The sequence below is a fragment of the Chaetodon trifascialis genome, chromosome 13 (genome assembly GCF_039877785.1).
Source record: "Chaetodon trifascialis isolate fChaTrf1 chromosome 13, fChaTrf1.hap1, whole genome shotgun sequence".
Classification (NCBI taxonomy): Eukaryota; Metazoa; Chordata; class Actinopteri; order Chaetodontiformes; family Chaetodontidae; genus Chaetodon; species Chaetodon trifascialis.
Genome location: NC_092068.1, coordinates 6,498,261 through 6,629,566, shown reverse-complemented (window position 1 = coordinate 6,629,566; position 131,306 = coordinate 6,498,261). Strand labels below are relative to the sequence as shown.

General features: G+C 42.7%; 6 protein-coding genes across 7 annotated transcripts; 3 read left to right on the top strand and 3 right to left on the bottom strand.

Annotated features, from left to right (window-relative positions):
• The first annotated feature begins 8,558 nt into the window (after nt 1-8,558).
• socs5b (suppressor of cytokine signaling 5b) lies at nt 8,559-18,614 on the top strand. Its single transcript, XM_070977251.1, has 2 exons — nt 8,559-8,868; nt 14,942-18,614. The coding sequence occupies exon 2, from the start codon at nt 14,961-14,963 to the stop codon at nt 16,650-16,652; it is 1,692 nt and encodes a 563-aa protein (XP_070833352.1). The 5' UTR covers nt 8,559-8,868; nt 14,942-14,960; the 3' UTR covers nt 16,653-18,614.
• Nucleotides 18,615-45,982: 27,368 nt separating this feature from the next.
• On the top strand, nt 45,983-48,348 carry prop1 (PROP paired-like homeobox 1). Its single transcript, XM_070976972.1, has 3 exons — nt 45,983-46,076; nt 47,092-47,321; nt 47,977-48,348. The coding sequence occupies exons 1-3, from the start codon at nt 45,983-45,985 to the stop codon at nt 48,346-48,348; spliced, it is 696 nt and encodes a 231-aa protein (XP_070833073.1).
• A 534-nt stretch (nt 48,349-48,882) lies between these two features.
• Nucleotides 48,883-51,886, bottom strand: mcfd2 (multiple coagulation factor deficiency 2, ER cargo receptor complex subunit). Of its 2 annotated transcripts, none has more exons than XM_070976828.1 (4): nt 51,769-51,886; nt 50,972-51,157; nt 50,687-50,846; nt 48,883-50,507 (listed from the first exon to the last, which is right to left on the bottom strand). In XM_070976828.1, the coding sequence occupies exons 2-4, from the start codon at nt 51,151-51,153 to the stop codon at nt 50,376-50,378; spliced, it is 474 nt and encodes a 157-aa protein (XP_070832929.1). In that variant the 5' UTR covers nt 51,154-51,157; nt 51,769-51,886; the 3' UTR covers nt 48,883-50,375. The 2 variants fall into 2 exon arrangements, with proteins under 2 accessions (XP_070832929.1, XP_070832928.1); XM_070976827.1 differs by having other exon boundaries at nt 50,972-51,154.
• A 1,725-nt stretch (nt 51,887-53,611) lies between these two features.
• ttc7a (tetratricopeptide repeat domain 7A) lies at nt 53,612-98,385 on the top strand. The gene is made up of 20 exons (XM_070977589.1): nt 53,612-53,756; nt 56,463-56,626; nt 56,794-56,962; nt 61,049-61,179; nt 61,976-62,100; nt 63,076-63,154; nt 63,544-63,713; nt 65,442-65,505; nt 65,760-65,897; nt 68,177-68,260; nt 69,308-69,412; nt 72,135-72,252; nt 72,665-72,722; nt 73,065-73,137; nt 73,241-73,401; nt 80,727-80,843; nt 81,759-81,871; nt 82,535-82,669; nt 85,722-85,924; nt 97,094-98,385. Exons 1-20 carry the CDS (start codon nt 53,627-53,629, stop codon nt 97,310-97,312), a joined length of 2,556 nt encoding a protein of 851 aa, XP_070833690.1. The 5' UTR covers nt 53,612-53,626; the 3' UTR covers nt 97,313-98,385.
• A 6,684-nt stretch (nt 98,386-105,069) lies between these two features.
• Nucleotides 105,070-115,402, bottom strand: stpg4 (sperm-tail PG-rich repeat containing 4). Its single transcript, XM_070977981.1, has 7 exons — nt 115,321-115,402; nt 114,346-114,402; nt 113,599-113,853; nt 113,074-113,138; nt 112,738-112,783; nt 105,385-105,489; nt 105,070-105,247 (listed from the first exon to the last, which is right to left on the bottom strand). The coding sequence occupies exons 1-7, from the start codon at nt 115,330-115,332 to the stop codon at nt 105,140-105,142; spliced, it is 648 nt and encodes a 215-aa protein (XP_070834082.1). The 5' UTR covers nt 115,333-115,402; the 3' UTR covers nt 105,070-105,139.
• Nucleotides 115,403-116,280: 878 nt separating this feature from the next.
• calm2a (calmodulin 2a (phosphorylase kinase, delta)) lies at nt 116,281-120,873 on the bottom strand. Its single transcript, XM_070977122.1, has 6 exons — nt 120,738-120,873; nt 119,697-119,727; nt 118,141-118,284; nt 117,937-118,043; nt 117,674-117,809; nt 116,281-117,578 (listed from the first exon to the last, which is right to left on the bottom strand). The coding sequence occupies exons 1-6, from the start codon at nt 120,738-120,740 to the stop codon at nt 117,550-117,552; spliced, it is 450 nt and encodes a 149-aa protein (XP_070833223.1). The 5' UTR covers nt 120,741-120,873; the 3' UTR covers nt 116,281-117,549.
• Between the last annotated feature and the right edge of the window lie 10,433 nt (nt 120,874-131,306).

The window sequence follows — 131,306 nt, the reverse complement described above, 5'->3', positions numbered from 1 at the left end:
TTAGTAAAGCAGCAAATGTATGATTGTGTAGGGAGTCATGTGGTGCGATTCATAAGGACACAATACTGCTTTTAATGATGGTGCAGCTTAATTTTATTGAAAGCTTATGTCTAGTTACTTACTTACAAACAATGTATGGAAATGTTGGATATAAAACTGTCTTAAAGGTAATGCACACCACTGAGGCCAGATTTAGTGCCATGTACTAAGGGCCACACAAGACCCTATTTTGGTCTACAAATTAAGCATATATCAAGCATATTCTGAAAGAAAAAAAACACACGTTTAAATCAATAATTTAAAGATAAAGGAAAATAATAACCTTTTATGTTAATTTTCAGAAAAAGCTTTACATTGTGAAATGTACCTGAGACATATTTTAGCCTGTACTTCATATTAACACACTTCATATTCCAATGATTTTTTAGATGAATTCCTTGTATCTTATTTTTCCACTGTCTGAAAGAGCTAAATAGCTACAGAAAAGATATTGGCTGAAAACCTCAACCCTCTCCAAATGGAGACAGATGAAAAAGCATTTCTCTGGAAAAACTGGCAGATACACACATTGGACAGAACCAAGGGTGTTGCATGTTTTAATGAAGTGGACATTTCCCTCTGTAGAGCTGCCTGCTGCGATCAAAACTTCTCATTTCCTCACGTCAGCATGACACTTGTTAGAGTTTAACTTAATGTAAAAGGTCCAAACCACATGATTCAAGTCAAAGAACTTTGAGCTGCGACATTTTTGCAAATGTAGCTGACTAAGAGACTGTAGATTTACGCACTACATCCTCTCCTATCCAGAAGGTTTGTATCAAAACTGTCAAGGCTCATCTTTGAATTGCACGCAGTAATGTGCAGCATCATAAAAACAACTTGTTTACTTCCACAATCAGACTTGATTGCTCTGATCCAGTAAGACCTCCTCACATGTGTTGGATTGAAGACCCAGCTTTTTTTTTTTTTTTTAAATACAGTTGAGTCTGATTGGGAAAAGACAAAGACAAATGCTAACACAGCTTCAGTTGCTGCTGCCACTCCAGCAGGCTCCAGTGCCTCGTCAAATTGCTTCAGAACTGTGGAGAAAAAACACACACTGAATGTAACACAGAGGGGAAAGACAGGGAAGATGGAGGAAATGAAAGACTTGAATCAAACATTTGTTACCTTGAAGCCTCCTGCTGAAGAACTCAACAATCACTATAAAAAATAATGTGTTTTGTTCTTGCTGTGTGTGTGTGTGTGTGTGTGTGTGTGTGTGTGTGTGTGTGTGTGTGTGTGTGTGTGTGTGTGTGTCTATTGTCAACACTTACCTCTCAAGCTTGCTCAGACCAACCACTTCCTTGTTTGGAAGGCACGTTCTGTGAGCCTGACACAATGAAACAGCATACAATAAAAATACAAGGAATATGCTGAATAGCGCCTCTGTCAGGACTCTGAATAGCTCTGTATTTAAGATAGCTTGCTAAAGAAGAGCACCGAATGATGTTCAAAGAGAGAACAAATCGACGTCCTTCACAGTCACCACCTCATTGTGGTTTTCTTTACAGACTGAATTGTTCAAGATGGCTGTGGAGATGAAATGCAAGGTAGCCTATATATTCTTTCTCATTGGAGCAAATAATGATAAAAGCTTAATGTGACAAATGTGTCTTTTTAGAGGCTAGTAAAGAAGGAAAAGTCTTCAGCACATGGTGTTTCTTATGTTTGATTGTGGTTATAATGAAATGGTTGTGTGTAAAGCTGCGTTTACGGAATCCTCAATTCACTTTTACAACAATAAGATAAGATTTGTAGCATTAAGACCTCAAATGTTTGCCACTAATGCGTTTGCCATGTGAAATGTTAGCCTCCATGCATACTCGCCTTGAATCGTCTCCTGGCAGTCTTTTGTGAACAACTGCATGGCTTTGGCTGCGCGCAACAGTGTGACTAAAAGACCCAAATGCTCTGTGTTTTCTCCAAGTTCACAAAGCTATAAGCTTTCTGAATGAAAAAAAAAACTTGGTAACCCTAACCCTTGATCTGTGATTATTACAGTAACAATGTCCCAACGGAGGCCTCTGATCACCATGCAGATGGATTTCACATTATCTCACAGCTGATGACCAAGCGCCAAGTGATCCTGTGAAACCAGTGTAACTAATCAGGGGTCCTAAGATCAGCTAAGGTCACCAAAGACCATGATTGAAAATTACAGTGAGGGTACAACAACCCTCATCTGCTGACCCTCCATAGCCTTTTGTAGCTTATGTCTATAGTGCAAATACTGTATGTTTGGAGGGTGATTATATGGTGACATCATGTAATAAGCCTAGTAGTGAGTAAAATGCCAGTTAGCAGCACATGTCACCTTGAAAGCACAAATCTAGTTCTATGTGATCACACAGAAGTGGGGCCAATGCAAAACTGACATCATCATCTGAGAAAAAAAGAGGTATATAATGGGTTCTTGCATTACCCAGCTGAGCTGATTTGAACAAATCTGCATTAATGGGTTGATGCCCACAAGCTGTATAAAACATGAATTCTGTCTCTGTTGCACGTCACAAATTGAATACAAAATATGCACAATGGATTACTTCCAGACCTTGGTGCAGAAAGTGTACTTAATTTTCCAGGAGGTATGAAAAGTATAACAAGTTTGCAGCAACCCATCATGCAGTGACAGCTGCCCAGTTGAGCCAGGCATATACAATAATACAACAAACTGTTTGACAGCTGCTCTGTTAAAGGGAATCCTGCAAGATAAGGAACATCTGTCACAAACATCTGACTTCTTATATGCACTGGAAGAGTCGCATGAGATGTATGAACAGTTTACTCCAGCCCATGATTCTAGGCAGGGTGTGCCAGGACAGTCCTGTCATTTGAACCCTGTTTTCTGCCTTATTTTACCACATTAGCTAGTAAAATAGCAATGATATCACATAAACTCTCTGAGCAGAATCCAACAGGAACAACAACCTTTTCTACATATTGGGGATTTTATGGAGAGGTTTATGACTTCTCATTATGACACCACTGCCAGTTTATTAGGCACACCCAGCTTAAACCAACACAGTCTAGTACTACAGCTCTGTAATGAATCCAACATTCATGGAGGTACTGATCTGTTTTTACTGAAATTGTTTTATAGAGGTGATGATTCATTTTTGTGGAATTTATAAAGGATGTCATTTATGCTTCTGTTCGATTGGATTGCATTATACTGACAGGTGTTTCTCACATTTAAGTGGTCCTTGTTGATTTAAGTGCAGCATTAGAAGTATTTGAAATCTCACAGTGTATGATTACAGCATTGTCTGTCAATGCATTGTGCTCACGACAACATGTGACTCAAAAGGAATCTGCCAACATCCAATGTGACCAAGCCAGGGCCACATTAGAAACAGAGATATTGTTTCCAGTATACTGAAAGTGGAGACTGAAAAGCATTTCCCAGTGCAGTAGACTGGATCCTGCTGATCACAATGATATACAGTACACACATTTGAAGCTTTGTGTTAGATGTGATCAGCATCAGCTTCCTGGTGCAGTGCCCAATCATTTTCAAGCAACAATTATCATATCCAATAAAGACAATCAGGTTTTGCTTCTGATCATTACGCTGCCGGTCACGCTGTCTGCTCAGACGTGCTACATGCTGTTGTTTGATCTCCTCCACAACCTCAGCTTCTTGTTCTAGCTTCATTTTACCACATAAGGTGACAGTAAATTTTGCCTCGAACATTTTGTGTATCTCAGTGATATGTGTGTTGGGTTCTGTAGCCCTGGTTGATTTACTGTGTTGATTTTCTGATTCTGCAAGATAAGAACATATAGTTATTTGTTATGATAAATGGTCCAATATCATTTGATATTGTCTCTGAAGGAAATAAAACACCCTGTGGCTCTGGCTGTACAGGTGTGACACTGCCCTGAGCACATTTCAAATCACACATATCTGTCTAATGTACAATATTAATGGCGCACATGAATATCTCAGAGAAACCACATTTAAGAGAAAATAGTGACCATACTAAATTTCTAAGTGACAATTTGTTCTTAAAAACTGACTCCAGAAAATGGACTTTGCAGGATTGTCGTACACCTTTATTCATCCAGGGAGGCAATGTTCACTTTTCCAGGCAGGCCCGATTCACACCCACAGTTACAAAAATTCTCACCTGGAAGCTGCCTAGTACAATCACAGTGCTGGCCAGTGAGCAGCTCCACTGGAGCTTTCGAGGGTAAGGGCCTTGTTCAGTGCAGGTGATTATGCAGGGAAGAGTGTTACTCTTTCAATTTTGTCCAACAAGTACATGGATGAAAAGTTTTGTGTACATTAAATCTGCAATAGATTCTTTGGGCACTTGGTGGAGACACACAGTTGCTTATTTATCCATCAGTTATCCAGTCAATATCCAGCAGTTACAGAGCAGCATTAATGTTAAATCCAAGTCAAACAACACTATGAGAGCGGTGACAGTGAACCAAAACAGTCGAATTGTGGGCCAGACGGCCAAACCATGAGCTGAAACTCACCAGCCCCGTAAAGTTGAGGGGAACTGCAGAGCCAGCTGATAATTCTCTGCAGATTCAACACTACGAGCGATCCCTCTCACATTGTCACTTTGTTTTCACGCTGGTATTTGATACTATAACATGGCCTCTCAGTGACAGAGCGTGAATCCTAAACAGGAGTTCCTGAGAGTTGCATGCATTGGCGATACGTGAAAACTGACAGCGCCCTGAGGCAGATCAGTTCTGCTTTAAGAGGAGTGCTAACCAAAATACTGACACATCAGGGTTCACTTTAAGTATATTCGTCAGAATGAACCTGTAAAATGTAGTTTTAGACAATTTGGTGGTCGATCAGTAAGCTATTTTTATGGTGCAGTACACTCAGTAAATTCTACATACAGTATTTGCTCATTTGTGGGTACTTCTGCTAGAAGGGATCGATCAGTTTAAAAATATGTACAAATAAACTGGTACAATGAGGAAAAGTCATAAACATAATAAAGGAGTCTAATAATGTATCAATGCTGCAGTTGTGGTATATTGTTTGCACAGTGTTAGCTGTGACTGTGATCAGCTTTTTAATCCAGGCTGGCGCCCTCCCCCAGTGACTTCCCTCTGGATCTCAACCTGAATTCATGAGCCGCTGCACTGACAGTGATCTCCCATCACAGCCATGGAGCCCTGCAGTTCTTCTGCCTCCTATTAGGCTGAGCACTTCACTTGTGAGAATCTACTGATTACACATTTGTTTCTGTTTTGCTAATGTTGGAATCTTCGTTTTTCTTGGTCTGCTTCCATGATTGATTGCCTCACTCTTGTGTTTGCCAGTTTTATAAACTTTTCCTTGGACTTCATGTCTACTTTTGCACAATCTGTTTGTATTTTTAAAGTCACACTTTAAAAATCACAGATATACTTGCAAAGGCCTTATGTATTAAAATGTTACTGTGTATCACTGATGACAATCACCCAATGTTAAAAACACTGCACTGACTGCAACAGTACTGCTCACACAAGGATGTAAAGATATTCCTTATTTATGTAGAGACAGAAGTTCATTTTGTGATTTTTATGTTAACGTAATAATAAATAAAATACAATACAAGCTCTGAAATACAGTTGATTAATGAGTTATAAAATCATCTGTAAATCCTATTCAGGTATTCCTCATTTCACGGAATATTATTTCAGATTAAGATGAAAGTGATGACTGAGCTATTCATAAAATAGACAAAACAGGAGTCCCAAACATCATGTGAAAGTTTGAAATTAAGTGCTGCAGCAAAATAGGCATGCATCTAAAACTGGGATTGACCTGGTCCGGATAAAATGATAGATGATTAGCAAATACCACTCTGAAAATGCTGCAACAACAACAACAACAACAACAACAACAACAACAACAACAACAACAACAACAACAACAACAACAACAATCATAATAATCAGAAAACTTTTCAGACACAAATAATCAGTAAATGTGATTTGGATGTTCTGCCCTGCAGCCACAAGATGGCAACCTTGCCTTTGTCAACAGGTCAACAACTCCCACATCCTGCTCATCAAGAACAAAGTCAGAAAGAATTCATTTTCTTAACTTATTTTTGGTTGTTTTTGATTTGTCTTTTTAGAGACACAGATATACCTCTAATAACAGAGCAAGAAATCAATCAATTACAACTGCAATACTCCCAGAGCTACTCCCAAATGAGAAAGGATTTGATATACAATATCTCTCATAGCCAGGAAAAAAGGGCAAACTTAATATGAACAACAGTCTTAGAATAATTGGAATGAGGTCAGATCACAAAGCAAAAGTCAACAAAAATAACCCTAACCCAGTCATTTCAAGATCTGATATGTTTAAATAAACTGTTAATTATTCACTTATTGTGTACCCTCAGTTTTAGTGGACTATAAGAGAGATGTTGGACCAAACATACCTTTATCTAACTGTGTTCCAACATCATTAACATGAGGGCTGATGTTCCACCAATTCTTCAGACATCCACCACCAGACCTCAAAAACATTTACTGTCATGTATAAGCAGGCTTTTGAGCTACGGTTGCTGAAGAAAAATAATGATTTGAATATGTAATATGGCACACAGCACAAAAAAATCTTTGCACTTTTCCCGGTACACTTTACAAAGAAATCAAATACTCACACCCTGTCAAGCGCCTGCATCTATCCATCAATTCAATATCACAACTGATCTGCATCCAAATCTATTTCTGCACTGAGTGACTGCCCATGCCCAAACATTACCTGTCAACACATATGATTTGTTTTAGTTTATTTGGATGACAGACAAGTAGCTGGCTGCCATAAATCTAAGTTTACTATACACTTAAACTATATTCTCCTCTGTGATTGACACCTTATCACCTGAAACTCTCAAAGCCATCCTGGTAGAATAAAGTCCACCAGCTGCCGCTTCAATCATTCGCAAATATGCAACTAGTGTCATTGCATAAAAAGTAATCACTCCTTATTAGACAGAGTCACATGTGGAGGCTTTATTCTCTTTAGTTCAAGGCATGTTTCTTATTTATAGCAGAACTGATGTGAGACCATGGTATTATCACCACTTCCAACTGAATCACACTCATACACCCTGGACACATGAGTAAGTTATCATGTCCTCATTGTGGATTGCTTACAGATGACACAGCATAGACCTGGTAGGAGAGGTCCACGTTGACTAAAATAGTGTGAATCACTCCTGGCAGAAGAATCAGCGCTAATGCAATTCTCTTTCATTTCCTTTCATAAGCACAAATTAGATCAGCATCTCGGAGATGTAAAAGCTAATGTGTTCGGACTGCTGGTGATTTCCCCTGAACTCAACCTCAGCCCCAGCTAACTACTACATTACTCACACCACTTCCACTTCCCATTACGCCTCGTGTCATGTGCTCATGAATGATCCGACTCCAGGAGATGACCTAATGTGTGGGTGCGAGTGACTATGAATGCTCCTTTGAGATGTTTTGATTGTTCTAAGATTTAGTCTGGTATGACACATATTCACTGGTCTGGGCTATATAACGCCACATCTAATTCTCTGGCATCTTATGAGGGTGGCTGATTTAAATGTTTGGTTTAATTTCATTTAAGGGCACACTACTTTTTACCATCCTATAACTTTCAACAAGAACTGTATTTGTTATTAGTATCTTTTAACCCCCTGTCCACTGATTAGAGGGAAAATTTACACATATGATCATGGCCAGATTAACCTGCTGGGAGCTACCTAAGCCTCCCTTTCCTTTAACTGTCCATGTGAAATGTACAGTTTTTCGATGCAGGGATGTTACCTGGCCCCAGGTTTGCTTTGTGGTTATTTGACTGATTATAAATCATCTGGGGAATATGAAACACAAGCACAAAACTGAAATAGCTAAGATTTAAAAAGTGGATTTTGACACAGGGACCTTCCTCAAGAACGGGCCTCATTCACAGGATCCATTTAAAGACCCTTATCATGTCAATTACTATTGTGCTTTAGGCCTAGTGGTGCTATCTCAAACACATTTACAATTAAATGGGTAGAAACTGATTGATAAATGTGGAGCTTTCAGGGGCCCCAGTTGTGCAGCCCTGAAGCCTGTCCTGAACAATCACTAATGCATCCCTGGGTATGGCTATGGAGGGTGGGGGGCATTTAGTGAGAGTAATGTGATTATTGTGATCATTCTTCTGTGAACTCACACCGATCCTCTTTGTTTTGGGGTCCGCCTCACTTCTGAATCAAAGCCCCGCTGCCTGTCTTCTTACCTGGATGACATCAGCGAGTCAATGGTCCCTAACACAACCAGCATCACTTCACCTCTCCACGTTTCCAAGTCGCTGCCAGTGGAAATCCTCACCCTCCTCTCTCCGTTCATTGGTGACACGGGACGCCCGTCACGCGGAGCCAGCTCCGGGTCATTCCCTATCCGCGTGCTCTGACGGAAATGGCCGCTTTTTCCTTTTCCTCCATTGGACTGAGCCGCTGTCAGTCGGTTTCCCTCACGCTGAATGCCGTCCCCCTCTCCGGCTATCTGGCTGCTGGGACCGCCGTCATATTGGCTGCTAGAAGCAGCAGCGACCACGGCAGAAAAGAAGACCCCCACCACGATGAAGAACGGGTTTTCGCGGCACTTAAAGAATGATTTAGCCTTTTAAATAATTTTGATTACTATTTAACCAGTTAATTTTAAACTATTCGGGATGATACCGTCAAGTATCCAAGTACCTTTAGTGCTTTCATCCGACACCGTAGTCCGCAAGGGGGATGTATGCCTGACTTCTCTTAATAGCCATTTTTTGGAGACAAAGAGAGCTTTTGAATAGGGCTTTCGAAAGGCACAAGGGTAAGATATGATTTCGAGAAACAAACCATTGCTTGTTGAGCATGTCACATTTGTCTGCTCAGCATCTTGAAGCAACACAGCACCACTTAGTTTATTTGGGCAATTTTTGTGTCAGTTTTTCACAAGCTAACACGCTAACCCCGCTAGCTGCCTAGTTAGCCAATGCTAGCTAAAACGCTAGAAAATCCCACTCCAGGGATGGCTAACAGTTAGCATTTTTGACAGCTCGTAAGCCTGAATTGTTATTTAGCGAATCAGTCTACACGTACGCTGTATTTGCTGCCAAGAAACAGAAATGAGTTTATAACGTATTTCTGAAAAATATGACACATCTGACTGAATTCACTTACCAAGCCTGACCAACGTTACCTTCGCGGCTGTAGCTACATTTAGCGGTGTATGGTTAACGTGTTAGCAAGTCCTCTAACTTGGCTGGGACCAGGGAAAAGTGGGGCCTCCAGAAATCTGAAGGCCTTCCAACCATTTCTATATGGTCGCCACAATAACGTTATGGCTCGGTAATTGTGTGTCGTCCATTGGTATTAGTGGTAAAGCAGACCTGCAATCTGTCAAGGTTGCTAACATCTGTATAACGACACTGAACTGTGACGACGGTTTTGGCATTGCAGGGATAACCTGAGGTAGTTAACATGGATTCTGCACGGCGTTTGTCTTAAAATGCAAATTAAAGTAAGTTTTTCAATCTAGTTTGACTTGGCTAATGTTAGTTAGTTGTGTTTTTTGATTCATCACTGAAGTTAAACGACTAACAAAGCTCCACATTGGCAGAATAATTGTTATACAAATAGTATGTTTATACGTTGCTGAACAACAATGCAATATCTAGTTTCAGTATTGTGCTTTACTGTGCACATTCTGCCTCGATTAGAAAATATGATTCTTAGCCAAAAATACATTCTGTATCTTTTTGTGGAGGAGAAAAGTATTAGTTAATAATTGGTCAATAATTTGCCATATCAATATTTCTTTTGAATGTATTATTATTTGTTGAGCATTAAATCACAGTGATTTATCAGTCATTCACAGACCCTGTGTGGCTTTCTGCCATCCCTCATATCTTCCAGATTGTAAGACACTGCAAATATCTCGTTAACTCTGGTCTGAGCAGAGAAGGCGTCCTCCCTTAATCTTGTCTTCTCTCCAGCCTTCTCTTAGATCAGTATGATCCCAGGAGAATGGGCGTGTTGGGCTGCCGGGGAGCAGAAGTAGCCCAGTTCTGTTTCAGGGAGGCTTTAAATGCTTGTGGATTGGATCGCACTATTGGTGTGGCCATTCTTATCAATGGCAACAGCCGTAGATAATTATATCAGGCGATTGTAGTTAAATAATCATGTGGTATGTCTTGCTGTAGACATGAGATTTTAATTCTAGTTTATAATGTTGCTAGACCGTGAATTAAACTTGATTATAACTTAGATTCGTCACTACACGGTTGCATTTTCTTTTTTAGTGTTTCGCTGCAAAGTGTCACTACTATGCTATGATGGTTGTTTGTGGTGGATAGCCCCAAGTGTTTCTTTGATGTCTTATAGGAATGGAGCCATGCTCATGAGGACACAGGGCAGATTAGCTAACTAACATTGTAACATGCTCTGACATTTTTCATTTCTCAGTAGTCATTCACTGACTGAGTAATTCATATATGCCTGTTTTCATGGTATGCCTCCCTGCATTTTGTGCCTTTGCTCATCAGGTTAATGTGCTGAATCCTTGCCATATATTGTTAGTTGGCAGGAGGATTTTAACGGTTCTGACACTGAAACAGTGATACAAACGTAGACAGTCTTGAGTGGCGGGTCTGTCTTCTGTGTTGCCCACCACCACCAACCCGCTGCAGGTGCAGCCTGTTGAGCTCTCATTTAGTTTTTCATTTTACAATTAGCACTATGACATGTAGAACAGTTGCTGTTGAAGTAGTCTATTTATGTCCAAGTACTTGTAAGCGCGGAAAAAAAATTTTAAAACACAATTTTTACCTTAATCTTTTGGCAGCGTACCAGTTGTTGTGTCAAACTCAGTGCCAACATTGTTCAACTGTCGGGTGTGTCTGTGGAAACACTTAAGCACGTCATTTATGATGGCATCATCCGAATATGTCGATTAGCGGATTAAGACAAAAACAGACTGGAAGGCGAGTCCTTCTCCCCACAGCGTTCAGGCAGCCTGCAGATTCAGACCAAACCAATAACTAATGCTGCAGGAGCGTTTGTCTTTGTGGATATGTGACCATACTCAGTCTAAAGAATACAGGATTTAAGTATCTGGTCAAAGTGCTTGAGCTGTGCCGCTGTGTACCTACACGTGGGCACTTTGTTGTGTTGAGCCATATAAATGGGCAGTAGTTATTCAGGAATTATACATAGTCTTACTTATGGCATTTCTGACATTTGTGGTATTTATTTTAGTTGTTTATTTCTTCTTGACAGTATGACAGTATTTGTTAATTTCTACAGTAAGAAGACAATGAGCCACTGTTGAATGTTGACATTTTTCTCAAAAAATTACAGAATTTTGTTTTCTGCAGTTTATTTATTTTCCCCACTCAACTCAAAATGTTCCGAGCCTGAATTTTCTGAACCCTAATGCCTCTATTTGACAGTGAACAAATAGAGGCATGTGACAAAGTAGACATGGCTGAAATGAAAAGACAGCAAATTCATATTTATTATTTTTTATAATGTGTGTAATTCTTGTGATGTAGCATGTAGTGAATAAGGGTTTGTTAATTAGCATGCTTTTTTTTCTATCTAGGGACCTTCATTATTGCTTAAGTGTAATTGGGTTATTGTTAAACTGTGGCAACAGTCACAGCGTGTTTTAATCATCCCTTCAGCTCTTTGTCTTAGTCACTGGAACATTTGTTTGTATTTTTGAAGTGATTAGCAAGCTGAGGGATAAGACACATCAACCCGGATGGAAAGTTCAGCCTCTCAAGATGAAGCTGATATAACAATGGCCTCACAATTCCAGTTCATCTTGGAGGGAAGAGAGCAGGGTGTGAGCAGGCTGTTTTAGTTTGTAGATCAGTCTTTTCATCTTGGTCGTACAACTGCAGAATGAAGACAAATGCTGGCAAATTTAGGTTGCGTCTGGTAAGATTTTGTACTCCAACAAAAAAATTGACAAATGAGAGATGGTTGGATGCATGTTTTGCTTTCTAAAATCCATTTGGCTGGACGAATAGTCCATTTTGAGCCATGTTACGCTGTTTGTGGAACCTTTGACTGCTTGTCTCAGTTTGGCACTTTGAGCCTGCAGGATTTTGTAAGGAACTGTTAAGATGGTTTCTATGCTATTGAGCCACCATGCTGAAATCACTGTAGTAATATTGTTTTAGGTGGTTTACAAAATTGTATTGTGAGTAAGAAACATTATTTATTATGCATCAATCATGTCTGGTTGATACTGGATCTGTTTACAAAAAGTCAATATGGGCATCTATATAGATCTGGTGAAGTGGATTTGGAGCAGCACTTATGATTAAAAATAGGTTTTAATGTTTTTAGATAATCAGTTTAGTGGCTGTAGTAAGAACTTTTGGACCAAACCCTTCAATGATTAAATGACTCAGTAGAGTTTACTATGGTTACTATCATCAGTGATCACTGTTAAGAACAGGTCTGACCAACGGTTCATTCATCATTGATTAACCTGATGATTGCTTTCTTAATTGATCGTTTGATTTATAAAATACCCACCAATACATCGTACAACATGTCATTAAATATCTTGTTTTGTGTGTCCACAGTCCAAAACTCTGAGATATTCAGTTTACCATGCTGATTAATTTTCTTCTGATTGACTGATTGATTAATTGGCTAATTGTTGCAGCTCCAGTTAAGAATTGTCTCAATCAGGATGTGCTCAGTTGGCACAAAATTATTTGTATATCTGTGGGACGACTGAAGTTCCATACTGTGTATCCACACTGTGCCATAATGTGAGGAACTATGAACGGAGCCTGTGCTGTGGGCACAATGCCAGTGGCTTTCCATACAACAACAATTGCACAATAAAAGGTGTTGCTTACCTTTTTAATCATGTGTTGTAGTTGTAGAGTTCACCCAAACTGGTGTCAGCTCTTCTTACCACCAGCAGATACACCAGTGTAAATTTGCTCTCATTTTTAGGTTTAACCAAAAAAAAAAAAACAGTCAGTTTTTGGATTTTAAATGCAGTGCTGATCAGTTGACAATTATTATATTTTAAAAGGGGAATTACAAAGAAAAATCCTTTGAATTTAGTAAAGCTGCATATTGAATAATGTGTGATGTGATGTGTGGAAGCAGGAATAGTGATATTGTGTGACAGCATCTTAGGCTACAGTAAGAAAAACAATTTGTGATTAAAATAGGCTTCATTGTGGATCACCAAGATACAATTTTAAACACAGCTTTAAAACAGTCATTTCAAAGCAAGGTTAGTGATTGTAATATGTGCCCAGTCTGTTTTTAAGTGTAATTAACTTTGAACTGCAGCATACAGGTGTTACTACGATGAAATCCACCATGGAAATTATTCTGAACACTTCTGAGTCTGCTGAATTGGCATTTAGTGTCGTAAAGCATGTGGGTGCTTTGCTCTGGACATTCTTTGTGAGATATCATGACTTGTTTATCAATGGAATTTGGTCTCAAGCCAGTTGCGATCAGATTGGTAGTGCTATATAGTCAGTTACTATGGATTTGTGCACTGGCACAACCCCTTGAGAGAATAAAAGAAAGAGGTCTAACAGATCAGACAATGCACAATGCTTACTTAGATTTATTGTAAAGATACACAAGGAGCACAGAACAGGAGACAAACCACAGAAAATGTGTTGTGTGTTACTTGGTGATGTTGCTTAGCTGTGGGAATAAAATAGTTTTTTCATAGCAGCACATTTATTGCTGGCTGTGTTGTAGGCATATGTTTTGCAAACATCGAATGACTGTCAAGTAAGAGATGTTGTCTCTTTTGAGTACAAAGCAAGTCACACTGATGTCATGTGTTTTACTGATGGCCTCGGAACTGACCACAGCAAATCAACTTAATCAGTCATGTGCTGAAGACCAGTCTGGTTTCCTGTGCATCACAGAAGCCTTGTCTATCACAGCTGACTGTGCAAATCCATAATGTCTTTATCAATGTTCAGAGGGAAACTTCATCCTGGATGCAGTTCTCCATAATGCCTGGTAGTTGGATGGCTGCCTTTTGCCCGGAAGCAGATGGAAAGGAACAGAGTTTGGAGGGAATGAAGGAGACTAGCTACGGAGGGACTAACATCCTTTGTTGTGTGCCTGTAGCTTTGTAAATAGCACATGCAATCAATGCTGACAGGGTTAGGGATTTAAATTTTTTTAACAAGAGCTCCCTCAATTGGAGTGCATGTTCTTATAAGTAATGTAAGATGTGCTGCTTGCAGCTTGTACTCATGGATAAACCCTAAAATATGTACCCTTCTATCTGTGAAATCCAGAAACGATCTGAAACAGGGAAGGAAATGCTGCATTATGGAATCCTTCGAGGTTTTATGTTTGGCAGGCCACCTACCTCTGGTGACATTGCTTACTGTAAAGATTTGCATCATCTGAACGTAGTTTGTTGCTACAACTTCCAAATCCCTGTAAAAGTCTAGTCGAGTGATAAATCATATGCTGATAAATCATAAGCATATGTGAGTGTGTTTGTGCATGTACATGTGCCCTGTCTGCTGCTGTTACAGGGAAAGTTTTTGGTCAGGTCTAGACTGGCTCTGTAATACAGTACATACCAGCAGATCAGCTGTGAGCAGATCCTGGGTTCATTTATAGCTGTGGCCTTGTGTCCCTGCACGTCTGCCTGGCAACTCCTAACTCTGCTGTTCCAACTACTCAAGCTCACCCACCTCTCAGACACTTTGGCCCTGTTATACTCTCACCATGTCTAATTACTAGATACACGCTAGTCAGGGGAATTTAAATGTAGGACATTCTTCATGTAGCTTGTTCCTCAGGGTTAAATGTAGGCATCATTGCTGTTGCGAGATTTCTCCAACTGTGACTTAATCAGTTTTGTCTCCTGTTATCTTCAGGTCCCAGGGGCTCCTTTTGATGAAGAAAGTGGGCAACATGTGGAGCAACCTGAAGAGCAAATGCCAGACACTCTTTCACAACAACAGCTCAGGACCCAGTGAAAGCAGGGTTGAGGCCGATGCCGTCCACTGTGTGTTGGATCTTGGCCAGGGAGGCAGCTCAGGTGAGGCGCAGGCATCAAGAGCCTCCAGCCCATCTCGGAGCCTCCTGCCAGTGCCAGTGGTAACAGCAGGACGCCGCCATCATAACTGTGTGTCGGACATCCCTCAGATAGTTGAGATCACTATCGACAAGGACACTGAGGATGTGCGGGGAGGATCGGGGGGTGTTCCCCTGGCCCGGAGAGACTCCTATTCCCGTCATGCTCCATGGGGAGGCAAGAAAAAACACTCATGTTCCACCAAAACCCAGAGCTCTCTGGAGGCAGATAGGCGGTCTGGGCGGTTACGGGGAAGTGGGAACCGTAGGGACAGACGTTATGGAGTCGGCTCCATCCAGGAGATTAGCGACTCTGTATCTGGAGGACGCAGTCTGAATGCTCGGTCTTTGCGCCAGCGGCTAAGTGATACAGTAGGGCTCTGCTTACCCCTTCCCGCTCGCAGACGCACCCGTTCATCTAAGAACCCTGTCACCTCCAAGCGTAAGATTCACCTGACAGAGCTCATGCTGGAGACCTGCCCCTTCCCACCAGGCTCAGACCTCGCACACAAGTGGCACTTGATCAAGCAACACACAGCACCAGTCAGCCCGCATTCCTCCACTGCCCTGCTGGATGCCTTTGACCCAGCCCACCCCTCTCCTGAGGATGAGGAGGAACGTCTGCGTGAGCGCCGCAGACTTAGCATCGAGGAAGGTGTGGACCCACCACCAAATGCACAGATCCACACCCTGGAGGCCTCAGTGCCGGGCTCCTCTCTCTACAAACTGGGACCAAAGATGGCTCCTGGCATAGGAGAGGCCTCTGGGGAAGGCCGGTCCACAGGGTCTGGCAGCTCTGTGGTTGCTGGATCATCAGGGGCCTGTGGGCAGGTGTTAGGGGCTGCAGCATCAGCCCAAGACTGTGACTCTGAGGAGGATTCGACCACCCTTTGTCTGCAGGCCAGGAGGCCTAAGCAGAGGCACGCCTCTGGGGACGGTCACCTGAGCCGGCAGCAACCTGGGCCCTGGAAGGTTCACACCCAGATAGACTACATCCACTGCCTAGTGCCGGACCTATTGCAGATCACAGCTCTGCCCTGCTACTGGGGCGTGATGGACCGCTACGAGGCTGAGGCGCTGCTGGATGGACGACCAGAGGGCACCTTCCTGCTGCGTGACTCAGCCCAGGAGGACTACCTCTTCTCTGTTAGCTTCCGCCGTTACAACCGCTCACTGCATGCCCGTATTGAGCAGTGGAACCACAACTTCAGCTTTGACGCCCACGACCCTTGTGTTTTCCACTCTTCCACCGTCACAGGACTGCTGGAGCACTATAAGGACCCCAGCGCCTGCATGTTTTTCGAACCGCTGCTCACAGCACCTCTCCATCGGACCTTTCCCTTTGCCTTGCAGCACCTGGCACGAGCTGCCATTTGTCGCTGGACCACTTACGATGGTATAGGCTCTCTGCCTCTGCCCCCTGCCCTGCAGGACTTCCTCAAGGAGTATCACTATAAACAGAAAGTACGAGTTCGCTGGCTGGAGAGGGAACCGCCACTCAAGGTCAAATAGGGTGGCCTTCTCCATTGCCTGTACACACACTGCAGGAGGATTACAGAACTTGAGAAATTCCTCATTAGCCAATTAGAGGCTATACTGACATGGCTCTCTATCTGGTGGGGGATGGAATTTAAATGTAACAAGCTATACAAGATTCATTCTAATCTTTGTTTTAGTTATTACTTACATCACAGAAAATACATATGATTATATTCAGTATAACGCTGTCTGGCAAGCACATGTTTTTGTGTTGAACAGGTTGTTTTGACAGGGAGGGAAGGCACAAATATCAGTGCTTTGTGTCTTTTCTCTCCTGCTTTGTGCTAAATGTCTGCCTGATCCCCCAACATCACCCTGCCTGTAGACCTGCCTGCATGCCTCCCTTTTCAATCCCAAATTGCTATTTAGACCCACATGGCTACATTGTACAGTTCACTTTGTGCTCTCTTTTTTTTCTTCCTTAGCTTGTCAAAGCACCTAGTGGAGCACCTTCCCAAGAGGGTTATATGGTGTGTGTGTGTGTGTGTGTGTGTGTGTGTGTGTGTGTGTGTGTGTGTGTGTGTGTGTGTGTGTGTGTGTGTGGGTTGAGAGGGCAACTGGAGGTGCTATTGGTATATTGCAGTCAGAGCTTGTCCCATGGATAGAGCTACATAAGGCACATTCTTTGCCATCTCTTTGCACAGATGAGCGTCAGCTTAGCCAGAAATGGGGACAGATTCTGGGAGGGTCCACAGAGGTCAGGACAGCACATCAGGGAAATGACATGCTCTCTAAGGACAATAGATTAGTCCTTAAAAATACTAGTTCCTCCTTAAGCAGTAATGGTGAATGATGAATAATTAATTGGTCTACTGGGTGCTATTTAGTGAGCAAATGAAATTTGTCAACTTTATTACCGCTGTGCGGAGTTGCTTTCAAAATGGGAGGGACATATTGTAAGGAAATTATTCTGACAATTTTCGCCATTGTTACAGTTGTCAAAGCAGTTTGTCAGTTCTTCACTGGCCACAGACACATCAGCTCTGTGCACACTATTGTGCATGTATGGATACAGTTAATTTCTTCCTGTATGAAACGTAGCTATGGTCACATTTGAGCAGACTGGTGTCTTCAAGAAAGTGTGTTATGGCTTTATAGTGTTTAGTTTAACACCTGCTTCCTGAAGTTAACATCTTTTGGTGGCATCTGGCATACAGAAAGCTTCAACCCTGTGTATCCTAGTTGTTCATTTTTCTTCACTTGACACTTGAAACATTAGTTCATATACCTTAGTACTTCTGTTACAGTAACTAACAAGTGTTTTCAGAAGAACAGGCCAGGCATTGTGTGACCAGTAGCTGGTGAAGACAAACCATGAAAATCCCAAATGTCCCTTTAAACATGATCTGCTCATACTAGCAAGGCCTGTTTCATGGCAGACCCCATATATTCAAATATCAGCTAACCTCACACAATGCATAGACTCAACAAGAATCTGCTTTTTAAAGTAGTGAACGGCAGTTCCCTTATTGCAGTACCCTTTTCCTAATTAATTTATATTTCTTTTATGGAACCATGTTAAAATATATTGAGCTGTTTTGTGAAGAGCACTGTGTCACCTACAGGAAAGTGGTGATGCAGCCTTTTCTTTGGAGTTCATGTCCACCACTTAAGGTATAGGGATGAGCAATTATGGCCAAAATCTTCTATCATGTCATTTTATTTCACAGTTAACAGTTTATATCACAATACATTAATTGTTGTGTAAATTCAATTGAGAAATGGTTTAAAATAACCACACGGTACCATACCTCATCACATCTGATTTTTTTTTTTCTCAAATAAAAACAACTGCCTCTTGCCAGTTAAAAACAAAAAACTTAAAACAAAGTTTCTTTCAAAATGGAAGCTTTAAGGTTTCAAGTGAGCACAGTTATTTCAAGTGGTGCAGGTTCTAATGTTAACAGGAGCGAGTAAATACCAGCCTAATTTCAGTCAGTGCATAAGAAAAATTGCACTGCTGGTTATTTACAGGTTCACCTTCCTTGTTTTCTTTTTAAGCTCTTCCTCAGCAGCAGTTGGCAAATCACGTTATTTTGTGAGGTAGCTGTATTCAGGAGATCACACAAGAATCCAGCCTTGATTTGTTATATAGCTCGGCCCGAATCTTTAGCAGAGACATTAAGGGACATTTCCCGCAAAATTTCTACCAGTGGACACATTTCTACCGACACACGGTAAACACCATGACATCGCCCAACCCTACTGAGGTCTCTAAGGTCTAACAAATACCCTCATAGCCCAGTTTATAGTCCTAGTTACATTGTGCAGGCTACACTCAACCCATGCGAAGTTGTATCTTCGAGAGTTTTAGTTCTGGAATCTGATTGATTTTAGTTGTGTGAACTGGGACAAAAACACTGCTGGCTAGTCGGTCATTTCTGTTGTGTTCTCATTGTGAAGAGAAAGTAAGTGTAACCTATGTGCCTTTTTTAGAAAAATATTTATCTTGTTCCATAATCAACCAGTAGTCCAGGAGCAGGAGGTGCTTCAGCACAGTCTGCTCGGATAACCTCAAATGAGACTGAAGCAAATAATACTGATGCTCTAAGCTCACTAAGTGATGGTGTATGTTCAAGTTTTTGTAACAGATACAGTTGTAGTGGTGCTATGTTGGTTAAGCTATCACAGCTTTTATTGAAATGATAAGTTGTACGTTAGTTACATCTGTTCACTCACTAATGCATGCATTAGTTTCTTGCCACAGTATGGCCTGTATGGTAGTATTAGCTTGTTAGTGGGTCCAATGCCAGCCCTACTGTAGCATATTTTAGTACAAGATGCCAGTGTCCAGCCCTCACGTGTAGGTTCTAAGATCCTAATGAGAGGGCATGAAGGTTGAGTCTTCACTGTGAGCATTTTGATCTGAATAATCCAACTTCTGATGACTTTGCCCACATTTTAGCCATCAGCAGCAGATTTTAAAGTAATTCATCAGCAACACTTTTTGTTCTGACTCTTAATTAGTAGTAAATACACACTGCCTGGCTTTAAAAAAAGAAAAGAAAAAAAAAACATTTGCTGAACTTTTAATAGAACACATGTGCAGATGACTGGAGGATGAGAGGGGTGGAGACAAGTGACTCCTTTGAGGCATTTAGAGAAACACTTTCTAACAAATATTAATTGGAGAGTATGTCGTGTGTGTGTGTGTGTGTGTGTGTGTGTGTGTGTGTGTGTGTGTGTGTGTGTGTGTGTGTGTGTGTGTGTGTGTGTGTGTGTGTGTGTGTGTGTGTGTGTGTGTGTGTGTGTGTGTGTGTGTGTGTGTGTGTGTGTGTGTGTGTGTGTGTGTGTGTGTGTGTGTGTGTGTGTGTGTGTGTGTGTGTGTGTGTGTGTGTCAGCCCGCACATAATTTAAAGGTTATTGTAGCTCTTCAATCCTGAACAAATGTCAGTGCATTTCCTTGCCCATTAATACCTGAATCTGTGACCAAAGCTCTTGCGCACAGCTATCTAATAACTCATAGACCGAAGCATTTTAATGTGCTTAGCGGTGTGAAAATCAAGCTAAATTATATTTCGGATCTTCAAACAGGTGAAAGTCAGGTCCATACTACAGTATGTCAGACTTTTTCATAGGTAAAAACACACCTATGCCCTGAAAGTCAACACTGAACACCTTCTCTCTGCCAAACCATTATTATATTTTCAATTTTCACTTTCTAAGCTGCATTGTGAAGAGATGAGAATTTCCTCACATAAAAGTCCCAAACATTTCCCATGACTTTGTCCTCAGAATGCGTGAACACGCATGTTCATCACCTCTAAGTGTCAGAGAGTGAGTGTGAAGCCGAGGGGAATAAGGTTGACAGTTGAGTTGCTTGTATGTGCACTTTTATGTTTCAGGATGTGAAGCATCCACACTGTCAAGGAGAAGAAATGTATATGAAAACCCACACACAACATACTGTCTTGCTCACTCACCTGTCTATCGTGTTACTTCTAGCAATAGCAATATAACTCATTACAGTGCCCCACCCCACCTGCAGGCACTAATCACAGGCTAATCTTACCATGTTGGGATATAAATTTACTGGGTACTGAAAGGGCCACTCTGTGCTGCCTTATTGGCTGCTGTGTGGCTGAGGGAGGCCTTTTTGTTATTATATCCAACTGCTCTCTCTCCATCTGGCCACATCCCTAACATCCCTGTGCTCATGTGGAGGTGACTGTGGTGTAGAGTGAACTAAGGCCTGTTTGTCCTTCCCTCTACTCTCTATCCAACCCTGTTAGGACGGCGTTTGGGTGAAGTTAACATAAAGGATCAGGAGGAGGAAAGATGGAGCTGGCTGACGGAGAGCCCTAGCCTCTTGTTGTGGCAACAGCGTGCAAACAGAGGGTGGGGGATTTACTGAAGTAAATGGCACTTTAATTGTGTATTTGTGTTCCACAGTGCAGTCTGCAGGTATCAGGACAGTGACATGTTTTTTTTGTTGTGTTTGCTCTTTGCTCCAGCATATTGGGTTTGAAATGACAGTTGGGCTTAGTGACAACTTTGTGTCCATATTGGATTAACATGGTTGGAATTGTACCGCTTTTTGTACAAAGCCCCCCCCCCCCGTGTTTCTTTTGCACTGCTGAACTCTGTGACATGCTTATGTTCATCTTTATTCTTGCAGTCTGGTCTTCAGCAGGTGAAACGTCCTCAGTTGAACTGAGGTCACATGACTTGACTGTCATTGGTCGCCTTTATCTGTATGTCAAGGACCATTGTTCGCCTACTTTGACCTAAAATTGAGGCCTTGCATATCCAAAGTTACAATTCCCACTCTATACATCCAATGTGGTTTTGAACACTCTGACAAACTGAAAATTGAGAATTTGCACTTTAACCTTATAGTCATGGTTTCGTTACCAATATGCTGCGCCGCAGAGGCAAAACAACCGCAAACATCCTCCTGTCCAAATATTTCTGGACAGCACTGTTTGTGTTTTAGCTCAAGATGGCGAGCCTTGTGTGAGTGTTCAGAAAAAGCAGACAGCCCTGAAATATTTCACTTGTATTCAGGTGGTGTGAGCTGTGTTGATGGAGTTGTATTCTCCACTGTGGTGCAGACTCGGTGCATGCGTGTGTGCTGCATGGGAGCATAATTAGTGTGTGGACAGAGCCACATGCAGGGTTCCAGTGGAGGGGATGCAGAGTCGACTGTGAGGGGTGATGACAGTGACTCCTATGAACAACGCCTCTTTGCCCCCATCCCATCCAACCCCCCCCCCCACCCCCACCCCAACTCAGGCAGGCCCATTGCAAGGAGAGTCCCAGGACCCTCTCAACCCAGTTTTCCCCATGGGAAATATCTGACATTAACCGTAGCACATGTTTGCCATATAACCCGTAGATTTAGGAGAAAAAAAACATTGTATGTATGATGAATGATGGAGTTATATAATAGGAGCCTGATGAAAAGAAGTTTTATTCTTCTGTGGTGCATTAACTGTCTGATACACACATACATTTGCACACGGCTGCTGTCACTCTTCTTCGGACACCTGCACTACCCCAGGCATTGACACACATCCACACCCTCCCACCACCCCACCCTAAGCCAGGGATGTGTAAACATGGACCACATTTAGCCAGCACTACCTTTCTGTGTTACTCCCCCCAAAAAAGGGAAAGCAAAGATAGGTGTCTATGTGTATATTCTATGTTCTTAAGAAAAACAAATTGCCGTGAATTGAACTATTTTGACCTTATATTGTCATTAGTATGACACTATCTAGCTGCACTATGAGCGCCTCCTTTGTGGCAAGAAACCACTGAGTCTGGTCTGGATGACATGCAGGCTGGTTGTGTTGCTAGCTGTCCCTTTGAACTACAGCAACACCCCTGGATAAAGGGGTGCCCCCCCCCACACCTCGGTACGACTCATGGTTTTAGCTCTTAGAGGACAAAGAAAACAGAAAAAAAAAAAAAAAATCTATTTTAAACATTTCTTTTCATGTTCCCATATATATTTTAGAAAGCTGGGTTAAGTGCTATATGCAAACAGAAAAAGATGTATGAAAGAATTATTATTTTTCATTATTACTTCTCCCTAATATGCAATGGAGTGTAGTGTAACAATGGTTGCAATCCTCTGTCACTTTAATGCTGTATGTGCACATTGGTTGCTGTGTGGATGTGGGTGCCGAGGCAACAGGACTTGACAATGATGGGAACTAATGGTTGTCACTCTGCAGCGCCACTGTGTTCCCAGACCGCCTTATTCGTTCTGACCAATCACAAGAGCCCTTTAAAACCTGGGCGCAGCCACTGCCACAGGCTGACCAAGCTGTTGTCAGACGAATATCGCCGTTCCATTTTCTTCTGCTTTTCCTCGCTTTTTCTTTTCTTTCCTTTTTTTTTCTTTTTTCTTCTTGCTGTCAGGTAGGATTTGGAGCGTGTAAATGGCATAATCATGTTCACATTTCACTGTCTGTTCTGTGTATCTGCTTCACCATTCAAAGAGGAAAAAAAAAAAGTTGTTTTCCAGTATAACCTGTTCATTTTTAAGAGCCGTATGATGCGACACTTGTAGCTGTCACTCTTGGTGCTTGGCTTATGCTTCATTGTCTTAATATTCCAAATAAAACTGTTAAGTGTAATCCACACTGGCCCATGATATAACAGTGAGTATGTTTTTTTTTCTTTATCATGCCGTCGTTCATTTTTTGTAGTGTGCTAGGTGTGATTTTTGTTTAGGAAGACGTGGGTGTTTGGTGTACAGTAGATCACTGGAATGCATTCGGCACTTAACAAAAAACATTGTTTTCTAAACTTCCTCTCCAACTGGTGTATTCAAATTGCCCACTAATATGTTTATAACATCACACGGAAAGAGCAACACAGCGTGATAAATTTAAATATGACACCCTACAGCATACTTCCATGTAGGGAAACCTAAATGTCATAACTTTACTCTTTTTAAAAAGTCAATTTGAAATGACAAGTAAAGAATCTTAGTATCGCCACATAATCCCTTTGCTACTTAAGGGCCACAGGGATATAAAAATACCCTCAATTTCATAAATAGTCCAATTGACTCCTCTGAAATGTGACCTTAACAAGTCTGTGCACATACGAGCACAGGCAGCTGCTTAGACGCGCAGTGTGTAATTCATGCTACTCGGGGTCTCTCAATCAAAACAATCACAAAAGACCGAGATGACGTCTTGAGGTTGCGTGGGATCATGTTTTCATTGTTGATGAAGATCTGTGCTTCTTGCTGGTCTCAAAGCTCTCTCCATCCTGGGAACGTCACGCCAACATTCATCCTCATTTTACTTCTTGTCCTGTAATGGTTTTGGGTCATTTGGTTCTCGTGTACTATTGCACAATAATAATTGTAGTGAGCCCTACAAACAATACTAAACAACAGAGTAGCTTGCGAGCTAGTTAGCCGACTTCCTTCCTCCCTGTCTGTCAAATCATCTGGTGTTTCATGTGTTACGCCCTAAGTTACAACAACTAGAGGGGGTGAAGGGGATGTGACGCCATTGACATGTCACCAAATGAAACGTTACCTTGGATATAATTACAGATTTCTCTGGGTTTGGACATCGTCAACAAAACATATGACATAATTCTAGTGGTTTGTAGACATTTTAATGCACAAATGTTCCATATTAACTGCAACAAGCTATCACGATGGAAAGTCACGTGCAGCAATTGTTATAAGTTGATGGAATGTCGCTTGGACTGCAGGTCCCACTGGGAAACCTACTGGCAAGAGCGGGATCTCGATCTGTGGACCCCTAAAAAAATTTGTCTTCACAGAGTTGGATAAAGCCTTCATGACCAGCCTGTCAGGTGCTGACCGGAGGATCCTGGGATGACACCAGTCCTCCTGAATCAGGGCCATGAGCAGATCCAGGACCAGAACCACCAGAACACCAGCAAAGAAAACGTTACTCCACTACTATTTAAAGAGAAATTGATAAGAGTGCTAAAATTGACTGATATTTAAACTTTTATCCTTCCTTTCTGTCAACACATGAGGTTTATTTTAGGTCCACATTGGATTGATTTGGATGTTTCCGATGGACAAATTGAGTCTCACCTGTAGTGTGAGCTGCTGGTTCAGCCTTTCTCCCCAACAGGCAGATGACCCCCATGCCCCCCCACCCGCCCGCTCAGCCAGCCCCTCACTCCCTCATCGAGCCCAGCAGCAGCTATGCAGACAGACACGACCAAGCTGCCTGGAACTTCACAGTTAAGTATTTGTTCATTTGAAATGAAGTATAAATAGCATGTGGGTTATCGGTTTCAAGTTAGCTACCCAAGGCTTATGAATAATTGACGCTCACCCAGAAGATGGAGGGGGGGTGGTAAGCTACCATACAGGGCATGAAACTCGGCTCAAAGAGAGGACAAGAAACCAACAAAACTGAGTAAAAAAAAAAGTCATTTAAATTTACTACAGTACACTCGTGTGTCAGTGCTCTCAAAACACCCTCAAGTCTCCTGTTAAACTCTCTGGCACAACCAGAATAGAAACCAAGCAATAACTCAGCAGCAACAAGTTTTGCATTCTAGAGTTGGATGTGGGTCGCTGACGAGAGGAGGAGGAGGATGAAGGTCTCGTCAGTGCATTGGCAGGCCAAACCCTCCAGATTTCGTCTGAGCATGGCCCGGTCAGCTCTGTCTGAGACACCTCCTTATCGGCCCAGTGTGCTGGCCTCCACTGTACGCTGCTCTGTCTCTGGTTGGCACGTCAAGCTGCAAATAGCAGTTGTTGTTGGCAGCAGCATCAAAAGACATGTCAAGGGTGAGAACTATCACACTGCTATCAAGATAAAATGTTTTTTTTTTTTTCTTTGCTCCTTGCCAAGAACATTATTTTGTGTTTTTATGTCATTTGATAACGAGGGTTCAAACAAAAATGCATTGCATTTTGGGAAGACACTCTTATTCAATGCACTTAGTGTCAGTAGCCTGGTTCTGCATAACTTGGCCCTGTACAAAGGTAACAAAATCTGCCTACCAGCACCTCCAAAGCTCACTATTACACTACAGGGAGCTGAATTGAAACAGCAACTTTCAACTTCTGATACAGAGAGTGCCACTTTATCTTGGAATAAACCCCAAGGAAACACTTCATGCTTCAAGAAGATGGAAAAATAGTGCTCAGTGAGAAATTTCATTGGGTTACAGAAGCTAGTGGAACAGAGACATGCCTCAATGTAAAGTCATGACTTCCATGACTCTCCAGCTCAAAGCTCGAACCAGCAGCCAGTTAGCTTAGCTTAGCTTAGCATAAAGACTGGAGACAAGGGAAGAAATGATAGCCTGGCCGTTAAAAGCGACCGGTAGTGATTTTATGGCGGGTAACGTGCCACACTACTTTGTGCAGGGTTTTGTACAGATCAAACAAATAATAGTTCAGAGGTGCTGCAAGGTGAATTTTGCAACCTTTGGATGGAGCCAGGCTAGCTGTTTTCAGTCTTCATGCTAAGCTAACCTGCTGGCTAAAGCTTGTTTAGTACTGATCTCATCTAACTCTCAGCAAGAATGCAAATAAGCATATTTCTAAAAACTGTTCATTAAGTTGCAACATGTTCTGTAACAAAGTCAGAATTATTTTGTATTTTTAGCTTTCGTTATACCTGTAAGGCCAGTTTTCCAGCCCCATTTTCATCAGCAGTGTGTGGGGGGAAAGTTTCCTCCTGTTATATTTCCTTGGGCTCATCTGACTCCTGTCTCACTTGTGAACTAGTTAGGCTTTTCATTTCCTTCACTTCTTGTTCTCTGAGCCCACATTTCTCCCCACTCGCAGTGCTAAGCCCAGAGCTCAACTCAGATACACACCACATGGCTCCCTGCATGTTATCTGCACGCAAACTACAGTAACACTGGCAAGAAGAAGAGGAAGAGCACGGAGAGGAGGATAGGACAGAGAGTGAGTAAGAGACACTGCTGCTGCTTTTCCAGCGTTGGAGTGCCGCCAAGTCTGTGGCGGCAAAGTGAGCATTGACCTCCAGTTAACCTTACGTGTACGCACGTAAATAGACAGGCGCGCGCTCACACAAGGCTTACATCCATATTTCATTGCAGAAATATATCCGCCCGACAGTATTTTACACCCACTGCGGAGCTCACCTCCTAGTGGCTGAGCGAGCCGAGGAGGGCCGGGCCTGGAGGTTGCTCCTCTTCCACCGACTGAGCCAAGAGCAACAGGGCCAATCGCACAATCATCTGGAGCAGAAGAGTGGAGGCAGCTACAGGGGCTCCAAGAGGAAGATCCACCAGTCCGTTTTTCTGCCTTGCCTTGGCTTATTGCTCGTTAAATTTATTGTTCAATAACTCAGCTCTGAGTGGATCTGGTACAGCTGGGTCTTTATCAAGAAGGCTCCTGAACAGGTTACAGTAAGTGGAAGCTTCACCTCGTGACCTCTGCCCCCTACAAACCTCCTGGAAAGTTGAATCCCCACCTGTCCAACATCTGCTGGCCAAATGAAGTCCAGGCTCCGCACCACATAATCTGATTAAAGCCAAACCCCCATTTATACCCCCCCACCCCACCCCACCCCACCCCCCATCCGAACCACGTTTAACCTCCTTCTTCGACATCCCTTCTCTTCATCAGTCTCTCCACCCCTCCACTCCAGGGAAGTTGGACCACATGTGAACAGTCAGTGAACAGCATCTGGACTGACCTCTTTTTTTTGTTGTTGTTCTCTGGCAGAGACACTGGAAAATTTCAGTGGGCATGTCCTGTTAATTCCTCTGTCTTTCCCCCCTCTTTCACTCTCATTCTCCATTAATGTCTCCCTCCCTGATCGTATCACAGTCTTGTGGTCCATATATATGTATATTCTGTATGCACGTGCATACATTTCTGGGGATGTTTTGATTCTGGACGTATCGGCCTCAGATTGCAGGGGTTTCGTATGTCCTATCTATCCTCTTCTTTCCCTTTCTTTCTGGTTCTCTGCTCTCATTTCTACCACTTTTCTTCTCTCCCATTCCCCTGTGTCCTTCTCCTCCAGTGCAGTGTATCATTGCTGCTTGGCTGGCCTCTGCATAAACCCTGGGCTCGTTCAGCAGCCCTGCTTACTCTCACCCTCGGCCTCCCCGTCGCTCAGCGAGCCTCCGGAAAGTTCTCCTCGCTCAGAGCGCTGGCATCAGGAGACGAATCCATGTATGTGTTTATGGAGTTCTGACAAATTCCTTCCTCCTCGCTTTCTCTGTTGCGTTGCAGACTTGACATGCGAGCATTATATTTAATCCCTCATTCCCCGTGCAGGCAGAGGCAGTGTGGTGGAGGAGCTATGGGGCCTGGAGCTGGAGCTTTGGCCTCTGTGGTGGCTGGTGCACCATTATGGAGGCAGCAGGACAGGCGAGCGATGGGTTCAGATAGGCCTTGTGGTAGAGCTATGGGATATGTGGCGGAGCTGTATTTTCTTATGGCAGGGTAAGCCTGGGTCATTGGCATTGGGAATACTGGTCACTCTTAAATTGATTGAATTATGAATAAGCTGCTCCAATCCACTGAGTATTAGGTTCTCCAGTCTATACAGAAAAAACAAATGGGGCCGTGCCTGCTTTTGTGTTAACTAGACCCAGTTGTACCACACCACATTACAGCTAAAGTAAAACATAAAAATGCATAGTAAAGTTACCACACATAATGGTATACCACATATGGTGCTATAAGTATAAATCAAGGCCATAACAGCCCTGTTAGGAGACAGCTTTGCCTCCAGTCTGGGGTTAAATTACAACACTTTGTTTACCATATTAGGTTAATTCAGTGAAGTCACATGACTCCTGAAATACAACAAGATAAATTAAATTTTAAGTGTCAATTAAACCTCTATGGACCTCAGCTACACCCCACTCCTCTGGCGCACCACAGAGTTTGAAACAAGGCTGTGGGCCTCAGTGTGCTTCAAACAAAGTGCTCGTTGGATCATATAACAGCATCTGAAACCCTGTTTCTGATGGCTGAGGCGGGTGGAGCTGCTGTCGGAAATCTAAATTTCCAAAACAAGGCAATGTTTGAACGCTCGCAGGGTTTGCGCTTCTCTCTCAAGTTGTCTCTCTTTGATTCGTCACTGAACTATGTCCATCACTTTTCATGTGTTCAATCAAGCATCATCATGGATGCTTTTGAGTAGCAAAAAAATAAAACGTGATGCAGCAAAGAGGAAGCCATGACGCCATGCATTTTGGGCCACATCCAAATGTGGACATATGAAACTAATACATACTTTTGCCTTTAGACATGGTGCAACAAAGCACAATACAACATAATTTACTTGCATGCAGCACTGAGACCTCAAGACCTCTTTAAAGCCATGCTAGCAGCAACTAGTCCAAAGTGGACCTGCAGTGATTGATTTTGTGGCCACTTTTGTGCAGAGTTGTTGTCATTTGGAATCATGTTTCTGGCCACCGGATTAAAGTCTTCACTCTCTTTTTAGCTCTGTTTTGATTTCCGCCAACTCCTGAGGGAAATCTGGATCTTTAGCTGCTAAATGCTGTGCTGTGTTCACTAGCTAGTTGCTAACTTTGTCTGTATGCTGAGCAGGTAGCGTAAAGCCTGATTATCTGAGCTTTTTTTGCAAACCGCTGAGTCCTGCTCCTGGTGAGGATGCTGATGAGGGCGGTGAGAGTGAACCAGAACAGGAAAGCTGTGGGCCTTGAAACCAAAACAACGAGCTCAGATGCTAAAAGGCTCTGTGGAGCTGAGGGGAACTGCAGTGTAAAAATACTGATTAGAGCAGCTTCAAAGCAACTGAATAACTAAGTGACTCCCATTCTTAAAGACTTGCTTCTGTTCCAGTGACAACAACTGCAGCTGATCATGTGTTAATAATTGGAACCTCACTGGTGAAATGCAAAAGCATCCTGCACAGCCTGAACAGTGAAAAGCATCAGCAGCTCTGTCCCCTGACTGGTGTCTGCAAGGCATGGAGTGAGACAACAAGGAGGACGAAGAGAATGAGAGGGGATCAAGACAAAAGACAGTGAGGAGCGAGGCTGTTCTGCGGTTTCCTTTCTGAGCCGGCTTTCCCAGAAGAGTAATCAGCTAAGGGTGACCACAAAGGAGCCCAGAGGCTTTTCATCCAGGCCCAAGGGTCCAAGCGGGGGGGCCGAACCACCGCTTAACTATCACACTGGCCCCTCTCTCCTTCCCAGTGACTCACACAGCTGTTGTCACACCACTGGGCACCAGCTATATGACCACAAACCACCCAGGTTGTGGAAGCTTTACTTGTTCTGTTAATGTGTTGACATATTTTCTCTGGCAGATCTGGTCCCCATACGCTGTTTACACGCTTCTGACATGTTGTATTTTATCAGGTCACGATGACACGTGCAACTTTGCTCCAGGGATGTAAACACAATATATGAGCTCCTGCGGTGTGGAGTGATCTTCTTTGACACACTATAGGTGTTGAAGGGATGTTGTAATGGAATGTTTACATTACAGGAGCAATAGGCCAAAATGCAGTTTTATGCTACTTTAATTTTTTTATTCAACTCCTCCAAATCTTGTTTGCAACCTCGTTCTTATCTATTTTATATAAATGTTTGTTTTCAAGGAAAAGGGTTCTAACCGACCAACTCTTCCAGGATGTTCTATTGACCACAGTCAGTATTTTTGCTTCAGACAGAACCTTTATAATCAGGCATGGCAATAGCTTGCTTCAGTGGAATGTTAAAGTAATTTTAGCTACTGTTTTTTGTAATATTTGTTTCACTAGAAAAGATTCTTGGAGCTCCCTGCTCTTTTCTGAGCAAGGCTCGGCTTCCTATCCTGCATGGGAACTGCCCAAAACAACCACAGGTCATTGAGCAACTCTGCTGGAGCTGTTGCTTGTTGAGTAACTTGCTCAAGGGCATCTGTGGCTCTGAACCTTTGACCTCCAGTCACAACTTTTCTATCTATCCAGTTATTCCAAGGTAATTTGACTCCAGCGTTCGCTCTGTCCAATTCTGTAAGCGCATTTCCAGACATCATGCTGTTTCCCTCAAGCTTTCCAGTTTAATGGATGGTAATGAAGGATAATTCTGGGTTATTGCAACTTGGGTATTATGTTTGTAGTTTTGGCCATTGTTACAATAACATTGTCATTATTCTGAATAATAACTTGGTACTAAGCAAGTTATTGTAATTGCAGAGAGATTATTGCAAAGAAACCCAACGGACAAGAAACAGGAGCAGTGCAGGGTGATGATACAGGATTCAAAAGATGAGTCATATTCTTGATTTTTAAAAATGAATGAATCAAAAATGATTAACAACACCTATTCCAAATGTGCAACAATACCCAGTTGAAAGTAGTACCTGACAAATGCTTTATTTACTCAACATAAATAAACATATTTAAAACATTTTAACATTTGCTACAATCTACAGTGCCCTGTTGTTGTAGGAAAGGAGTTAACCTTTTTCAGATGAAACTATAGTTTTGTATTTTTCTATTTTTAAAGATTTGTATCCTCAGTATATTTATACATTACAGCATGCTCACTTTAAATAAAGAGGAAAAACTGTTGGCAAATGATGACCAAAACTATGAAAATGAGACCCAACTTGTAAAAAAAAGTTATTATTCTTCTAGAGGTAATCCTTGTACTCACCCATTGCTTACTCTATTCCACACGAATCAGATGTAATAAATGTGTCACTTTCTGCACCGGATAGTTCTAAAGCAGGACCTCCCCGACACAATGTGCTCAGAGGAGTAAACTGAAAATATAGTCTGCCGTAGATTGACTCAGATTAGTGGCATGGAGAACACTGATCTGGATGAGCTGAGGTGCTCCAGTTTCCCCCACACTGTTCTCTGTCTTAGATCAAGCCCTGGCTCAGCAACACCTCTGTACCATTAAGAAGAAGAAGAAGAAGAAATCCTTTCGCCTCCTCGGTCCGTCCTTCCTCCACGGCGGACCTGGAGCGGTGGGCTGCCAGTCAACCGGCGCCCGGGGACCAGTTCCTGTTGTCACCATTGGTCAGGTGGTGATCTTCTTGCATGTTTTTAGTGTGGGGTATATTTTATGGGAGATACCCCAGGTGAGCATGGAGAGAACATACAAACTCCACACAGAAAGGCCCCTTTCCTCGAGCAGCAGGCACTGAAGGCATGGTGGAGGACACGCCACCAGTGCCCACAGCGGGATTCGAACCAGGACCTTCTATCTCTGAGGCGACAGTGTTACCACCTGTTCCACCGTGCCACCAAAACTTCACACAGAAAGGCCCCACTCGACCCAGGGATCGAACCGGTGACCTTCTTGCTGTGAGGCACGCGCACTACCTGCTGCGCCCCCGTGCATTAATATTTCCGTGTTGCATTCAGTCCATGGCGATCTGCTCACTGCACAGGTCAGTCACTGCACTTCCCTCTGCAGCTGCAGCCATGCTGTGAGACACACTGCTTGAATGCACACCGCCATTCTGCTTCCTGTTTAATGTATATTTGTAGAGTGATCTGTATAGTCTACTGTCCAAACTTTGTCTTGCCCTGCATGTGAGGTCTCGTGTCTTTGTACCATATGGTATGCTGTATATATGATATCTCTGTGCCAGCGTCAGCACAGATTTCTGTACATTTATTAAGACGGTTCTGAATTTAGCTGTAAAAATCAACAGAAAAGGGGGATTGTGAGTCATTTGTGTGTTGAGGAAAAAATGGTTCTTTTTAAAGTAAAATTCAAACCATTTTTTTGTTGGCTGAACTGCTGATTTGCATTAGGAACATGTGAAATTATTTAACCAGCTTTTTCGCTTGTTTGACAAGACAATTTAAGGTGTCAGTCCTAAATTAAATGGAGCGCTGAATCACAGCTCAAATGTCTCCGTTTATCTCGGACGGATGTCAGGTGAAGACATGGACAGTTCTCGAGGGACCTGCTGTGCTCGGGTGTGTGAGGAACGGTGTGACGGTGGAGGCAGAGCGCTTGAGCCTGCTTGTGGTCAAAAGCACAGCGAGCCCTGCAACAGGAAATGACAGAACTCTGCGCAGAGGCTAAAAATAATGCCCGTTGTTAAGGGAGAATAGAGCCGGGGAGGCAGCGGAGTACAGCAAATATTATTTCAATTAAACCGCAGGCCCAAAACCACGGCCTTCTTTTCAGAGAAAAACCCAGGTGGCTGCCAGGGGAAAAAATAAAGTGGGGAGAGGAGAGGGAGAGGTGAGGAGTTGAAGCTCTCACAAATGGAGTCAAAGGTTGGGTGTTGGTGATGATGATGATGGGTGGGGTGAGGGGGGATTCTGAGTAAAATTCCTGTGAAGTTCTGCCACAGTGCACTGACTCACAGAGGACAACATGCACTTTTCTTTGGATCTTTTCGCAATGACTTCCACCACCTCCTTCCCTGACTTCACTATTGTTACCAAGAGAAGGAGGGGAAGGAGGAGGGGGCATCGAGAGCTGTAATGTTGGCATCTAGCTGACACTAACGCCACTCCAGTTCACCTCCCCCTTTCCTAACCTCACTCATACACACACACACATACACACTGGCAAGCTCAACACACCCTGGCACTCAGCGGTGCCGAGCTAAGAATGGAGCACTCCTTCGGCTCACGCAATGTGGTGTGCTGAAATTTCCTGCAATAAAAACGTGATTGGGAAGATACCCATTAAAATGTGTGAGGAAAGAGCTGAGAGCCTGCCAGCCAGCAAGGAATGAGAAAGCAAAGAGGAGGAGGAGGAGGAGGAGGAGGAGGAGGAGGAGGAGGAGGAGGAGGAGGGCAGGTTAGTGAACGTTAGTGGAAGAGAGGCATCAGGGAGGGAAGGTTGAGGGATGTTCTCCTCGCTGACCACTGGATACCCTGCCACCCCTCTGCATGAAAAAAAAAGCACATTTGGCTTCTTTCACGTTCTCTCTCACTCCTCTCTTTTTCAAATCCTGTTTTCATTTAGCACATGGCAGCGCTCCCTCAAACTCTTGAGTTTCCCAAACCAAAAGCTATTTCCTGATTCACTCCCTCTCTCATATAATTATTCTGCTGGACCGTGTTTCTCAGTTCTTTTTCAGGGCTTCTTTTCCAGCACTGCCTGTTCTGTACTGGGGGTGACATCACAGCCTCAATAGGGCAAAGGCGGCCCGGCTCATACTCTATAGGTCAGAGGTCAGGGCTGCTCCCACTCGTTCACACATACTTAATCCCTTTTTGTTGCGTGTACACCTGATGTAATTTTATGAAACACTTTTGCACAGGATAATAAAATTTGCCTGAGTCACATGTCCTTGAATAAAATCATTTAAGGATAACTTGGTTTTCATGAGGAATATCTGGGTGTATGAAGGGAGCAAACAAGACATTTTCTGAGCTCAAGTGGGTCACATGGTTAACATGTTAAGGGCTCTTGTCGAAGGCTGCGGCCATTTACGGCATTCAGCCCATAAATGGCCGCATTGTTCCCATTCACACACATACACACACTCGCGCATGCACTGAGGCTTTTTATGCCATAGCTATTCTGAATGACTCGTAATGTGCCCTCAAATCTGCTGTTAAAAGTTCACACTCGGTCGCGCAGGGCATCAGTGCATTTTAGCTGCTCGGCCTGCAGACTGTATGCTTCGTAGCCCCTCTCCCTGCCTTTCTGCCGGTGGCGTTGACAGTGTTGCACTGTAATGACACTCGGCTCTCTCTCTCCCTCCCAGCTGTGTGCTTCTGTCCTCGTTCCAGCTGTTTGGGTGTGGCTGCTGTTGGCACTATGAGAGGCCTTCACAAACTCAGGGAAGTGCTGCTCATTAATTGACTGGTGGAGACGAGGCAAGCTGTGTATATTACTTTATGTGTGCTGTTGTATGCATGCTGACACAATGATTAGGTCAGGGAACGCTTTAGACTGTGATCTACTGTTGCAAGGTAGAAGGTGATAACAAAGAAATTAAAGTTCACCAATGTATAAACACTATGTATCAAACTGCTGACAGTTAAATAAGGATAATAGTATTTAAAGTTTTGCTAATCATTATCTTTATGTACTACCTCGTAGTACCTGTGTCCAATTGGACCAGAAATTTGTGTTAGGGCACTTACTCTTGTTGTTCTCTCCTGTCCAGAACACTGCTTGTGATGTATGAAAATCTCATATATGTGACGCTTTGGATAAAAGTGTCTGCCAAATGACTAATTGTAATTATATTAAGATTAGGTTAAATGACTGCATATAATTGAAAGGTGTCATTCGTAGTGGTGAACTCACGGACAGTTATCATCCGACACTGCACTTGCCCTCTGCTCTATGGAGGATTTTAGCATCTTTCAGCTCATTGTTTCGGTTTTGTTGCCCACAGCTTTACTATTTTGGTTCAATCATCAGCCTTGTTCGCAGCAGCAGCAGCAGCAGCAGCAGCAGCAGCAGGCAAGTGTTCTCAGCAATACACCTACTGTACACTTAGTGACCAGCACCAAACAACAGACAGACAAAGTTAGCAACTAGCTTGTGAACAAAGTGAAGAAAAGGGTTAAAACAGCTAAGAAGTTTTCTCAAGAGCCGCTGGAGAACAAAACAGAACTTAAAGGAGCTAAATGCTACTAAAAGGGTTTATTGTTTGCCTCAGAATTTGCAGAAATAGAAAAATTAGCAAAATTGCTATTTTAAAAAGTATAAATCAAATCAAAGAATGACAAAACCGACTTTTGGTACAATTTCTGATACTCAGTTCTACAGACAAGTTTGACATAGCATCTAAAAAGCACTGACCTGCGATGCCCAACCTTACTTATGTGATTGTAAATGATTGAAATTGGTCAAATCATTGGTCACCCACATGGATTCCAAACATATACAGCAGCTGCAGGGTAACATGGGGACAACAGATTATATTTAGGGCCCATCATACAAATATTTACGACAGCTATATTTCACATCATATTCAATCATTTGAATGGAACTGTGGTACTGCTTTCAGGTCGAGTTCCACTTTGCTGAACTTTATAAATGCAAATTTATAGTGTTGACCAATAGTAAAACAGATTTGAATTGATTAACCACATAATGGGTGGCCAAATTGAGTCCAAAATGCCCTCCAGCACATTCAGATTTATATGATTCCTCTGGCAAAGTAAAAGTTGCAATGTACAAAGAGTAGTGACGTGGTTTGCAGTCAGTTTTAACACTGGGTCAAATGAATGGCGTTAATGGATGTTCTTTTACTGTGTTCTTTTTTATATTGGATTTCCCCCAATGTGCCCCAGCTTGGAAATGGCCAATTCCCCTCATACTGCAGACTACCACTCCTTTCTTCCACAGCCACTACTACACACCAGTGATGTAGACAGTTTCAGAGCTGTAGCTTCTAGTGCTATAATGAATGTTGGAAACAAAATTATATCTGCTTTGACTTGGAATTACTTCAATCAAAAGCTGTAAACCCTCAATGTCTTTGACAAAAACAAGCGGAAACAGAGTAAGACAGCGTAAGAATATAGCTGTCCTGGTTCATCAGATATCTAACTTGATGATTTGTTAAAGAATGCATCTTATATCTGATCTGTAGCCTTTAAAAGCCTTCCAGCTCTCCTCCTCATGTTTTCACTTATAGAGCATGTTTTCTCTAAGAATAGCCTACCGACTAGGGTCCAATATTCACTGTAATTGCAGTAGAAATCCAACACCACTCTAGAGGTCAAACAGCGTGAATGCAAGTGATGATCTTAGTTGAGAGAGCACATACAGTATGAGTTTATGCTGCAAAATATAGCCTACATGTGTGTTAAGTCGGGAAGCATGCATGTCTACATGAGTATAAGTATGTACATGTGACCTTACAGTATATGATTGGCTGGTGGTGAACAGACATCTGCTCTGTGAGGTTAGTGTAGCATGCCAGAGGTCAGAGTAGGTCTTAGCACAGATGACCATGATACAGCAGCAAGTGTGTAGTACAGACATGCAGGAGAAGCAGCAAGCAGCTTTTCTAGCCCAGCCGCCGTCACCATGGTTACGACACACCCGACTGCGAACAGCAAGTTGCACAAGAGGAAGCGCTTAACAACCAATGCAAATAGATGCTCATAAATAAGGTTGCACAAGCAAAAAAGACATGACCAGAGGGTTGTAAAGGAATGTTTTTTAGGATGCGGCCAGTCCAAAATTACCCTGTAAGTCATAACTTATAGGAGAACAAAGTTTTTTTTAATGCATCAGTTTAGCTCCTAGTTTGGTGAACTATGTCTAGTTGACCATTTGCTCAACACTTCCCCCAACAGAGTCCAATCATGGCTCAGCAACCACTAGGCACAGCAGGCCTGTCAAGTTTTTGGATTTCTCTGCATGTTGAGGCTGAAGTAGGAGAGATACTCTATATCTGAGGAGTTAAGAGGGACGTATCTTTTTTTAGCCTTTCCAAATTTGCTGAAGCAATTTGCTGAGCAAAAATTGAAGAAATTGTTTATCTGCTCTCACGTAAGCTGGCTACCTCACTAGCTACAATGGTAATTTATAGGCACTGGAGGAAGTTTATTTTCACCAAAAAGCCTTTTCTTTTGAAACTATATCTCTTTTCATGTTACAAATTACATGTACTACTTGAAATTAAAACAATACAGCATAAATCAAACATCTGTCTTCCTTCGCCAAGTATGTAAACAAATCAGCTCAACAGGGTTATGTTATCATATCACACTTTTATAATACTTGTAATACTAGGAATAACTTGCTGTACAATTGCAATACAAGAATAATGCTGGTTCTTTATTTCCATGTCTTCCTCATCAGGCGGTGAGGATGCTGATTTTTTGCCTGCAACATGTAGCGTTAGCCTCATATGCAGGTAGCCATTAAGTGCTTGTCTAGGTTCTCATTTTAAGACTCTTGTTTTAAGTCAGTTCCAAACATTAAACAGCCGAGACCAACCAACTCATTGAACTAACGTTAGCTCAATTACCCAGCTCGCTGCAGCTAGAAATGAGAAGCCTGCTGGTGGTACCTATCTTTGAAATCAAGGGTCAATTGTTTTTTTTAGAATTTTGAGTGAAAGCATAACAGGTATAGCAACTGTAGCTAAGGATTCGCAAAGGAGACCAAATATAACCAAGTAATGATATCCTGCCAGTGAGTCATTGCTTTAAATTGTCTGTGGATAATTTGATATAAGAAGGTTTTTTGCTGGTAAACCACACTGCATCTTTGCCATAGCTTAGAGTTTAGTGATTTGATGCTGTGTTAAGTATACTGACCCTGTTTAAGGTGCAATGTTGAGCCACAGAGGTATCATGAGAGGTGTTGTGGGGAAACCAAGGTGAAGAGAGAGATGCAGAGGGATAGATAATTATACCATGCCAGTCTCTAGCTCCTCCAGGCCATTTCCTCCCCCATGGCAGCGGGTAAGGGTAGGGGTGGGTTGGCAGGGTGCGGTGCAAAATATCATGCTTGAGTTCGGGGAGTGCCTTTGAGGACCACAGGAGGCCCGTGGAGCCAATAAAAGGCTGCTGGGGGGGGGGGGAAAGAGGACACCACCAAGGGAGTCTGGAGCAGGAAGAGGCATCCAGACAACAGCTCTACAAATCCACTGGCCCTCCCAGCCAAACAGCTGAACCTCGGAAACCTCAGGCAGGGCAAGCTGCCACACGCCACCATTATCTCAATCACTCTACAATAAACCTGACATTTTCATGGAAGTGCAACAGAAACAGTAAAAAAACAAAAAAAAAAGCACAGAATTACATTTAAAGGTACAGTCGAGTAGTACTTCCTTTTACAGTATTTGGGGTTTTAGGACTCAAAGCTGTGCAGTATAACTGAGACGCCTTTGCAGTCCCAGAACAACCTGTCCAGTTCAAACTTGGCATTCTTGGCTTCATATCTGTAACTGGGAAAGATGAGATTCCCACAGCGCAGGGTAATATGACGGCCTAGATGAGTTAAATGTCATTAGAGAACACAGAGTACTGCTGCAGACACATGGGCACGGAGAGGGTGGTACATATCGCACCATCTGCTGAGTCATAATGGGCGCAGTGGTTCCCACCGCTTCACCCTGCAGACTGGCGGAGAGGTCAGAGAGACAGACCTCTAACTGGAATGATTCAGGTTGTAACTGTGTTGAGATGAACAGGCATACTTTGCTCCAGTAACCATGTGTATTGTCCAAGTGTAACAAACTGTAAATCTGTCTGAATAAAATGGAAAGTAAAGGCAATTTAAGCCAAAAATCTTTCAAAAATAAAAGGGAAAGTACTAAAAAGCCCACCCTAATGAGGCTGTAATGAGCAGAAAGATACAACATTGATATACTTAGATTCCACTTGAGAGGCAAAAAGACTGTTAAGTTTGGCCTTAGGGGTGTTCCAAACAGAAAGGTCAGGTCATTACATAAATACCTTAATCAAATCAGTTCTATTTTGTCAGCTTTGTGATATTTTTACTGCATTCATGTGACATAATGATGAGAAGGATTCCAACAGAAAGCATTCATGTCACTGTGGTAAAAATGAGTAACGCGCTGACTGACTAGCTATCATTGGGCTGTGAAACATAAAGAAATGTGCATGTGTGTCATGCGTCTCTTGGGTGCAGCGCAACAAGCTGGTAAAATCTTATAAAGCTGACAGATGCCTGTTTGCATACCTAGCAGGCACACAGCAATGTTAAAGCCCTTGAAACCATCCTCTACAACATTAAATAATCCTGACTATATAAGTAACATCAAGGTTTAAAAAAACATGTTAAGGTATTATTTATTGTAAGTTCATTCATTCATCCAGGTCCATCGTTACCAATGACTGCAAACCCACAACTTTCCAACCTTAACAGGAACTAGTGTGTTCATATCTTTTTACACATAGTAGCAGATTGAAATGATGTGTTTTCAGGGCCTTTGACGTTTATTTAACATTTGAGTTGTGTTTCTTGGCAGCTGACAACTCATGCTTTAGCTCTGTTTTGGTCTCCACCAACTCCTGTGGGAAATATCTCGAGCCTCTAAACTCCACTCCACTCAGTTACTACCATTGTGTGTCTGCTGTTTGGTGCTGGGCAGGTACTGCTGTGTGCAGTAGATTTATCAGAGCTGATAACAGCTGTGGCTGTAAAGGACGTGATGAGAGTGATAAGACTAGACCAAAATAGTAAAGATTGGGGCCATAAAACCAAGACTATGAGCGTTTTTGGCTCCATAGTGCTGAACTGCTGACATAATTATTTGCGGGTTTGTCACTACAAGTAACAACTCTCACATGATACATCGTCATTTGATGCGTTGTATATATGAACATATTGATAGGTGCAGCTTTAAATGTAAATTTTTATGTCAACTATCATGTAATATATAATATATGTAATATAATATATAATAATATGCAACATTTAATATATGTAATATATAACCTTTGCTCTAGGAGGCTGAGGAAGCTGGAATGGGATGCAGCCATGAAATAGTGTCCATTTACCAAATTAGGTTTAGATAAGGGTATTTGTACCTCAGTACATTAGGCTTAACAGTCGCTGAACATAACATGCTCTTCATGTCACTGTTTCTGCTGTTGTTTATTGCCGTTGGGAGTTATGCATGATTGTGTGTGTGTTTTCACTGTTGTTATTGTGCAGTTTCTTTTCTTGGCTTTTACGATCTTATTACCATCTCTGTTTTCACTTTTTCAACTCTTATTGCTGCCTTTGCTCTGTTGTTCCTGTTTCAGTTGTTGTTACTCGTATGGTTATTGTTTTGGTGGGAAGTACTGGAAGTACTTTCGGAGTTGCACAAGGAAAAGAAACACATGTATTAAACTGTCTGTTGGCGTTTTACTGAGGCTGAGAGACGATGTCAAACAGAGATGAATCTCTAACACAGTGAACGCATGCCAGACTCCTCAAAGATGAACACTCAAGTATTGTGAGGAATTTCATGAATTGGTAGGAGATAAAAGACATCCTTCTCATACTACAGGACTGTATGTTGCTCTCCGTGCTCACACAGCTGGGCCAGCAGACTGCTGGATGGATGAGGGGGGTGTTGAGGGTGAGGCGGGGGGAGTTGAGTTACATTCCTTCCATCGAGGCTGTGTGTCTGCCAACCGGGTCACTCCCAGTTCAGTCCCGGGAAATTGGGAGGGAAGAATTTCCTCTATGTGTCCATACTGGACACAGCCACAACCACACAGAGGCCTGTGTGCATCAGGGCACGTGTGTGTGTGTGTGTGTGTGTGTGTGTGTGTGTGTATGATGTTTGAAACTGAGAACCCAGTGTAATATGACTTGCATGTTGTTTTCTTACGAGTACACTGTGGCAGAGGTGGGGTTGTATGTGGTGTGGAAGAGTGTGCGTGTGCACACTGTACACTGTATCAAATTGTGTAGGCACATGTGTCCTCTGCAGCCTGTGTGTGTGTGTGTGTGTGTGTGTGTGTGTGTGTGTGTGTGTGTGTGTGTGTGTGTGTGTGTGTGTGTGTGTGTAAGACCGAAAGTGAAACTGAGATGAGAAAGTTTTTCCAGCAAAGTTCTTGAACTGTATCTATAGTATTTTTCTGACTCTTATGCAGACTGAACTACAATGAGCAGGAAGATATCACTTCACGTTTGAGTAACAATCATTCAATAGAACATCTGGCTACTACGCTGATCACCCCTGTGACCTCGACTGATCTCTGTAATGACAAGAACGCTTTGGGTCACTAAAGTCAACACTGAAGCAATGGTTCAGCTTCCCTTCACATCACTGCATCTCCTGCTCTGTTCACCACTTACACACTGTGCACAACAGCACACTGATGATAGATGCTTTGAGAAGATTCCAGGTCCTCTGGCCCTCGCTGCAGTCTAACAATAGAAGGATGGAAAGATAAACGTACGGGAACAGAAAAGTTTATTCTTTGCGCACTCTTGGTTTGTGCTGTATTACACACATGTTGCTATGATATGACATCTCAGTGTGTGCATTGGTAGAGTTGAGGAGGCAGTGTGTTTTCAGTGAACTCATGTTTCATGGAGTGCGCCCAAACTAAAAGGACGTTTGCAGTTGCAGTAGCCACCAAAGTGTTTACTACTGTAACTGAAACAGGCAAATCATTCAATAAACATGCCTGATTCCTGATTGTTTGCGCCTGTGTTTACTTTTACCATTTATTGCCTCTGTGTACATCACAGTGACATCAATAGTCCAAATCTGATATGTGCTGTCAAGGTCCCCACAGGATGACTTTTCTTCTAGCGCCACAATGATGTTGACATTTGCGGTTTTGAAATCAACAAAAAAACCCTCTTTAAATCAGCATGTTAGCATTGTCAAGGTTGCATGCTACCATGCTGACATTAGCATTTAGCTAAGAGCACCTCTGTGCCAAAGTACAGTGTACAGAGTTGCGGGTGTGGTTGAAGACTTTTTGCCATGTTCACCAAGTGAAGACTGTCATGAAATGTCTGTCTGTTATAAAGACATTAGTAAAGTAACAAAACTGGATAAAATATTAGATTAGAATATTAGAATTTCAGTTTGTTTGCAGTTTGTTTTTGTTATTACATTAAGGCCTTTAATCAATACATTTCCACTGTAAGCTCACACCTGCTGAGGCTAATATCACCAACTTTTGTACAAAAAGTTCTCATTATTAATATGTAAGTGATGGTACTTCTGTGGATAGATATGTAAGCAAATATTTTGCAAATAAGCAGTTGCAGTGCAAATTTTCTTCTTAACATATTAGCTAAAAGTACATTAACCAAGCAGTAACCTTCAATCTATAACTAATTTCCCTAATTTGTAACTCACTGTTTCAAATTATATTCAGGCCTAAAGTTCTGCATAATTATGAGCATGGCCACCTTAAATGACAGCTAGCTGCTAGGTTTTCAGCAACTAGGCATCATTCAGTCCGCCTCCGCCTTTTTTTGTGTTTGTTTTGATTAGCCAGGAGTTAGGTGGAGTCAGGCACTGCCAAGATGGCGACAGCTAGAGCCACTGTCACTGGCTCTTTAAAAAGCTGTGGGTGACAACACAGAGACTATGACCATGTTTTATACAGTGTATGGCATTCGCTTTTTTATTTTTTGGCTGCTTGAGGGAAGCGAAAACAAACTGAGCTGACATACTTTTTAAGATGATTACCAAACATTTCAGCAGTGAGCAACTTAACATTTATTTAGTATCATAATTGTATCTATCAGGTGAATTGAAGTCAAGTCAGTTTTATTTATCCTGTTCAGTATCACAAATTTGCCTCAATGGGCCTTTTACAGTCTGTAGGGCATAAAACACTCTCTTTTCCTGCCAAAAAAGTCAAATACTCACTATTCTTGTAGCTCTGTTTTTGTCTCTACCAGCTCTGAGGGACGTATGAGGCTCTTTAGATGCTTCGTGCTTTGCTGTGTTCACCAGTTAGTCGCTAATTTTGCCTGTCTGCCACTGAACAGTAGGTTTATCAATGATTGTTTTCCTGAAAACAGTTGACTGCTGCATCTAGAAAGATGACTGATGAGAGCCGTGAGAATGAATCAATCACACCAAGGAGCCCATTTCACATAGTAATTTCATCCACTGCTGATTAAAAAACATTGATCATAGCAGCTTTAAAGTAATATTATGAGGTACATTTTGAGACTGGAGGGTTGCTGTCAACATGAGCCGATCTTTAAAATCAATGGCAGCCTCATCACTGCATTCCTCTCTGCCAGTAGGGTTCTGCAGAAAAAACTGCTAGGCTCGAAAGAGAAACTTTTACTTTTACTTTTACTTTTACTCAGCCATCGATCCAAATTTTACTTCAGTTTCACTACTTGTATATCGAATGTTCATTGTATTCATTTTGTGCCTTCAACCAAATTCCTGTGGACCGACATCTGGAGTGAAGAAAAGGACATATGGTCACATCCTCTTTGAGACAGGAAGTCTGGGGTTTCTGCAAAATATGGTCTTGATTTTGATATATAAAAAATTATATATACTGAATGACTCTAGTAGTTTTTCATCAAACAAGTGTAAAGCTCTCCCAGGGAGATAACATCCCTCGTTTCAAGACCAACCTCCTACCAGACTTTTGCCAAAAATGAATTAAGAAGATAACATTTTAAGACTTTGAGTGATTATCAAGTAGACTAGCAGAAGTGGAGGTACAGACAAGAAACACAGACAGGCTCAGTGTCCTTTGCAGGGGGGGTTGTGGCTCGGTCTGGGACAGGAAACATGTGAGCTGAATATGGGATCCGTAGAGGACTTGGCAGCCACATACAAATACGCACACACACACACACACACACACACACACACACACACACACACACACACACACACACGCACGCACGCACGCACGCACACACACACACACACACACACACACACACACACACACACACAATGCAGGAAAGATGGAAGCTCTTCCAGGACACACTGGACTTGGCCCTCACAGACGACGTGTCACAAGGAATCAAATTAGATGTTGCTGTGCAGAGCGCCCAGAACAAGGCCAGAGACTTTTCTCAAGGAATCTACAGTCAAGTTGGTTCAATCTCAATGGTAATTTGTAAATTCAGCCAGAGAATTCTTATGTAAAAGACACTCCTGCACGACTGCTCCTACACTACATTCAGTCACTGCATTCTCTCTATTACACTTTCCTGGTAAGTATCCTGGACTGAGATGGGGGGCACAATCAACTGTATCAGTGTGACACATCTCCAGTCTGCATTCGAACTTCAAGTGGTTCTTGGGAGTCACATGTATAGCTCGGGTCAAATGGCTCATGATATGACAGACATTTTACACAAGAAGGAGAGAGGTTACTGAGAATTCAGGACTATCAAACGCACACGAATGCCAGGAAGTCTAGCCTCCTTGCATAAGATGCATGTGCCCAACAAAGATTTCCAAGAACACATTACTGCCACTTTATGGACAAACTCACATAAGCAAATAGCATTGTTCAACAAATATAGTCCATGATGAATCTCTGTCTTGTCTTGATAAAAAGCCAGCTGCTGCTCTCCAACTATGTGAGCTGCCTTCCACGGTGCCCTGTCATGACTCAGTGCTGAGTGGGACATTAGTGGGTCTCTTCCTAGTACCCAGTCCAGAGTGAGGGGGTCACTCCTGAGTGTCTTGGCCTAGATTGAGTTTGGCATCACTGGAACTACTGATAGCAATTGGGGTCCTGGGAAGTTACGCAGGAGTTCATCTGAGTTAAACTAGCCGACCGGGTGCCCTGTCAGTCAAGACGCAGGGAAACAAATATATGACCTGAGAGGGGTTGGGCTTGGTGGACTGGAGAGTATATACCCAGCTGGATAGTCTCCACAACCACCCCTGGGTCAAAATATAGATAGATGAGGATTCTGCTTTTTGCACATGCAAGATTTTCACATTCAGCTTTTTGTATGTCTCTGTGACACAGCTTGATGTAACAGAGCCACCTAGTGGCCACATAGGCAGTTGCATCTTACCAGCCAATCTACAAAAACACACCAGTGAGAGTAGCAACTAATCAGGTCCAATGCAAAGAACAATTTTCACTCAGTTGTCATTGTTAGTAAAAGGCATAAAAACTGACTCACCTGAACTGCCTGAATTAAAACAATGAGAATTTCAGTCCTTTAATGTTTCAGTGAAATTGTGCCTAGAACAATCCCAAAGTTGTGAACACTTACATGTATGTGAGCAGAAAACACGCTTCTACATATGCAGTAGAATATTGTTATATTGTCATGTATCGTATGTGTTATTGTTCAACCATTACAAAAGCATAGAATTTTAGTGTCAGTGAGCTAGTTGAGAAAGTTAACTACTGACAAACATAGTGGAGAAACAAGTTCAATATCTGCCTTTGAAATGTGGAGCAGAAGAACAAAATAGCAAAAAAAAAAAAAAAAAAGACACTGACTGAAGTAAAGTTCAAGTGCACCAGAGTTGTACCTAAGTACAGCACTGTACTTGATTGATTTACAGTATAGATGGATGTATATTTGCAGACTGTTCTCTCTCTTCAGTTGTTGTTTGTTTTTCAGTCACAGGGGTTGCACTGTTGAATAAACAACAGCAGCAACAACAACCAAAAACTTACCTATGACTAAAAACGGAGAAAGTCTAGATCATTAGCACATCCCAGTGTTTTCATAAGATTGTCTATGTATGCGTATTTCCATATAAACCCAGTATAGTCTTAGAGCAACACATTATGGCCTCTTCTCTTGGTATTTTACTAAGACACCCTGGAAAATGTAAGAAATCCACATAGGCAGAAGCAGAGGTTTAGTAATCCTTAGCTCTGAGCAACCACTCTGCTGTGCTTCCTGACACACACAGGTAAGGGTAAGCCAGGTGGGTGGGGCACTGGGTACGACCTGTGGCTTTATGGTCAGTCATGTCAGTGTTGGGGGATCAGAGGCTGCAGATCGTCCCGTCAGCGAGCAGACCTGCAGCGATGGCCCAGGTGAAGGTAGCAGGAGACGCAGTGAGGAGCCGCCAGGACTGTGCAGAGGTTTACTCTGACATGGCTACTGTCAGCTCCAGTGCAGGTGAGTCCAAAAAACAACAATGCTGCATGTAAATGTTATTATCAGTCCAAAATGACCAATGATGGAGTTTCACAGACCTGCAATAAATGTTACTTTGTTTGAACTTGTGCATGTTTTCCACAAAAATTCTTATAAATTGAATATTTCACTCACTTTAAGGCAGCGTTGGTCTCCTACAATTGAACTAGTAGAGCTGTAGTGTTGTGTGATGGTCTAAAAGCTGTTTATAAGGGCTTTTAATTGAACACAATTTTCAGGCTTAAACACATACAGAATTTCTTTGACAACAAAATTGTTCAATTTAACAATATTAGTTTAGAGACTGAATGACAGCACAAAATTTTGTCTCTTAGCTGCTTTTAAACTCAATATCTAGCCCTTTTTCTGTTAGTCTGATCCTCAGAGAGTATTGATCACCAAGTTGGCATTTAGCAATGGAAAATCTTGATAATAGTATTCAAAGCTTAGCATAACCAATGTCATTAAATTAAAGAAATCCAGCTAACTACTGTAAGAGAAATATTTTGATCAAATATAATGAATATTTAACGAGAGTTGGTCAAAATTCTGAAGAGAAAAGAAGTCAGTAAGAATGTCATTTAAATACCCATCATCAGCTTCTTCTCTCTCTCCTCTCACACCATGATGTGAACAACAAGGTCAGCTCCATCCACCAATTTGTCAGATTAGTCACTTTGTTAGTGATTGTGCTAATAATCTTGCTCAAATCCCCCAGTTTCTGGTATCTTTTTCTCACGAGCTTGTCTTTGGCAGCTAAACCTCTGTGGCTCTCAGGTTGCCTGATGGCAGTGGGAACCATAAAGTCAGTGTAATCCCTCTTTTTTCAGACAGTCATTGGTGAAATGCTCCTTTACAAGTTCAGGACACTTTTTTCTGTCGTGCCAAAGAAGCCAAGAAACAGGAGCTGGAGAATTGTCTCCAAAAAAAAAAAAAAAAAGTCTTTTCAGCATCAACATGCAAAGTCTCAAACTGTTTTTTTCCCCCTGGGAAACAGATATAGGAGAGTCGGTGAAGAAGGCGTCAATGTGTGAGACCTCCATGGCCGTCAGCCTTGGTAGGCGGAGCAGAGCCTACCCCTCGGCAGCCAGGAGACGCCACCGCACCACCTTCAGCCACAAGCAGCTGGAGCAGCTGGAAGTGGCCTTTGGACAAAACCAGTATCCTGACATCTACTACAGAGAGGAGCTGGCCCGCATCACCAAGCTCAACGAGGCTCGCATTCAGGTGGGACACACTCCAGATTCAAAGAGTGAGTGTGTGTTTCGCACACTCATTGATGGCAGTATAATAGAACCCATAACTAAATGTGACAAAAGAAAACAAAATGAATAACAGCTGTGCTATAAAACCAAATTGTGATTATTGTAATTTCCATGTATCAAGCAAAAAATGTCACTGGTTCCAGCTTCTGTCAATCAAAATTTACTGCTTTTCTTATATCACTGCTATTGTGTTTGATATCACTTTGCACTTTGACTTATGTTGTCATTGTCTTCATCCCTGTTCTCCGTTACTGAGCGATGTGTAATGCTGGAGTGTATCGTGTCAGTTTCACTGACACCTGCTGAGCAAACATGGGGGAACAGTGCTCAGTTTCCAAGGAAAACAAAGATGATATTGTGCATTTTATTTTGAAATGTGGGCAGAGTTGGACAATTTATGTATTTACTTAAGACCCTGTTTATGCTTTAGTTCACTTTCCCTGAATACATGCCAAACACTGAATTTCAACCATGCACACAAAGATGATGCCACACAAATACAAAGGATTCTCTAATGACCACCAGTGTTGTCCCACTGGCTGAATCCATCCATTTGAATAGCATATCATCAGGTGTTCCTGGTATTGCTTGTCCCTGACCTGTCTTCGTCTCAACAGGTTTGGTTTCAGAACAGAAGAGCCAAACAGCGGAAGCAGGAGCGGGCCTCACAGAAAGTTCTCCCCGTGGGTGTGATGCCGGGCCACAGGGCGCTGCTGGGAGGCATGCACGTCCAGCCGTCCAGCATGGCTCGACAGTACTACACCCAGCCTCTGGCTCACATCCCCCGCCTCTCCCCCATGCTGCCCTCCGGGCCGTACTCCCGCCACCCAGGCCCGGTCGGCCAGTGCCCCTGCCCCAGCGTCCCACCACCTCCGGCCACACAGCGGCAGCATGAAGACTGGTACAACCCGCTGAGGAGCAACCTCACCTCACCCATGTTCTCACTGGCCTCCATGCAGCCTCTGGAGCCGGCCTCTCACTGGAGCTAAGAAGTAACTGAGGCCGGTTTGGAAATGTCACATATTACATGTAGATGGTTTTTAAATGTCCACCTGCAGATCATTCATGCTCCTTTTAGGTTACATTTTGACATCCTCAACAGCTCTTCTCTACACATTCACTTTCTGCTTTTCCTGGGTTTACAGAGGCTCATATACAGGTGTTCAAATTATTGCTGAGCATTGTTTCACAAGCTCAGAATCTTTTTGACTCTTATATGAATCCATACAGAAGAAAATATACTTTCAGCATCATTCTCCTCAACATCCACTGCTAATAGTATTTTTATTAGTTGACACACATTCATTTTTTTTATCTGGTTCACGTATTATTCTGCAGACCATGTTAAAAATGCAAGGGCAAATGTTAATCTACACTATTCCTAGAGCGACTCACTGTACTGTAAGTACTTACTTGCCTTAAAGTCTTTTCAGTGCGTGTAACAAATAGATTTTTTTGCAGCGTGCTTTAAATGTGACCTCATGAATGCACACCACGATTCATGAATAAACACATCACAAGTCAAAATCTGTAGATTAGTTTTTAATTCACACTCCAGAGACAACACAGTTGCATCTGTTATGCAATATTTTTTTTTAATACATTTCCATTTAACAACCTGAATTCACTGAAGAGTCAATACTGATGGCAAAAATATAGAATTCCTCCATACAAAATCAAACTTTAGAAAGAATCACAGATGGATTCAACAAACGCAGAAACACACAGAGAACTGACATGATTGATCCATATCTGTTTTAAAGGCAGCTAATGAGTTGAAGCAAACGTGTTCAATGGTTTATAATAAGTGCTTTACTGGAAACCCGTGAAGTGGGCTTTAAAACAGCTGCAGAGGCAGCGGCATCGACCAGTGTGCTTTAAGTCTAGCTTATCCAGTGACAGAGAATCAGCAGTACTGCGCTGCTTTACATTCACTCTATGACGTTAGATTCATGTCAAGTATCTGCTGCCTGACCAGCTGCAGTGAAGATGATGGCGACTGGCTCATATATAAATGCAATCTTCATGAAAACAGCGAATACCTCAGAAAGTAACGTGTGGCACTAATGTGCCACTGTGCTGCACGGAGTCTCTGCTGGAAACATTCAACGTTGTGCTGTAACCTCGAGCTTCTCTCCAAAATAAACTTCTGCGCCATACACTGTTCATCTGAGCGAGTCAAGGCCACCTGAGTGATGAGATCGACCCGTTTGACTTATCCTCATCACTAACAGCAAATGACATGGATTCACAGAAGGAATCATTTGGTCCACCATGCTGAGAATCACACAGCAGTGTGCACAGCGCACACAGTGAAACAGAGTCATGACAGTCTGTTTACATGTTATTGGGCCACCAGAGTGGATTAAGTGTAGCACCACTAAAAGAAGAACACACACTAGTGAGTGTACTAAAGGGTCAATTCACCCAAAACTACCAAAAATCACAAAAACATGCTGTCACTTTCCCCTCCAGCTGCCACGCAGGTCACTGTGGGCAATACACAGACCTCCATGAGGACAGTTTTCATTGGTAGTTGTACAATCCCCAGTGAAAGGACTGGGATTTTATTGGATAGGCTTTTGTCAGAAGTCAGCGTAGAGACCTTTAACCTCATCAAACGTGGTTAGGTACTATGAAGGGTTAAGCTGTTGTTGGTGCCATTGGGTGAAGTGATCCTTTATAAATGGCATGATTTCAAGGAGTCTACAAAAACAGGTAGAAATGTCACTGCAAGTGTAAACATACACCAGAGTCACACTAATTATATTAAAGGGCATTTCCTCTTTTTTCTTTCTTTTACATTATCATCTTAACCAGGTTTGATGCTACCAGCTTGGACATTACATGAAAAAAATACAAAAAATTTCCCAAACTTTACCAATTACCAAAACCCTGATTGATAAACGGTGGTTCTCTACACAGCTCGGTGGCAGCTTCTCAGTTTGACCTCTCCCCTCTACAGACTCCTTGTTGTTGTTGTGGACATGAAGGACGTCAGCGCTCAGGTGACATCTTACTCCAGTGATTTGGCAAATTCTGCGTAATCTATATAACCGTCATTGTTTTTGTCATCGTCCCTCAGAACATCATCAATGAGAGCAATGAGGTCCTCCTCTCTCATTGGCTGGCTGTTCTCTCCTCTCTCCTGAGAAAGACACAAGATGAAAAACATTCATGTGCAGCAACAACAGACATTCATTAGGAACTTAGACACTGTATAAAAACTGTGTCACATCACATCAAAGTTCACAAGACATGGGAGACAGTAACATATGATTATGCTTAGATCTAAGAGGACAAAAATAGATATTTATGCACACACACCTCTCTGTGTACATGTGTGATAGCGGTGGCGAGCTCCAGTCCATCCAGCAGGTTGTTGCCGTCGTAATCATGCATCTTGAAGTAGTGCAGCTGCAGCTCCTGCGGCGTCATGTCATTCTCCGGTTTGTCTATCACTCCCTCTAAATGCTCCATGATGTGGCTGGAAGACAACAGAGGAGTCAAAAAGCGCTGCTGACCGCGCTCAAAGTTCATCATTCTGTGCAAACACGTGCTGAATCATGCAAGTGCAGCGCTGGTGTATCTGGATGCGGAGACATGGCTCACTCTTTGTCTTGGACCATGTTCTTGTCCAGGCGCCCGTGGCCGGGTACGTGAGCTGCGCTTCCCACGATCGGCTGCTGCTGCTGCTGCTGCTGTGACTCCACCTGTGAGTGAACACACAGCACAGAGGAGGACAGGAGGAGGAGCAGAGCCCCCCACTGCACACTACACCTACTTCTCTTCATTCTGCTGGACACACACACACACACACACACACACACACACACACACACACACACACACACACACACAGAGGCAGCAAGTTTAGTTAAAGACCTGATTGTTGTATATATATTGTTGCTCTATAAATCACATCTGACATGCCCACTCTATAAAAAGGACATTTATATATTTCTCTGTACTTTTCAGCACTCTGTGATTCAGTCTTCCTCAGGCTTTCTGGGAAAACTACGTCATGTTGCCAACAGAGGAGACATCAGTCAGTAAAGTAACGGCTGTAAATCACAATGATGTACGTGAGATACATTCAAATTCATACATGTAAACATAGTGAAGGCATAAACACATTCACTAACAGAGAAAACCGATGGGCTCAGTGGCGATATTTCTTTGACGTGGAAATATCACATTGGAGCTACATGTAACGTTAGACTTACTGACGTTTTCTTAGTTAAATGAGAGACATTATGCACGGAAACATGAGCAAAAAGGCTGTAAAATGATTTGCTAGCATGAAGCTTCGTTTCAGGACGGCGTCGAAATGTCATGGCCTATTTAACGCACAAGACATACAAGACGTTCACTGATATATTTATTTGAAATGTTATTTTCATACTTACTTGAAAATAATTAGAATCTTCACTTGACTCCGTGCACAGTTACGCTGTTATCTTAGTTGATTGACAACAATGTTAAGTCAAGCTGTTACGAACCATGTGGCTTGCCGTAGCCCCGCTTGGACACGACAGCTCATTCTCATTGGTTAACGTTATCAGAGCGTATACAACCGAAGTTAGAGAGTTCACTGCACCAACGTCCGTATTCACCAAGACACCAGCCAGACAGGCTAGATTGGGACTTCTAGCTGTTGTATTATACTCCGCATATGTTACAACAAAATGTTTAACGTAATAGCAAGACAAATTTATGAGGATAACGTCTAAAAATGCATTTGAGTAGGTGACAAATGCATACTTCCTGTTTCATACTGTGGCTGTACGCCGGGGGAAATCGTATTAAGTTGCAAAGCCCCTTAGATAACGTAGCTATTACCGACACAAGCTAACGTTTAAATTATTTCGCAAAAATACTAATGTCGCGTTGTGGTCTGAGAGCAGCCCTGGCACTTTGTAGGAGACAAAATATTTCAGGACGTGATTTATCTCGGCAGAGAAAATGAGTCTTTGACGACGCTTGTGTGACGTCACAGGGCAGTAAGCAGCCGCTCTGCTGTCAGACTGCCACTGACTGGAGCGCTGGACCCGCAGCTCAGTGAAGTCAGCTGAGACCACCGAAGCGTCGATTTGTGTCAAGCAAATGTCAAGTTTCCAGAGAGAAAATGATGCTGCTAAATCTCTGTTCAGGAGGCTTGAGGTTGTTTTAAATGTCATAAAGTAGCTGATGTAGACTCTCAGTAAAACCCCTCAGTAGTCAGTGACCCTTGTCTCCCCCCTATTTCTACGCTGTGCTGTGGTGGATAGAACCAATTCCAACTGTTGTTCAACTGATTCATGTGAATTCTTCCCTTCACCCCTTCAATTTGTTCTCCGTCCGCTGCTTGGCGTGAACTGAAAGCAAAATATTTGTAGTTTTCTCTGCCGAGTGCATCCATCAGTTTGTGCACCACAGTGTTTGATACAGTGCAATTCCATGTCAAAGTGCAGTAGCTGACAGATGTATTATTTTGTAACTGAGCCAGGAGGTAAGCCAGCGTCAGCCTGCCTGAACCCAGATCAGGGAGCAAGCCAAGCAATTACAAATGGATTTTTTTTTTCTTCAGTAAAGTCATTAATGAAATGAACACTATTAAAATAAGAAAACAGCACTTTATATGCACGCAGCTGTCTCTTTTGGGTTGCACACTTTGCTGCTGGCCTACAGCTTTCTTTGCATGGCTGTTTCTTAAACCCTCCCTGATCCATTTAAAGTGTTAACGGGAAAGATTAAGGACGAGGCTGTGCAGAGCAGGGCACCTTTCCATTTACTCCGCTAACAGCTACAGATCAAGCCCTCTCAAAATGCCACAGTGCCTTCACAAAAAAGGCACCTATGCTGTCAGGAGTTACTAATGCATTGCAAAGTGCTACAAGACTATTTCAGCATAATAGTAGGCATTATAATTTATATGCAGTCTAAAGCGCTGCGAGATGACAGTAAAGAAATAAGAAGCTTCACACTGGAAAAGTTTCATTTGTGAATATTGTTGAATTTCTTTTTGATAAATTAAGATTTAGGCCTACAATAGATTATAAAATAAATGAATGAATTAGTTCCTATAATAACAACAGCATCCTAGCAATGACACATGTCATATAAAACCTCTTGTATTTACTTCTGCGCTGTGTCTTTGATGACCTTTCAGCAGGAACCCACACCCCACCCCTCCGCACGCAAAGATTACACATTTATTTCTCCTGGCAGTCTGCAGTTACTCCCATCGTGTCCGGGGAATACAGTCACCACCGGGACAGAGCGGCGATGGCATCCCGGGTTTCCTTCACCCAAGTCCGGCTGGAAGCGGAGCTGGAGCGGTACCGGGCCGAGTGCCAGTGGGACAAGATGCCTGCGATCATCGACCAGATGCACGCTGCGCGGTTCCACGAAGACGGTGAGTGGTCCGCACCTGGAGGAATGAAGCTCAAGTGTCTGCTGTCGCTTCCTGACTGTTTTTACTGCTCTCTGATCAGCACACTGCAAAGTATAGACATCGACTAAAGTTCACAGGGTTCAGTGATCACATCTCCTGGTTAATCTGAGGGGGTCCACGAAGTTGCTTCAGTTCCACTTCCAAGTTTCAGGAAGTTGTTTCCAGAGTAAATGTCACTGAGTGTGAGGAAAATCCTTGGTAAACGTGTTGTATCTCGTTTATATGTCGTCAAGACATTTGCAGATTTGTTGAATTAATTTGTAGAAAAAAGGAAAAGAAAAGAAAAAAGATATTATACATATGATTTTAAGACTCAGTAAGAAAGAAAGTATTTGTCCTGGATGGATATTTCTTGTAGTGCATGGGCTGTGCTGCACACAAGTTGGACTTTGGACTCTCAACAAGACAGAGTGAGTTACTCTTTTTAAAGGTTTCCTCAATAAATTTATTCCACAAATAATAAGAACAAAACTAAGTTGTCCCGGTGGGTCAGACCAGGGGTCAGAGAGGGGTTGCTGGATGGCTCCAACAATAAAATGTCACTCCCTGGAAGTTTAAAGTATCCACAATGAAAGCTGTGTACATGATCAGAGGTATTGCATGGCCCTCCACACTGCTAACCCACCTCATAGCCCACTAGACAGATTCATTTGCTGTATCCATGCCTGCCTTTATCCTTGAAACCATTCCACACTGCACATGTGCTCAAGGAAATGCAAACACACTTATTATTTGCCTCATAAAGCATGACTTTGGCAGGTCACTAATGCTCCTGCCTCCACCTCTCGCCTTAGCTGAGTAAATATGGGTTCAGGTGACTTGACTGCAAGTCTGCTGTCATTTTGCCCATAAGTGGCTGATAGTGCAGAGCAGCAGTTTCTCCCTGCCTGCACATGCACTGAAGTGTTAAATCAATGTGGTATTACTGTGTATGCACGGTTCACATTTGCTGATGTGACATGAAGTGCGCATGGAAGGCCTGGTGCACCAGGAGAGTCAGATTAGAGACAGAGGAACTTCACTGCAGGTAAATTCAACCCAGAGTTAAAAGCTGACCTATACTATAAAACTCTAAAGTATTTTAGGGTGGATAACTTCAGTGGTGCAGTGATTACGGTGGGCTTATTTGAGTTTGATGGGGTGGTTTTGATGGAGTAGTCTGACGGTTTGAGTCAGTCAGACTCAAAGGGTTGTTGCTGAAAGCTATTCATTATTCTCAGAAATCCATCAATTCACACCAGCAGCTACCATTTAGGAAGCTGAGGTCATGTCTGAGCGAAATTACATTCTACAGTTAGAACACTTTGTAGCGCAGTAACGATTGATTCCAGTAATCAAACTGTATTTTGTGTGTCCTTAAGGTCTAACAAAACATGCTGAGTGCTGTTTGACGAGTTCTACAAGCACGAGCACATATGAGGAAATAAAATTCACAGAAAAAATATATATATATTGATGAATTAACTCAATAAATTGCATGAATCATCCAAGGAATGTTTAGTATTTGGTCAAAATTAGATGAGGGGTTTTGCAGGACTTGGACTGAGCTCAGTATTTCTAACTGAACACCACCAACTGAACACCACCTTGCACCAACTTCTCCACCTGCAGTATACAACCCAGAATGCAATGTGGACACAGGACATTGCATTTTGATTAGTGTATGGTATACACATACTTATATCATCACCTTTTAACATGATATGCCTAACGTTTTATTTACATTCATTTTTAGCTTTCATTGACTCTCGCTTATGTCCATCTGAATGTACAAATTTCACTGTACTGTTAGCTCTGGTTTTGGCCTCCACCAACGTCTGAGGGAAACACGTAGCTCATTAAACTGCTAAATGCTCACTATTCACCAGCTAGTTGCTAATTTTGTGACCCAATAGTAACTCCCCAGAGTTACTATTGAGCTCCACAGTACTTCAGTAGTCACTTCAGGAGCTTCATAAAATATCACCGTAGAGGTTTTCTTGCATAAAAAAATGAAAATATTTTCTGTTAAATTGTGCAACAACACTGTTACCTCGTGGTTACTTAATTGCAATACTGACTCTTTCCAAAGTCTGGGCTTCAGCTTGTGTGAAATCATGAAATGGGTCTGAGACACGTGCTGCTGTGTGTGCCTCACCTTCCCCTCACTGATAGTTTAGCCTTGGCTGTGCTGATAAAACTAACTTGCAAATATGTCAAGTGTATCAGGACATAAACACTGCTCACAGAGTTGGCGTCAGAACACAGAGACACACAGAATGAAAAAGCTAAACAGGAAGGCCTTAATCGTGTGTGTGTGTACACAAAAGCTGCCGTTTACTACTGGACACTGAGGGTCCAGTCTACACAGAGCTGGTTTACTTTTTGAGTAAACTTTAGTCTTATCTTGATTCAGTGGAGGTGGATGTGGAGTGCTTATCATATGATTACACCGTTGAAGCTATTTAAGGAAAGTATGAGGGAACTGGAAACTGTAGCTTCTAAATAGACTTCAGGACTGTAGCATATTTGCACTCCTCTCTCTGAACTGGTGGGAAATGCTGTTTTTAATGGACTGCCTGAGGTTTGCTTTGGCTACAGAAACAAATGACCCGTGACCCTGAACTCACCCACTCCAACAAACTCAGTTCACTGTTGTTGTTCAACTTTCTCAATCGCACCCCTTAGATGACTACGGGACGCTGCTGATGGCCGAGGCGCTGCTCGAGGAGTGCCTGCAGGAAAACATGGACCTGTTACGGAGCTCCACACCTTTGATGGACAAGACCCAGCCCGGACTGTGCCGGGCCAAAGGCCACCTCAACACCATCCTCAGCCGAGGCCGCCTTACAGTCAGTCTAACCTGGGTCCTTCAGGTCATCCTATAGTTGGAGATTCCTCTCTGCCTCTTTATAGCTTATTTTCTTTATTTCAACCAAATGAAGGATGCACTGAAACTGTTATGATACAGAACATGCTTCAGTTATTGCCAACCCATTTATTTCCTCTTGTCCTCCAGCCCAGGTACTTGAATGAGGCTCTGCTTCTCATGGCCAAAGTGCACTATGTGCAGGGTCGCTACCGGGACGCCCAGGGAATGTGTGCCAGGGTGGGACTGGAGGAGCTGACAAGGGACGACCAGCCGACCTACCACCTCCGCCTGCTGGCTGAGGCTTTTGTCATTAAAGGTACCAGATGCCTCTGGAAATATTAAAGGGAAAATCCAGTCTTTTATAACTTGGGCTGTATTTTCATAGTATATTTCCATCATTGCAATCATAATAAGAATATTGTACTCACCAAATCCATTGCTAAGATCTACATCCATGGCCACGCTGCTAAAAGACGAAGTCAGACGTCAGTCAAAACACAGATAGATGATCATTCAGATTGTAAACAACCTCCTGGTTAGCCAAATTTATTTAGAGGAGAAAAGGACGGTCAAGTCATGATCCAAACTGTGACCAAACAGAGCGACCTACACGTTCAGTTTGACCCACAGTGTTTACATTGTGTTGTGTTGTAACAGTTTTCCTGTTACTACCAACATTTCAGGTGCACTTTGGGCACAGACTTTAATTTAAAACTGCTTTAATCAATATTTCTATATCAATTATTATTAATCATTGAATAATTATTATGGATTGTATGACTGTTTGTGACAGGTAGCTGGTAGAGACAAACCCACATATATGTATCACTCACCTCTGCAGTTCAGCTCTATGGAGCTTCATAGTGTCTTCCAGCTCATTGTTTTGGATTTACTCTCAGCAATGTAATGTTTCTGCACAGTTTCACTGCTCTCATACGAGTCGTCACAGATAAACAGACTGCACACAACCAGCTCAGCTCCAAACAGCAGACAGACTCAGTAAGCGACTGGATGGTGAACATTTTGGAACAATCAGCAGCTGAAGAGCCAGATATTTCCCTCAGGAGTTGGTGGAGAACAAAACAGAGCTAAAAGCTAAAGTGAATATTGGACTTATCACCGTTCAGATGGCTGTAAACATGACTCCAAATGATAATGTTTAGATCTGCTCAATGAGTAAATAAGCAACTTTTTGCTAAGAAGTTAGCTATATCAACCATGGGGTGATACTTTGTCCGTGTTTACAGCCTACACTGCCCCCAAGAGGCCAAAAAAAGTAGTTTGAAGTCATTATCGCTATAAACTGATGAGCTGCCACTAACATTTACAACATAGAAGAGGGTGTTTTCTTCCAGCAAAAATGGACCCCAGACATTACAAAGGAATTCAAAAGTGAGTCACAAAGTCATAGAACAACACACACACACACACACACACACACACACACACACACACACACACACACACACACACACACACACACACACACACACACACACAGTCACGTTTCTATCATTTCTGGAGACATTACATACTGTAGACCTACATTCATTTCCTGGAGACTTCCCCTAACCATAACCATAACCACTACTTGCCTAATCCTAATCCTAACCCTAATTTTAACCTAAACCTTACCTCACCCTTACCTTAATCCCAGTCTTCATCCTAAAATTGAATGATTTACATTGTGGTGTCTGTGTGTGACTGTCTGGTGTGGTATCAACGTTTTGTCCCCGTAAGGAAGGCAAATCCCCACAGTGTGAACAGATTTATGTCCCTAAAATATGAGTAATACACACACACACACACACACACACACACACACACACACACAGATGATTAATTGACTGACTCGTTATATGTGGGACTATCACTGTCGTACCTCTGTTCAGAGAGCGCAGGCCTGTAGTGTGGTCTTCTTCTTCCAGTGCAGAAGCTACCATGGGCTTCATACACCCCCCAGCATGTCAGCCGGAGCCTTGTGCTACCTGTCACACTGTTTGGACATCCACTGTAGTGCTGCTCATTGACAGCACATCTCCTACCTGTCAGCCTGGGCCTTGAGAAAGCAGAGGCAGTACTGAGGACTGGCATGTCTCCCTAAAAACCCCCTTGATGATCACATTCCTAATCCGTTGCTAGGAGTTATTGCAGCCCTAAAATCACTATGGCCTTGTATGGCGTTTGAAGTGGAAGTGGAAGGGAGGTGGACTGGCTGATGAAATCCAATCTGTTGAAATGAATGTTACGCGTCTGGAAAACATCAGCTTGATTGGACAGAGAGTTGTGTCCATAACCTCTTGGTGTGTTTGTTCGAGTCTTAACCTCATCTTGAGAACGACACTGCTGGCCCCATAGTTGTCTCCGACCTTGACGTTCTCTCTCCAGCTGCCTCTCCTGAGGACACCTTGAGTGGCGACACCTAATAATGTCTAAAATGGGACAGAGTCAGAGGAGAGGAACAACATGAAGCCCTTCAGGGAACAGAACTGGAAGATTTCTGCACAGATGCCGTTTTAAAAACTTGATGATTGTGAGTCATATGTCAAAGAAGCATTTACTGTTACTCACAGTCACACATGGACACAAGCTGTCTGTGGTCCAAAAATGCAGATTCATCATGGCAGATTATTTTAGGGTCACTTTAAAAATGTGCTTTTCATGGCAGATACTGTCTTGAAGTATTTTGTCTATATTGACACAGTGAATACCAACATTTATAAAGGTCACATATACAGGACATTACACTGTCCATAGTCCTTAGAGCTCTGGATAATCTTGTCACACTCATGATCATCATCATGTCATTACACCCCCTGTTTCCCGATAATCACACATGACCTCATGAAGTTGAAGAGAAACAGTTAGATTCAGATTTCCTGTCATTCTTTAAACCTCACTAAATGATGTTTTCAGTGGATTGTTATGACTAACTCTCACATGCTACATGAGAAAACAGATCAAACCCTTTGGGGCTTGCTTAGCCCCTTCCCATGCATTTTTCTGTAGGCATTGCATGCTGTTGTGGGAATGAAGTTAGATGTGAATATTTGGATGATGATGTCTTGTCCATTGGCAGTCGTCTGCTTATTTGATTAGGCCTGGCGTCTGGTCTGAGGCTGCAGCCCGTAACAGGCCCCCCGTGGTCTATAAATGTTCCTGCTCACTCTGTTTATTTGTACCAATAAGTCAGCTAACGGACGTCAGACCTGGCATCTGGACCAGAACTGCTGTGCTCACTTCTTCCTCCCTGTTCAGTGCATCCATCTGCACAGCACAATATGAGAAAACGGGGAAAGCATATGAAAGGATACATTCTACCAGTTTAAGATTCTTTGGTCTACTAAAAGCAGTTGCATTTGTTTTGTTTCCTTTTTGCCTTTTTCTCATTCGTGCATTTTTCTTATGAGTCGAGGGAGTGACTGCTGTGAAATCAAAATAGCTGTATATTAAATATAGACAACAGTGAAACTTAAATGTCCCCCAAACTATAAAACATACAGAGGAAACACTCACTGCATTACAGCAGTAATGATATCTGCACTGACGCAACCACTTTGTGTCAACATTGTTTATTTTGGTTTATTTTGGTAAAGCTTTCTAGTTATGCAATGAATACTTTACTTTGCTCAACTAATTTAAGACATTTATTGACTTCTTTTAAGCCAGTGTTTCTCAACTGTGGTCCTCGGGCCCCACTGCCCTGCATGTTTTAGATGTTTCCTGCTCCAACACACCTGATTCAAATGATCGGCTCGTCATGAAGCTCTGCAGTGGCCTGATAACGAGCCACTCATTTGAATCAGGTGTGTTGGAGCAGGAAACATCTAAAACATGCAGGGCAGTGGGGCCTGAGGACCGGAATTGAGAAACACTGCTTTAAGCCTAACATAAGATAATCCTTTATTAATACCACAGCAGGGAAGTTAGCAGTGTTAGAGCAGCAAAGGTGATAATGTAATAGTAAGAAGCATCAGTAAAAAGAAAACAATATAACAGGTAAAAGGAAGGAAAACAAGGCAATGGTCGGCAACTTATTAACCAGTGTGTTAAGTCGCACCCTGTCCCAGCAGACCACTCCATAGAAGATGGGTGGTGCCACCACAGAGTGAAAACAGCTCCTCAGTAGTGCCCCCTGCACTGAAAAAGATTCATTATTCAGATGAACACTCAGGTACTTGTTAGATTCCACCATGTCAGAGTCTGATCCCTGGATGTTCACTCATTTCTTATGATTATTACAATTGCAATTTTTATATTGTAATCATTACATTGTAGGTATGATTTCCTTTATCTCATGTGCTCGCTTCATTAGCTGTCAGTATACCTGCTAACAGCGCCTGCACGATATGTAAACCATAACTCACCAAATGCATACATGTGGCCTGTCCTTGTGTTCCAGGTCTGTCTCTGGACCACCAGACAGTTTCTGCAGTGTCTCGTGTCCGTCTGTCAGAGAGGGAAGAGGAGAGTCTGTCCTGTTTCCTCAGGGCCTGCGATGCTGCTCTGTCGTACCTGCAGGAGCTTGATAAGGTGTGTTTGTATACGTGTAGAGTCTGAATGATGCATGTGCACAGGGTTCATGAAGTGTCACTAGCACTGAAAATAGAAATCTGTTAGTCAGCATTCGTCAGAGGAGATGCTCTGTGTCCATCAGTGGATCCTGCCTGTGGGTGTGCATTTACAATTTAGCCTTTTTAAATTTGGTTTTACTAATTTCCATTGATGGTGTCCAGCACTGTTTATTTCAGTATGTTTTATTTTTAGTTCTTTGACGTTTGACAGAAATGTTTAGTATTTAGTTATATTTAATGGTTAGTCAGTGGTGTAAAGTACATTTAAGCTACATGGACTTTGCTTGTGTTTAAATATACATTATATTGCCATCATATGCAACTTCATATTTCAACTTTATATATCCCATAGCTATGGCTGCTGGTTACTTTTCAGATTAAGATTTTATTTAAAGAACATGTGGTCACTTTATGAAATATGTTGCATTCTTACAGATTAAATTGCACAGGTAAATATAGCACAGTTATGATTAACAGCACCTTAATGCATCAATAGCTGATCCAATACAGCAATGCATTCTACAATAACAGAGGCCATTCTGCGTGGAGTACTTTTTCTTTGACTGTATTTTTTGCTCTATTTATGTTGCCTTTCATCGCTACTTTTACTTCATTTTAAGAAATGAATACTTTTTCCTCTTCTGTTATCTGTACAACATGACATACTGATTTACGTGTCTCCATTCACTCTGAGACAAGGTTACCTCATGGTTTAAATACAGCTGATCTAAACTTTGTTATGTGTGTATTTTCAGGTAGTAACAACACCCCACACCAAGATAGCCAAAGCCAGTCTGCTTCCTCCACCTGCAGACATCGAGCTGGGGTACTTCATCCAGGCGGCACTGCAGAGCGCTTACCTCTGCCTGCTGCACAGAGGGTGAGTGAGTGTCTGCTGTTTAATGTGCTGCATATCAATATAGCTTTGATACCAATGATGCACACTAGTTGTTACTGAAATATCAACTGAAAATACAACTGCATCTTTAATTATTAAGACAAGGAAAACAGTAAAAGAATTAATCTCCTCAAACTGATCTTTTCTGAACTTATTCAAAAACTGGAAGTCAGAATTTATCCAGCTGTGTTTACATTACGTCACTTGGCCTTGCAGTATGTCAACAGGCCACAGTCTTTGCTTATTCATCTTCATCAGTGATGGAGGGAACCTTGGGCTTTTCATCTAGTTCTGTTTTAGAAAGTGAGGGGGAGAAGAAATGAAGGAAAAGCTTTTAGCACCACTTGACCTCCGTGCAGCAGTGACGCATTTTAATTTGTGACCAGCAGGTGGCAGTGTTGCTCTTGGACTCAGACAAAGCGTAGTGGTGTTTGAATAACTGTCTCATACACTCAGTTTCCTGTGTATGAGGTACACCTAGCTAAGAGTAATGCAGTGCAACACAGCAGTCGTGCAGGAAATGCTGCCTTCATGATGGTTATGATGTTCAGTTTTTGTTTTATAGAAGTGTTGATTCAACTGTATTGTTAGTTTGGAGGGTGTTTGTCCTGTTTTGAATTGTATTGCATTACACTGAGAGTTTTTTTTCTCATATCTACCATCATCAATGTAAATCAGGTTTCTAAAATATCAAAAAACACCAGGAACCAGGTGCATTGCTCCAGTCACTGTAGGAGGTCTGTACTGTTTATATGGCGAGCCCCGGGGTATGTGAAGCAGCGTGCAGTCAGAATATCAGTGCTGTTGTTCACAAAGTTCTCTTATCAGTCAGTCAGCTTCTTTTTCTGCGTATTTACTTTTTCAGTGTTACACCTTCACAATCTATACATCACACTGATATACGCCTACTGCGTGTGTGTGTGTGTGTGTGTGTGTGTGTGTGTGTGTGTGTGTTAGTCATCTTGCGCAGGGTGCTCACCAACTGCGTAGGGTGCTCAGGGTGGTGGAGTCACGAGGGTCTCAGAGCTTCAGGAAGGTGAGGTGTCATACACACACACACACACACACACACACACACACACACACACACACACACACACACACACATCGCACACTAATAGCTACTGTAGTTTGCATTACTAGCTACTAAGTGTTCATTATTTTGTAGTGTGTCAGTGCATTGAAGATTAGATCAGTAGCTATGAGCTCACACACACTATTTTTTTTATATATATGCAAAATGTGATGAATAAATAATGCAAGGAAAAGTGAATAGTTAACATTTCTTCAGTATGATTTGTAAAAAAAAGTTTCTTGCTTCTCATGTGCCGTCTACATTATTAGACCTTAATAAGTGCTCTCATGTGCATACTGGTCTGACCAGGATTTGCTGTATTCCATTAATGCATTGTGGTCTCCCTCCAGTGTGCAGCGAGGAAGCTAGCAGAGGTGCTGCTTAGCTCTGTGAGTGAGGACAGCTATTGGGCCCCGCTGGGCCCTCCACCCTCAGCCTGGCTCCACAGAGAGGGAGCCGCTGCCTCCAAAGACGCCATCTATCCCACTGTTAAACCACCTCACCGTTACAGCACTGACAGGTTCATGTTTGTTTCATTTCTTTTTTTTCTGGTTCTTGTGTTTCATTCTATGCGTCTTAATCCTCTTCATTCTCTCTTGGCCATTCCATGCAAATGTCAGTGTACTGAGTGCGACTGCTTTATCAGAGTTCAACATTTAAGAAGGGTGATGCCTCCTGCGATTGCTTTTTGTTACTCAGTTGCGTCAACTCACCATTGTGCCCACAGCAGTAATCTCTTGGTGTCAGTTTCCTTTGTCAAAGCAATTTCAGCCAATGTTTGGTCTGAGATACTGTCCTACCAATGGCTGCTGGGTCATTCGAGGTGTGGTCCAGAGCTGAACTCGTCTGTAGAAAAAGAAAAACAAACATGCACCTGAAGTGCCTGTAAATAATGCCTTGACTATGTTGCATCATTAGTCATTACAAGCCATATCTGTTTATTCCAACAAATCCATTGAGTACTTAAAGTAATTGAGAAAGTCAATAATGGCAGAGAAAAAGAAGAAGAAGGACAGATCTGATAGCGCATGTTCCTAAAGTATAATTTTAGGAACATGTGTTCCAGGCAAGTTCAAGGCTCTGCACTGTATTAAAAAGCATGTAAAAGAGCATTGAACCCACGCCGTATAAATAAAGGTTAAGCAAGAAAATAAAAGTTTAGACTGATAAAACTAATTGTGCATCTAGAATATAACACAAACTGAATATTGTTGCAGTGGCTCTTCAAATTTTTTCCTCTACACTTAATCACCAATGTGGGGCCGAGCAACTTAGAGCGCAGCCGAGTTTTAAACCTCCGTCAGTTCTGGACTGGCTGAAGCCTTTGCAAACCGCAGCCCAGCTGAGTCTTTTCACGTGTTGAAACTGGAAAACGTAACAGGACATAAAATGACAAAACAGGACAAAACGTAACAAAACATGGAAAAACAAGGCACGACATAACATCACCTAACATGATATGACTTAAAGTGACATAACATTCACAAGGGTTCAACATGCACTGCACAGTCCTGACACGACCACCTGCTTATCTGCATCAGCACACTGAACTGTATCGACGTTTTGTTGCCTCGTTTCTGCATTTCCCTCTTTGCAGGGATCCTGTGCTCGTTGCTCAGGCCCTGCGAGCCATACTTAGTCACCGCCACATGACTAATCCTGCCCACACTATCATAAGTGAAGATCTAAATCCATGTCTGAGATTAGAAGGAGAGTAGGAACAGGAGACTTCACCCTGAGGAATAGCTGTGCTTCAGTGTTGTTCATGGCTTTTGTAATCAGTTACCTCTTTTGAAAAGGCCACGATGGCGTCTGGTAAATGTGTCCTTTAATAGGACACGGTGCCGAGCAAAGAAAGTGATGAATGAGAGAGATGGGAGAGGTAAAGAGGGAAGAAATGAAGGAGGCAGTGTGTGTGTGTGCAGGTGTGTGTGTGTGTGTGTGACATCTGAGATAATGCTGTGTAGTGATACGCCCACGGTGGTCCGTGTTGTGTTACAGCACCAGGACTGAGACAGAAACTGGACACTCCCAGCAATCTGGCAGTATACCTCTGGAAAAGCTGAGCGTGTGTGTGTGTGTGTGTGTGTGTGTGTGTGTGTGTGTGTGTGTGTGTGTGTGTGTGCGTGCGTGCGTGCGTGCGTGCGTGCGTGCGTGCGTGCGTGCGTGTGTGTGCGTGCATGCGTGTGTGTGTGAGGGATAGACTTCCTGTTATTGGTCCTATTTCCTGTTTCCTGTGTCCTGGCAGTTGCTTCTGTCCTCAAGACGTGGTGGAGGAGGCTGTGTTGCTGCTGCTCATCACGGAGTCCATGGTGAGACACAGACATAGACACACACACACACACACACACACACACACACACACACACACATACTGTCTTCTCTCATCTTCCCGTTACACTCCACATTCTCAGTCTTTTGCTTTCGAAACAAAGACCGGACGCTCCCTTTAACAGAGGACCTTTCTGCTGGGATCATCAGTCTCACCACCTGTCCCTTCCTTAGTTGTCCTCTTCTTTGTCCTTCCTCCTCCTCTTCCTCACTCAGCATCTCTCTTTTCCTCCAGACCAGTGGCGAGGCGGTGATCAGTCGTCTGCCAGACCAGGCCGAGGCTCGCCAGGCCAGCCTGCAGGATGCCACCTCCGTCTACGACTTGCTCACCATCGGCATGGCCAGGAGGGGGCAGTACGCCATGCTTTCTGAGGTGCAGCGACACACACAAGAACTGAGACACACACTCTGTGCTGGAGGTCTGAGGGGAGGAGAGCAAACGAGTGAGAGATGAGATGTGTTAGTGAGAGCTTTGCCTTTGCCAAACTTTTTAATGAATGTCCTTATCACTTTGAGCAAGGGGATTATGCGTCTTTTTCTCTCACTGTCTCTCAGTCTTTCCCCATCTCTCAGCTTCCCCCTCACTGTCTGTCTTTTTATACTTCTTCATCTGTTTTTTCTTTAAGTATCTTGCTCAAAATTCCTCCCTTCAGTTTTTTAAGTTTTGAACAAGCTTTGTTACCCCCCTAATGTGACCTCTACCCAGAAGTGGGGGAGGTGGAGGTTAGAGGAGTTGTCTCAAATTAGGTTTGTCCACCTGTCTCACTGATTCATAGATAGCATCAGTCATCTTATAAGGAGGACCACACACACACTCATACACAATGAGGTGGCTCTACCTGGACCAGAGGATCACTTTGCTGATATATGAGTCCAGTATGGGCCATTTGTTAAAAATTAGATGTCAGCCAGTCAGTGCCATCCATCTCTGATGAGATGAGTAAGATTCATATTGATTGATTACAGACTTACTGAAGCATTAATCAATCCATGCAGCGTCTGCAGCAAGTTCTGATTCTGATATCAAATTTCAGTCGCAGGGTACACGAGTATGCATTGGAATATGTATGGCTTGCCCGGAAACAGAATATAATTAGCTAATGGCAATGATGATGAAGTACATTATTTAAAACCTGGAGTGTAGTGGATCCACTAATGGCACTGTATAAAAACATTTCATTATGAGTAAAACTCCTGCATTTAAAATGTTTTCATTTAAAATATATTCTACATCTACTTTTGGAGGCATGTATTATTATATATGTTAAATTATTGGATTAATATTACTGGTGCATTAATGTGTGAGTAGCTGGTCGAGGCAGACAATTTTAGCTATGCTTGTAGCATGGCTCCAGGGACGGCAGTGTCCGTCAGTCGGTCCACCACTTTGGTCCAGACTTTTGGACGCATTGCCATGACATCTGGTAATGATATTCAAGAAGCCCAGTGAATGACTCCCTAATGACTTTAGTGAGCTTTTGATTTTTCATACAGCACCTCCCTGAGGTTGTTATTTTTGCTGTTGAATGAAATATCTTGACAATTATGATCCAGTGCCATCATCAGGTCAAAATGTCTGCCGTGGTTCATAAAAACATATCTGCAAAAGGGCATTCCCATCAGCCTCAACTGTACTTTGTGTTTAGTTAGCAAAAGCTTTCATGCTTTGGGTATTATGGGGTATTTGATCTATAAAAATGCATTATATTCTGAACTTTGAATCTGAAAACTAAGTAGCATAGTGGCAGTATAACTGTCAAGTAAATGTGGAATAAAAAGTAACATTTTTCCATCTGAAATGCAGTGGAGTAGAAGTACAGTAGTCGAGTCAGTGTGCTTATTTACCTCAGGCTACTGCAGTTTTCTGTTTCCAGGAAACCAACTCTGCATATTAACCCCCTAACCAGGGGTTAAATTGGGATTTGTTGTGTGTCAGGCCCTCTTTTAGCAGGGTTAACAAGGGTCAGCACCATTACACATGTAACAGCAGCAGTGACGGATGCAGTGTCGTATTAGTTTAAGACTTTCTGAGTATAATTGTATTTTTTTATTGATACTCAGCTTCACTGTACCATTTGAGAAATGCCCACAGTCTATTCAGTGCTACAGTTAGCTGCATAGTCCACACTCTCTTAACAGATCAAATCCAGCACTGGTGGATGTGTTGAGCTGTGCAGCAGGACATCTTTGTCTGCATGTTAAATGGTCAGCAGCTGTTCTAATAAGCGCACATTATTTAATCAGAGTATTAGGCAGGCCTTTTTATTGGTTTAGCTCACTTCTGCATGACTGACAACATCTGACTGAGTGGCGCGCCACGCCATCCTCTGCTCGTCCACACACACATCAATCACACTATTATGTACTGAAACAGCACTGAGTGGGTGGCGAGTGGTGGCTGACAGTCATTTCAAGAGAGAAAAATGTAGTCAAGAAGAGTGGCCTTTCAGTTTAATGACAAAATTCAATGTTCCTAACTTGGCTTCCCTGACTTGGTCTTTTCTTTGGGCACACATTTTATTTTAACACATCTCACATGGCTCAATCTGGGGTTACTTGGTCAGACTCCGTGCCTCAACCTGTGCCTACGCATCCCACTTGTATGACTTATATCACTAAAACATGTTTGAATGTTTATATTTGTCCCCACAGTGTCTGGAACGAGCAATGAAGTTTTCATTCAACGAGTTCCACCTCTGGCACCAGCTGGGCCTGTCACTCATGGCGGCCGGGAAGGTGAGCTCATTTCTCCTTATATACCAGCAACAGCCCCTCACACACACCACGCCACACCCAAAGAAGACATCCGTCTTCTGCCATACTTCTGTCCTGTTCACTGCGACGCTCCTGACTCGCCCTCATGTCCAGACGTGCAACAAATAACATCCAGTATGCTTGGAGAAGATGGTGTTTTTACTCAATTAGAATATTACACAGGTAAATATATTGGCCAAAAAGTGCACTAAAAGAGCATTCAGCTACCTTATTAGCCTAAACCAGGTCCTTCAGGGCAACCCACAGCCCTATATGCTGCACCAAATAATGATAATAATAATATTATTATATATAAAATTATTGTTATCACCATTATTATTACCATTATTGTTAATATTATCATTATTATTAATATTATTATTATTATTATTATTGTTGGGAAATACTGTTGAATTTCTTTGCTGCTAAATAAAAGTCAGTTGTTATTGTGATGTTAAAAAAACTGGACATTCTTCAAATGGGAGTTCTCAGAAGGAACTAGAATAGCTTACTATCCCTTCTCTCTCTCTCTCTCTCTCTCTCTCTCTCCCTCCCTCTCATGTGTGTGTGTGTGCCCATGTATGTGACAGAAAAATTGATCTGGGTTGCAGGATGAAGTGACACTGCAGATCAATGGAGAGCTCTAGAAATAGGCTGCTCCCTAGAAGGAGAAGGGGCCGCCTCGGTGTCGTCAGATCCGCTTCTATTTAGGGCCACTCGGGTGTGTTAATGCGTGTGTGTGAGTGCCTGTGCGCGTGCACGTGGTCCATTAATGATTGGCCTACATGTATTAAGTGACTGTGTGTCTAAATGGGTCTATTAGGTCTGCGTAAGGACAGATTATGTGTGTTTGATACACTCGTTTGAAAGCGATCCATGTCATTTGTGGCTCCATGATAACTGGCTGCAGCGTGCACATGAATCACAATTTGTCAGTTACGTGTGTGTGTGTGTGTGTGTGTGTGTGTGTGTGTGTGTGTGTGTGTGTGTGTGTGTGTGTGTGTGTGTGTGTGTGTGTGTGTGTTTCAGGGAGTTGGAGCTGTGTCTGTTTTTAAAGAGTGTGTCAAGATGAGACCAGAGGACCCCTCATTGCCCCTATTGGCTGCTAAAGTCTGCATTGGTCAACTGCACTGGGTGAATACACACAAGCATTCATATACACTTGTATACAGAGCAGTTTACATTGCACGCACCATTGACAGACAGTGAGATTAAAATGATGACCTAAGACCTAATTGTTCATGCCATTAGTGCTCTTGCTGTCATGTTTTTGCTCTACATGTCCTAGAGATACTTGTTGCTGTGATACCTCTGAATTTTCTGTAGATGAGTTTCTGTAGGTGGAGCTGTTTTCCTGCTCCTGCCTGTTCAGCCGTGTGGTGGCTGTTGCTGCTCTTGCTAACTCCTTTAGATAGAAAATACACAGTGGCAGATGTTTACATCCAGATAAAGGAGTCCCTAGATAAATCTGAGGGATCATGAGATAATCAAAATGATGAGACATAGAGTATCAACTGCTGCAAATCAACATTAGGTTAATGTTTCCCGGCTTTCTTGGGAAGTTTTTGACACTTCAACCTCCTCATTCCTCTAAAATCCCTCTTATGAAACGATCTAAGACATGAAAATTCCCTCTTTGCTTAACCTGCTCCCACCTCAGGTCATGTTCATTGACCCTTAAAGCAGTGGTTCCAGACCTGGGGATCAGGATCCACTCATGGGATCATAAAAATACAGCAAATACTATTTTTTGAGCATTTCACAACTTGCAACTTGCATGACCAAATGCTGATGTTGATGATAATGACATTTCCATTAGCCTCAGCTGCACATTGTGTTTAGAGCATGCTAACATGCTAAACAAAGATATGGCGACGACTGTAAACATTAAACCTGCTAAACATCAGCATGTTAGCCTTTTTATTGAGGGCATGTTAGAATTTTTGATGTTAGCATGTAGCTCAAAGCATCACTGGGCCTGAGTATCACCTCACAGAGCTGCTCACATGGTGTAGACTCATATTCTTTCTTCTTGTGAAATACTATAGAATTTTACCTCTTTGGACCAATTCAAATGAAAGGGGACTATGGGTGTCACTGCACCCAGCTGTACTGACATGTATGTACCCTGTCATAAGGGGTCAAAAGTAGCCTTTGCTTTGCATTAGGAGCAAAAATGGTTGCTGTCTCTATAAATGTAAAAGATCAAATTTCACAGGATTACAGACAAGCGTCCATTCTCCATCTGTAACTAATGAGCTGTCACAAATCTGCATATAAATATCAGTTTTTAAATCCACACATGTTCATTTTTGTTTACTTAGACCTGCCCGCTCGGCTTCAGCAAACACTCATAAGATGATAAGCTGAAAGGTGAAGTTGTGTCACAGAATTCTGATGAACTGCGGCTTTATGGAATATTTAATGTGTGTATATAGAAAGCCACAACACAGACGCACTGTGCCGCTAATGTTTTGGGATTGACACTGGGGTCACTCAGGCAGATACACATCGGCGTGAAGCCCAGCCAGCTCGGATTGTCCTGCTGTTTATGAGTTGGGCAGGGAGGAGAAAGTCACATCAACAGTGGTATTTAGGGTGGAGGGAGAGAGAGAGAATGAGTGAGGGTGAGTTAGAGAGGGAGAGAGAAAGGGGTCAGAGATTAGAAAAGAGGAGCTAACAGGGGCGAATGGAGAGAGCACATCTGTCAGTGGCTGGAGATCATGGCAGGCCGGAGACACTAAGGAGCTTACAGTCTTAATCACAATGGGACACTATGGCCACAGTGCAGTGGGGCATTACATAAATGGGCCACCATTATCTACCATCAGCCCCACTGGACAGTCTGGACTATTATGTAGCTGGCAACATTTTTTTTGCTCATTATGTTAGCCCACTAGCCCACAGACCAGACCAAAACTTCCTCAAAAATTTTCAGGTTTTCATGATGCTCCTACACAGGCATAAGGAACAGTATGCATGCAGAGCACACGAACCCCTCTCCACACCCGTGACGTCACTATAAACTGCACTATTGGCGATATGAAAGCAAAGCTGCTTTTTTAAATTCCTGAAGAGCAGTTTTGCAGATGCAAGGTTTTCACCCAGCAGCGGCGACATGTTCTCCTTTCACACCATTCAGTGGAGGAAAAAAAATACGTAATCCTCCTAAGATGTGCATGGACGGGCTATGTGCTTAAATGGTTGGCTATTGTGTGCAGGCTTTGAACTCACAAGGACTGGATTCAGAGAGAGAGCAGAGGAGGAGAATGATGGGAGGAAGACATGGAGGAGGGGGAGGGTGTCAGAGCAGTTGGCTTGCTGTTGCGGTGGCGTGCTGTCAAAGGCATTACCCCCCCTACGCCCACCTGCCCGCCCGCCACCAGCCATACCTCACACATAGTGACACACTTTTTCCTCGGCTCAGAGCACCTCGGCTCGGCTCAGCCACACACCGCCTGCAGTCTACTGCTGTGTGTGTGGGCGAGCGTGTGTCTATGTGTGTGTCCTTCAGCAAACTCTGCGTTGTCCTTCAAATGAATCTACTCGGACTGTCCTCGAACTAAACTCACACCAGGCTCAGGCATCAATACTCCATTCCCTGCTGCACCTCGGCCACATTTATGTCTCAGTCCTTCAAAGTTGTTCCTCTCACACACTCACGCAGCAGAGGATGCTGCAGGTCCTGGTAACAGCACAGCACCTCACAATGTGATTCATATCATAGGTTATTGGTTTCATGATCTAACTGGATTTGTGTGAGCAGACTAATTCAGTCTTTCAATTGCCCAATGGAGATATCCATCAAGCATCCATCAGAGGATAACTGAGTATATGCTTATGTGTGTGTGTCCAGTTCGAGGAGGCTGAGGCTCTGTCGCAGAGTGTGGTGTGTATGGGGGAAGATGCCGGAGAATTTCTACCCCGGGCCTACCTGGCTCTGGGACTCTGCTGCAGTCTACAGGCCTCTGAGGGTAAGGGCACACAAAGTAACCAACAGACAAATACAATGAGAAGATCGTCTGCAGGAAACCAACAGCATCATTCATTTGTTCAAAAGCTTAAAAGTACAGGGGATAAGGATAAAAAAAAAAAAACAGTACCTTGGACAGAGCCAGGCTAGTTTTCTCCCCTGCTTCCACCCTGTATGCTAAGCTAACGGTCTTCGGGCTATAGCTTCATATTTAGCAAACACTGTGATGCATGTCAGTGGTATCAATCTTCTCAATTAACAAGAGAGGGAATTTGAGTTATTTCCAAAATGCCAAACTGGACATGTTCAACCCACTTTGCTTCTATTTTATATAACATATACTTTTACTGCTAAAATGTCCCAAAGCTGAAACTGTGCGAATGAAATTTCTGATTCTGTCCTCTTCTCTCCAGCTACTCTGAAAGCTGATCGAAATGAATTCAACAAAAAAGCACTACAAGCCTTAAGCACGTAGGTTCTGGTTCTTCCCTTCTCCATGCGTCTCTGTTTGTCAGTTGTACTTTTGCTGATATCACAAATGTAGCATTTAGCTAAACTGTAATAGTAACATAGCATGCTGACAGGATATGCATGGCATAAGCATGTTAGCACTGTCGTTGCATGCCAGTATGTCAGTTTGCCACACACTGACATACTGGAGCCACTAGTGTGCCTCTAGACTGCCACTAACACTCAGGTTTTTGGAATTTATGACACATATGGCCATCAAAGATTTACTCTCCTGCCATAAAAACCTTTGCTGGCATAGCTTAAGCCATGACGTCTCTCCCTCTCTCCCTCTCTCCTCCACAGGGCTCATTCATTAGACCCCCAGGACGCACAGATTGCTATGTATCTGGCTCTGCAGCTGGCCCTTGTACGGCAGGTAAAACCAAACAAGTGGAAAAGATTTTGTTCAGCGACAAACATTAATTCTTAGAAAACCTCACATGGTAAGTTATACCTGAGAATAAGTGTGTGTCTGGCAGGTATCAGCTGCCATAGAGCCTCTGCAGGCAGCTTTGTCTCTCCGTGGGGACGACTTACACTCCCTCCACCTGCTGACCCTGCTGCTGAGTGCCCAGAAACACCACCGTCATGCTCTGGACACCCTGGGCCTGGCCCTCAGCCAGCACCCCAGCAACTTCAAGTAAAACCCACTATACAATCCCACTTACACTGGCAATAGAAAATGTTGGTGGAAGTGCTGCTCAATTGAGGATAAGGCACCAATCGATAGGTGTATGGATGTACTTTCTAATCTTTGCATGCTGTTTTTGTGTGTGTGTGTGTGTATGTGTGTCCAGTGAGTGGGGCAGTGAAGCCCTGTCCTAACACTAGTCGTCTCCGTAGGGATAGGGTGTCTCAGTTCCACTTTGTTGAAGGCCAAGCACACACACACACACACACACACACACACACACACACACACACACACACACACACACACACACACACACACACGACGCCTTATTTAGACGTGCCAGAGTGGAGGCCTGCATTGCGGTACCTGTGCCCCTCATACACCCGTAGCCTTTTAACACTGCAGCTCTGACCCGAGCCCTGGGGCGGCTTTCCTGACAGAACTCGGTCGTCCACTCTATAAACCCACCGGTCTGCTACACCAAACATCTTAAAACTGACTTGGATATTTATACTCTAATTGTTTTTGGGCAGGGAGGGATTCAGTGATTTGCTTTGGGACTCTTTGAAAGGACACGCTGCAGGGTCTGAACTTGTGACCTTTTGGCTATGTGCTGGCATCTCTAACCATGTATCCACTATTTCACCAACATTTAACCTTTGTGCCACACTTGACCAAGGCTTGATATGTACATACATATTATATTATTGCGTTTTTTTTATTATTGCGTATTATATTATTTTGTTGTAATATTTTATTATATTGCATTATTGGCCACAACTTTCTTTTAAGATGCTCCTATTTTCTCACAGGAGGGAATCCAGTCAGTCATGAACACATTAAAAAACATATTCCTTATCTGTGAAGCTCCATCATATGATAAGTGGATAACATCAGCTTTCCAGGCCAGCTATTTCTCATTCACCATAATATGGAAGCGTGTTGCGTCATCTTTCTGTTTTCTCTATTTCAAAGCCCAGTAAATCATTTCATAATGCAGCCATTTGGGGTCAGTGTTGGCCTCCATGGTCCCAGCACAAACAGATGGAGTACATCCATACATCAGGAGGGAGAGGAAGGGAGAGGAAATGCAGAAAAACAAGAAAATTGATGAAACAACCAAGGGAAGGAAGAGTCTAAGAGAGAGCTGACAGGAGGAAGAAAACACAAAGACAGAGTGGGTGGATGCAGGAAAGACGATGGCTTTGTAATAACCCAGGCTTTACTGATCAGCACAGTATGTACAACTGGAAGGTGAAATCTGTTCTTTCTCTTTCTAGATGCACAATCACACACTTAAACGCACACACACACATCCTCTGTAGTGACACTTGACTGCTTTGACCCATTTAAGAGCTCTTTTCCAGGCTCAGCCAATCACATCGCTTTCTGCGCCAGGAATCCCCATCGCCCCGGTAACCATGAGGTCATATGGGTAGAGCAGGCACCATCAGTTGTTGTTGTTCCCAAACTGTTGTTATGGAGCAATAGAGAGACATTGAGTCAGCGAGAGAGAGAGAGAGAGAGAGAGAGAGAGAGAGAGAGAGAGAGAGATACAAATCTATACACTAGTAGTTCACTGAATGGAACAGCTGAATTAGTGTCCATTAACTGTATTATTACCTCTAAGATTTATTGATCTGTCTTTCTAATAATAATTTAATGGGGTTGGCAACATAGCGTGTCATGCTACTGAAGCATATTTGAGCTGAGCCAGCTGAAAGCTATAGAGAGAAAGACAGTGGAGTTCTGTACAGGCCTGAAATTGTAGCCTCAGCCTGACCTGGCCCAATTCATTTGGGCTCAACTGGCCTGGGACCAACAGCTAGCAAACATTTTCATCCCTCAGTCTCTCTCTCCAAGTAAGAGTAGTGATCTCAGTGTAGACGTGCAGCAAACACATGGCCTGGCTTGCTGCTGGATCAATGCACAATGATGGAGAAACTAATTGTGAATGTTACTGGAAATATTTTATAGTGGAGTATAAAATCTGGAAACTTAATCATGAGCAATGTAACTGCTCTCAGCAAGCATTAGTTAGCCAGCATCTCTCCCCACTGATGAATTGCTAGTATATTAAGTCTGTCATAACAGTATGGTTTTGAGCAATCACTTAAAGATGCACTGATCAATTCATTTATTTGAAATGACTGTGCACTGTGAAAAGAGTTGCTTATAGTGACACAGACTGAGTTCCACTCTGCAGTACCCTTCAGCTTTACAATGTTTTAGCTCAGCCTTACAGGAACACAACAGCTTTATTCAAAGAAAAAAACTGTGATGAACCCATTTTACACCACCTACCCACATCAATAAAAGAATCATAAAGTAAAAAAAAAGACATCCATAACATTCGAAATATCTACAGCCAGATGTCCTTGGGTCCGAGAATCACATTAAATTTATCCTTCAGACCTGAAGTTTCAGGTAATTTTGCAGCTGATTCCAAGCAGAGGGAACACACCCTTTTTGCCAGTTCAGACTACACAGTTAGTGGGAATAAGTCCTGAGTGAAGACAGTAACATCTCATACTTTTTCAAAGGATATATATCCGTAGGTAAGATGGAAGCAGACTAAGACTAGCCTTGTAGCCAAGAACATGCCAATGGTTTAGTCTGCAGGTGGACAAGGCAGATCATCCAACCCAAGCACACAGAGAGCAATGAGTAATGAGTAAAAGCTTTGAACTTGCTCCATGGTTGAGTATCCAGGTGTGTAGGCATTGTGAAGATGCATGCATGTATATACATCAACATAGTCCAGCACACTGTGTTTCCAAAATAAAAGCTCTATGTCACCTTCAGTTTTTTTCAACAGTGGTGAGCATAGGGGAGCGTTTAGGACCTAAAGCAGCAGATATATCCCATAAGAGTTGGTGGGCAACACAACAGAGCTAGAAGAAGAGTAAGAGTCAGATGAGGAAGTGTGAAACAGATTATCAGTATGCATTGCAAATAATCAATCAATGAAACTCTAAAAGTGAAGGCAGTACTTGATTGAAACATTTAATTATCAGTAGTATTTTAGCCTTAAGCCCAACCTAAACTGTGATATGAAATCCAAACCCGGCCAGAATATATCAGCTCCCTCGGGACGTGTCGCGCTGAGGCCGAGCTGCAGTCAGAGGAGAGACAGAGATGGGGAGAGAGAAAGGGAGATAGTCAAAGGAGGTGTTTTCTCAGTAACAAGCTCATTGAATATCATTTGCTTTGGATGTGTGAGCGAGCATCAGAGATCAAAGCTTGCATCATGCGTTGTGCTGGGCATGCCGCGACTGTCGTGTGTGTGTGTACTTGTGTGTTGTGGGGGTGGGGAAATGTGGGTGTACATGTATACAAGATCATAATCTGGCATGTGTGTGTGTGTGTGTGTGTGTGTGTGTGTGTGTGTGTGTGTGTGTGTGTGTGTGTGTTTGTGCGTGCATGTGTGTGATTCTTGTTAGCCACTGCCTCTCTGCACCACAGCAAACTGTCAGCTCGCTGTAGCACGCCGAATTCCTCCTTCCTCCTTCCTCCCTTTTTCCCCACATCGTCTATCCCCAGCTTCTGTCTTTCTCTCTCTCTCCTCCCCCATCTTTTCCTCTTGCTCTCTCTCTTTCTTTCTTACTCCCTCTTCCTCTCCTTGCCTGTCATCTTTTTTATCTCTCCGTCTCCGTTGCTCCCTTTTCTTTGAAATTTTAATCACCCAGTAAACAGGCATGCATTTCAATGTGAAATGGGATTCTGCTACAGATTGAGAGAGCTGAGGCGAGAGAGGGAGAGAGGAGGGTTTTGTGTGTGTGCGTGTGTGTGTGTGTGTGTGTGTGTGTGTGTGTGTGTGTGTGTGTGTGTGTGTGTGTGTGTGTGTGTGTGTGTGTGTGTGTGTGAGTGAGAGCGAGAGCGAGGGGGGAGAGAGAGTGATCGTGGTCTAGCAGTTTGTACTAAAGAGAATGATTAATCCCAGCCTTTGATTCTGCATTCATCTAACGGGATGTTGCAGCATGAGCGAGTGTGTTTGTGCATGTGCATGTGTGTGCATCTGTGCGAGTGTGTGCACGTGCATGCCTGGCTTATGCTCTGCTACACAAAGCAAGCATGTCTGTATAGGCTTGTGTGTGTGTGCGTGTGTGTGTGTATACACACACACACACACACACACACACACACACACACATACACACACACACACACACTTGAGTATGATGTGTGCACTTGTGTGTCAGCATGCACCCATGTGCCTGTAGAGAATACACACTCTGATCTGTGGGAGTGCAGAATGAGTAATACTGTAGATGTACCACTTTTTTCGAGGGAACATGATTAGCTATTTTTATAAGGAGTTTACGCTGGTACTCACCGCTCTTAGCTGGCCACTGCATTTACACTGAGCTACACTGCACGCTGCCATCCGTCCTCAAACACTACGCTTTGCACACAACAGGCTCATTCCCAGGAGCCCTGAAATGACAGCCTTTGTAATCTGATGTGTAGTTTTGAGTGCTGTAATCTTGATGAAATCTATCTTTTCTGAAGCTGCGAGGGAAGCACACTGGCTGTGATTGAGTGGTGAATAACAAGGTGGAAATTACTCTACCCTTGGTTGGCGTAGATCAGGTTCATATTGCTTTCTGTAATGTACACAGTGAGCTCATTTTATAAAGACTCATGGCTGTGTAAATATTTGACTTAATTACAAACAAGAATGTGGAAATTCTCAAATAGTGGCCAGCCTTACTATGAGAATAAGGGCTTTAGTTGAAATAGGCTTACATTAAAGCTTTATTCATAATTTTCTCAGTTCTATATTCCCATTTCAGTTTCTTTCAGCAATATTCTTCAACAATGAAACAACATAGAAAGACAGAGCATTAAAAGTAAACTAATTTAAGATACAGATTATAAAATCAGTTTTCTCAACAGAATAATCTTTAGCAGCAGATGTGACAGAATTTTAAGCTTGGTAACTGGATGTTCTGAACACAGTAATTAAACTTGAGAACTGATGATTTAACCAGAAGAGTTTCATGGTGATCTAAGCCTCAGAAGAGTCTCATAGTATCTATGAGGAAAATGAATGGGACAGGTGCACCCAACGTAACTCCTCCAACTTTGCAGCTCTTTGTAACACTTTCTGCCCAAATATTTCACCTTTAAAGTGTCCCAGCAGCTTAAAGCACACAATGCATCTCTCTCCTGGCAGGTTTTCAATGTTAAATTTAGTAATACTAACCGTAAGATGTCTCCTTCTCTTCTCTGTTTGCTGTTAATACATGTTCAAATCTGTCTGCATGCTCCACACATTCTTCTTTGCTGGTATTAGGCTTTAAAGTGAAGAAAGTAGAAAGTAGAAAGTAGAAAGAAAGTAGTGTGCATATGCAACCACAGTTGTGTTGGGATTGCCTGCGACTTAAATTTCCAAGCTGTTCCAATGTTTTGGCCATCCATGACTGAAACAACGGGGAACTTTTGTAGACTTTTAATGTGAAACACCAGAAAAAAAAGACTGAAGCAATGACAGACACACATACACAGTAAGTTTTTTGTAAGTAAGACTGTGCCATTATCAGAACAAATTATTAGAATAATTAATTTGCAGTAAGCTCAGTTTAGGTGGTCCGTCAGGTTGTATATCGAGGGTACACGAGAAGAGAAGTCAGTTCTTTGTGCGCATGATACACACCTCCACACATACACGTTTCACTTTCTCAGCACATTTCAACACTGGGATGGGTTTACACCATCACAGTGCTTCTAAGCGCTTTGCCACACTGGTAATGGGGAGCCTAGAGATGCACACAATCACACACACACACACACACACACACACACACTCTGGTGGACCCTTACTGGCAGGCGTATCCTTAACACAATGTCCCTCAGCAGCACTTGTCATCCACACATCAGAAAATCCAACCCCCTTCCTCCCACACACATATACTTTCATTTTTTTCCTTCTCCATTATCCCTCCATCTTCTCCTTACACCCTGCGCACACACACATACACACACCCTCTCACCATGCATCCACCGACCCGTGAGCCTGTAACGAGGCGCATTTCACCGAGAGTTTTCTCCCCTGACACAAGCTCGTCTCGTTCTGCTATTGATCCTCACCCTCCCTCCTTCCCATCCATCCATTTTTCATCCTTCCCTTTCTCCTTCCTTCTGCGCCCCCCTGACAGGAGAGAACAGAATAACTGGAGGAGCCTTCAACAGCAGGGAGGTGGTGGACAGCTAGGCAGGCGGGAGTCAGATGTGGTGAACACCATAGTCTCTCTGTCTCTCTCACTCTCTCTCTCTCCTCACACCCATGGATGAGTGATGTTCATCACAGACTGCATCCTCTGAGAGCCCCTTCTGGCAATTACTGCACACACACACACAAACACACACACACACACACACACACACACACACACACACACACACACGCACACACACACATTCTCTCATTCTCATCAGAGACTCCCACATCACTTAACCAGTTGTCTTCAACTAAAAGGGCCGAGCGGAAACACTCTATGGCCTCTCCTCATCAACCTCTCAACACACCGAACCACACACACACACACACACACACACACACACACACACACACACACACACACACACACACACACACACACACACACACACACACTGAGAGCTTGTTGTTGATGACTATCTTTACCTCCTCTCTGTTTCTATTGATCCATGTGCGCCTCAGTCTGCATGCATCAGTGAGATGTTGATGGATTCGAAGCACTTACTCAGCTACTGTTGAAGTGCAAACATTTAGTGTACATGGACATAACAGTCTACATGTACAGTATGTAGAACCAAATAAACAACTGTAAGCTAGCTGATATCTGCTAGTTCCCAGTGCTCTTCCACAGAGCACTGTGAAGGTTGGATGCATTTCTTCAGTAGTAGACACTGACAAACTGGCAAATCTCCAATTGTGCTTACTGTTTGTTGGAATTTTGTAGCTTCTAAATTGCAGAATAAACATATGAAATAATTCCTGTCCTCATCCTCCCCCTGCTCCCCAGCATCCTCCTAAGGTGACCAAAACAGTGACATCAGGCACAAACAAGTGCACAACAGACTCTCAGCAACCTCACTTCAATGCAGACTTTTTTTCAAGCTTCAAGTAAACATAATCTCTCTCAGACATCTTGTATGAGAACGTGGCAACAATAAGAACAGGTTTGACTGGTTTGGGTCCAACTTCATATCCCTTCAGGTTAATTTGCTCAGTTTACAGTTCAATTTCCTTACAGGTACAAAAGCAACAAATACTCTTTTTGACCCAATTTAATGCATTATAAGATTAAACAAAGATAATAATGTGTGTGTGTTTTCTGTCCCAGTCTCTTGTTCACAAAGGTGAAGCTTGAAGAGGCCCTCTTTGGTCCGGCTGCAGCTCTGCAGACCTGTGAAGAAATGCTGCAACACTGGCAAAGCCGCTATGATGTTAGCCGCTCCAGGTGAGCGTGTGCATGCGTTTGTGCTCCTTTGCTTTTCATGGACTACAGATTGTGTGGTACCTCACTGCTGTGCATGATGAAGCTGGGAGGGCAAATCTTTTGCTGCTACGGTATTGATTACCTATATTGTGTTCGTGTGTGTGTGTATTCATGCACTCATGCATTTCTGATACACTGTGACCATGGAATTATACGGTTCTGTCTGCGATGTGAGCAGTTTTGAGATATTGAGCCTTCACATGAAAAACTGATATGCAGCAAAACTGATATGGAGTAAAGTGTTCTATTATTCATCATAGTAACAGGAGCTCTAAAGGTAGTCTAAATATATAATGTCAACATGCTGTCATGATTTAAACAGGGTTTTCTTGACCAGACCAAGTATAAGATTCCATTTATTAAGGCTTAACAGAAAGCATTGATTTTCTTTTCAACAAAGCAGGCAGCTTATACTCTTTCTTCGTTACAATGCACAGAATCAGTGTATTAAGTACTGAAGGGGGTAGTGATAGAAGCTCTTTGGTCACACAGAACAATTCAGACACGTTTTTGAATCAAGACTCAAAAACATTTGGACTTGAACTGTCGTGTAGTTTTACGATCAATCAAATTCAAAACGGTGCAACAAATTCGAGAACATTACTCCAATTTCTGCTGATGCTCTCCTCTATATATGCTCTTGTGGTCTTACAAATTTGCTCTATAGCACTGGTCATCAGTGCCAGTGCCACACACACACACACACACACACACACACACACACACACACACACACACACACACACATTAATAGCTTGTCAAAGAATAGTTTGATGTGAATAACCTCAGAATTCTGAGCTCAGTATATACAGTATATTGTATTATGTTTGTTCTGCACGGTACGTGTCTTCATTGGTGTGTGCATGTGTGCTGCAGTGAGACAGATGACAGCAGCAGTATACCGATGGCTGAGAGGTCAGAGGTCAGCCCTGGAGCCAGGAAACCCTCCATCCACCTCACCCTGCCTGACTTCCAGGACGCCTCCACTGGTCTGCTCTGGTTAAAGTCTATGCAATAAGGGACGGCCACTGTACATATTTGGACAGCAACATGCTGAATCCATTATTTTAAGTTAAACACATCCTCCTTTTTCTCTGGTGTTGGGTAAATACCAGGGAGAAAGGTGAATGTGTAGGTCAGCCAAATCCCCCGGCATTTGACCTATTGTGGATTAAAACTATGTTTGCCTGTCTGCGACCCAGTTCGGGGGAGCAGATGTGCTGTTTAAATATCAATGATCTGACTCACCTCCACACATGCGTTTCTGGCAGGATTGGGGGTCTGTTCACTCGCCATTCAGTCACAGGAAATCTATTGTTCTGAAATTAAAAAGAGAATGAATGTTTGTTTTTCTCAGCATGACTCTCCTCTGTCTTGTGTTATTTTCTGAGTGGAAATGAACATGTCATCTCTCTTTCATGGTCAGCCTTGTCATTTTTGAAGGGTTTTAAATTGAATTGATATTTTTTTTACTACATATTTGGGCTGTTTCCATGTATTATCTATAACATATTAGTTATTTGTATTAGTACACATTAGTTTTCATTGTGTTAAAGTGCAATCACACTGCTAACCGGGATGTAGTTTCCTGCTTTTGCTTACAATAATTTTCAACTGCTTGCTATTTCTTATCTCTTCACTTCCCATCACAGGTTCGCTGAGCCCGTCGTCAGTTGCAGCGTCTCGTCTGGAGGCGGCACTCTCTGAGGTGTCGGACATCAGCTCCAGCCGTCGCCATGGACCCACCTATATCTGGGCCACCCTGGAACGCATTTGGTTGCAGGCTGGTATGACAAAAGCACACACAATGACAGCACAATTTTTAAAACATTGGAATCTCTTAGATTTTCTGTCTCTTTCCACTCTTTGGGTTGCAGGTCAACCAGCTCCCACGCAATCACAATCACAGAGCTAATTTGCAGGGAGAAACTCTGGCCATGCACAGTATTTATTGAGTCTAAGCTGAAAAAAAGAGGCTATGAGGAAATGTTTATTTGAAAAGCGGGGATCGACAGTAATCAGATTCCATGGTTTTGTGTTTCCCTGTGTTATTAAGCTTTATGAATAATAATCCCATTGCCAAGTGCAAAATGGACACAACATTGATTTTAGTCAATTAAAGCTTTCTAGTTCTCTGGTTTTTATTCAAAAGACTACTGCAATGAATATCTCACAAGACTAGGAGTCTGTAGCCATGGTAGCAGCTGTATGAGGCTGTGCTTAAGCAGAGTGATGCTTTGAGCTGAATGCTAATCCAGCACACAGACGTGCTCACAATGTTAATATACTGATTTTTAGCAAGTATAATAAACACACTTTAGTTTGCCATGTTAGTACTGTATACAAACATCTGATTTGACATTTTACTTTATTCACACTGCTTCTGATTTGAAAGCAGTGACTCTATTTCAGCTAGAAAGGGAACATGTGGCGTACCTCAAGGATCTCTACTTAGACCGCAGAAACTTGTAGTTAAGCATACTGTATTGGTCAGATATATCCAGACAGTTACGTCCTCTGCAGGGATGGAAACCTCAACAGTGTCCTATCAGTAATGACCTAATCAGACAAATCCAGCTCAAACTAGAACAAAAATCTAAATATCTGATGGCAACTTTTGAATGAAACTCCACAGGCTGTGCTATGCAGATGCTACTGTGAAAGCTCTGCAGCCTGACTGTCTTATGCAGCTTACTGACCTGCTTACAAGCTCAGTTGAATTTCAACCTCTCTGGGGAGTGAGATGTTGTTTATTCACTTGTCACATTTTGAGCACTGCAGTCACAGAAATTTACTTTGCCTATATTTATGAAAGGCTGGAAAGCCCTGTCGTAACACTGGGGATATAGATGCACAAAGCAATTTCTGCCAGAGATGATACATTTGTAACCTTCTTATTATATAAAACTACATAATTTAATGCGATTACTGCAGCCATTTTCTGTTATATCTGCCTTCACAAACAACAGTAAACAAGGCCTTTTTTAACAATTTAGTGGGTAAAACCATTTCATTCCCACTGAAGACTGCATGCCTTATGCAGCAGTGCACGCTGTACCTGCAAACATGGGGCCACTGTGCTATTAAGGGCAGAATGGAAGTGATGCATACTGCTATTACTTCCACCCCTTCAGCCTCAGTCGGCCTGTGAAAGTTCACAGGAGAGCATTGAAATGAAGCGAGAGGAGTAGAGAGATGCTCCGCACAAACAACACTCCATCCATCTACTCAGCTGGAGTGCATGAGGCATGAGAACGGCAATGGGAATCCATACAGCAGCCAAGTGAAGGCAGTGATGCAACTAGCATACCAGTGTGTTACAGTACAGGAGGGATGGGTGGAGGGGCCGGGGGGTCACATCCCCTGTGGCCTACTGTAATTTGAAGGGTATTTTCTATGTCCAACCTTTGAACTATGCTATTCCTCTGCTGAGAATATAGAACATGCTTGCTGCTGATATGGACTAAGCTATGTGTGTGTGTGAGAGCAGGGGCGTGCCTCCTAACTCAAGGCTGAGCCAGTTGTACCCCCGATCCCCCCTCTCTCCTTCCCAGCATTCCTCTTCTCATCGGTCACTTCCTCTCTCAAACTAACATCCTTGTCAGGCACATAGGAAAAAACACACACAGAGGCCTCTTTAAAATGGATACACTGAGCTGTATGTAACCTTGCAAACACACACACACACATACCTGCAAACACATAAATGGACTGTATACATGCATGCACTGATCTAATGGTTTTTTTCTGAGAGCTCAGGTGAGGACCAGGAAAGGGTCTTACATAACCGCAGATTCACTGAATGCTTTTTCCCTGAAGTGAAGCTATGAAAAGGAACCCCAAGGCTGGGAAAATGGCGCTTTTTATCTCACAGAGGTAGCATGGATGCACTAAGTATTTCCCATCTGTGCATCCATGAGACACAGGTAAACAAACAAAACATCGGCTACCAAACACACACATGGGTTCACACAGCGCTCAGGAGCAGACGGCGTGTAGAATATATTTGCACAACACAGTTCACTATCTCTCTCTGTAACACACACACACACACACACACACACACAGTGCTGTCAGTGTTTAGAGCTGAAGAGTTTCTTTCTCAGGGCTTGTCTGGATGTCCACCCATGAGGATGACTGACAGCTCACTGGGTCTACATCCCGTCCAGATATTGGTCTGCTCCAGCCTCAGGGGCGGGACCCTCTGGTCAGCTCTGTGTCCAAGTCTTATTGGACAATGATGTGCTTGTAGGCGTGATCCTGTGAGTGTGTGTGTGAGTGTGTATGTCTGGGGTTTGTCCTCATCTTCCCAGCAGCAGCAAAGAAAGGAGACAGGCTGCTTTAGTATGCGATGGCCATATTTAGGCAAGACTTTCATGACTTCCCAGGCACTACATTGCCCCCACTATCTCTTTCACGCCATCAGTGTGTGTGTGCGTGTGTGTTTGTGTATGTGTGTTGGTTTATCTAAGTATAGTGTTTGTGCAGTTGAATTTGAGTGCTGCACGGTTTACATTTTAACATGATGCTGCTGAGCTCACAGTTAATTCATCTCTAGCAGTCTCACATTTCTGATGGGATTAGTGCATATGCCTCCTTTCCTCTCTTCATCTCTCTTTCATCTCTCATTTTCTTACCTTGTTCCTTCCTTGAACTCCCTTGAACCTCTCCTTCTTTGCTCTTTTAAATTTTCTCCACCCTCCCTGCATGGCTCTCTCCTCCTTTCCCCCTCCTGTACCTACCCTCTCTTTTCTTCCTCTCTTTTACCTCCATTCTAACTCCCTGCTGCTCATCTCTCACCTCTTTCACTCTCTCCCCTTTCTCCATCTCTTCCTTCAGGGGAGTTGTTCATGGTGGACGGTCGGCCAAAGGAGGCCCAGTTCTGCATCGCCGAGGCCAACTCACTCTTCCCCAACTCATACTCGGTGCTGCTGCAGCGGGGCCGCCTGGCCGAGCTGCGGGGCCAACTGGATGAAGCCAAAGGCCTGTATGACGAGGCCCTGGCCATCCATCCCACAGGAGAGCGCATACTCGTGCACATGGTGAGAGACAGTGAAAGCTTTAGAGGCTGCTAAATTTGATTAGAATTAATGTAACATTGTAACACACACATGCACACACGCACAACATGCATGAATACACTAATACATTTTAAATGCTTTATTTGAGTCTATTAAATTACCACTGACGTAAGATGCGAGCTGAACATGTGCACACACTCATGTATGCACCCTAGCTTATAACTACACACACACATCCATGCACTCATTTTAGATGTTTTACTTGAGTTCACTAAATTACATTGCACTGTATGTTACGCAAGAACTTCAGCATGAAGTCAGACTCACACACGCAGCCGTGTACTGACTCACACACAGGAATGCACACAAATGATGTTCTTAAACCCTCTAAATTAAATTAGACCGAATTCAATTCTGCAAATCAGCTCCATGTAACCTGCGCACGCACACACACACACACAGCCAGTTGGCTAAGAACATGTAGTTTCACGGTTATGTCATGCTCTTTGTCTTTACATGCCATGTCATTGCATCTCAGCAGGTTAAAATCTGATGTTTTGGAAATTGATGGCCTTCCACTGTTATGTGTTAGGGAGTAATACTTTGCTCTGATACAATAAAAAAAAAAAAGAAGTGGTGTTACCACACTGGTCTGACATTACAATGCTATAACTTGGTGTGTACTGCATACATGTGCTGAGACACAAAATTCACATGCACACACTCATTTTCTTCTAAATGTATTTGCAGAAATTCAGATCTGCCGGATTACACACACTCACACAAGCACACATACCCTCACACACCCAGATATTAAATCTGAAATATATTATTGAAGACATTGAAGACACAAAGGCACGCACACATAAAAAACACACATACTAACCATGCAGGCCTGCAGCTAAGTAAACGGTTAATGTCCTGGTAAAGATATTGTTTTAAAATTTATTAATTTCAATAAAAAAATATTCCCACTCAGAATTTTCATTTGTTGACAAAAATACCACAACGCCACCCCCCCCACCCCCCTTTGAACTGAATGATGCAAAATAAACAAGTTTAAAAATTAACCATAAAGATTCTCTGAAAGGATTCAACAGTCAATATCAGGGGAATTATCTGTGATTCTTCATCACAGCATTCGTGTATCCTGGCATGTTTAATCAATATCTAATCAATACCTCATTAGGATGAACCAGGTGTGCTGGTAGAGCTGAGCAGATCCCTCTTTATTTTAAAGCCTGTGCACTTGCTTAGCCTCTTGCACTCACACACTGGTGTATGTTTTTTGTTTAATCCAACAGAAATAATTAGGCTAGCTTGCTGCTAGCTGCTAATATTAGCTCGCAAGCAGGGAGCAGCAATGGCAGCTGCTCATAATCATTACCATTTTTCTCCCATGTCCAGTGCTGCACTGTGTCAGTGTCAGGATTGTTATAGCTCAGTCATATTCTGAGATGTGTTCATTTGTTGTGGGGCAAACTTCAAATTTCAGAACACAGAAACAAACAAACTTTGCTCCATAACCAACAAATGACAAATACTGCTCAAAGACTTGTTTTCTCTCTGCTGATCACTCCCCCACATTTTTCTCATCTGAGCAGATCCTCTCTCTCTCACTTCCGCACTATAAAGATTCTCTCTCGCCCACTTCCACCCACTTCCTCGCTCAGTCTGTCTTCCAGATGATCCACTGGATTAACTCATAGCTGCTCTGACCTTTGAACCTTCTCTGTTGTCATGGTGAAAGGACCAGAGAGGGATATTCCTCAAATCCAAGACTCACACTGTCCGACACGCGCTCACACACAATGTCTCTGGTCTCCATAGTGACCATAGATGTGCTGGTTGATATCTCTTTGACTTAAGCACAAGCTACCTTGTGACCACATAAGGCTAATGCTTTTGCTCCTAGTGTGCACTTTAGTGAGAGTGCTGTGTTTAGCTGTGTTTGTGTGTGTGCAGTGCAGTGCAGTCCCACTGGGGTAGGCAGAGGTACGCGTCTCTTCCATATTTGGCCTGTGGGAGAACCAATCCCAGGGGGTGAAAAGTAGAATCAAAGCCAGCTGGCAGTGTCCTACTCTGGGTCTCTTACAGGGCAGATGTGTTCTCAGTCTGAAAGTGTGTGTGTGTGTGTGTGTGTGTGTGTGTGTGTGTGTGTGTGTGTGTGTGTGTGTGTGTGTGTGTGTGTGTGTGTATGTGTGTGTGTGTGTGTGTTCGGCATGATTGTGTTTGTGCCGTCCTCCATTGATTTGGCACACATGTGGACTATTTGTGCATTTTTAACTGTGTGTATGTGCTTGGATTAAAAGACATGTTGTATTAGACACTAATAGACCAAATACAAACCGCTGCTATGTAGAACACTATATGTTGTGGATTATGCAATATAGTAGACATGCTAATGGAGCAGCGCAGTAGATAGCTGCATGCTTGCATTGTGATGGAGCCTAAGTGGGACACTGTGTGGGACATTTTATTTGGAGCGCTGCCCATTTTTCTGGCTTGCAACAGCCTGCCAGGATACAACCTACAGTTGCTGCTACTCTGTGGCTCTACTTCATGCATTTATTTTTATACTGTATCTGCTGTGGACACTTTGTGTGCCGGTGGCCCATTTATTCTGCTCTGCCTTAAGGGGAATTCTGATGATATTCTTGGTTGATATTCTTACACTTGAGCTATTATTCTGCAAAAGTACATACTGTACTTTCCTTGAATGTCCTTAAGATCTTTTTCAGCTTTTTCTGTGTTATTAGGGCAACACATAAAAGACGACGTACTCCTACTGTAGCTTCACAGTGATGTTCTTCCGATTCTCTTTGTGGATTAGTTTTTTATAGACACAGTATCATTATGAGGCAGTATCATCAGTATGAAGCCTCCACAGCTTTAGAAAGGTACCTTTTATTCACATTTTTTTGTATGCTTTTGCCTTTATGGGACAGCTTATGGTGATGCTGCAGAGAGGAAATATATAGGGACGGAGAGCAAGAGGGGTATGATATCCAGCAAAAGTCTCAGCATTTGATTACTAAGTCATATTTTACCCTTTTTCATGATTTTGACTTTATGACTTTAGCATAACTTAACGTTTATTTTTATACATGTAGTTTTCTTTTCTTGTCTGAAAAGACAAAACATGTAGCTACATTAATCAGTATCAGTAGCTGCCTGACCGTGAAACCACAACAGCATTGTATTCTTATATACTGCTACACAGACAGTATTACTATGCCTTTTGATCTATACAACTGCTGTTTTCCTCTCATAAATGAACTCTTATAAGAGCAGATAAGCAACAAAGTAAAAGGGCTTTTTTGGAGGTTTAAGGCATCATTGCACACAGTAGCTTCACATAAGCCAACTAGAGTACAATGAAGTTGTAATTTTCTCCACAGTGGCCACAGTCGATGAGGAAAGGGAAATGTGCGTAAGGGAAACCCATGACTGGAAGCCATACAGAAGCTCAGCAGCCCCTGCGGTGTCGTTCATATCAACACACCACGACCATTTTCCCTCATTCACCACACAACTCTTCACTCACTCCACCTCTACATATTAGCATCAACCATGTCGACATGGTTTTTGAGTGTGTGTGTGTGTGTGGGGGGGGGTCTAGTGATGAGACAGTGACTCATAGCTCTGGTCAGCTGCTGGTTTCAGAGTATTTTTGGATGGATGAGGGTGTGGTAGTGAGGGAAACCAGTATAAGACTATGGTATGCTGTGTGTGTGTGTGCGTGCGTGCGTGCGTGCGTGCGTGTGTGTGTGTGTCCAGTCCACAGGCTAAACCTAAGCATCTCTTTTGCTCATCTGTCACGCTATTAGCCATGTCAGCTTTTACACATTTATCTGTCTGTGCCTCTCACCTCATTATGGTAAGTGTTTGGTTGATTTGTGTGTGTGTTTGTGTGTGTGTGTGTGTACGTGTGGCATGCAGTGCATGGGTGTGTGTGGGTGTGTGTGCTCTGATGGGTAGCTGATACTGAAACACAGCCCAGCCTTGCTTCCGGCGATGGTATGAAATGAATCTGACCCACTCCCTACATCCTCCACATCTCATCCCTCCTGTTCTGTAGCCCAGCCTGCTCTGAGTCAGCTGCAAACACACACATCCACACATACACACACCCTTAACACACATACTTTACATTTCCTCATCTCCAACACAACCATATTCATACACGGCTTCACATATGCATGCATACTCTCAAGGACGCGGACTTGTGCACATTGAATTAATTGCGTTCCAATTATCAAATGCCCCCCATCTCTCTCTCTATCTCTCTCTCTTTCTCTTTCTCTCTCTGTCTTTCTCTCTCTCTCTCTCTCTCTCGCTCTCTCTCTCTGTGGATGGGGGTGGTGGTTGTCAGCTGATTAGATAATGCAAATACATTATTTATAACACTTTGCACGTTCTTACCGCTTTATGGGATTGCCTAGCAACCAGGGAAATATATTCTATTGAGCAAGACCTCTGATAACCAGAGAGAGAAGGAGAGAGAGTGTGTGTGTGTGTGAGGAAGAGAGAGGAAGAAAAAAATGGGGGGGCCTCATCAGAGAGACAGTTGGGAGTTGGCTGGTGCCTCCGTTGCTATGTATGGCTCATCTGGGCTCTCTTATTTTTTCCTTTTTCTTTGACACATCAATGTTTTTTCTCTCCATCTCCCTCTCTTTATTCATTGTTCTCAGTTTAGCTCTTTCTCACTCAGTCACACTCTCTTCCTTGCTTTCTTCCTTTTCCTCTATGGCTCCTTCCTCCCTTTCCTTCTTTCTCTCCCTTCCTGTTGCTATCTTCCCATGTGAGTGTGCACATGCAATTATGTGTGTGTGCCATGTTGACTTTTATACTGTTATTTTTATACATCTGCTCCGATCTGTGGAGAGGTGAGAATGTACTCTGTAAAGCGGGAATTGATTGTAGACGCACCATATGTGCTGTTTCTTTATCCTTACATGTTCAAACACACCGTAGGATTAGGTACACATACTATTTGCTATTCTCTCAGTGTAAACATTGCATATCTTCACTGAAAGTTTGGAACAAGCTAAAGCAGAATAAATATATAAATATATATGTATATGATACTGTCAGACAGATGGAACAAGATGATTTTTCCACTCTACTCTAGGAGATAGTTTCAAATTTGGGAGAATGTGCTTATGCCCTTTCTTGCAGAAAGCTATTTTATAATATTGACTCGTCGTACACTGAATACAAATCTACAGCCAGAAAATGGTTTGGTCAGCTTAGCATAGAGACTGGAAACAGGGGTAAACATCTAGACCACCTTCATCCTGCTTCATATGCCTACCAACACCTCTAAAGAAGTTGAATTAACACATTGTATCTGGTGCAGAACCAGCTGTTTCCCTGCTTCAGTCTTTATGCTAAGCTAAGCTAATCAACTGCTGGCTGTATCTTTGTACTTTAGTGACACACAGGAGAGTGGTGTCAATCTTCTGATCCATCTCCAGACAACTACACGAATAAGCATACTTCCCCAAATGGTGAACTATTACTTTAAGGGGAAATGAAACTGTATATTAAGGGATTACTCAGTAAGGAAAGTTCAAGCCAATGTGACCAAGGTAAATACAGGAGACTCTTCCTGCCTGCCCAGACTTAACCACTGATGGGATTAAAGGTTCAGGTACAGGCTCTCTTCCTGGTTCAGTGGCAGGGCATTAGGCCACTGGGTTACTCTGTGTGTATGTGTGTAGTAGATGTCAGCCTACAGGCTTTTAGCAGACTTGGGTTACAAGTTCGCTGACATAACTTACCCCCTGACTGCCATATTGCATTATTATGGACCATATGGACCTGAACTGTGTGATGCACACACTGAACCATGTCTACGCCAAAACTGCACAGCAATTTTATAACCTTGTACATAAATGTAACTGTTCATATCTTATTTCTTATTCTCCGGTTGGTCTGGTCAGTCAAGCTCTGTAGGCAGCATGGCTGACAACAGCAGATTGCACGTCTAAATTTAGAGTTCAGCTGTCTCCACACTGTCTAGAAGATGTTCATTTATGTGCTGTTTTTTTACTGGTAACTGACTCATATGACCATTTTGTCACAGATTGATTTTGTGTTTATGTCATGAAGTATGTATCAAGCTAAGCAGCAGTCTCAGTATCTGCCATGTTGAGTTTGGAGCCACATCCAGTCACACATTTGTTTAAAGCCTATGTATACTGCAGCTTTTAATCAGTGTGTGGCTTTGCATCCTAGTTCTATACAAACTATGATGTAATGAAAAGTTTGAATTCTCACTTGAGGCAGAAAAAGTTTTTGGTAATAAAGAAGTTAACCAATAAATAATATTCCCATAAATAAATCTCTGTGGTGGCTGCTTAGCTGTTGGTAAGTTAGAATATTACAAAGTACTCTTTTGTCATGAAATATGAGTAATATCAGCTGACGCCAAAGAACAAAAACTCATTTCCCCAATGCTAATCAATCCTATAATCAGATCTCAGTTGGGTGTGTTTGTTTGTGACATTCAGGAAGCTTTTTTCATTCTGTTCAATCTAGCTGATGGAAATACACTTGATTAAATGCTGTGTATTGTTTGCAGCGTCTCAAAAGTTTCCTTAAATTTAGCTTGAAAGATGGATGGAAACACCACTGCCCACTCGCTCAGTTTGGCTCAGCTCGGTTCAGTTGTGCTTTAATGGCACGACAAGAAACGAACCTGCGCTGCCAAGCTCGATGGGATCAGCTGAGGTAAAACTGGAGACAGATGGCTTGGAGTAATTAAAGCAAAACCAATAGATACCAGCTTTATCAGTGTAATGCCAGAAACACTTGGTAGCAATCTAAATGTTCTTGAACACACATTTGCTCGCTCACTTCCTTTCCTATCTGCTCACTCTCCTTCTCCCTCAGACATTTTGTTCCTTATTGTAACGTTCTCTGATTGATGCCAGTCTTTCTCATTTTGCCTCTATCTCGTTTGTTTTTCTCTGATGCCTCTCTGTCTTTAACTTAAATGTAGAGTTCAACATTTTGGGAAATACAGCCTTGCTTTCTTCCCAAGAGTGAGAAGATCAGTGTCAATCTGATGTCTGTGGGTTTTGTACCAACCTGAAATCAGGATGTTATTAGCCTAGCTTAGCATAAAGACTGGAGGCAGGGGGAAACAGCAAGCATGACCAAATAAAGAATAAAAGAAACTTAACAAAACCTCTAAAGCTGATAACAAACATCAGTTTAATGTTAAATACTGGAGCTTCTTCTTAATAACAGCTAGCCGCAGAGCGTTTATAGCCAGCCAGGACATGCTCTGGCTTTCTTCACCGCCATGAAAAGCTCTTAACGATGGTTGCTGCTGCTGAATATAACCATTTAATGCTGGTGTGACCAGGCCTGAAGGTTCTCAGGTTTGGCACCATGCCTACAGAGACCAAAACCTCTACGTGCACTGTCTGTGCTGTCTGGCAGCACAAGAGTACTGCTCTGAGCCGATGGATAAACCCTTGTTTGTCAAGAAATAGAGTAGCTTTTTTCCTCTGGCTGTGAGACACCTCGATTCATCCACCATAAAAAAACATACTTTTTTTTGAGTAGCATAATGTTACTACGACTGGCATTTATGCAACCCTGTTGTAAAATGATAAATCGAGCTTATGCCTTGAAACTCTTAAGGTCATTAAAACAACTAGAGATGGTTTGGTATTCTTATTATTTTACACTGAACCAAGCCAGCTGTTTCACCCTGCTAAGCTAGGCTAACCACGTCCCAGAACCAGCTCAGTCGTTACTGTCATCTCACTAACAAAAGCAAAACAAACGTTTATTTCTTAAATTGTTGAGGTCTTTCTTTAAGTTTTACGTACAACCGTTGGCCAGTGTGTGTGTGTTCCACTGTGTGTGCTTTCCTCAGGTTGTCATGCTCAGTCTCTCCTGTGTTTACATCAGCCCACAGCATAGAGTAGTGTTTATTTGATTGAGCTGCTGACCTGGAAGGATCAACTTTTCCATGGCTACCAGCAAAACTGACATGTGGCACACATGGCACAGTGTCAGTCATGGTGTGTGTGTGTGTGTGTGTGTGTGTGTGTGTGTGTGTGTGTGTGTGTGTGTGTGTGTGTGTGTGTGTGTGTGTGTGTGTGTGTGTGCGTGTGCGTGTGTGCGTGTGTGTGTCTAAGTCCAGTGTGTTTATGCTTGAAACGTTTGAACAATGTAACCCCCGTGAGTCTGGAGACAGGAGTACAGACGGTAAGATGCGGAAGCTAGTGGCCAAACCATTGGCAACGAATACATCATGCACCTGGAGCATACACCCACGTCCACTCATGCATGCATACCAGACTGTTCTCATTCCTGGGTCATAAAATACCGACGTTTTGTCACCCCCCTCGGCGCCTCATACAGACACACAAGGTAGCCTTCAGCGTCTGTAAGAGACACATCTGGCTTTCTGCTAACTCTCATGTAAACTCATCTGCAGTAAAATTAGACAGTCAGAGCAGGTCGGAGTGGATGGATGGGTAAGACATGAGACTTTGATATGCCAGGAAATGGCTGGTCGTGTCCCATGTGACAGCAAAAGTCACTGTTGATGTCTCATACATGCTAAAGGGTACCTTGTGCGTCAGTATTTGAACACCTTGGAAGGAGAAGAGGTTGTGAATACACACACTCATTAGGGTGCGCATACACATACACAAGCTTGTAACCCTGTGTACATCCATACCCAAGAGTTTCAATCTTCCTCTGTGTTTTCCTCACAGCAGCAGTGACGAAAAGGAGAAGGAAGAGAGAAAGTGTGTGTGTGTGTGTGTGTGTGTGTGTGTTTTTGCGTGCCTGTGTCTCTCCTTCTGTGTGTGTGTGTGTGTGTGTGTGTGTGTGTGTGTGTGTGTGTGTGTGTGTGTGTGTGTGTGTGTGTGTGCTTTTATTGAAAGTTGCATCAGAGCCCCTAGACAGCTATGTGAATTTCAGCCCAATTAATCTGGAGCTTGTGAGCAGAGACTTCATAACAAGACTTGTCTGTCTGACCTGAGGCCAGCTGAGAGTGTGCCTGTGTGCGTGCATGCATGCTTGGGTGTAACAGATAGTCAACGTAAGGGGGGAATGATATTGTACAAAGTGCCTGTTGTCACCTTGAGCGCGCATGTGACACTCGCTTGTATATTTGCGTGCAGTGTGTTTGTGTCGGAGACTCCACGCTGTTGGTCAGTTGCGTGACAACCTTTTTTTCTGGGATCTCAAACACACCGCTCCCCAACTGAGCTGAGCTATGAAGAGACAGAACACCCTCACACAAAGTTCTGCTTGACCTTTAACATTGTGACAACTGATATCATGCATTATATCCCCCTCTTTCTCACATATGTTCTTTTTTACACACACCCTGACAGCTTACTGTCGGCTTTAACAAGCATTTTATTCAGATTAAATATCCATCCACTGTATGTGAAATGCCAGTTACGTACTTCTCATTCTTCCTCGGCTTTTTGTGCCACACACATGCACACATACAGTCTATACATTCATGCAATGTAAAACCAGTGAGTGTGGATATTGCATGCATACCCACCTCTTCCTGGCAGAGCTCTGGGCAGCAGTTGTCCAGCACGCCACTCAATCAAGCCTTTGGAATAACATGTTCTTTAAAGGAACATACCAATGTCTTTGAATGTTTTGGACAATTTAGCACAAACTGTGTAAACCTTTTACGACTAACCATTCTTTCTCATTTAGTAGATTAGTAGACCCTAAACCTAATTAGTGGTGTAAGGGATTACAATTTGAAATTCAACTATTACATTGCATTTACTAATCCCAGTAACGCTCCATCTCTTGAGCATGGGATGTTCACTATCAGTTTAGTCTTTTTGTGTTGGACAGACTGGTCAGGTAGCATTGTGTTAGCTTGACGCAGTGTTCTAGCCTCTGATAGAGAGGAGAAATACAAATTATGGTAACTCCAATAAAGTTGTCTTAGTTATAAATGTATAATTTTGGTTATGATAACACTGTTCTCACCAAGTTAATTTAAGATTTGGAAACATTGCAAAAAAAATAGGTCAAACAGGGCAACGAGCCTGAGTAAAAGTAAAATTACAGCCCAAACTGCAGGAAGCTACATGTCTGTTCCAGGACATCCATGTTCATGCTTGTTCATCTTCTGGGTTGGATTTTCTGCTTCTACTTCCTGTAAATGTATTGCTTTTTGGCAGCTGCATCTCAAATCTCACATTTTGCCAACAGGATTACAATGCAACAATAAATTTGACAGACAAAAGAGGGTGCAGCATAATGAATTAGCTACTTCATCAGGATTGCTGTCTCTGTAAGTTGATTTTCATTCTGCCATTACATTATCTGAGACCGTTCCCTGGTTAAAAGAAAAACACAGTTTACCAGTCTAAGAAGTGAGGGTTTGGCAAATCATCAGCAGTGAGTTAAAGTGGACATAACTTGATTGAACTTAAATGGTCCCCTCCACTGACCCAAGCAGGTTAAACACAGCATCAGCTCTCATGAGCGTGTATCTGGGCGTCCAATTCCTAAAATACTGCATCATCTTTCAGCAGAGGGCTGCTCCTAATCTCACGATTTGTGGATTTTCTCCCTTCAGTTGTACAATCCCAGTTGAATATGACTCTAGTCAAGTGTAGTACAGTTGGTTGTTGCTGTTTTTTTTTTCTCATACTGAACTAGTCCACAGGACAGCAGGCATTATAATCCAAGATTTGGATTTTTTGTAAAAAGCCACCATCTGCTTACTTGATCTTATCATGCCATAAAAAGTGTTTTAATGGTAGATATTTAGCATGGAAAAATATTAGGGACAAGGTACTGAACACCATTCAGTAATGTGAAAATGCATGCCATAGTCTTCGACGTCCCTCAGAAGTGTTCAGTTTTAGCACAACAAATTCAGCAAGCAGATTTTCTCTGAAACCAAAAAAACTTTGTTCCAGCTAAACTTCTGTGTGTTTAATTATGTTGGATGTTTTCAGCAATAGACTCCTCTGGGATATGTACTTCTTTTGGTTGTTAGCAGGAGAAATCGGCTTTTTTTTTTCCATCAGTACTTTGAATTAACTGAAATTTAACAAGACTTGATGAGCCGAACAATAGAATATACATTCACACACACAGACACACACATATACTCAGACTTCATTTCTTATTTTTCCCTTCTCTTTTATCCCCCTGTCCATTCAGGGCCGTCTGCTGGTGAAAACTGGGCGTTTCCACCTTGGCGAGAAGGTCTTGCGTGATGCAGTTCAAGTCCACAGCACCTCTCACGAGGCGTGGAGCGGCCTGGGTGAGGCCCTGCAGTCTCGGAACTCCAGCCAGGCCCCAGACTGCTTCCTGACAGCCCTGGATCTGGAGGCTTCCTGCCCCATCCGGCCCTTCACCATCATCCCCAGGGAGCTTTGAAGGGCTGGGATGGAGGTTTGGGTCAGGTTTCAGGCCTGTAAGTGGCCTGTTGCTGGATAATTATACATAGATGTAGATACACTGAAAAGCAATGCTGAGTGGAAAATGTTCCTTAAATAAGAATGTGGTATAACTCTTTTCATCTGACTTTCAGCAAGAAATTTCCCAAAATGTGTAGTATTCCTTTAACAGGTACATTGTCAATAACAAGACATGTACAGATTACTTTTTCATTGTCACTCACTCAATTACACCAAATCTCAAATGTCTAAATGTCTTCAAATTTGAGAATTCTTACCATCCATTCTTAATAAGTTAGTTAGTCATCAGATGAAAAATGACATTTACATGAAAACAGTGAGATTAACATTGGATATCAGTGCTGTTTGTGCAGAAAAGCAACAAGAGTGCTTTATAGAGAAAATAATGTTATAATGTAAGTGCTGTAACAATATACATCTCCTGTGGAGGAATAAGTACAGAGGTAATAGCTCTTTTGCAATTACTGACAAATGATGAATAATATCTTTAATAATCACAACCATTGGGTATCACTTTAATGTTTCATAGATGGCAGAGATGTGCTGGTTACATCTTGAGATAGAATGTGTGTTGTTATGTGGGGAAATGCAGATGCATTGGTGATGTATAGGCTGTCATTCACAGCAGCAGCTCCACTTCATCTTCATCTTAGCCTTTGATGTATTTTTGATTATCATGTTGATCGACGCAGCTTTTATGTACACACAAACATCCCCACCCTCTCATCTTCAAATGAGAGCTCAAATATCATCCAGCAGGGACCTTTGCATATCACTCCATATGTCATTATTATGTATGTGTGTGCCTATGTTCATGTGCGTTTGTCTTAAACCACCCCTCTGGGCCGTTAACAGTCCCTGTTCTGTCTGTTTTGCTTGTACGGTACAGTCGTTGACTCATCTGTGTGTCTTGTTTTTCTGTTTTTTGTGTTTTTTTTTTTTGACTCATCTGTTCGTAATGCTCTCCATTATAAACAACAATGGCTTTTAAAAATCACTGCTGGATGCCGCGTCTTCACCTGCCTTGTCACTTGTGACTAATGGACATCACTTCCGAGTGCCTAACCACATTAATGTGAGCAGTGGGACTGGGCTGCCGGCTTATGTAATACTGCCAGCACAGTTTTCTGCCTCCAAACTCCCTCCTCCTCCTCCTCCTATCTCTCTCTCTCTCTCCTTCTCTATCTCTCTATGTCGCTCGCTCTCTCCCGCCTTGCCTGATGTGATGTGATGTGGCTTGGTTGCCTAGCAGCCATCCCCTTGTTTGAGTAACTGGGGAAGAGGAGAGATATCTGGTCTGCTGAACAACACACACATACACAGACAAGAGATACACACACACACACACACACACACACACAGCGAGAGGCAGATAATGCCCCCGTTGTGTGGTTTTACAGGCTTGACAGTGTCTGTTTGATGTCTGCTGTTGCCATGTGAGGTATGAGCCAGCTATAATCAATGTCTCAGGCTGGTGTAAATTGATTTGTGTTATGGGAAGAGTCCCTGTCTTTGCTCTCAGCAAAACCTCCATTTCTTAACCCTCCTTCGCTGCAGGGCTACAAGCACTAATCCATGCCATGTATGCCTTTTTTTAAAAGTCCACAATCACCCACGTCCCCATCACTCCCAGCATGAAAATCCCTCCTTAATCAATACTTTGATTCTCGCACAGGAATTATCGATCACTGTCGCCTCTTCTCTGCCATGCATAAAATCTATTTTTACTTTTTCCCTCCTCGCTCGCCGGCTCTCCCTCGTTCCATCCTCTCCTCATTAGCACTGTGTGTGACACCTACACAGGGGCTTCGGGAGATGAATGGTCTAATCCCTGTGGGTAAGGAGTGAAATATTACATGGTGTGCTCACACATGCACAAGTACACATACACAATGAAGGGCACATGAACACATTGTGTGGTACAGTGCACATGCTTAAGTACACACTCGCACGCACACACACACACACACACACACACACACACACACACATGCCTTGGTCTTGACAGCTCTGGTAAAAGGAGATAGATTAATGGAGGAAGCGGCCTGCTGCAAAGCCTCTCAGAATGACAACGGGCAGATGAAGCTCTATTCACGGGACTGACTGTCACCACACGCACACATGCAGATTTGTATACAGCATATACACCTGGGATCAATGAGCACAATGCATAAGATCTTATTGTTTGTGCGTCATTGTGATGTCAGAGCACCGGGCCATGTCGCTCTGGTTACGCTCTCACTTCTACACCTGAGCATCAAAAGACAGTCTACATGGGTGATATGAGGGTGGGGTGGTGGGGAGCAATGGGTATCAAGTGTTCAGACGCACCTACTGTACATTTATGATTAGCTTAGACACACATACACATCATCATGAAATAAGTCACAGCCATATTGGATCTGTAAGTGATGAGTAACAAACAAATAACTGACAACTGGCGAGGAACTGATGTTTGGTGAGGTGTGTGTCTGTGTGTGTGTGTGTGTGTGTGTGTGCGTGCGTGCGTGCGTGTGTGTGTGTGTGTGATGCCAACCATGCAGGGGCAAATGGAGGGCACGGGCTGGGTGGTGCCAGTGCAGGGCGCCAAGAAGGAAACCATAAACCATCATTGTGATGTCCAAACAAGGAGCCACTGATGGGTGAGGGGTGTGATGGAGGTTATGAGGATCAGCCACGGTTCCAAAGTCTCATAAATGGAATGACTGACAGTAGACGTATACCTAGTTCACCCCCAAGGGGCAAATGTGCTGCAGCGGAGTTCAGAGCACATGTTGACAAAAGAATGTATTCAAAATGCTGCAGAGATTGCCTGGAGGTGACAAGTTAATACAGTTTACTATCAAAATTACTTTGGCAAACAAGTGTCTCTTGGTTTTAAAGCTTAATGCTCTGACATGACCTGAGCACTTTCCAAAGATTCTACAGTAAAAATCCTCCATGGTTTTCCACAGTCATTTTATGGACTTACTTTACCTACATTCATTGATATAGGCTCTAATACAAATGCATCATCACAAAATCCACCAATGTAATTTGTGCAGGTGGGAAAGGTTAAAAGACTAGTTCCATATTTTGGGAAATCACTCAAAGAGTTAGATGAGAAGATTGATTGTCTCATCTCAGTCTTTTTTATAGTGGCCAAAGAGGAGAGGCTGACCAACTCCCATCTCTCTGCTTCAGCCAGCGGCTGCTCAAATATAGCTTATTATAATGGCGTAGGTAAACACATTATTGAGGTCATCCAGGCTGCCGTGAGACTTGCAAGCAAATCCCACTGTACATATGACAGCTATTTACTGTACAAAAGTAAAAAATAGACCTATCAGCACCTCCAAAGCTCACCAATAATATGTTATACACTGTTAGTTTCTTCATATTTAACAGATAAATATAAAATTTCATTCTTCTCATCAAAGTCTTGGCAAGGAAACTGATTTATACTGTTGTATTTCTATTGTATAAAATATCATACAGCTGTGAATAACAGAAAATAAAGGCAAAAAGTCATGTTTTTGAGCATGCTGTCGTTTGCTGTGCGAGCCAGTAGCAGCGCTGATAGCCCTGTTTAATTATACGAAATATGCATTGAATTCTTCTCACATTGCTGCCACACCGCCATCAGCCTCGGTTTTGGAAACGCTGATGCTCCTCTATGAGGTTGACATTGTCGAGCACCGGGCCTAATAACACCACAGTAAACAGCAGCTTGGCCGACAGTGTGTTCTCTTCCATCAATCACTCCAGCTCACCTGATCGGCCTCCAGCGCTCTTGGTCCACTTCCACACACACCACGACGGTGCCAGCACCATTACCCACTTAAACAATGACCCCCTTGTACGCTAACAGTTGGCCATTGGAGCTGATTAAACTTTTAAATGTCATTTAATAGAAGCGTAATGTTGCTCCGATGCGTCTGTCAGCAGCTTGAGGGGGGTAAAAGGATACCTGGTCACCCTCCTGGTGTGTCACACTGCCTGCTAAATTCCTCAGCTGGCTAGTCATCACCCTTAGTGTGGGATGTGGTGATGAGAGTGAATGTGACCTGGACTTTAAGGGGACACGAGGCAGCAGCACCTCTGAACCTGCCACCTCTGTGTTTGACCCTCTTACTGCTGGCTGGAGTTTCTCAAGGTGCTCGTGTTATACATGAGAGAGAAAGGGAGACAGAGGCTGGCTGGTTCTGTGATACAGGGAGGCCATTTTAGTTCAGCACAATGTCAATGAGCGAACAATGGCTTCTCTGTTTGACAGTTTGTTTGTTTGGCGACCTTTAGCTGGGACTCAGCAACTGATAATGGCATTTGTCCCACACCAGTGTTGGATTATGGGTATTTTTGTGTAACCTCACATTCTTAGGAAGTTTCAGTGGTCTGCCTCCGTCATCATTCTGGAGCAGGGTCACATTTTCTCAGCGTGCTGCCCCGAGTTAGCTGCTAATTTGACGTCCTTGACTCTGACCCAGCTGTACCACTGAGTGGCAGGGTCACCTCCTGTTGTAAGCTGCCAGAAACACAGTTTTATTCCAGACAGCGCTGATGTGCTACACTGCTTCCTGAATGTTGACTGGATCTCATTAAGCTGTTCCCAAAAGCTGAAGTTGATGTTTGGGCTGCCAGTGTGACCTGCCCTAACACCAGATGTTCTCATGACCTTTAAATGATGTAATTCCACTGTGCCAGCACAAGTCACATCTTAGATCACACTTAAATTGCTCTCTCACCCACTCTTGACAGGAAATACTCCCACAGATGAAAAGATAGTGGGTGTGGCAGGCTTTGTGCAGTGCCTACCATCCTGATCATTTTCTCAGCAGTGTTGATGCAAGGTCCACTTTCATCTTTCTGTGGAGGTTTCATAAATTTTAAATACTGAAAGTAGCAGTTTTGATCTCTTTACGAGGCCATAGAACCTTTGAGAAATTAGTGGATGTGTGCGTATGTTTGCAGGTTTGCTCGTGAGTGCTTTTTTAAAAGGCAAAGGATCTCAAGTGCATGCCTACGTGTTGCATTCATGGCATTGTGCAGCTGTGTGTATATCCTTTGAAGCAATGTGTGTCTATGAGGGGGGGCTTGATTGACAGCGAAAGAGCGGGTGCCTGGTCGTGCCTGTGGTCGAGACAGGCTGTGGGAGATGCAGGGTGTTAAGTCGTCAGTATGAGGCATATGTCAGAGATCAGTGCTGGACTGTGGAGATCACTGAGATGAGAAGGCAGGAAGGGCGCTGGGGGTTGAGAGAGACAGAGATTACTGGGGGCTTGATGCCTTGACCACAGGCAGAATGGCTGTTCATCACACACACACACACACACACACACACACACACACACACACACACACACACACACACACACACACACACACACACGCACACACACACACACACACACACACACACATTTACATCTCTCCTATTACATCTTCCTCACAAGCAGTGGATACACATCCCTAGCCCTCCAGAGGCTGCATGCAAAGCCCCATGTTAATGAGATTGTCTTCCTCTCTAGGTGGAAGTGTGCGCTCCTTTGTCTCCAGAATAATGACAGGAGGAATAAGAGCCCGACTCTTGAACCTCTTCAAGCTCTTAAGTGTCTGCAACTGAAGGAAAACAGAGTGGTGGGGATTAAAGTCGGCCAAGTAGATGTGCTCTGATAATGTTCTGTACAGCTCGCCTGACTGTTGTCCCAGACAAAACACATCACTGATGTCAGTATGAGTTAAGGAGTTGGTCCAGTGCCTCATTATAAATAGTATCTCCCAAATTCCAAAATCCCTGCTTGTCTCTTCTTGCCTGTATAAGATGAACATGAAATGCACATTGCAAACCTCTATAAGCTAGGGGGCAGTGGAACAAGCTACAGTATAAACACAATACTGACATATTTCCGCATTATGAAGTTAATATGCTAAGCATGTTAGCAAACAGTTGGCTATTGCTTCCACATTACGCAGAGCAGTATTAGCATCCATGTAGCTGGATTTCTGGTCATCCGACAGATGTAAGTAAATATTTATTCTCGTTGTAGCTCATTTTTTTGGTCTTAACCAACTCCAGAGAAAAATATCTAACTATTTCGCTATGTTCAAAAGCTAATTGCTAATTTTGTCTAATTACTGGTTGGTTCGCGTAGCACACAGTGGGTTTAATGAGAGATTTTTCATTCAAAAACAGCTACATGCTACAGCTTCAAACAAGGTCGATAAGAGCAGTGAGACTGAACAAAAACTTTAAAGTTGAAGGCAATACAACCAAAACTAACTGAAAAACACTAAAATATTCTACTGAGCTGAGGGAAACTGCAGTCAGGTGATAATTATTTGCAGGTTCATGACACTGTTCACATTACACCAAGTCATTTGATTTATTGTTGACACAAAATATTGATTAGCACAGCTTTAAAAGATGAAGAGGTAAGTGGAGCTTGTAGTTATGAAATACAGGTCACGGATGGGGCCAGGATTCAGCATGCTGCCCCATTCAAGATGACTGGGGAAGAGACTTTGTAGATTGTAGACAGACTAGTTGAGAGGCTACATCCAAATGAGCTGAAAAATAAGTTCAGATCTTTTATCAAAGTCATGTGAAGCAGCTATATAATTGTTTCCCCAGGCGCTGCACTATGGCTGCCCACTGCTCCTCAGGGATGGGTTAAATGCAGAGAAAAAAATCTCACCACGTACTGAACCTGATTGTATGTGACAATAAAGAATCTTCTTCTTCTTAATGGCATTATGACAACTCCTTGGTGTATTATTTGCTGCTCTGGGTGATAATTCGTTCTCTAAATGAATGCAACAAATTAATCTTTGGAAGTGGGCTTTAATCATCGTTGTACTTATATTCATCCTTGGATCTTATAAGTCTGGGTGGGAAAAATGGACAAATATAACTCTCCACTCCCTCAACAACTGTCTAACTGGCCTTAGTGCAACATTCTGCTGCTCTTAGGCGTGAGTGTCTAACTCTATGAATATGAAGCAGTGCTGACAAAGTGCATGCAGCAAAACCATTCTTTGAATAAATAAATGATGAAAAACACTGTCCAGGATCACACTAATAACAAATCTGCAGCGTGTTTGTGTTTATTTTTGAAGCTAGCCCCTGTTTCACTGTAATGTACACCACCACTGTGTGGCACGCACAGGTGATTCCTATCGCTGCTGTTCTCTGTGTCTCGTTATTACTGACCGCATTTGTTTGGTTCGTCGAAAGAACTAGTATGCGGAGTAGGTAGCGATAAGAATAGCTGTTTTATTGTGTGCCACTGCCTTGGCCCCTAATACTGAATGTGTTATCTGAGGGTGCAGCATGCCACACTAAGCTATGTGCATGTGACGCATGGCTGAGCAGCATTCCTCCTCCTGAGTGCATCGCGGGGCAGAGATAGTAGGAAGGCAAAGCAGCCTGACTGCTGACAGAGAGCGAAAGAGGAGCGAGAGTCAGAGAGATGGAGGGAGAGAGCAATACTGGGAACATGTAGTTAAGTGGAATGAAGTACCCTTTGTTGCAGATAAGATCATTCTGCTTCCCTGGCCGGCGTCACTTGAGCTATTTGAGCACAACGAATGAAGCTGATTATGTTGTTGGCAGACCACAAAATACCTCACTGATGAGCAGATAAACACTGGTCCAAGAAACAACAGACTGAAAGTTTCTTACGCTTGAACTATACATTCATGGTTTTTTATTTCATAGGTAAGGGTGAGTCGTGTGTGACCTGCTAGTAAGCTGACAGCATGAGAAGATGGTTGTGGCATCAAAGCATCACAGGAAATGTAGTCCACACTAGAGAGTGTTGCGGAAGAAGAGGCTAAATGATGGGTCTATGGCCTCTGTGTTCACGGGGTCGCCCAACTTCCAGCAAGGTTCGTAGGCCCCTGGTCCTGGGGTCTTCTGCGGAATACACAGACAATACAGGCACACATACATACTTTTTTTTTTCATTATGTCACCACTTCTAAATGCAGAGGAGGAGAAACCCCTGTCCAGTTATAGACAAGATGCAGTTCAACGTGAAGTACTGGACTTACTGAGTGCACATAGTGGAGCCGTGGCAATGTGGATTTGAAGCAGGAAGTGATGCCTTTTGCTGGAGTCATCTGTGGACTATAGTAGCATGGACCAGGTCCCTCCTTCTAAGGTGATCAGAGATGAAAGCGATCATTGATGGATGAACTGATTTATCAATTTGTGATTGAGCTGTAGACCTGCAGCTGTAGGCTGGCATGTAATCCTTAGCATGTGAGCACACATATGGTTTCTTACCTTTTGTTATTATCTTTGTTTATTGGACAGAGGTTTGGTAACACAGCAAGTTAAGACTGGCTGGGTTAAAGTTAAGATGAGTACGCTATACCTGAACCTATAATGTAGCCATGTTATCATTAGCATGTAATAACACAGTCAAATTCATCAGGACAGGGCCGTAACTTTAGCTCTACATCATATGCCTCAACCTAAATAGGTTGTAGGCTAAAGCTAGCATGTAATCATTAGTACGTAATCACAAACATGGTTTCTTCTCTTTGATGAGGTAAGAAACCTGTAGAGGAAATGCTCTCTCCTGTATTTTTGCCCCGTTGTCAACATTAACTTTATTGAAGTTGTCAGTAGTGTGTAGCTTGTTGCAATTGGCTTGTTAATTGGACAGAATTTCAGTAACCCAGTGGAGTTTTTTTGTTTTTGTTTTTTTCAATACACACTTAGTACTTTAGGCCTTGTTCAGACTGCTAGCTCAAATCCATTTCTTGACATATCCATACTGAATTTTAAAAAAGTCTGGAATCAAAAACTACATGAAATGTAGTTGTTTGCAAACTGGATCCAAGCCACATTTTAAAAGATGATTCCAGTCAGATTTCTACAGATGAGTCTCAATCTGGACTCTTAAATCAGATTTTAAAATGCCTTTTGCAGCACTCGCAATGCAACACATAACAAAGACATCAGATCCAGAGTGACAGAAGTTCTTCAGAGTGGCTGAGAATCTGAGGTACTACTAGCAGAGCGGTCTGGAAACAGTCTGTGGACAATTGCTCAAACAAATTGCCTACTGGCACTTTGGGGGGAGGCTTCTGTACAGGCAAAGCTGGTTGCTCTCATGTTCTCATGTTCTAGCTTGGAAGCATTCTCATCAGTGTGTTTAGTTACTGACTCCAACGTTGTTAAACATGCAGATAGACTGGTGATGTCCCGTCACACAAATTCAATCTTATCACTTGCAAATAGCAATGCACACAGTCTGTCTTAAAGATCTGATTTGAGAAACAAATCTGATTTGCCTGCAGTCTGAACTAAGCCTTACTTAAGGATGCACAGAGAAACAGCTGAATGTGTGCAGATGTCTTGATTTTATTTGGCTAATGTCATGCTAACCATGATTACAACAAGCATCTTTGAAGAACGGAGCCCTGTTTTCAGAACGTGGGCCTTTATTTTGATGGTGTCATGAGTTAACTACAGTCTAATCAAACTGCTCCAAACCTGATGGTAAGCATGCACGAAGGCTTGCATTATATTCATCTAATGTACATCATGATCTCTAACCTTTTTAGAGCCAAATGAGACTAGATCTACAGTATAAGCTAATGGAAACCCATTGTTATGCTATGCTGATACTCAAATCATCTCAAGGATGCACTGACAATATATGTCTGGTCTATTTCAGGGTCCCCTTCCCATATCTTTAAGACCTACAGTATGACACATTTGACTGCTGTCTTTCTGGCCTTTGCCAGTCTCTTGTTGTGTTGTAGTTTTTTCACCTGTCCGATCTGTTTGTCTCTGTCAAAGGTCGGTCTCTCTCTCTCTCTCTCTCTCTCTCTCTCTCTCTCTCTCTCTCTCTCTCTCTCTCTCTCTCTCTCTCTCCTTGCCTTTCACTTCTCCTTTCCTGTTACCCACTAACACACATACTGGTCATCACCAGCGGCGTGCCATGCAGAAATAGCATCCACCCCCCTCCATCCTCCTTCTCAGACATAAAACTGTCTCCCTGTCCCTGAACGCAGGACCAGCCTTTCATTTTCAGCTGCTCTCTGATTCTGACAGAGGGAGACAGGAAAGTGTCTTTTCTTCTCCACTGCTCCTCGGAGGGATGGCTGCTACTGGTACTGTTCTTTTGTCTGTAGGTACAATGCAAACCTTATCTGGAGGATCGAGACAAGAATGCATCAGACAGCTCCCTGGCAGTTAACCCCCAACTTTATTTTGCCACCGGGGCAACACAGTACAACAATAACAAGGTTCCTTCCCACATATTTCACCTAATATTACATCGCCGTTCTAGATAAAAAGACCTTCCCTGTGGGGATGCATGAATAAACAATAGTAAGCATTTTGAAAACTCTAAATGGAAAGCTCTTAACTTTTTCCCATATATTGTAACATATATATAACAGTTCTATAATTCAGCTATTATCAAGGTCGATACCTGTAACTTTTAGCATAATGCTCAGCGATGAAACCCTGTCAACATATGCTTCTATAAACACCTTAACTTATAGTAGTATCAGTATTTTCTATGAGGAATGGAGTAGACTAGTGTAGGGATTATTCTGCCCTACTGTTAACTCAGTTTCTTCCTCTGTAAACAAAGGTTTTCAGGTACATGGGAGGCTTTCTGATTCTGGCAGGAAAACATCTTTCACACATTGGAGTCTGCTGACTGGAGTCACACTGGGCTTCAGGTGGAACAGGTGTACTTACAGCATCAGGTTCAGAGTTTTCAGGCATTGTCTCAGGTAAGTTGGTTAGGTAAGAGATGGTATATATTTCTTGCCATGGTGCCGCTGGGTGTCTTCATGGTGTAGGACCTTGATGTGCCTACTGTAGACACCACTGTGTTTCTCTCAAGCAAAACTTTGACTGTATCCATTCGCCAGAAGAGCAGTGTGGTATGCCATGAGGGTGAGAGAAGGATCATTGGATTTCTTGAGAAGACTTTTGATTGACTTTACAGCGCTCTCAGCATCCCTGTTTTTCTGTGGGGAATGGGGACTGGATGTCACATGACTAAAGCTCCAATCTTGTGCAATCTAAAGGACTCGGATGCAAATTGCTGAACCATTGCCTGAGAAAACCACTTCTGGTATTCCATACATGCAAAGCTAGACTTGAAATGCTTGACCACTATTTCCAATGTTGTGGATGTTAATTTGGCCACTTTAGAGTATCTTTAATAAAAATCACCCACAATGACCAAGTAATGTTTGCTTTCTGTCTGTAGGTCTGCTCTAGGAGATCTGCATGGCCTTGATGGGAACTCTCAAACTCTTCTCTTGCAGCCACATGTATCACATCTATATCATGTCTGCCGTAGCTTGGCCACCACACTAAGTGATGCAAGGTTTACAATTATGATGTCATGCCATGGCAGACAATTTTGAACTGTGAACTCACCTAAGAATAGCAGACAGGGCTAGAACACTAGTTTAATTGAGAACTTGTCTTGCCATCCCTCCACACGGTAATTCTTCAACTGGAGTATGGTGTCATCATCCTGGTGTGACTGGATTTCCCTGTGTCTCTTTGCTGTAGCAGGAAGGTTTGCCATGACAGAGTCAACGAACAAGTTGATTTCTTCCACTTGCAGCCCCTCTGCTGTGTTGCTGATCGGAGTTCTGGTAAGCACGTCCACAATTGCAATGTCTTTGCCAGCTACATGTGATATACTTTAAGAAAATCTCATTAGTCACAGGTGTAGATGCTGTATGCATGCTGGGAATTCATCTGAGCTATTTTAGCCTACCAGAGGAGCCAGAGGCTTGTGATCAGTCTCAGAGTGGAATTTTTTCTTAATGAGGAATTCCGTAAACCTTTCACAGGCCCATGTCGAGGCCAGTGCCTCCTTCTTAATCTGGGTATATCACTGTTCGGCACTGCTGATGGCTTTCAAATCTGGTTTTCATTCTGCATCTGATTGCTGATGGAGAAGCACAGTATCCATCTTGTATGAGGGTGAATGAGCAGCGACAAGTGCTTCAGCATTTCGTATCATAGTGCTGGTCCTGGGGGTGTCGTCAGTTCTTCATTGATGCTATTGAAGGCCTTCCTCATGTTGCCACTTTCCAACGGGTCTCTGACCATCAGTGCCTCGATGACCTGCCCTGGGAAATTTATCCTGGTCTTCAAGAACTCACACTTGTCATTAAGTATCACTTCTGCCTGCTGCAGTCATAACAGTACCCACCACAGTCTCTCATCGTGCTCTCTCTGTGTGGCTCCCCAGATAAGCACATCATCCATCTGGAGTTATGAAAGTGGTTAGCAGAAAAGTTTCCTTGGACAGTAGAATCTATCACAATTTTGTGTTACCATGTAACTTTGACCACCACCATAGATGCACAACCATCTGTGAGCTCCTCAACCTTTGAGGTCACTCTAACCCCTGGTAGAAGTGGAAGAGGAGTGGGCATCGGGAGGACAAAGGGCTGTGCTCCCAGCTTCATGTAATACTCAGCCTACATATTTCCTAGGCTACAGAAAAACCTTCAGGAACTTCTATTTCACACTCTCTTTGGAGGCCAGAATGAAGTTATCCAGACTGGCAACCAACTGTAGTGCTATGGCAGCCAGCCCTTGTATGACATATAAGTCCTACTTGGTGCCCTTATTCTTCTTGATGAGAATGACTGTGGAGGGATGCCTTTCACCTTCAAAGGTATCACTCCTGGCCAATGCTTTTGTTGGTGTCACCAGCTTGGCGAGCTAGCTCGAGGTGTACAGTGTTTCTGAGACTGCAGTGACAACCACTCCGGTGTCGATTCTGAACACTTTGTCATAGCGGTCAACATTAATGTCCGTTATCCATTGACTGCCCTCTGCATCAGCAGGCAGTGAACTAGAGTTTTGTTTTGTACACTCTTTCAATTAATTTTGCTTTCAATAGCCAGACACCCATTAACTGGTAACTAAACAGTTAATTCTGAGCTGAAGAGCACACTGGACTGCACGTACCAGTCAGCTCTGATGAAGTGACAGGTACTTATGTAGGAGCTTTCATTTATTAGAGTTGTCCAGCAGTTGGTAGTAAGAGCTAGCTTGTCTTCTTTCGTTAGCTTGACTTCTCGCTCATCCTTCTTCTTCTCAAAGTGTTTTTCAATGCATTTAGTCAATGCCATAATGCACTCGGGCTGAAGGTACCAAACTAGCTCTTTGAATCCATCATTGTCTACCACACTGATTGCAGTGCTGCTAATCTCTGTTTTGCAGCTTGGATTGCTTTGAAAGTGCTATTGAGTGCCGTGTTGGAGATGTCCACTTTAAACTTGGTCTTGCACTAAACTTGTCACTAAACTTGTCACTCTCCAGCCCACTACACACTAGCTTTTTTGATAAGATTTAAATTTTTACTTCTGACACTATGTTTTATTGTCTATGAAGAACATGAAGAAGGTTCCTACCCACATATTCCATCTAATACACAAATCCATGCCATTTGATCCAAGTTGCCAGTTAATTTGAAGCTTGGCAACTGGCCTGCTGGACCCCACTTGCTCGCCCAGAGGTGCTAATGCAGGTGTGTGGACAGTGAAGCTCGCTCACACATGTGTATGTCTGTGAGTGTGTTTGAGCCAAGCACTTGGCCTAATTTCCTACTGTGGCACAGCACGTTAGAAACATTCTCCTGTGTGGCATAGGTAACTGGCACATGCTGTGAATTTCTGTAAAACTTTAAATCTTTGACCTGTTTTTGATTGGTGAATCCAAAACCTCAGTATACAGTACAACTTAAACCAACTGGAAACCTAGACTTCTTCTCTTTTGAAATATCATGAGGTAAAATTCACACAGCACAAGCTTGATATTCAGGATTTTGGGGGGAAAAAAATAACAGGGGGGCTGGTTTGCCTCCATGTACATGAAAAAAAAACAAAAAAACATCCAAATGTTTTTTTTCCCAGCAAACAAAAAAATGACAGCCATGCTAGTGGCTCTGTGAGCATGTACAGTGGAGCTTTGAGCTAAATGTTAACATCAGCATGCCAATGTGCTCCCAATGACAATGCTAATATGCTAATAATTACAATGCTTGTCAGCATAGCAACATTGGTACTAAACACTAAGTAGCAAACATAGAATTTGAATTTTGAGCTGAAACCATTTGATCCCAGTTGAGAGCTCATTTAAACAATTCATGCTGCGGGGACCATGAATCTGTATTGAATTTCATGGCAATCGAATTGAAATAATTGTAGAGATATTTCATGGTGGTGGCAGAGTAAAAGTCAAGGGGTCACCAAATTCATTCTTTCAATCATCCTCTGGAGACCATGAATGTCTATACAAAATTTCATGACAATCCATGCAGTTGTTGCTGAATACAGTATTTCAGTTTGGACCAAAGTGGTCCGACATTGCTGCTTGTGTCAGCAAGTTTCCATGCAGTGATTAAAGGCTGAATCACTTCTGTGTTAGAGCAATAGAGAGGATGACATTCATTCATATGAAAATGTCTGGAATTATGACTTTAATTCAAACAGGTTTGAATCTCAAGGGGGGATTTGTTCCTTCTGAGCAGCACGTGCAGTTGATATTGAAAGAAAACACAACATGTAAATCTAGGACACATAGTAGCCCCAGGATGGAGAAATTAAGTAAAATCAAGGAAAAAAAAGAAGAAAAAAAAAAGAGAATATGTACTTTTTTTGTTCTGTTCCCAAATATGTTCAGTTCACTAGAGGTTTTTCTTTGGATGTGTGGAAATCAGTTTCATTTTATTCTGGGCTAAGAGGTTCAGAGAAATCTGAATCTGAATCTGAAATTCTTGTCTCCTGTCTCTGGATGGACCTAAAGTTCCCAGTGTAAACCATTAAGACACAATTTGGATCCGCTAATGTCTGTCCACCTCCACCAGGTCAGCTGTGTGAATGATCTGTGCTTTCAGTTAACTTCACTGCAGGATTTGTGTAGCTACTTAACATTGGACAATAAACTTGTCTTAGAGTCACTGTGACACCACTAACAGCAGAAAACTGCTCCCAAGTCTGCAGTAATAACACCCTCAGGATTTCTTAGCGCCTTCCCTTCTCTGTCAACACTCAGCAGCTGCCAGCATGGCTCAAATATCCATCAGCTACCAGCATGGACACACAGCTAAAAGGCAGCAACACTCTGCAATATGAACCAAAGCTGACTGGTCAACTAGTACAGTGTCACAACAGGCCCTTAAATGGGGCAAATGATACAATCAGATACCCTGTGGGGTCAGTTTTCTTTGACCCTTGTGGTTGTCATATCTAGCTCCTGTGCAGTACATACCAGATGCACATTAGGTCTTAGCTTGTAACCAAAACCTATTGAAAGTGTATTGTAATGAAGCCTTTTTGTGGGCAATGGAAAGACTGAATGGTCCTAATAACTAGTCTTGGTGACTGGATACTTACAGGTGGAAAGCTGATCCGCTGCACAGTCGACCGAAACATCACATGCCTGCAAGAAGAGGAGAGAAGAGAGAGGGGGGAGTGTCTGTCAAAAAAAGGAAAGGAAAATAGAGGATAGCAGTGAGGAGAACAATGAGGGAAGAAAAGAATAAGGATGTGCATGATCACAGCAAAGAAAATGAGAGAGCAGGTGGGTGATTGCTTCTCCATCTTTGTGCTGTGAGCAGATGAGAGCGGGAAGGAGAAGTTGTATGAGGAGGAAGGATCAAGGGATGATTCACGGGTTGTCTGCTGCGCTGTGATCTGAGAGTTAAAGAGAGGCTGTTGTCGAGTGCTTACTTGCAGGGAATCTTCTCCACAGGTTTTGCTGTCACATTGTAGTCGCATGGTGAAGTGTTTATACGCTGGAACAGGGAATAAAGATTTGAAAAGTGTTTAGATAAATATGACAAATCACCATGAGTTTTTTTTTTTTTTTTCATGTGTCGTGTTACATAGCCAACAGCTGACTTCTGTTTCTCACACATCTTTTGTCTTTCTCCAGTGAGTCTGCTGCAACCATGATTTGAAGAACACCTACTGTATTTTTAAGCAAAGTGCTGTGATGATGTGCCAAACAATTCATGGATACTGCTTAAGAACTACATATATGAATCAAGGTGGTGTAGAGGGCGATGAGAACCTTTGGTGAAAAACCCTACAGGTTACCTTCAATGAACAGACATGAGAGCACTGTCCAACTTCTTATCTAACTCTCAGAAAGAAAGCAAATAAGTTTATTTCCCAAAACTGTGAACTACTCCTTTAATATGTGGTTACTTGCATATACTAACAGGATCAGTAGAGGTCATGTCTGAACCCCACCTTGTCCCTGACGCCCAGGGTGACGATGTCAGGACGTGGACAGTTTTTGAAAGAGTATGATGCCTGGTGCATCAGGACTTCCTGGATGGAGTCGATGTAGTCATATGCCCCAGGTAGAAGCAAATCCCCTTTATGTACGCCCATCGTCTGGGCTTTTCTGCCCACACCTTTGAACCCATATGTCTTCCTCACCGGGTTCAGTTCAGCTTCTTCGATGAAGTCACGGATGTGATAGAAACCCGGGCTGGGTGTGTCCTGGAGAAAGGCAAGAGTCAATAGTTATCTGCTGTTTCTTGCTTGGCTGTATTAAAAGTTATGCTTGCCATTCATTCACAAAGAAGAATTGTCAAGCCACCTAGCCTATTGTTAGCTGTGTAGGACATGTTCATAGAAAGAAGTAGGCAGCTGATTAACAATTGAGCGTGAGAGCTGGGATCACATTAAGATAAAGTGATAATTAATTAGTCCTGTGCATTATTACCATGAATGCACTGTAAGGCACTTAGGGACTGGGCTGGCTGTAGTAACAGTGTATGACTTTATGTCTAGCACACAGCACACTTTGGACACAGACAGTGGGATAGTGGTATGCAATAAAAGCCATTAACTGAAAGTGTAGTATATCTACACATAAGCTAATGAGCCATTAATGAGCCAGTGGCAAGTGTTTGGGCCAGCTCAGAAGCCAAGGTAGCAGCTTGTCTTCCATAGACAGGCTATGAAACCATACTGCAGTATGACACCTACTTTCAGTGTTCCCAGCCACCAGCTCCCCCGGCCACTCAGATCCACCTTGTCATCACCCTGCAGATAAGAACAGGATACAAGCCAAGACACAGTAGACAGTTTCTGCTATGATGACTTTGCTATGCCAACAATGTGTTGATGTATCTCCACATGTGTCATCCTGTGCTTCACCAGATCAGCGTGTCCTCATTAACCGCACACAGTTTTGGGGACTTGAAAGAGCCTTACCTTATCTGTGATATTACCAGCCCTGGACATGCCACTGACTTTAGAGAGATGCCTATGTTTTTCCATGTGGTAGTATACTGCACTGTGCTCATTGTGGTTCATCACCTGCTTGACTGGAGATCCAGTGACACCTGACCACCATTAAAACGGCGACTGTTACTATAGCAGCGACTCCACTATCGATCAATTTTTCAACAAGCTGGCCTGCTGGAGGTCTAAATTTAGACTCTCCATCCAGTTTGACTGAGAGAAAGATACAATGGCAAGCAGCACCAAGGAACATGCCACACACGCTGCAGTTAGCACTCGTTATCACCATCCACCATCGTGTGATATTTGGAGGGATGCTACGACATTGATTAAAATACACAGATCAAAAGTTGCCATTACAGCGCAAATTGCAACCCATTACAAGTAAAAACAGGAATACATGTCTCATCTTCCAAATGTCTGGAAGGGGCAAGACTGGGTCTGAGGACCACCTGGGGTCCAAAAAGAAATATTATATAATGAGAAATATTTCTGTTGAGCAACTTTTTCTCTTCTTTGACATTAGTTAAGTAAGAGAACACAAAATGCTGTTCTGACCATTCTTCCTAATACTACTGAAGCTGTGCGTATGTAAGAAGAGGGGTTCTTGAAATGAGGCAGCTATACAGCGCTCCAGGTTTCACAATGTGATGCATAGCTTGAGAGATTCTTTCAAACTAACCGCCTTCTTTGTCTATGAAGTTTGAAGTATCTTACCTCTTGTGGCATACTAGGCTGGAGTGAAATGTCAGGCACAAGCACGTGCACGTGCACGTGCACACACACACACACACACACACACACACACACACACACACACACACATACTCTCAGTAGGGCAGAACTAAAGAGTTTCACCTGAAGTGAAAATCTCGCTCTGGGAGCAAAAGCACAACATTCAGCCTCGTTGCTAGGCTACATGAAACACATGGTTCAAAGCAGCCAAGAATTCATGTTTACACTGCTTGTCAAGGAAGTCTCATGTGACCTGAAAGAACATGAGGAGACACACGGAGAAAACGCACGAGCAGCGAAGGAGCCGTTGTCTGAGGTTGTTCTGAACCTCTTCCTTTTCATCAGAGTACCTGACAGTACAGTGCCTGAACACAGAAGGCCGAGACTAATGTTACATGCGCTGTGTAATTAACAACTTTTTAAAAGTAGACTGTGATGACACTCCGACTGCGAGCTTTTTTTGAAGTCTTGTGATAATTGGTTTTTACAAGATGAGAGCCACTTGTGTCATCAATTCACACCTGAAATAGCTGTGGGTTGTGGTGTTCGTTTTTGTTCAGTCTTGGAACCAAACTTGCTCCTGTGTGAAAGAGATAAGGCACTAATTTTTAGCTAGACACACACGATTAAGGAAAACCCAATCAGGGGTAAGCAACTTACTTATTTACATCAGTATATAAATTGTTAGTTAAATACATTTTGCAATCTTCTAAATGTTTAAATGTAGATCCACAGGGACCACTGAATAATATGCATGATGAAGCCACAAACAACTGCAGCCCTTACTACTACTCCCAAAGGAAAGTCAAAATGCCACATACCTCTTTAAAACAATAAAATAAAGGGTGATTCTTAATTTATAACATTACAAAAAGTGTTAGTCAAACCACTAGGATCAAGAGTACAAACTACATTCACATAAAATTCACACAAGAGGCAACGCAGAGGTCCACAATAGAGCTTTATTTTGTCATTCATCAAAATAACAAACTTAGTATCTCTGCAAGCTACTGTAACAAACTCAATAATCAGAAATTAACCCAAAAAGAAAAAAGAAAGAAAAAACAGGTACACCTCTATTTACACCATGGTTTCTGATAGACGCTCGATCACCTGCACCACATCATTGGGGGCAAATGCCAAATAAGACATGAGGCAGCTTCTACATAGTGCTGCGCCAACAGCAGCAGACAACACATGGCCTATGTAGTCAGAGGGGGAGCTGGACAGTACAAGGCTAATCCAATGATGAGTACCATTGTGTGTACTTCAAAATAGGAGCCTTTGATCCCACTCAGTGCTTTTATTTTAATGACAATACAGATTTGATCTGAGCTTATCTGAACATTAAGAGGCATTGGCTGATGCTCCTCAGTGCTTTTGGAAATTAACAGGGGACACTTTAAATTTAAAATGGTAAACATTTCATACGTATTCTAAGCAACAAGGAAAAAAAAAAAAAGATCCTATCAAAAACGGAGCATCCTGTCCTCAATACAAAAACGGGAATTATTACAGGGTATACAAACTCAAGGATCCATTATAACTGAGAAAACAAGACAATTTTCAAATCCGGGTAGATTGTAAATTTTATTGGAAAACAAAAATATACAACTTGGAATGGATTATTTGAGGCATGACCAGAGGTCACTTAAAAAAATAAAAAGAAAGAAAGAAAAGTAAAAGTAGTGAGTAAAACATTAAAAAGCATGGTAAGATTAGTCGTTTTCTGGTATATAGAACAGCAGATACAAAAAGAGTTTGTACGAGTACCTAGGAGATACACCCGTGTCATTTTTTTGCAGTAGTGCAATGCTGAGAGATTTCCATATATACTTTGTCCATAGTCCATGCAGAGTTTAAACTCCTCTACATTGTTTCCATGCCAACAGTGTTGCCAAGTGACAACCAGCTGACAGGTTTCCAATGTCGCCATGCGTGGAGGGGCCCCGAGCACACAAGACGGGAAGATTCGAAGTTCTCCGGCTCCCAGGGGCCTCCACAGGCATCTGGTTGTATGACCATTCCGTCACTCCAAAACACCATGACAGCAAAAGAAAGGGACATGGGGACAAGAGCCTATGCAGTTTACATGCAGTTCCTTTGGACAGCAGAAGGGGCAGGGACGAAGGAGGGCTATTAAGATTTTACAGATAAATTACACAAAGAAAAAAAGGCAAATTATTTATATACGAAATCTGTACAAGGCCTTCACTTCGCCGTCATCATTTGTACGAACTCTGCAGGGAAGAGGGGGAGGGGAAAAAAAAAATTGAATGAGTCTCCAATGAGTGCACCAAGCCAACAGAAAACATAAAATACAAGGTCTACAAACCTTCATAGTTGACCTGTCCATCTCCATCAATGTCTGCTTCTCTGATCATCTCGTCCACTTCCTCATCAGTCAACTTCTCCCCAAGGTTTGTCATCACATGGCGCAGCTCAGCAGCACTGATGTATCCATTGCCATCCTAAAAATTACATTAATCTTTAAGTAAAGTTTGAAAACTGCTGTATATACAAGTGTGTGTGTGTGTGTGTGTGTGTGTGTGTGTGTGTGTGTGTGTGTGTGAGTGAAAGAGTACAGAAAGCATTCACCTTGTCAAAGACACGGAATGCTTCTCTGATCTCCTCCTCGCTGTCTGTGTCCTTCATCTTCCTGGCCATCATGGTCAAGAACTCTGGGAAGTCTATCGTTCCATTTCCTAGAGACAAAGAATAGACATTGATGGAGGATTTACAACCAGCATATCAACAGTATGTGTGTGGTTGGCAGGTTTTAAAGCCAGACTGAGTGCTCACCATCAGCATCCACTTCATTGATCATATCCTGCAGCTCTGCCTCTGTGGGGTTCTGGCCCAGAGAGCGCATGACTGTGCCCAGCTCTTTGGTGGTGATGGTGCCATCTCCATCCTTGTCAAAGAGCGAAAATGCCTCCTTGAACTCTGGTTGCATAAAAAAAGTGGATGGGCTTCTTTAGTAAGAGAGGTGTCACACCTATAGCTAAATATGCACAAGAAAACTGGCAAGCGAAGAAAAATATAGATTAAAAGTCCATGTAAATGTAGTCAGCACACCTTGCATAGCAAACTTTTTATCTTATCCTTCAGTCTGCAAACCACATTGACCCAAACCCTGAATTAGCTCACGACTTAAAAGGGCATTACATCACTCATGTTTCAGTTATAAACTAGCTACAGCATACTGATGAACCCTTCTGTTTTGAGTTCCAACTGCAAAGGTTTTTGTCTAAACAAGGACAGCAACCACGAGACCAAGCAGCAGGGCAGTCAAGCTACATCAGCAGTGAATGACAGCCTGTGTGGTTTGGTGGAGCCGTGAGGGATGAGGAATGATGACACACTCATCAAGTGTGATGAGGCCAATGGGCAATGTGTAGTGGCATGCAGCAGCTTGACAGTGTCATAAAAGCTACAACCTGCCCTGCCATTTGCAGGGTCAAACACACAGGGCAACACCCCTTTTTGTTACGAGGAAAGGCCTGCTGTCTGTATCTACTGCAAGAATCGTTGGTGGTGGTGGTGGGAGTGGGGAGGTGGGACTCCTCCGCGCAGCATGTCACTGCAACCGCTTCCTGCACTTTAAATTATGGTTAATTTCCCCAAGTCAACAGAACTTGTTAGTACATGGTCATGTGATGCCATTTGTATTAACTGACAATCACTGCAAAACAAATTGCATGTCAGCATAACTTGAAGCAAGGGTTTGTCCGCTAAAAGCTGATACCATGAAATGCAGCGAGAGTATGATCAGCATATTGTGAAATCTGAGACCTAAGATGAGTCAAATCAACAGAAGCCGGAAGATATTCCTGGGGAAACCACTACAACTGTGCTACATTCTTGACATTAACTGCACAGCAAATGTCCCTGAATACATACTGTCAACAATGCCTTAAGAGATACTCCCTCTGCATGATTTGGATAACATCTAAGTCTCATTTAAGTACACCAATATTCTAAGACCAAGTTGCTACTGAATTTGTTCTTGTTGATTCTATCTAATGAGAACACACCCAGGGCAAAGGAGACATCATACAAAGCATGTAAAGGGTGACTGCCAACACCTCAGCAGAATATACAGTCCTTCCAGATTACATCATTTATGACATGGCAACCATGAAAATGCAAAGTTTTCCATGAGGGAGTCCTTCTGCACTCCAGTGGCAGCAGGCAACAGCAGTTTCATTCATTCCTCTTTTATGACCTGCAGGCTGCCCCGTGGAATGCCTTAAAAGGCAAAAGTATAAATCCGCCGCAAGGGATGCAAGGATCCATAATGCTGGCCACTTTGCAGGATATGAGAAAAGTAGGAGATCAATGCAGCAATGTCTTACCAGCAATCTGCTCCTCTGTAAGCTGATCAGCCTGTAAAAAGCGACATGAAGCAATTAATAACAATCTTACCAGCGAGAATATCAATAATCACCTTTTCCATCTTACAACTTCATTAGTCATCCTAATTCTTAACTTTAAAATGATGGCCTCAAAGCAGGAGCCGCACATTTATTTAAAATGCTGCAAACACATCTGTCTATAGCTGGTAATTACTCTGGAGGCTACAAAAGCAATGCCAGCTGCTGTAACACAAAAAAGAACATTGACATTTTCGTGCCGTTTAGCTAACAACGTTATTACTGAACAAGGGAGGGAGCAAATACACGGAAATGCTGTAAGACTAGGCGGGTCCTTCAAACGTTAGATTTATCTAGCTAGATTTGAGTGTTCGATGACGCCAACTTTGCCAAAGACAATGAATGACTTACAATTTGGCGGTAAATGCTAGCTAGGTAGGAGCTAAAGTTAGCTAGCTACAGTTATGTGCCGGCTCAGTTAATTACAAACCTTAAGACGAACAAATATCAACGATACACACGTCTTTAATATGACTGTCTAACGTTAATATAGCAGTCTGCAGGGGCATCGATTGGGAACTAATCATAACATTACTTCTGAATCAGCGTCTGGGACAAGTACTTGACAAAGCAGACAATGATTGGCCAGCACCACAATTTGGCGAACCCAACATTAGCTAGGACCCTGCTGGGCTTGCAGAATTGAAAATTATTAAGAAACTGACGTTGGTACACTGTTTGAAGTGTAACCACGCTCAAGTTACGCATATGGGTGATACTGCATTTATTCCGACTCACACAGATTTAGCTACGGTTAGTTTAGTCTAATAAGCTAGCAACTAGCAAATTGTCATTTATTCGGCAGGCACTGCGGTAGTTAAGGCGCACCATTAACGTTTGCTTCAACGCTGGTGACGTTACATTTTATTGATATTCATCTCGCACATTAAAAAAAAATGACACCTGCTAAGGTACTGCAACCGATTCTAGACAACACGAAAAATATAATCCTGTTTTCCTTACCATTTGGATGTAGATAAAGCGGCTGGTTCACGACAAAATCCGTAACAAACCAAAGCCAACACAATGTTCCAGCGGACTAACAACCTCTACGAGCACACTGAGAAAGATGCAACTGGACTCGCCTTTAACGGCTATCCTCAACTCCTCCTCTTTTCAATATCAATCCGCCAACTTCCCTTTTCCTCAGTTACTAAATTAATTAAAACACATTTGTATTAATGACTCACTACTCAGGAAAATCACAAAATAACTGCAATATCCATGTACAACTGCTGTGAAGTTTTTAAGGTCGAAATTATACATTATATTGCGTATACCTGGTGATCTATATAATGGCGTATGAATACTTTCTGCTACTCTGTGATGAGGCACAAGACGGAGCCGAAAGAAATCGCGCTCTCTGATTGGTGTGTTTGTACCTGCAATGCGTCACTCCCATGGTCTGCGCTGCCGCTGCATCTTGTCCATAGACATCCCAGTCAGTGCCACAGGCATAGCAGACAAGCTTGTTGCATAGTGTGTACATATGGGCATCATCTTTAGGGAGACCCAATAAGATAGTTTTGATAAGTAATTAGCTACCAGGAGCATAGTTTGTTACTTGGAACTGGGGTATTACCGACCCAGTTTGTGCTTACACAAGTCTGTATTTGATACTGCTGCTGTTTTTTTTCCCTTTTCATTTCTGATTACATTATATGTGTTTCATTAGCACATTGATACCTATGCTTTTTTTAATTGCTGTTAGAAGGTTACCACAGAGTATGGCAGAGTTTAGTGTGGCTTTGAGTAAAGTTCCTCTTGTATGCTAAGCAAGTCTTCATCACAACAGCTTTATGCATAATGAGATGCAGTGTCAGGGCTTAAGTGTTTGGGTGCAATTGTTTGTAGCAGGTAATAGTTTGTGCATGTGTGTGCATATGTGCATTGTCTGTAGTGTGCTCACTTAAGTGTGTGATATGTCATCGGGTCCATAGCAGGCGTTGCTGTCAGATGACTGTGGATTCTCAGGTCTAATTGTGCTGCTGGTGTGGATGAGAGTATCTGATAGCCTGATTGCTTATGCCTGACTGCTCTCCTGTCTCCCAGTGGCCACCTGTCTCTGGCCTGATCCCATGGGAGATGCTGAGGAAGAGGTGGAGGAGGGTGGACAGGGATGTGCAAGAAGGATTTGAAGAACCACTCAGAGAATGTACTAGAATCTCCTTGTCCCAAAACAGCCCCCCTTCCTCACAATTCTGTTGCCTCTCTTATTATTAGACACGGATCTCACACTCTAAGTAGAGAGCAGGGATTGTGAAAAGCTCAATATCTCACATGTAGATGTAAGAAATGAGGATCCAAAGTGGTTCCCACTTCCATCTGCACTGTTTGCAGAGGTGATGCTGCCTGTGCCATGTGATCTGCTGAGCAGCTTTAGAATCAGCCAGGCTTTTTCCCAACCTACCTAATCTGGAGCACATTGGATTCTTTTCATTTAAATCTGTTTTTCTGCTACAGGGTTTTTTGTCACTGTGCAGATTATGTAATGCCAAAGGTGACGGCACAAAGGCCTGTCACAAGAACTAGATAAGCTGGAGCATGTGCGAACGACTAAGTGAAGGTGTATGAAGTCACCTTTTGCCTCTCTGAAAATACTGTAAAACATAAACTTAGATACTAATATAGAGATGCCATGCACACTTAACTGCACTTCTTGTGGTATTCACACATTACAAACATTATTCGGAACATCTATAGGGAATTGCTCTAATGAAACTGTTGTCTGGAGACAATGGTTTGGTGTTGGGTCATAAATATTTCAAAATCAGAATAGCTTTCCTGCCCAATTTATATAGCCACACTTTATCCAATCTGCAGAATCAGCTCTTTGGTTGGTTGATGACATGCCCTTCAATGATCCTCAGGTCTCAGAGGGCCTGCTCCAGGTCAAAGGTGATTTTAGGTTGGAAGTTAATATGGATAGGGAATATTGGAACCCAGGAGACATGACTTAATGGTCTATAAAACCTGAAACCAATCTCCATGATGTAAGCCAAAGAAGACTGAACCCACAACATGGAGCACAGTACAGTGTGTCTTACAGTGCTGTTTTTGCATTATGGATGTTTGGTGTTATGTTAACTCTGCAGCATTATTTTTTACTCAGATTTATCCATGTGTGTGCAAGCACATACACACTGTGCTCAAACCACTGCTATTCCTATTATGTTTCCCCTCGTCTTATCAGCTCTGTGAATATGTAACTGCCTCACATAATGAGTCCTTATCGGACACAGCCCAACCTGGAACATTTTTATAAAACGGCTGCTTTCATTTCCATACCACAGGGTCAAAGGTCACTTTAGCTCAACAGAGACAGGGCTGAAGTCAACCCTCCATCTTCATTAATGTCACCTCCCAGTGGCCTGTAACATCACTCCCACTGATAGCAGTTAGCATTGTTCCCTTTGCAGAAAACCCACCATGTGGGTTAGTTCAATTTTTGGCACTGAGGGCAGTTTGGCACATGGCATGTGAGATACAGTATGTGGTAGCACATTGCAGTGGGGTGTTATTGCACATTCATATTCTAAACTAAAGCAGCTTTTAAGCAAAAAGCTTAAAAAAAAAATGCTAATTTGTTTCCCTAAGTGGCATGTGAGGACCTTGAGGGCTATAGCACTGGTGACAAATATGAGAAGATGTTTACCTGTGTAACTGAAAGACGCCAACAGCATTATAAATGAATGAGGCTTTGTAATGCACCTCCTGGTTCCATGCCAAGGGAACAGATCACCTTTCATGGGAGAGGATGGCAGTTGTTTGTGCGTCATGGATGTCAAGCTACTATTAGTGAAAAGACCTTTACATTGTGTGAGTGTGCATGTTTGTGCACATGCCTACTTCTGTTTGCTTTTGAGTATGCTTGAACATCCACACGCCTGAGTATATGTGAGATTAGCCTATATGCTGCTATTCTGTCGACATGAACTGATGCTAAGTACGACAGGGAAGGGGTGTGTGCATGTGCACATGTATTTTTTATGACCTTCAGGCAATTTCGGCTACATCTGACAAGCCTCTAAGAAGAATTCCTGATCACCAGTAATGGTTCCCAGCATACACTGGGCAAAGGTTGTGGCCCAGTCAATGGACAAAGTTGATGGCCTACAGCAAACCACTTGCAGTGAGCATGGATAGTCTTGCAGCCATGCAATGATGACATTAGCTGTATAAGGTCCAACAACAGGCTAGCTGCACATGAGCCAATCCCATCGGCATTCTGGCCTACCTGTTACTGAGAAATGACATGTTTTCTAAAATTACATCATGAGGCAGAAATGATTAATGGCTTCAAATCGGATAAGAGGATTTGGGCGGGCCTGCTATTCCCTGTCTATGTGAATCATGTTGTGATGAAATGGATATAGTGTTAAGCATGCACTTAGTTTTCTATCCCCCAAACGTGTTTCTGTTTGTTGGGCCTGTTGCTAGATCATCAAGCATCTCGAAACTTGCACATGTCAGTTGTTTTATTTGAGGGGATCTGAGGGACAAAACCACTTACTGGCTGTCAAATAGAATCCCTGCTGTTGATCTTTGCTCTCTCACTTTTCATTTCCCTCCTGTCCTCTCTCTCTTTTTCTAACTCTGTCTAACTCTGTCCCTCTCCTTTCCTCCCTCTTTCCCTCACTGGCTTGCCTCCAGATTGTCTGCTGCAGTCAGTGTGGTGCTAGAGTTCAAACACTGCAGACTTCAGCTGCACATGAAACGGTGCGACTTGGAACCTTCCAGAAGTGTGGCACTACAAAGCTCTCTCGCCAAGGTGATTTCATCCTCAGTGGCTGCTGTTTGCAGTGCCTTTGTCTATAACAGGTGTCAGGAGCTCTGCGTGCTGTGGATTTTTATTCCTTCCAGAAGTTTCCTCTACAAATCCTGTACGTAGTTTACTAGTTGCAGAGAATTTGCAGTTTACTCAATCAATCCTGTAGAAAATGAAACCAGTGGACTTGAGAAGCACTGCAGAGGTTATGCAGGGGTAGTTGTGTGCATGAGTACTTTACTGCGCAACCACAATAAGGAAGCAGCAAGGGCAGGGCATTTAAGCAGCGCCCCGTCCTTGACCCTGGCTGTAGCGTAGGCCAGGTCTGTCTCTGCAGTGGCAGGGATCTGCAGGGCTGCCTCGTTCCGCGCCCCGCTCAGATGATCTCATTCTGCAGGGGGCAGAAAGCTCCACCGCATGCTGTGGCCACTTTCAGATGAAGGCTGCAGAGCAGGTGTCTAGTCGTCTGTGCATGTGTGTGACTGTGTGTGTGTTTGGGGCTGTTAGAGTGCTGTGTTTCTGCTTAAACCTTACTAATAAACAAATGGAATTGATCTGCTTTGTGTTGAAGACTCAGCTGTGACACCTGGTGGTTGGAGGAGAAATTGCAGGGAGCTGACAAAAACAGTAGAACTGGAATGATGTGGTGAAGGGAATCCTAATGTTAGCTAGTTAAAAAAGTTCAAGTCAGTTTCCACCTTGATGCAGAGGTGGAAACTAACTAACTAAATGGTTATTTATACACAATTTTGAGATACTAGTGCTTTACTTGAGTATTTCCATATTATGCTACTTTATGCTTCTACTCCACTACATCTAGATAGCCGCAGCTACCACTTACTTTGCAAGTGCAAAAAAGATATAAACATATAAGAAAAACAAATAATAATATACATTTTATAGATAAAACTATGCAATAACATAATAAGCAGTCAAAGTATAATTAAGCAATATTAAGTGGCCTAACATTTTCAAGGACAGCATTAAAATGCTGCTTACATGTTAATGCATCAGTAATAACCCACTCTGAATGAGGCAAGTACCAGAGTATGTGAGAGCGATAGTATTTCTGAACTTTTATTGAAATAAAATATTGAATATAGGCTGATTATATGTGAGTATTTTTACATATATTTACATGTGGTGTTACTTACTATACTTATTATTACAGCTTTGTGAAAAATTATGTAAGCATAAAGAAGTTAAAAGTATTTTGACCAACTATAACATTAAAATCCTGCTTGCATGTGAATGCATCAGTGATCCAATAACATAAGCATTATTAGTGCCTTTAAAACTTTATGTACATTTTGCTGATAATATAAAATCTTGAATGCAAAACTTCTACTTTTAATGTGGGATTGTTATCTTTACTTGTTTAAAGGGACTGAGTACTGATAAGACAAAAGATTAATCTGTGATTTTAAACCTGATATCGGTCAGTATTGTCCACGTCCACTTTATTCTTGAAGTAATATCATCACAGCACAATGTTGCTAATGCAGCACTTTTAATGATTTACATGATACTTACACATTGTTTTTGACTTGCATTGACAGTCCAGCTTTACAAAAGACAGCTGCCATTTGAAACACTGAATTACTCTGCTGTATTAAATTAACTGGCACACAAACCTGCAATGAACAATAATTCAGAGCATAATTCCAAGTGAGATAATTGCTTTCAGAGAACAGTGACGTCTACTTTAAGTGTTTGCGAAATAATAACACTTAATTTGAATCAATGATGTGTTATGATTATGAATGACACTGACCTTCCAGATATGGACGAGATCCTGTACATTTTGGACTAGAACCATAACAACCTTAATACTGACTATAAGAGTGAACAGAGGGCAGAAGCCTGACGCCAGGTATTCTGGCAAATGCTAATGTTGCTATTAAAGAGGCTGTTGGCGTAGTATCAGCTGGAAGCTAAAGACCACTGCAGTGGTTTACTTTTCATCAGCGTCTCCAGCCAAGGGGTGGTCGAGTTCTGCTGGGTCAGACTCTGACTGTAAACTGTTGTCCAGGCGAAAAAGCTTCCAGTCCAAACTCGGCAGGTCCATCGCTCAGCAGAGAGGATTAGAAATAATTGACTTTAAAAGTCACTTAGGATTAATTGCTTGTTTCTTACAATATAAATAAGAGTCATTCATCTTGTCATTATCAGGCATATACAGTGGTTTCAAATGTGTTTGTAAGTCTGTGCATTTCTGTGAGCAAGTGTGTGCGCTTGTTAGCATCTGTCAGTGATATGCACCTACTGTATGCGTTTATGTGTCTCTGCTTTTAGTATGTGCTATCTGAGGCGTTGCCTGGGTGTGACACTGTCTAAGATCCGTGGGCTGCAGTGTGTCATGTAGTGTAGGGCAGGATCGGAGTAGTTAAAGGGTGGCGGGTTGTACTGCTCCTGGACGTAGTCTGGCAACATGTGGGGAAGGCTGGAAGAAAACACATAAGCCAGTCAGAATGCAGGAGGAAACAAGGAACCACAGCAGTCTACCTGTCAAGATGCTGTAAAGAGGAAAATATGTTCATGATAAATATATAAAGAAACGATGTCTTTTGCTTGCATCATGCAGATCACCGTCTACTGTAAAACTGTTAGCTGCTGGCCATATATCTCCATTAGTGCCAGGAGTTAGGCCTGTGCACATTTGTAAGTTTTGCAGTGAATTCCACAGATCTGATCAGTGCTGTCTATAATTCTCCATAGAGTAAACAATTATTTCAGGCAATTTCTGGAAATGTTTGGATGGGCAGCAGTCGTTGTGGAATACTCAGTGATTCATCAATATTCATGTAGGCTCTAGCCTAGATATTCTGACTGCTGAAAGATGCTGAAATCTGGGGCTAAAACTGATTAAAGCACACATTTCCAATGCTTCTTTAGACTGGCTGTTGTCTGAGAAGCATTTCACATGTTTTGGATCGGCTATCATTATGGTTGTAGTTTGTGCGTCCTCCCTGATCATGGGGTTCAAATGGTGCAACCTGTTGTGCCATGAATCATTCTGTGAATTAAAGTAAAAAACAACGAGCCTGCCCCTCAGTGGCTCAAACCTTTTCAGTCCCCTTGGTCAGCGATTCCTGCTAATGTTGTGAAATGCTGCGTTCAAATGCTCTGAAACGTAATCCTGATTGTTGAGAAAGTCTACAGATTTTACATAAAATGCTGATTTTATAATATTTTATAGATGCAATGCTGCAAACAGTGTTAAAACGTAGAGTAGAGTTGATATTACTTAAAGGGATGTTATGAAGGAACATTGGAAACATTAAATGAAACCATTCCTGCTCCATTACATCCCACACATCTGGGGCCTTTAGTACTATAATATCATGTCATATAATCTAAGTATCTGTATTTCTCTGCCTTGTTGAAAGACAGTATCATAACCTCTTCCCTGGCTTTTGCTTATTCACTTTAATCTAACAACATAATCCCACAATGCTGGCGCTGACCCCGGCCATTATATCCATAGGGTCTAGTTTACTGATAGCAGAGAAAGCAGGCCAGTCATCAGAGGGATTATGTGTCTCCGTGGCCCACCAACACCTGGCCCAGATGCCATACATCTGTACACACATGCTGGAGCCAAGGACACATTATTATGATGCACAAAGTCATGAATAGATATAGTACACTCCCATGTACATACACATCTGAATATGACTGTACTTCAGCAGCTACAGCAGATTTTCATTCATTTTCATTCTCTGTATTAAAATCCTTCCATCCATGTGATCTGAAGTGTTTCAGATGGCATTATGTGCCACTGAGAGAGTGGTTAAATAATTCCAATCTCTTTGGCTGTGGCTGTTTTTTCAGTCTGTGTGTTCTAGCTAAATCCTAGAAAGAAATTGCATGCCTCCTCTGTTCAAAGCGTGCAGAGAGTTAGATGAGAATATACGAAGCTGCTTAGCATATCAAGAAATACTGGAAATGGCTAGCCTGGCTCAGTCCAAATAATTAGCTAACTGACACACAATATCACTTTGTATCGTTGTTTAAGCCACACAAAAAGGAAGTTACTGGTCCCAGATGAAATAAAAAAAAAAGAGTCCAGCACGTAATGCAGTGTGAAAACCACAGTGAGTCATTTTTACACTGCAGTTTTGTACTGAAAACAACATAGAACAGCTAATTAGTGAGCTTCAGAGGGGTTGGTACGCAGATTTAGCTAAGCTAACTTGCTGCTGGCTGCAGTTTCATATCTATCATACAGATAAGAGAGTGGTTTCAAGGTACAAGGCTCATTTATCATTTTACAGCACAGGCTTGTATAATGCAGTGCTAGTTGTAGTCCCTTTATACTACTCACAATACAAAAATGATATAAATGGATAGAGAGCAAATCATAAAAATAAAACCATTGTTTTATGGTGGAGTGCGGAGGAAGAACTGAGAAGCCAGAGGAAAGAATGTGCCCTGCAGTCTGGTGGCAGATACTTCTGTATCGCTTGCCAGTCGGCAGCAGGGTGAAGAGGCTGCAGCTGGGGTGGGTTTTGTCTTTTAATATCCTTTGGAATCAGTGCAACCACCTCAGCTCACCCATATCACATATGATTTGATAATGCGGTTTTAGCCAGTTACCTGTGAGCAAACAGCACCTCTACTCTGTGAATGTGTTATCCTCATCGTTATCTTGGTTTACTGTATATGCTGTCAAAGATTCCTCACTGTTTCATAACTCCAAACTAAAGCTGTTAGTAGGAAGTGTTTTTGTTTAATATAGTAAGAGAGTGGGCAGCCCGTCCTCCAGCTGAGAAGTTAAATACAAGAAGACAGTGCTGCAGCAGCAGCAGTACAGAAGACAGGATTTAAAGCTTTCAAGTTGCTGGATTGTCTCTGGGCAGACCTATTTGACTACTGTACCTTGAAACAGCGAGTGTATAACTCTGCGTGGCCCAGTCATTCTCTGCAGCAGGACATATTGTGGATCCTGTCTGACCCTGACCAACGGAGCTACTGACCACCTAAACAGAGCTGTATTGCCAATCACCTCTGAGGACTCCACAGCCATAGTTTCTACATCTATCCATGTGGCCAATCATGGAGAAGCCTGGTGGGGGTGATTTAAGAATGGCATGTCAAAACTAGGTCTCTGTTGGAATTCATTGTATCTTTAGTGAACCTCAGCTGACTACATGGATTGTTTGACACTCAAAATATTGTTTTTTTTGGGTGGAGCATTCCTTTAAATATATTCCTTTTCAACACAAAATAGCAGATGAATATCAGCAGCAGCAGCTTCAGTCAAACATAACCTGTATAATATTGTTAGAAACTTTCAAAAACCATCAGTCCTTAAAAACCACCATCTTTATGAGTCAGTCAGTCGTGCATATTGTCTAGAAAGTATTTGTAAATTCTGCTTAATGTGCTCCTGGTGTTACTCACTCTCCGGTAACGGTCCTCTTGCAGCAGCAGAAGCAGGCAAGTGCAGCCAGGAGCAGCAGCAAAAGCAGAGGGATGCCGATGCCCAGAGCCAGGCCCAGAACCAGATCTGTCTCCACGTCATTCACCTGGTCTCTGTCTGCAAAGTCGAACCAAGTCATGATAAACACTTTCAAAATATACTCTAATTACATTCGCAAAGTGTTTTTTACAGTGAGAGGACACGATAAATGTTAACGTGTCATTTACAGGTTAGTGGATGACAAAACTATACAATGATTTAAGATTAAATCACTTGCAAATACTTGCATGACCTAAAAATGGCCTACAAGGCTATTAATGATATGAAAGGCAATCCTGAGAGGCATTTTATGGATTTAGCACTCAGTTATATTATTGATTTTGACAGTTTATTAGGCTTAGAGCCATTACTGTACCTGCAGAATGGAAGTAAAGTATTCTCAGATCCTCACCTAACACACAGGACTGGGTTTCATCCACGTCAGTTGTGCCATTGCAGACACACCTGTAGCCTCCGTAAGTGTTTGCACAGAGGGCAGGAAAGACACACACCGCCTCCTTGGCCTTACATTCATCCAGATCTGTAGGTGTCCAACAGCAAGTGGGAGAGAGATGTAGTCTTACCAGCACTTTGCATGACTATAAAAGTGCTGCAGTATATTACACGATACTATGGCAAACTGAAACTGTGTCATATATATTAGTTGTAATTATTATGTTGAAAAAAGTAAGGATCACTTAAAGTACTGGTAGTTTACCATCAACCTCTATGGCACTGATGTCATAGTGGCTGCTGACTCGGGCCAGGTAGTCTCTGATGTACCAGTGGGGTGTGTCACTGGACACATTGATACGATATTCAGCCACATCTGTAGTGGAGCTCTGCCCTGGATCCTTCTGACTGGCATTGTAGAATTTGTTCTGGAAACCCATTGACAGAATGCTCACCAGCTGAGGAGAAATGTGTCGAATGATATTATTACTGTTACATGTTACAAATTATTATATGTTGCCAGCCATCATAGGCACACTCACACACACACACAAACCTGTTTGAGTCCATCAAATCTATTCTTCTTCCAGCCCACAGAAACGTTGAACACATTACATCCTGCAGGCACAGAACAGCAGCAACAGCTGTGTGATGACCCCTGATTACCATGTACGGGCGTGTTCACCATGGTAACACCAGAGGAAGAGCAAAGCAATGATATAGCTAATGAAGCTACAGAAGAACCACATAGGAAGTCTTACCTGGAGGATTGGCCGAGTCACCTGCAGAGAAACACATCATTCAGAGCACAATTAAACACACAAGTGCACTCTGTTGAAGAGCATAG

Bases quoted from the DNA above. Each gene is read 5' to 3' on its own strand.
- ttc7a (XM_070977589.1), top strand. From the start codon at position 53,627: ATGGCATCCCGGGTTTCCTTCACCCAAGTCCGGCTGGAAGCGGAGCTG. The intron at 63,714-65,441 runs GTTCATGTTTGT...GTGTCCTGGCAG, and splicing joins CACCGTTACAGCACTGACAG to TTGCTTCTGTCCTCAAGACG. The intron at 81,872-82,534 runs GTCTGCTCTGGT...TTCCCATCACAG, and splicing joins CTTCCAGGACGCCTCCACTG to GTTCGCTGAGCCCGTCGTCA.
- prop1 (XM_070976972.1), top strand. From the start codon at position 45,983: ATGGCCCAGGTGAAGGTAGCAGGAGACGCAGTGAGGAGCCGCCAGGAC. The intron at 46,077-47,091 runs GTGAGTCCAAAA...CCTGGGAAACAG, and splicing joins TACTGTCAGCTCCAGTGCAG to ATATAGGAGAGTCGGTGAAG. The intron at 47,322-47,976 runs GTGGGACACACT...TCGTCTCAACAG, and splicing joins TCAACGAGGCTCGCATTCAG to GTTTGGTTTCAGAACAGAAG.
- mcfd2 (XM_070976828.1), bottom strand. From the start codon at position 51,153: ATGAAGAGAAGTAGGTGTAGTGTGCAGTGGGGGGCTCTGCTCCTCCTC. The intron at 50,847-50,971 runs GTGAGCCATGTC...GTTGTCTTCCAG, and splicing joins AACATGGTCCAAGACAAAGA to CCACATCATGGAGCATTTAG. The intron at 50,508-50,686 runs GTGTGTGTGCAT...TGTCTTTCTCAG, and splicing joins TCACACATGTACACAGAGAG to GAGAGAGGAGAGAACAGCCA.
- socs5b (XM_070977251.1), top strand. From the start codon at position 14,961: ATGAAGAAAGTGGGCAACATGTGGAGCAACCTGAAGAGCAAATGCCAG.
- stpg4 (XM_070977981.1), bottom strand. The intron at 112,784-113,073 runs GTAAGCACTCGA...CTCTTCTTGCAG, and splicing joins GTGGAGAAGATTCCCTGCAA to GCATGTGATGTTTCGGTCGA. The intron at 105,248-105,384 runs GTAAGTCCAGTA...TGTATTCCGCAG, and splicing joins GGCTCCACTATGTGCACTCA to AAGACCCCAGGACCAGGGGC.
- calm2a (XM_070977122.1), bottom strand. The intron at 118,285-119,696 runs GTAAGACATTGC...TTATGCAACCAG, and splicing joins TACAGAGGAGCAGATTGCTG to AGTTCAAGGAGGCATTTTCG. The intron at 117,579-117,673 runs GTTTGTAGACCT...TCTTCCCTGCAG, and splicing joins TGGACAGGTCAACTATGAAG to AGTTCGTACAAATGATGACG.